Raw genomic sequence first — 108377 nt, 5'->3', positions numbered from 1 at the left:
CCAACGCGCGAACGTGCTGGACTGTCGCTTTCCCGTTAATTTTGCCTTTTTTTAAAATTTTTTTATTAGAAATGAGAATCTACAAGAGGAATCGTACAGAATGAGAAAACGGTGCGCGTAAAGAGCTCTTTTCCTGCGCATCATCCCGTCTGTTCCGTATCAAAAACAAACAAAACGTATTTACAAAGTAAACTTGAAAACTGTACTGAGCAAAACGAAACAAAGTCTCTCGTGAACGAAATAGAAAAGGTGCCGTAGAAAAGGAACCGAGCCGCAGTCCGTCTTTGTTAAGTGCTGTGGACCGAGGGTCTGTCTGACCTTCGAAGGTTTTACGAGATCCTTCTCCTCTAAATATCCTTTAGCCCATGTGTTTTCTTAAAAAAAAAAAAAAAAAAAAAAATCTTTCACCACCCTCAGGGTTGAGGGTAAGAGAGGGTTTGTTTTTTGGGTTTTTTTTTTTTTTTTTTTTTTTTTGGTTCCTATGTTGAGTTTGCCTTCATATTGCAGAAGCCCTGAGTCAGGGCAAGGGAAGGGAGACGGTAGGGTTAGGCCTACAGGACAGTGGGCCGTGGGCTGGGAGGCTTCCGTAGTGGGAGGAATGGACAGAAGGCGCGAGGGTGCCGCCCCTGTGGGAGTGAGGGAGAACAGAGTTTAGGAAGCCCGTCCGTGTGCGGAGGGGTGCAAGAGGCTCGGGTGCGAGAGGGTCGAACCTGCTAGGGCCCTCAGTAGCGGTGTGACTGGTGGGAGTACTGGGAACTCTGCTGGGAAGAGGAGGAATATCCCATGGTGCTTTGGGACTGGGAGGAGCCTTGGACATTGGCCTGGTAACCAAGACGGGAGCCGGAGTGCTGAGAGAAGGAAGAAAACAATCATTTTGAGAACAAAAGATAATGACCACTGACCACACTGTTTTTCTAACAGTTGTTAACTATTATTTAGCTGATGATTTTTGCCAAAGTGACTTAATTTTAGGTTTATATACAGAGCTACTTACAACGATTTGCCCATTTACACCGGTAGGTATCCTTACTCTATCAGTTCAGGGTAAGGACCTTGACAAGGTTAACTGCAGTAGGAGAGGGGTTCAAACCTGCGTCTTTCCACTGCAAGGTGACGCCTCTAACCGCAACGCCACCTGCTGCCTCCCTAACAGTTAATACTAAAAACTAGAGGGTTTAAAAATGCCATTTGTTGGACGAGATACTAGCTCACTGGGAGGTAATTACAAGCTGCTTCTAAAGTACCAGAGTTCTCAGTATAAAGCAAAGAAGAAGGTAATTACTTCACAGTCTATTGAGTGGATCAAGGGATAATGTGCTGGAACACAGTAAGCAGAGCAGCAGGAAGTAATGACTCGGAAAAGGGGAAGAAACAGGCTTTGCTGCGCATTACTGCATTACCTTTTCTTCTTCTGGATAACAAGGACTCATTCACTGTGTTCTCTTAAGGAGACCAGAGCCTGGACGGAACTAGATACGAAACCCTCAAGTTCTAGCTGTGACCTCATTTGAACCCCATGAGACCCAGGTCCGAGCTGGGCCCTGGCCTCCGCTGACTCTGCAACCGACTTCTCCACCTGCTGCCGCTGCTTCGCCGAGCTACTCCGACACCGGCCCGAACTGGATCGAGACTGTGCGACGGGGCGCTCCGCACAGGCTGATCAGTCACAAGCTGGCAGCTAGCCATTCACTGCAGGACATGCAAGACACATCTCTCTTTTCGCAGGATGAGTAAGACAAGGTCCGGAGGCGTCCAAACAATCTCCGTACTCGATCGGTGCTCTAGAAATGCAGAGGAGTAGAGGTCGAGAGTGGGGGACCTTTTCCTGCCTCTTTGTTCTTGGGACCTGTGGGATCTCAGATGGCAGCGCAATCTCTGACTTATTTTAAGGGACTGCAAAGTGACACCACAGTTAGTAAGCCCACCGAGCCTGAAGGGGGCGCTGCAGGAATGGCCAAAGATAGCCGCCTTCCGGGATGACCCCACTATTGGCTGGGAGCGACGCTTTTTGCAGCGCCGCTCCCTTCAATCACTCCCGTCATGGGACCCAGGCCAGGGGCTGGTATCTTTATGCCAAAGAGTGGTGCATTGTGGGACTGCCGAGTGAGGAAGTAATCAATGAACGGAAAAGAGACCTGCCGGACGTGGCGCAGGGCTGACTGGCATGTCTGGCATGGCTGCAGGATATTTATACAACTGCTGAGGTGTGACTCCATGGCAGCGTGCAGCTGTCCGCATGCAACTACAGACACTCTAAAAATAATCATAACCCGAGCCCATCCTCATTTTCACACACCCCGCACCTCTCGACTTGCGGCGTTACGAGACGCAGACGCTTACAAACGCTCGATGACACGGTTCTGGCGTATTCGCCACCGTGGTGAATGGCATGGACACGGCTGCTGACTCCGATTACCTGACAGGTCACTACAGGCACACGGACCCTGTCACTGACACCCAATTCCGAGAGGAACGGGACCCACAGTAGCGTTATCGCTGTAGTCCCACCTGGTTGTCGCTCTTGGAACCGAACACAGTACCCGCTTCTTCGTCGAAGGCAGGGCTGGGGGCAGGGCAGCTACCTTTGGACCCAAAGGTTGTAGGTTCGAATCTCACGTCCAGCTGTAGTACCCTCCAGCAAGGTACTTACTCTAAGTTGAGGACAGCTGGTAGCGTAGTGGTTAGAGCTACTGCCTTTGGATCCAAAGGTTGCAGGTTCAATCCCCACCTCTGGCTATAGTACCCTTGAGCAAGGTACTTACCCTAAATTGCTCCAGTAAAATTACCCAGCTTTCTAAATGGGCACATAATTGTAAATACCTCAACATAGTAAGTTGCTTTGGAGAAAAGTGTCAGCTAAATGAATAAATGTAAATCGCTCCTGTAAAATTACCTAGATGTATAAATGGGTTAATTATTCTAAGTAGCTTAACATTGTGTCGCTTTGGAGAAAAGTGTCATATAGATCAAAAGGTCACATGATCCAAGCCTGCATTTCTTGTTACTCAGCACCCAGACATGCAGGTTACACCCTTGGCTGCCTAAGACAGGTTCACACCCAGTAAGAGGAACCACACTAGAAAATGGACAACTAACCAAAGGGCTGCATGTTCAAACCTGACCTGCCTATATCCTCCAGCCTTTGAGGAAAGGTTTGAACCGAGCTTTGCCTGCCTGGAAATATGTATGTTTCCTCAGGATATTCTGGTTTCCTTGCGCAGTCCAAAAACGTGTTTCAGGTCAGTCGGTGGCTCTGACTTTCTCTCGCTGCGTTTACGGGCGAGTGAATGTGTGCGTGTGTTGCCCTGCTCCTCTGTATAAATAGTTCAACGAGTAAGTATGTCAGCATAGTGTATGTGACACTAAGCCACCTTTGACAGACATCAGCTAAACAGTTATTATTCAATAATAATAATAATCATCATCATCATCATCATCATCATCATCTGCAAAACCCACCAGTGAAACAGGTGTGGAACTGAGCGAAATGATACTCTGACCGAACTCGAAGGATGACCGACCCCAGCGGTCAAGAGCCCCACCTGGTACTCGGACTGCATGACTCCAGTGCCTGAGGTGGCCCCAGAGGGCCCGATGCGAGGTTTCTTGTTGGGAGGCCCCTGGTCCTGGCCATGAGGCAGACCCCCTGTCCCTGCGGTCCCTGCTCCTCCCCCAGTGCCGTTGGTCTGCGCAGAGCTCTGCTGAGATGGCGCCTGCTGGGCGGCCGTTTGCTGCGTCTGAGCTTGGGTCTGCGTTGTCGTCTGCTGGTGCTGCTGCTGCTGCTGCTGCTGCTGCGTCTGGTTCTGCGTGAGGCGGGCGTAAACAGGACCACGGATTACAGTTTGGCTTTTCTGGTAGCGGAGGGAGCAGATAAACAAGGATCTGACGGAAACCAAGAGGGACGGCGGGTGGGACGCTGCTCGACGTGGTGCTACATGCCAAGCAGGGAATGACTGAGCTCGATTTTGGGGCCGAATGCAGTCATAGTCCGAAAATAACAACTGCTACGACTGTTAAATCAAAAATAGCACAAATTGTAATTTTAACAGCACAACACTGCAGTAACTCAACAAATGAGGCATGATGGATTTTTCGTTTGTGCTCTTTGTACGGGGGCCAGCTTCACGGAGCCAAATCCAGCTCATTAGAAATAACCCTGGTTTGACTCCAGCAGGAAGGATGGTTACACAAAATGTCACACTTGGCCACAATGTCACATATCACATCAATGGAACAATGAGCAGCCAATTATACTGCAAGAAGTAATGGGGAAATATTGTAATCTGGGCCCAAAACAGCTGAGCATCTGCAGTTGGATTGGAGCGAAGGATGGGAGAATAAGTATGGATTTGTTAGGGTATTAAAAACAATACTGTCTCCGTTACTGCATTAGATTCAGACGTTTCTGTCCTTTCTTACAGTGGATCTGATAGGGGAAAAACTCTTTAACTCAATAACTTTTCAGCAGTGTTTGTGTTGTACGATGGTGATCAATGTGTGATGGCCAACAGACATCTGACCTCGGAAACTTGCGAAATATTTCGACACCTCTGGCTGGTGTCTCACTTTTTACTTCCGGTTTATGTTTCTCGCTCAACACAACTGGCCCTCTTGCTCCCGCTGGTCCTCACGCGAAACTTGTGCGAGTATTTAGTTTTTCTGATATCAGACTTTTTTTTTTCCATTTTTTAATTTCATTTTTTAATTTCCTTTGAAATTAAATTTCATTCATTCAATTTCTTCCACATTTTTTCCCCTCATGACTTTTCCTGTTATGAGAATGAGCTCCCTTCTATGGTACTGCGTGACCACATAGACCAACCACTTCTTATCCCATTTTTGGAACAGAAACAGGAAGCTGCACGCTACAAGAATATCAAATCCGAAGAAAAACAAAACTGAAATGTGAAAAACTGATCTCAGCGAACCATTGATTGCCCATCGTCCCACCAACAGAAACTGATCGCGGAAAATGCTTCACCTTCTCCGTTTTCTCTTCTGGTTCATCTTCATTTAGGAATTCTCTTTTTGGGTAGGGTATCTGACATCCAGCAAACACACTGCAGGAGAGAATCATCAAATCACAATCTCAGTAAATAACTAGTCATGTTATATGCAGCATCCTAGTTTTCCAGAATATGTTACATTTCACTTCTTTCGCCAGTTGTAAAAGGGATATATCTGCAATTCTGTAACATCAAAAAAATAACTCGCATATGACCTGGAGCTCAGTTACACAGTGTGGGTTGGAAAATCCCACTGCAGCACTTTGCTGTGCATTTGGAAGAATACAATGGCATCGAGTCTCACTCAGATGTTGGCAGTGGGTCTTCCAGGAAGTATGGGTCCTGTAGAGCCTGTTCGGAGGTGATCCGTTTGGTGGGGTCCATTGTGAGGAGTTTCTGCAGCTAAGGAGGCCCATGACATAGCGTCAAACCCAAAAGTGGAGGGGGGGAGAACTAAAACTTCTCATTGTGGCTTTCAGCCCATACCTGCTAATTGGATTATGATTATAGCCTTGCATTGGACTATATTTAAATGCAGTGCTGTAGCATATCACTCTCCTCCACTATTTAAAGTCACATGTTTAATTTCAAATTTACAGAAATCTGTAGCATGGGGGGTGGGACGACGACACTGCACATGTAACCTACACACACCCACACGATGAAGAAGGCATAGAAACAGACATTCACACAGGGACACCGACATACATGGAAAGCTTGGAAGGACTTACCAATAGAAAAACTTTGCTGTCTGGTTTTACTTTATGTTTCTCCATGTACTTGATGAGGCTACTGTTTGCATACCTATGCAAAGAAAACACAAATAAAAAGCAGGACAATAAACTACTCGGTAAGGAAATGCCCAACAGATGTTACACGAGCGGACTTGGCCGGAACAGAAAGGAGGGCTGCAGGTATCAAGCTCACACTCACGTCGTTCTCCTGAAGTCCTTCTGGAGTGTGGGGTATTCCGGCATCTTCCGAATGTCTTCCCAGTCCTTATCTACGGGAATGCAAAAGCAGGTAAAGAGCGCTAGAGTCAGAGACGTGCATTGTGGAGGTCTGTTCTGGCCGAGAATGTGATAGTTCAGTGACACTAAGGCCTTGTGTGTATCGAGAAGAGAGGATCACTAATCACCACTACTGTCACTCAACACCGCAATAGCGCCTTGAGTAAAACACATTTCTCTGGCGTTTACTTTCCGAAAGGTCTGAAATATTTAATAGGGTTCCACCGAGAGCTGGCCCGCACTGTGGCCGAAAGTCAATTAGCAGTATGACCTCAAACTGAGTTTGGAGTGCAAGGGGACCTTCGGGGCTGTGTTCACCATCGACTGGCTTGTGAAATGGCCCCAGGAGGAAACGGCATTGCATGCTGCTTTGTGGGGCGGCAAGAACCCGTTTGGTTTGTTGCACAAGGAGTGATCTGTTTGTCTGATGGATCTTCAGTTTAATGCAACGTGTTACGAGTTACAGTCTGCTCAGAGCTGCAGTGATACCGAACACTGACACCAGTCATCATAGTGACAGTCATCCACTTTACAGTCAAATGTAACATCATGAATAACAATGTGTAGTTCTTTCAGGGATGTTAGTAATTTACAGTATTTTTATGAGATGTGTGATGGCCCATTAATGTCAGTATGCACCAGTATGTGTACACAGACACACACACATTGTCTGAAACCGTGTGTCCCAAGCGGGGTTGCGGTGAGCCGGAGCTTAACCCGGTAACGCAGGGCGTGAGGCTGGAGGGGGAGGGGATACACCCAAGACAGGACACCAGTCCGTCACAAGGCACCCCAAGCGGGACTCAAACCCCAGACCCGCCAGACAGCAGGACCCAGCCAAACCCGCTGCGCCACTGCGCCCCCCCCTACCAATATGCAACCATTCATATTAGGCCAATTTTTGTATCTTGACAGGAATCTTTCTTCAGTGAATCATCAGCTGTGTTGCGACTGACAAGCATACCTTACCATTTAAAATTTTGGGAAGAAATACACAAATGAGATGACTGTGTCATCCTCACTGACATCATGCATGACCATCCGCGAGTGCCTAAAAAAAATTTATAGATAACCTCCGACACCGATAAAGCTCTGCTTGTAACTTTAAAAGTGTGGCTCCGGTTTGCAGTGAAGCAAAGTGATCTCGTGCTCATTGCACAGTGGCAAACCTGCTGGGAAGCCCATCACACTGAATATCCTGTCCAGCTGGTCGTGGTGGAAGGGGTTGCTGGTCTTGATGTCCTCCTGGCGACAGTGGAAGATGGGCTCAGACGTCAGCAGCTCTGCAAAGATGCAGCCGATCGCCCAGATGTCTGAGAGAAACAAATGTTTTTCAGCCTGAAGGTCCTAAAGACAGTGTAACTGAGCTGTGCAGCCAACTTCTCCTCACAAAGCATTTCAGAGAACATCATTATATCTCTATCGCAAGACAGAGCCCTCAACTTCTTGTAATAGTTTCCTTGAGTTCTTCAAAATACATGTGTCTTGTACACCATCTGGACTGTCACACATGTACACATATGAATGCATATTGGTTTTTATTGGTTTTTACTTACTTCTGACACAATTTCCTCCATTCAGCTGGAGGAAACACAACTCAATGGAGCTGAATGCACAGACATCAATATCTATGACAGCAGGCATGTTGATGAGGCTATTGCTCTAATGAGCACTGCTGACTATTTCCACAACATCTCTGAATGACAAACAGGTCATCCATTGAGTATGTTATGCTATGGGAAACACTGACTCTTCTACCGAGGTCATACTATAAGACAGAACTTCTCACATGTGTGTATAAAGAACACACTGAAAGCTTACGTGAGAGGGCTTTTGTCATTTCCCTGCCCTCCATCAGCATCATGCTCACCTATAGCTTTGGTATAGTGTCTCGCCCCAAGAAGCAGCTCCGGTGCACGATACCAGAAGGTCACCACCACGGGGTCCAGGTCCGCCAGGGGTTTGAGGGGAGAGTTAAAAAGCCGGGCAAATCCCATGTCCGCTGTAGTGAACCCAAGGGAGAAACAAAGACAGAGTCTGAATTGAGACCTCCCCATCTGCAGCACGAGGCCACATTAGTAAAGCTGACATTTGACCGAAACCAGACCATGTGAGTACATGAGCCAGTACTCCTGCCATCAGGGAGGTTGTGATGGCATCTGAACTTCAGTAACAACTTAGTTGGCAAACTTGGAAATATCCTGACTCGCAGAGAGCCAGTAAAAGAGTCTATCATTCAACATACGTCTCTCTGGAGTTGGATTCCCTGCAGAACCCTGGTCACTGAACTACCACGATCCTCAGATCTTTCTGAGCGTGTTTGTGCACTGTTCATTGTCAAAATGTCCCTTCATTGTCTGGTCAGAGCCTCCACATTCCAGGATGGAAACTTGTCCCATGTGTCCTATGTTTGCAGTGTTTGCTTGCAGTGTTAACACCCATTACACTAATTGTGACCCTCCTTACAGCCTGACTGTTAAGAGGCTCTGTTCACATTACCAAGCATCAAAGCAGAATAAAGAACATACTTTGGGAGGAAAGACAAAGGAGGACAGGGAGATCCTCAGGGACTTTGTGGGTATATTGTCTTTAGAAGTAACAGCTTCAATATACCAATATCTGCATATCACAATGAAGAGCCACTTCAGTCCACAGATGTGTGGATAAAAGCTGAAATATTTGGATGATTCTTTTCACTTAAATATTTATGTCACAATAAGGATCAAAGAAGATGTAACCTTCAGAAAGATTAAAAATGGAAATAATACTGCACAATGTAATAAGGTAAATAATAGGTGAGCAGAGAGCCACTGAGTTGTGCTATCCCGTGAAGAGGTATGGAGCAGACACTGGATCCCACTGCATGGTGTGTCATACCACACCAATAGCTATGACAGTGACTTGAGTGAAAGGGAGCCATTCATCTGGCCATGAAGGTCAGAGAAAAAGAAAAATTAATATCTAACATGGAATCTTGAAGGTAAAATAGTCCACAGCCTCACAGGCCTGTGACATAGCACACCTTGTCCAATAGCACCAGGGTGTACAGTGGAGGTGGTATTTTAATCCTGAGAGTGAAAAGACGTGTGGATGGCTGATCGATGGCTGATCGTGAGGCAAATCCCAACTGTCCAGAGATTTACCGCTTTGGTGTACATGTCGAACAGCAGCGATGTGACAGCAATCTCTGGATGCAGCTGTCTTACATAGAGCTTTGAAAATCTGTGGTGTGACAGCGCCTGGAGTTTGTCCCCAGTTCACACGTCTTCAGACTGATGCTGCTCATGTTTAATAGCTTTTTTTCTCTGTAATTTTAATTTGTGTATGGTATACAACTCAAGTGACAGCACACTTGCAGTTGAACCAATCCCTTCTGGAGCAGGACTGTAATAGCACCAAATGCAGACCAGACCGCGGAGCCTTCATGACCTTACCGATTTTGACTCGTCCACGTTCGGGGCCCTCCCCCATGACGAGGATATTTGCTGGTTTCTGTAAGCAACAGACAAAGAGTCGGTTAAAAGTGCAATAAGACAAAAATGCATAAAAGGACACACCCTAACAGACATACGCAGAAATAGGCAGTGGCTTGTTGGTTTCCAGTGAAGAGGTAGACTCTTTGACAGAGGATGCCAGGCCAGATGACATACCACCCAAGGTCAGATCTGTGGTTTACTGTTGTTAAGACGGAGGTAACTTGACAAGCGTAGACCTCTTTCAGCTGCACCCCAAACGATACAAGTCTTTGCACTAATACAATTTCATTTTTTTTTAATTTCTTCACTTTTATAACTGAAAACAAAACTAAACTTCAGCCAGAACATCTTCAGCATTTCAATGCCATGAACATCTCGGTTTACCTCTACCGATTTAACCGAGAAAGCAGAGGTCCTAAATAGAGAAAGCTCCACATTGGACCTTCGGCATCTTTTTCTTTTGGGGCAAACTCTTAGACTCATCAGTATTACTCAGCTTGTCAGAGCGGAAGTTAATGTCGTACCTGGTGCCTTAGAGCTCCTGGGCTGCGGCCTCAGACATCGATTGAAATCCATCTTAAGAAGTGCGTAGTTTGCATGTTCTCCCCATGTTTGCATGGGTTTCCTCCTGGTGCTCCACTTTCCTCCCACAGTCCAAAGGCATGTTTCAAGTGAACTGGAGATGCTACATTGCCCTCAATATATACATATATGAGTGTGTGAGAGTGTGATTGCCTTGCAATAGAGTGGCATCTTGTCCAGGGTGGACCCTGCCTCGCACCTTGTGTTATCGATGAATGAATGGATGAATGAATTAATGAGTAAAGCTGCTGTCACTACCATTTACCAATGTTCTGATCAATAAAAGTTGTCAGAAAAACTCATGAGCCATCATAAAAAGCAGCTCTTGCAAGTATAATCCCACTGTATTAATGTGTAGCACTTTAGAACAGAGCAAAAAATTCATTATTAAAAGGATAACTCATCAACAGGATGATTCTCATCATTTGGTATCTTTAAAACTAGGCAGTTTAACTGTATGTAAGTGGGACATCAATTTTGAAAATCACATCATTGAGGAATAATAAAATGTGCTGCTTTCCTTCAGGAAACTGACAACACTAAGTGTTGAAATTACATTAATTTTGTATGCACTGAGAAAGGCTTCTGAAATAAAAGAGACTTTGGTGAAATATGAACCTATGCCGTACCTTGACCTCAGTACAGACGAAAGATGAATTTGGTGTGATCAGACTGCACTGGGCAGCTGTCTCATGCCCGATGTGTTTGAGGTCCTGCCTGAAACCCCAACGCGCCTCGTTGGACTCAGCCTGACTGTGCAAGCAGACGGTTGCCATGGGAACAGCAATAATAATGAGCTCCATTATTTGAACGCAAAACAAGACACTTCTGTCATCAAACATGGTAAACAGCCCGCTTCAAAGCCCAGTGACTGTCTGCATGTGGAATTGAAACAGCAAAGCTAATGGGCAACCATGCAATCTTTGTTCCTCTCTTTTGCATTGTGTTTCCTAACAAACACAGAAAACCCATTTACAGCAGATGGAGGAACAGATTCAGCCGATTTAGTGTCACGCTAAAGGTACGCAGGAAGAAATGTTTCACATTCTTTTCTATATTCCATGGCTTCACCCTAGTTCTCCTTTTTTCTGTTGCTTTTGGATGCAACTGATGTTGGCCATTTGGAGGGGGGGATTTGTTTTGAATGTCATCTCGTCAAACAAGTGTACTGTAAAACGCTTGAGTTTCACACCCCGCGTACATCCGAGTCTCAACAAAGCTGTGCAGGGATACAAACCTCATTTTCTCACGAGGGGTTGTTTTAAAGAGGAAGGCCATGTTTCTTGAAGGAGTGAAACACAAACACATTCCAGAGAAGGATGGAATTGCGCGGCCCCCTTCACACGTACCCGATGCTCATTACTAATTTACTTTCCGCGTCCTGTCTCTCACAGATGCCATTTTCTCATCCCCCTCCCTGCGTCTCATGATTAAGTCATGGCGGCGTCTCGTGGGTGTGCGGGGCATTAGCGATTCTGCTGACAGCCACCGTAGTTTTCCTGCAGCCGACCGGCGGCTCGCGTTTGCTTGTCTCATCGCTGCTGTGACTCGGCTTCCTGGCAAGGATTCGAGAGGCTTCTGCATGTCCTGTGGTTTCTCTTCAGCTGCCCAGCATCCTAACTGAAACATAACAAACTGGATTCAGTGATGCTCTGTCTTGTTTACATGTTTTGCACCTCATTTTTTAAGTGATCTCTAATGCGCGAGAACACTGAAAACGCATTCAAATGAGCCCATCGAACGACTTGGACTCTCACCCCTCAGCAGAGGGTGTGTGTGGTATGGATTTAAAAAAATTGTATGCATTCATATGTAGGTATACATCTGTCCCTTCTTCATGAGCCATCTTCACCTGAGCTGCGGTCTCACCAACAGTGAAGTACCATCGCCATGGCGACCGCTCACAGCGTTAACACTGCTGCCATTTTACCGCTGTCACTTGATTGACAGTGGACCGACAGGACAGAAAGGAGAGCCCCCTGAAATCCCTTGTGAAGGTTATCGAACCTCTGGACTGTGCTGTAGAACTGGGGCGAAGTCTGTTACATAAGAGAGCTGGATTGGTGGCGGGTGGATGGCTAAAGTAGTGCAGAGCACCAGAGTGCTGGGGGTGGGGATCTGTAAAATGAACAACTGCTGAGGCTTTGATGTGCTGGAAGCACAACACACCCCCGGTTGCTGATGACACACCATTCCCTGGTGCGGTGAGCTCCACTCCCCAGGAGGACTCAGGCAACCCATGGAGATCCTCTGCCCATCGCATGGTGTGATGCGGTAACCCCACGCAAAGCAGCCTGCTTAGCAACCCTTAGGTCCCAGAGCATACTGCATCCTTCATTTTACATCAGTGTTTGCTCCCTCTGGACTTAGCTTTAATATTTGCTGGGAAAATAATAATAACAGGTGCGACTTTTTGTTGTGGATTTTTTTCTCGCCATCAAAGCACTGGAAACGACGTGCTTGGACATTCCGCTTTGTAACCGGAAAACAGCCTAATCCCGTTGAACAGAAGCACTTTCCTTACAAAGTAAAACAACAAACTGTTTCATTTGAAAAACCCTTAATTTAACTCCGAATACTAATTCCATCCCTGAGGCTGACTTTCTGGCAGCAGTTGTTGCCATTTGCCGTTGCTGCTACACGAGCTACAATACTGCATCTGCAACGTAACAAACCGAAGAGCCTGAAAAATACACAAATCATTTGTAAAAGGAGACCGTTTTTTTTTTTTGAGCAGAACAAGCAAGCAAGCAAAATGCACGCCAGCTCACACGTGCAAACACAATGGAAGGAACCTTGAAGAGCGAGCGAACATGTTGACTATGCTACTTTAGCCTTGGCTAACAATCAGATATGGACATAGCGCAGAAAAATTCCGTCTGGGGCACAAAAAAAAAAAAAAAAAAAAAAAAAGGAGCCATTCATGGCAGGAAGAAACAGATCTGAGATAAGAGGTCTCGACCTTGAAAGAGGAAAAACAACAACACAAGTCTCTTTGGGAAAAAATTTTTTTGCTCATTTTTTCATTGAGCAGCTGCTGCTGGCACTGGCTGCCCATAAATGGGAGGAACGACCGCAAGAAAGTTGTGTTTCAGCCTTAAGGTCCGATGGTCCTACGAACCATCAGCCCATCTTACTACGGTCGCTGCGCTTCAATGCCACGGTTACGCTTAATTTAAAGCATTAGCTACATTCGAAACCAACTTCACTCCGTTAGCATGTTCCAAAAGATCTCCGTGTCCCTCTTTCGCTCCAGCACGTTTACCGGACGGTGGCCAGAAATGACATTGAAAGTTAACTAAGTGTTTTGGTAACCCTGCATTTCAGCTGCAAAAATCCAGAGAAGTTTAAAAACAATGTGGAAAAACAGACTTCGCAACTATCCGCAAAAAAAAAAAAAAAAAAAAACCACTGTAGTAATGCAATTTGGCAAGCTGGAGTCATGCACTGAGCTTTCATGATTTTTTCCCACAGATACACGTCGCCAAAAAACACACTGCACATCACAATGCTATGCCAAGCATAAAATGTAAAACCTTGTTTTCATGTTTCAAACAGTACGGAAGGTTTATGCAATGCTGCAGTACTCCTACAATGTACTTTTTCTGTTTTGAGATTGTGACAATTGGGCCTGTGCCATTTTATAGAATATATTTATCCGTGTGAAGTGCCTATCTGTTGGGTACAACAGCATGGCTCCAGTCCCAATCAGAGGCCTTCAGGGTTAAACACCAGCTTATTTCTAATGCGATCCTTTGCATCACCGCACCCTGATCTGGCAGTAGCAGAGTGATACATGCACTGCTATTTACATAACACGCCCCAGATGACGGATGCAGCGGCTGACAACCCGTGCAGTAAACGGTGAGATCAGAGCTGTTTCTTGAGGATGGCTTGACGGGAGCAGAGTGGCGGGCTTCGATTTGTGGCATCTGCCGAGGCAATTTACCAGTCTGAAAGACAGCATTCAATCATCCTATTAAGATTTCCTGTGGATGGGGGAGAATCCAGGTTCCCGTTTTAGTGGTTGCCGGGGGCTCTGAAAACAGGCATACGAACGGACCATACGCTGTATGCTCCTTAACGTTTTCAAAATGCAGGGAAAAAACTATTTAAAACACCTGTCAAATATAAATCCTGGAGAAATGCTCTCTGCAGCACAATGGACATGAGCAATAGGCCAGCAATTTGTCCCAAAGGCAATTTTTCCTATCATGAGTCCGTTTCAGGGCGACTGCAGTCCTTGCAAATGAGAAGACTGAAAAGTGCACGTCCACACCGGTGTGCGGCAAAGCGTGTCACGCGGTGACTTAGAGACCAACAAAGGTCGCGCCACTGCCACGACCTGCTGATACTGGGCTGAGAGGTGACCTTTAGACACAATGCTGGTTACACAGGCAGGTGAACAACTTTTCTGCCCAGCAAAGGATTGTGGGAAAACAAAAGAGTTGCACTGTCAATACGTGAAGCTGAATTTTTACACGTACACATAAACATACACACACACACAGAGAGAGAACACTGCGGTCCTGCGCCTGCAGGCCAGCCCATACTGGGACACCCTGCCTTACTCAGGAAGCCACACCATCTTTATCGACCACAAAGGCACTATGAGCCAGCGAGCAATGATTAACAGAGGCAGAGTGTGTCCGACTGGCATTGACAGTGAGAACTTTATTCTCGCAAAACACAGCCGCTGCCAAAACCGCAACCAGTGAGCCATTCTCCAAGGACATCAAAATAAGGGGCGAACGAAAACGCACGCAAACAAACTTTATCAAAATGTAATTTTGCGTAGCAGAGGCTGACCTCAGCTGAAAACTGCCACGGGAGAAAGGAGCGTCCTGGTACACCTTCAAAGGAATATCAACGTATCAGCTTAAATGTGTCAGCGCATCACCTTCCATGTGTGAACGACTAACATGTCTCCAACAAGTATAGAAAACTTAGAAACACTTCCCTTAACAATAATAACAACAACAACAACAACTTATTACTTTTACTACTATACTACTTATTATCAGTGGGGGTGCGGTGGGTTTGGCCGGGTCTTGCTCTCTGGTGGGTCTGGGGTTCAAGTCCCGCTTGGGGTGCCTTGTGACGGACTGGCATCCCGTCCTGGGTGCATCCCCTCCCCCTCCGGCCTTACGCCCTGTGTTGCCGGGTTAGGCTCCGGCTCCCCGCGACCCCGTATGGGACAAGCGGTTCAGACGGTGTGTGTGTGTAGTTATTATCATTATTTCTATTATTATTTCAGCTGACACCTTTTCCAATCTCAAGCATGTACAACACCTAGGTGCTTACTATGATTCGAGGGGTCGAACATGAAGACAAATTTAAAACACTGAATTTTACTCCTCAAAGGCCAGTCATTCAGTTACCGTGGAAATGCACACCCTGCAGAGCAGACGTGCATCATGGGTGAGATCTGGAGAGTGGAATTTGGCAATTTTCTTTAGCAGGGAGATGCTCACCAGATCTCTGTGCAGCACCCAGTTGCCGTGGAGATAGTGAATGCCATCCAGTATCTGGTAGAGCAGCGATTTCACCATTCCTCGAGGAAGCTGCATGGGTTTCTTGTTCGCCTTTGAGGCACGGTGAAACTTTATAATGTGCTGGAAAAAAAAATAACACGGGAAAAGCAACAGAAGTGGCATCAAATCAAGGCAACGCCATAACATTTGTGTGATGATCGCAGCTACCATTAAACCACAGGTCATTATTTACTCATAGCGAAGTTGCTACTAACATGCATTACATGCATTATCACTGACTACCATTACAACTAAGATACTCCTCAATTAATAAATATTGTAGCTTTAAAATTACTAATACATACATCATTAATAGTACAGCCACTACTAACATGCATATCATTATTTACTACTTCAGCTACTATTAATAAGTACTTAATTACTGATTAATATTATAGCTACTTTAAATTCCTCTTACAAGATTATCAGGTGTACCACACATGAGCTGTGGACACAACAGTCTTTCATCATAATAATTTGAATGTTTAGCTTTTAGTGAAAGCAAATTAGGTTACAGTTCAGTCCAGATATGCAGCTGGGTATTATTTACTGAAGTAATTTACATAAAGCACCTCATAGTTCTACACCTCCCTCCCTAGACATGGACTTACAACCCGCAAATCACAAAAACCAGTTGCTCACTCACTAAACTCCTTTGCTTATGAACACAATGGAAACACATGAGACACCCAAAGCTAACACACATCCATGAAGGTCCTCAGTGCTGTCCAAACGGCAGCGGAGATCGTGGATGTGCTGTGATCTTAGACACGCAAGACCCAGCGGTCACATTTCTTGAAACAAGTTGACCATTTAGACAGAGATGGACCCAGAATCCCCGGTGGACAGCCTATACATACCCAGAGGTCATGTTCGGCATAGTCGAAGAGGAGCCACACCTTACGATCGCTGTGGGACAGGAACACTTTCTGCAGGGCGATCACGTTGGGGTGCTTCAGCTCTCGGAGCAGCTGTAAAATGAACGAAGTCATTAAACTTGCATTGACACTGGGAGAGCAGACTGCACCCCTGAAAAGTCTTCCCCGAGACAGCAGTAACATGGGTCACACCTGAAAAGAAAAAAAAAGGCGAAGAAGGTCATCGCGCACTTACTCAGTAAGTGATTTACAGACTACCGAGATCTAACAGCTTTATAGCAACTTATAAAATCTATGTTCCGCAACAACCTTCTATAAAACCAACATAAATTCAACAAGAGAACAATAATTCTGTGTTATCAATTGTGGCGCAAGATAAATGCTCAGTACGAGTCTGCAGGCCATTAAAGTATGAGAAACACAAATACGAGAAGGCTTCCAGGAAAAAGGGTCTTATTTGTAACACTGAGAGATCATGTTATCCTTTGTTGATCTTTCAGGTTGGGTTGCTATTGAACGCACTGCACTGTTGAAGAAGAACCCCGAGAGACAGAGAGTGAAAGAGAGAAACCCAACAGTTGAGTCTGCAGTTTCACATCGTTGTTACCACCCCAGTGGGTCTCCCCAGTGAACCTGCTCACACTAAGAAACGTATAGATTTCCATTCCTTACATGCCTCCTGCTGTGTGGACTATGGTAATTTACTGGTACAATACTGCTACCATCACACAAATCTACCATACTGTGTCTCCCACCTGTCTACATCTCTTCTGTCAATGCTCAGACACAAAAATGTCAACACAAACCTCCTTTTTTTTTTTTTTTAAATTTTTAAGTTCCCTTTAAAACGGGACACCAGATTGAACATTTTAAGAGGTACAGAGGATCCGTTTACAGGCTGCATTTAAGAGGGACGTCTGTGCCTCAATGGAGCAGTAGGCCAGTGGCATCAGGGTGTAGTCGAAGCGAGGGGTCAGGAGGTTACGTAATCGCCACCCTGCACAGGGTCATGACCCAGTCCTACTCCAAACCCAGGAGATCATGTGGCCTTGTTCCAGTGAGACAGTGACATACAGCTGCGCAAAGCCTCGCTGCAGCAGTCATTATCATCGCATTAACCGTGGAGAGATTCCTCTTATGCCCCTTCACATAAACACACACAGAGGCAAGCAGACTGTCAACATGTTTACCATATTCTTTTTGGATAATTAAAAAAAAAAAAAAACAGTTGAATAACTATTTTATTTTTCTTATTAGCGCTTTCCTACATTATTATTTTATAATAACAGTTACTCACCTGGAATCCACGTATCCAAGTAGCAATGAGCTTATGACCCCTGCCCATCCAAAGCATTGCCTCTCAAAGGGAAAAACAGCACTGTGCTGGAGTATTAAGGTGCATGCAAGCTGGGGCCTGTACTTCCACCCTATGAAAATTTATTATGTACATTGATTGCCAACAGGTGCTTTGTCCCACCTGACCTAAAGTGCGGACTCTGCTCATCTGGCCCTTGATGGACCAGACGTGGTGCAAGGAACTGGACTTGCTGGTGCTGACTTGCCCTGCCGCGTAGGACGCCAGTGTCTCGCAAGGCAGATGGGGACGCTGTGGACTCTGATACAGTGAGGTCGCAATAACCTTTGTCCCCTAAAAGCGCATGTCACATGCTGTCTGTGTGCCTGTTGGGCTTGGCGGTGACATGAAGGACAGGCCACTCTGGCTGGTGTTCATGTTGGGGGACTAATCCCTGGCTGGTGACACAGCATTGTGTTCGTAAGCCATGAGCTTACGGCACAACCCCCCGGCTCTGTTGTTCCACACCAGTTTCTTTGAGCTCTTATACTCCAAACAGGATCCTTTGGAGGTGAATACACTTCTCCGCGCACACACATGCATGAATAAAGGCACAGAGCCAAACAGTTCCTGTTTATTCACTTTCATTGTAGGGAAATTCTGATTTTACTTCGACAGGAGTAGGTGGGCTCTTCGATGCATTCAATTTTCCCAACTCAAGTCAAGAAGCTTTATTGCCATTTATACGTTCAATCCTCCACCAAGATCCACTGATTGTGACCTCAGTGACCAATGCCCTCCTAAGAGTATTCACCAGGATAACGTGAATGGCTCATGGACTCAGTGTTCCAGGTGGATTAAACAGAGGCCACAGGTACATGATACCTCAGGGTTCTGGTAGTTCCATCAACCTTCCATCGATAACTGGACACATGTTAATTCTATGGCTTTTCCACAAGAGATCCCTGTGTACTGAACCACCTATTGATTCAACATTGATTATGAGTGGACTGGATTTCTGCTCTAAAAAAAATGAGGGAGTAAATTACTATGCCGAGAGCAAAGTGTGGCATGATGATGTTTTTGGCATGTTTTGCTCTGTGTAAACATCAGAACCAATACACACCATTTCAGTGTATTGGTCTCAAACACTGCTGCATCTTTGCAAACACTTCATTTTCAATGAAGAGAGACAGATTTTGGTGCCAACTGGTTTGAAAAAAAAAAAAAGAAATAACCAAACGCTGGAGAATGAGGAATAAAATCTAATCCGACGGGATGTTTTCTTGAGACTTGCAGCAGAAGGGAAAGGAGAAAAACAAGCAGTCAAGTGCCTTCAAGTTTTCACTGCAACTGCACATAGTTCTGATTGGATGCTGTCCAGAGACTCCAGAGAAAGCACAGCCAGCGGCTGCAGAGCTTTGCTTCTGGGGGCTGCCTGGACTCTGGATGCAGACCACGGAGCTCCAGCGAGCAGGACTGAAGCCTCCGGGAGAATGCTCGGCAGGACTAGCTTGTGTAACGTGGAAAGCGCAAGGCTTGTCTTCCCCTATCCTTATTCAACTTTCTTGGAAAAACAACTAAGAAAAATGTGTGTGGGTTAACCGACCAAAGGTCATTTCAGATCGCCACTCGCCATAAAAACTCATAATCCCCATAACTGCTCAGAGTTTAGGAAAAAAACAAAGCTGTTAGCTGAGTTTTTTTAAAGACACTTGCAGGAATGGAATAAATGAGAGGAACTATTTTGGTGGTTGGCGTTCAGGTTCGGATTTGTGTCGGTGAACGGAGCACAAATCCATCTGCTCATGGAATGATAAGAGCTACGACATACAGAATCTTGTCAACGGAGCAATATACAGCGGACGCTTGCACGTGCGTTCAGTACTTGAAACCTATCGTGGGAGATATACGCAGGTGTTTGGCCAAAAGAAATCAATGGATGTAAATATACGCTCGTCGTGTTGTTTTCCTTCTCAAACATCTGCACAGTGCCACCACTTCTGAATTCCCGAAGCAAGCTTTTTGTTCCCGCAAAACAATTCCACCATTGTTACCCCAGCTATTCTTCGATTGTTTCGAAAAAGGAGTAGTCACAATGGATATCGGTTATTTCGGCTCTCCGGGAACAAAACAAGGGAGGAAGAGAGCAGAAAAAGAAGAGTAAAAACAGAGAGCAGGGTGAGGCAGCAGAAAGCTGCCTGGGCTGGGCAGAGGGAGAATGATTAACGATTCAGCCTGGCTAGCTATGTAGCAGACCGGGGTTGTCACAGGCTGAAATTAAATACCATGCTTAGACAGAGGCCAATTGGGTGACGCCCTACGTGTTCGTGTTTACTCAGCCTCAGTAAACGTGCACGAAAAAAAAAAAAAAAAAAACTCCTCTGCGCTTGGCTAAATGACACGAGAAGCTTACGGTGCATTGGTAGCGGCAGATGCTCTGCTCTCTGGCCTCTGGGGCTGGAAGTGTCTCTGCTGCTCAGGAGATGCCCTCTGACCTCACTCACTCAAAAAAAGCTTCATTTTGGAAAACATGTACGTCAACCGGGGTTAGTCCAGGCAGGTTCAACCTGTGATTAATTTACTTGGCCCTGAGGTTCCCGTTGGCAGCACAGCTTTCCTACTAGGTACGTTAATGTCTAGCTACCGGCACTAGACTGTCACCGTAATGGCTTTTAGGGCTGCGTTGTGTCCAGCTAATGACCGCGCCTTTACAAGAAGGGAATTTCGGCAGGCGTTGACTCTTCGTCCCCAGCAACAGAGCGAGGGCCAGACAACAGCCTGGCTTCTTCACAAACACAACCAAAACATGCAGTAAACGAGACGGCTGATCCACCAGGGTCAGTGTCCAAGTGAAGGAGCTTGTATAATAGAAGGTGACATGCTTGAAGGTTCCCAGACCTACTCCCAGGAGAAGTCCCACTGTGGTTTCCTTGTTCACAGCACTTAATCTGAATGGCTTCAGTAAAGCTCTGAGCTGCATAAATGGCTAAAAACTCAGTGCCTTTGGATTAAAATGTTGACTAAGCAAAGATATAATGACCATCTTCACAGAGACTGCTACACCTCTCCCACAGGACCAGTTGGTAAGTCTAGTAGGTTGACAGACTGGAACGCCATAGACAAAAAACCCATAGAGATCCTGGTTCCCACCTGGCTTATCGCTACTTTAGTGCTCATCTCTCACCCTTCGTAGCTTTTTGGGGATGTCCTTGTACAAAAGTTTTTGCTTTCTAAGTGTGGTCATCGTATACAGTTGGTTGCAAAACCTTGGCAGTCTGAGAGAGTGTTACTTTGACCTGTCTTCCGGAAGGTTGGCTCAACTCAAGAACGGTCGATAACAGGTCCTCTCAGTCCGAGGAAGTAACAAATAATAAGAATTGTTTAAGGCAAAAGTCTGTTCCAAAGTCTCCTGCCTTCCCAATTGTCTTAGACAAGAGGTGCTGGCACTCGAAGTAGATTCCATGTTAAGCTAAGTCAAAGCACATTTATGCTGAGAACTAAATTTATGCTGGAGACTTCAATCCCATGGGACCCATTAGACAGGAGTCCTGGATGACAGGTTCAAGGAACACAGTAAGCACGAGATTGTTAAAAACAAGAATACAGAATTCAAAATAAGGACCTTGCTGCAAGGTGAGGACGGACCCCACAGTAACAGCCTTGTCTGAAAGCTCCTAATACGGGTTCAGTAAATCTTACAGGCTGCCCATCGTTGCCATGGTTGCACACAGTAGCAGACAGCAGAGTCCCCTGAACTGAAATGGAGTGCAGAACTCCTTCTGGGAGCTTTCAAACAGCCCCTCCAAGATGCCAACGCAACTGGCCAACATAAACCTAAAGAAAATGTACACAAAAAATTCTCTAGTTGAGAGAAGAAGGTCAAGATGCTTGTTTTTATACCCGTTTGATGCTAAGGGCCTCTGCTGCCCAAATTATTTATGATATCCAGCAGTGTAAACAGGGGTCACCCAGCAAAACTCCACCTAGCAAGGCCGTCCAGGTCACTTCTCCTGAAGAAGCCCACTTTGCAGGTCTATTAGGTAAGGATCATTACACCTTTGCTGGTGAGCACCTTCCGCTGACAAACGTTGTGTTAGGAAACACCGTGCTGTGAGTGCATGAGACAAGACCAAACTGGTCTGCCCAGGTCATCTTACTGCGTCTGTCGTCACGGCTGGATTAAATTAAGTATTAACTAAACAATGTCTCCTGTGGCACAATGGCTTGTGGGAGGAGAGAAGTCCAAGGTAAAACCCAGGTAATTCCATGTCAAACAACAGACCTTTAAAGATCTGTATGAATGGACAGATTGGTTTATTATATAGTTATGTTCATGACCAGCGATGTTGTTTTCTTCAAAGGTTCAGACTGCACCCCAGGAGTCCCACAAAAAGCCAATTTTAATACCAACGGGGGGGAATTCCTTTCATTTTCATCAGCTACAGCTTACTGGCAGAGCCAATCCAGCTATAAACACTCTCCAGGTCTTCTTGACCAATGTCAAGGTCTGGCTCATTTTGTTTGTAAGCAGGTGGCAAAGGCATGTGTGAAAGTATACATCTCCTGGTCTTTTTAAACTTATCAAGAGACAATTCTGGGAAACAGGGCAATTCCGAGAACTGTTTTGAGACTTTACACTAGTAACAGTTGGCCACAAAGCATTTCCAGCAGTGGACATGGAGGGACACATTTCCAGCCTTGGCGCGGCTCTAGCGAACGGGACGGGTGGCGGCACAAAGAAGCCTTTGTTCAGCTCGCCCAAGCAGTTCTGGACAAGCGAAGCTGGTTTTTGCAGTGTGATATGGGTTCAGAGAAGGCCCGAGGGCTGCAGTCATGTCACGCCAGGCCAGGCCTAGTCAGGGGATAGCAATACACCCACCTGCTGACCTCCACCAACAGTCATCCCCAAATCCTTGTCCTCTCCTGTGAAACAGAGCATGGGATTCCAGCTGGGGAGGGAGGCAGCCTATGTTGTATTACAGCCAAAGAACTATCCCATGTGTGAAACAGCCGAAGAGGGAGATACTTTTTTACTTTTTCTGCAGGACTCTTCACACAGTCGAGTAACTAACTAAAGTAATACAATAAGCCGAAATCGACAACAACTGAAGGATATAGTTTGGTTCTGGAACCAATACGGTGTTGCTTCTGGGTTCGTTATTAAATTAAGTTATTGAACCTCTGGAAACCTTGCGGTGAGGTGATGGGCCAGGATCCCCGCAGCGATGGACTGACTGACTAACAACAACAAAAAGACTATTCAGCCTATGATGAGACCTTCCTGCAACCCTTGTCTGACGTTGAGTCCAGCTGAGGTGCATGTGTCCCCTTTATATTCACACACACCGAGCTGGTGATGAGCGTGGGATGTAGCCTGCCATCTGTCTAAGCTTTTGGTTGGAAGGCAGGACCCCCTGGCGTGGAACAGCAGCTACATGGTGCAGGACGCCTGGGGCCATGGTTGCTGCGTTAGTCAAAGCGCAACGCATACAACCAAGAACATACTTTGGACAATGCAGTGACACTCAACATCATCCAGTTTCCTCCCACAGTCCAAAGGCAAGCATTCCAGGTGAACTGGTGAATTAAAGTTGCTCTTAGTGTGTATACATGTTCACATAATGTAGAATTACTCTGCAAAGGACTGGCATCCTGTCCACAGTGTACCCTGTACCCAGTGTACCCTGAGCTCCTGGGATAGGTAATTATCCATTGGTAATTGATGGCTGGATGGATTACATTTACATTTCTTATTATGTAATGCCCTCAAATGAGAAATTCCAGGAATTGAAATGCTTTTCTTCATAAAATTTCCTACTCTGCATGCTCTGATCTACTGTTATCACCATCAAGAAGATCCAGACCTTTATTAACACCTGTCTGGGAAGGATCCTCTAGATTTGCTGGCCCGACACCATTAGCAACCAGGAACTGTGGCAACGTACAAGACAGCAGATCAAGAGGTTCTCCGACAACGTTGGAGATGGATACGCCACACCCTTCGCAGACCAGCTTCCAGCACTACCGGACAAGTCCTCACATGGAACCCCCAAGAGAAGAGGAAAAGAGGCTGTCCAAGAAACACTTGGTGCTGTGACCTGGAGGTAGATTTCAAGAGGTTGGCCATACCTGGGAGCAGCTTGGGAGACTGTCTCAGGACAGAGATGCCTGGACAGCTCTGGTCAGCAGGGGTAGTAGGTATAACTAACTAACTATCTGGTCTGTCATTTCAAGTCAGTAACAAATTCAGGTGCTGGGCTGTTGTCAGTGACCACGACCTGTGCTGAGCAGGACAGAGATTCAGATGGCTTCCCGCCCCTTGATGCCGAAGACAAGTATCCATCAACCCCCATGACTTGGACAGGTTCCCCTGGCACCTCCACCACCTCCCACCCTCGCACACAGCACTCTGCGCACTACGATATCCATTTCTCTGTCTCTCCAGGAGTGGTGGTGGGGGCTTGGGAGCTTGGCCGATTACTGCCAGCTTGCTGATGACCCCTCTTCTAAAAATAACAACCTCTGTGTTTTCACAGCATTTTTTTTCCAGGAACCCATTCTCTCTTCTCTCTCTCCCTCCTCCTCCTTTCCTTGTCATTCTATGCCTAGTTTGCAAATCCACCAATGGCGGACCGATGCCTCTCCACGACCTCGCTCACCCAGACATACCGCACCGTAAAAAGCCGATCCCAGGAGGAACGCAACATTGAGAGCCTTAGATCTAAGGCCGTTTGACCAGGTCTCTGACAGAAATATTTAAGTTGTTGCACTACAATGATGTCCAAAGACATCCCCATTTTTCACACAAATTACAGCAGCCTGAGATTTTTCAGGGACCTCAGCAAATGAGTCAGTTTAGTCTTGTGATGGGGAAAAACAACCAAACACATTCCACAGGGCTCAAAGGGCAACTGCAGTCATTTTAAGAACAAAATTTTTCCTCTGTGTGTGATGTAGTGGTTTGTCACTTTCAAAACCTCTACATTTTTCAGCAGGCCTTTTAATCTACAGCTTATAATCGTAGTTGTTTGTGTGTGTGACATCTGCATCGGTTTCTAAACATCCTTCCATTACAAGCTGCAAAATTCTGAGAGGAAAGTTTATTTAGGGCCAGCGGGTAGCCTAGTGCTTAGAGCCATCATCATCCACTGGAAGGACCCATGTTCGAATCCTGATGCCTGCTGCTGTACTTTTGAGAATGGGTAGATCATTGTAAGTAGCTTAGTGTACAAGCCTATCATTGAAAGCTGTACTGGACAAAGGCATCAAACAAAAAAATAACTAATTTAATATTTATAGAGAACAAATCATTTGCATTAGAGCTGCTGAACTAAACCTGTTCCTTTCTTTATTTAGAAGAAGGTGACACCTTAACATAAACGGAAATGCATGGGTCCTTCTGGAAGACGACTTCTATGTGTCTCTTATCCAACGGGAGGTTCGAAGGCCAGAGGCCTCCATTTCCCCACCACCTCCCTACAAAAAAGTCAAAGAATTCCAAAATATAAAGATAAGGCATAAACCTCTGTACACCAGTCACAGAGAAATTATTTAAAAATACATTTCAACTGCCGCTGTGTTTACAGAAACCAGAACGCGCTGCATAAATGCAATCCTGCTGTCGGGAGGAAAATTAATAAATGGAAAAAGATGACATATCAGTCAGTCAGAGACAACTGCCCATAAGAGACAGAGTAACACCCCAGTCACCGTGGTGACAGCAATGACCTTACAGCATCGCTCCTGTTCTGCAGCAACGCCATATATCTGTGCTCCTGGAATGGAATGCAGACCTTCTTGCGTAAGAGGTCCTGCTCCGAGTGCCTCAAGGGGTGGGATCGATAGCGAAACACATTTATCGTGGTTTATCACATCTCGTAGCACTCAGTGAACCACAATGCCCTGCTGCTCTGCTCTGCCCGGCTTTGTTCGGTGCTGCTCCTCTGCTGATCTGCTGTGCGTTGGGGCTGCCTACAGAGGCTGAGAGCTGGAATTGGCGCGTGAGGTTAATTCGATCGAGCCACATGCTATTTGTTTTAATGACCTTTCTGGAACTATAACAGGAAATGGCGCGCGGCAGGAGGGATCATGTGGTTGGAGCGCACAGTGTATCCATACAATGTTGTACACATGTCGTTCTTGTTTTGGTGCAGAAATGTGCAGTGGAGGAGCCCTTCGTTTGAGCTACATTGGTTCAGATGAGTCCTCTGGCTCAGCTAAATCACTGGCACAGTCAATTCTGATGCAGGGGATGGACTGGTAAGAGCACTGGGTTCTCAGCAAAGGTACCATACTACTGGGATGAGGGGAAGGCATCGTAGTTACAACTTCGGTAAAAATCCCCGTGACTGGACACTCGGAGGATGATGTTATGGAAAGGGATCATGAAAAAGGCCACATAAATAAACATCCAGTAGGAATCTGTCAGGAAGGTAGAAATGGCATATAATGAGAATCTAATGTACAACAGGCCATTCCGGACCAGGGGATTTTTTTTAGACCAAGGGGTGACTTGTTCCAAAAAACACACATATATCTCCGCCACGAAAGGGCACCATGTTCATAACTGTTTGCAGTCTGTCCACTCACCGCAATCTCCCTGCACGCCGACATCGATATTCCAGTACCTTCGATTTGTTTCAGTGCATACTCCTTCTCATCCTTCCTGCGGAGACGTGAGACAAACAAGAAAGAAACAATGAAACAAACTGAAACAGGAATTCTCTCGTCTCCTCATTCACTCCAACTGACGAAACTCTACAGGAATATCCCAAAACTGCATTAACAAGGTTTTGTTACATTCCCTACAGACTGACATTGACTGGACTTCATAAACACCATTGCAGATTCAGACATTCATTGTGTGACCCTTTCAACCCACAGGTACCACTTTACCTTCGGACAGAATCTACAAATAGGCATTAAACTGGAATATAACAAGTTTCCACAAAGAAAGATACAGGGGGTCAAATGAGCGAAACCAGAATTTGTGTTTTTCAAAAGATTCAGGTTTCTTCAGCGTCGAAGTGACTAAATCGCTTGTCGCACTCACTATTAGAGAAGGCACGGCAGTCTCAGCTGCAGCAAATAAAGAAGAAATGAGGCACACGGGAAATCATCCAGTGGAAACAAACGCGTGCAGAGCGGATGTTTGTGTGTTCACCCCAACACATATGCGCGCCAGTATGCCTGTGCGCTTGTGGAACAGTACATCAGACGGTCACTGGGGACGCGGCGCTCGTGAAGCTTTGCAGGGAACAGCGCTGTCGTTACCTGGAGCCCGGCACTAACCTTTTCCGCAGCCCGAGCGCCGCCACTGCAGAATGCAGAGTACAGGGAGTGAGGGGGGTGCGGGCAAGGACCCCCCCCCGAGACATCCTCCCAGTGTAGCAGGAACACAAAGCCCTGGCATCAGGTAGGGAAAAGCTCTACCTACATGAAGCTTGAATCCTCTGTTACGGCCCTCTTCCTCGCCCCAGTAATGCCCAACGCTCCGAGCACTTCCATGTACAAGACATCCTAGCTCCTGAGCTGACCTCGGTTTATGGCGAATGGAGTCATCGGCCCATCACCTGGCCACCTACTAGGTAGACAAGAGCATTCAAATGCCTTAAGGCAAGCTAATTCTACAGAGCGGATACGTTCATCACATAAGGGTATTAACCTTCATTTCCTTACCGCTTACAGACAAAGTCTGGGATTGGCTCAGGACCTTCCACCGACATGCTAGCGGAGATTAGAGAGTCAGGAGCAAGGAGTAGAAAACCATCACTTATGTCAGGTGTTCTGATCGAGGCACGAAGAGTTGGCCAGGGACTGAAAACAGAAACTTCACGGGTTATTTTGACCTCATCTAAGAGAGAAGTTTCCATTCTAATGTGGGATTTCATCACTGCTCTGCTCTGCTCACTTGTCGGAAGTGGGTGAATCCAACCACCATCCAAGATGTCAAACTATAAACAGTGGCGAAAGCCTGAAGAGGGTTTGAGAATTGCTGGCAACTCACGTGGTGGAAGAAGAGGAGCAAACAAAATGTCGGATTAAGACGAAAGTTTACCCACCCTCCCCTACCAACACACCACTGCATTCTCCCCAACAACACACGTCTTTTTCGGTTAGGGTCTGCATAATAGATACATTGAATTACAGCTGTTGTGGGCAGTCACATTCAATTAGGGTCCAGAGGCTCCTGCGGATGTTGGCTGCCCGCCAGTTCACGCAGAGGGGGCCACTGCAGAGCCCCCTGCCACAAGTGCCTCTTCACACCTTCATACCAAGGCCTACAGGTATGATCCAACGTCCATATCTTCAAATACAAGACGAAACAACAAATGACACATTCGACGGGCAAGACCCAGGCGTATTGGCACTTGCAAATGTTCTGCACCAAATCCCGAGGGAAGATGCGTCGCCCTCAGAGAGGGTAACTAAACAGTCCTGCCAGGGGCACCACGGCAAAGTTGCATTTTGCTCTACAAATCAAGGTATGAAACCTATCTTGTAGTTCAAAACCACAGCAGGGTCAGCATGTTGTTAACTGTTGCACGGAACCAAAGGCTACCAGCACGGTTCTGTGTCTAATCTTAGCCACATAATGCCATTTATATTATAGCGAGGAAGATAATCCCACAGCTCAGGCCCATAAAATAAACCGCAGATGCATGACAGCTAAAATTTTTCATCACGTGCTTTATGTCAACAAACAACAGACTTATTCACATCCCTTCCCGTTAACATTCCGAAATGCTCGGCATCCCACATTTATTTGCGGTAAACTTACCATGAACCGTTTCAACCGTTTGCAGCAATTTGGTAACAACTTTATAAGCGTTTCATCTTCACTACAACCATAACAGTGAGAGATTAGACAGTGTTTCGCTGAGTGAACTTCTTAAACCATCCCTGGATATTTATAGGCCAGCTTTGAGGAAAATCATATTCAAACATGATAAATCAAAGGAGCTGATAACTCTGATCTGAAAAAAGATTCTGACAGCCATTGGTGAAAACGGCAGTTTGTTGCCAAACGGAATCCACCCCGTTACTTAAAGAAATGTCCTCTTTCAACAGAGCTACACTTCTCCTAGGAGCAACACCCAATTTTGTCATTCTCTATTAATAGTTTTGATCTCTGACACTTTCATACACATTCAAGACAAGAGCAATAATCAATTTGCTTTAATCAATTAGCTTCTTCAGGAAGAGCGGGAAGCACCCGCCCACTCTAAATGATCCCCCAAAACAGCATCTGGCTATTCTGCTTTCCACACGAACCTGAGAACAAAACGGCAGACGGGACCGTGCCGTTGACGGGCAGAGGAAAACAAGCCCAAAATAGACAGAAGCCCAAAGGGAATAAAAAACAGCACAGAGTAGGCCAAGTGGTGCGGTCAGCCTGAAGATCTGGAACGCAACCTGACCTGAAAAAAATCACACAAAATGAATCTCCAACCCATTTCTAAATACACTGTTTGTCTGTTCGCAAGTGTGAGGTTACAATGTACACTGCATGTTGCAGCAAATTAGTTTAATTTCCCTTTGGAATTAATACAGCTTTCTTCCTTCCTTCATTCATTCACTCATTGTTTTAAAACTAGTTTTCAAATCGGGCAGCACAGTGGCACAGCACGTAACAGTGGGGCCTCATAGCTCCTGGGCTGTGGATTCAAACCCAGTACCACACTCTACAGACATGTGTCTCAGGTGTAACCCTACACTGCCCATACTGTGTGTGTGTGTGAGACTGCTCTGAGATGGACTGGCACGCTATCCACGGTGTATGCCAGCTTGCATCTTATGCTTACATTTGCATTTATTCATTTAGCAGACGCTGTTCTCCAAAGCGACGTGCATCTCAAAGAGATACAATGTGTGCGTTACATTACAAGAAAGAGAGACATAGTTGCAAGCATGTGATTCTTAAGTAAACCTAGTTTGTTTCTTTCCACTTTATGCACCGATGTTCATCGCATATGTAGGTGCACAAGACTCAGGACAGACTAATCCTGATCACCTTCATAATTTTTTTTTTATTTTTTAAATTTTAAATGGGATACACTTTGGACCACCGTGACCCTACACTAGTCAAACACTTACTGTTACTGAATAGGTGGGTGTTGACCAAAGCGGGCACCCACACGAAAATACCAAGCATAACTGTTCTCGTCGAAAGAACGGCCCCGAATTTGACCGACCCCATTGTTCAGAGCTCGGTCTCCAACACGCCGGTCACCAGCAACGTGCCAGAAACCGTACGGCTTTTTGCAGCAATGCGAGAAAATGCAGAGAAACTTAGAAAGGGCTGCGTGGGCCGGGAGAGAAGAGCCGCTTCGGATCACTGGGCCTCCCTCCTTATTCCACACCTCTATTCCGCAGGTCCGGGGACACACATCGCAACACAGCAAACACCTAATAAACAAATTCGTGCACCTGTTTGGAGCAAGGATCATAACTGGTAGAAATGCTTGGCATGCAGGACTTCATTGGCAATACCAATTTATATGTTTTAATTCATTTATAAAAACTTATTTTGCTTTCAATAAGACATTATTAGAATTTTATTAAGATTTTATAAAGCATAAGATTAAAATATATTCCCTGTGCATGACATCAACTCAAGGAGAATCTGCAGCCCATTTGGTATCTATTCGCTTCCTATGGCACTGGCTCCTCAACTTACGAACAGGTCAGGGAGTTACGAACTTTCAGAAATACAAACAAAGCGTTAAGTTTGTGAATTTTTAGCAGCTTTGAGCTCTAATTCTGGTGCATTTCTTTACTGCTAAGGTTTCAGTGTGCAGTCTTACGAGTTTACGTTCAGCCTTTGTCGCTATGTTTCAACTGCTTCTTGTACATTTTAACGGTCCTGCAAAAACGGCGGGATATTTTCTCTGCCTCGCTTTTCACCGTGAGCGTGACACTGGCAGCGGGCTAAATCTGACTTGATTGTTCCGAAAGCCTCTGGTCCCAAATTATTAGATTCTTAAGTTCAGGAGCAAGTGCACTTTGCTGTTTTAATCAGTTTGTTGGTTGTTTCGTGGAAGTACTGTTGAAATATATTTTTGCTTTTTTCGGCCACCACCTCCGACTTCGTTTTCTGTTACTTAATTAACCAACAATTGCAGCTGAAAGTTGCTAAATCATGTCTCTTGCTACGTGCACCACCCCCACCTTTACACAATCTTTGGTTTTTTTTAAAAAAAAAAAAAAAAAAAAACAAACAATAATAAACGAGCATCATCGCGGTGTTGCTGGGGGAAGACTCCGCTGCACACATCCTGCAAACAGCAGTGACAGAGACGGGGGTTCGGAGTGCCGAAGGGGTTCGCTCCGCACCCCGGTGAGCGCGAGGCGCCGAAAATGTCCGCGTTCGGATCACAACACCACAACAACCTCGCGCCGTGCTCCGCTTACCCGTCTTTGCGCTTCGCTTTATAAACATGCCCGTAGGTGCCTCGACCCACTTTGCAACCTTCATACTCGAACAGATCCTCCACTTTCTCTCTCTCGGCCGCCAGCTTCGTTTTAAAGTCGTAATCCATTGTCACCCATAAATAGTTCTTAATTTACAACAAAATAAAATATTAATAATTACATGCATTAATTAAATAATCTGATCGCTTTATTCCCCCACCATTTCCTTGTTTGGGATTTTGGTCCGCTCCGCTTAATGTTCACTGGCTCGTTGACGTTTCTGATTTCCATGCAGTGCATTTTGGGGGTAGTAGTTTTTAGAAAATAGAGCCTTCTTCACTTGAAAGGCAAAAACCACATTCAAAAAACTACAATGCTCATATCGCTCTGCGGTTGACGTTCTTGCGTGTTAACGTGCACTTAAATACAAAAACTGCGTGGTGATTCGGTAGCACACATCTCGGGTGTTTTGTAGCACTTTTATTAAAAGTATAAGTAAACTTCAATAATAACTTTGCCAGTTTACATTGCAATTTTTTAGTCTGGTATAATTTTGATAACTCACCTTTGCTACCAAGGTATCGTTTTGTAATCCAAGCAGTTTGCAGATATCATGACGTATTATTATACGTTTGCGCTCTGGATGTACTCGTGCACTGTACACCAACGTATAATGTATCGTTTACCAACGAAAATATATAGTTAAGTAATTAAACGACTACATTTAAGCTTTCCTAGAATATTATCAATTCAGTATTTTAAAAGTCAATATTAGAATAAGAAATTTTGGGCTCATGTTAGAAGTCGGAACTAAAATATTCCACATGTATTTGCACGTTGATCAGTTGCATTAACAAATGCTGAGAAAACTTGCAGAAATGCGACTTAAGGACTTTTTGTTTATCATGTGTACAATGCATTCTCACAATTTTTAAAGGAAATATGTGTGTATTACACTACTAAGTCACGCTGAATTTATATATAGTTTTAAACATTTTATACCAACACTATATAATCGTATAACATGGTGACAAGTGAAAGATGCTCACGTCACAGCCCAGGCATGTTATTGATAGCTATCCCTGCCAATCAACTCATCAGCGGCAAGCGTCGGAAGTAGTGATTCGTTAAAGCCTAGAGGTGACGTTTAGCCAAGAGCAGCAATTGGTTGAGGCTTCCGCCAAGGTTTCTGGACTGTAATAAATCCATTGCGCACAAGGTTGTCGAGGCTTTTACACAGTATGGCCGGCGATATTAGCTAGCGCTCGCTCTACGGTATTCTCTGTAAAAGGGAAGACGGTAAAAACCCAAGAAAGCTACACCTTGGACTGCTAAAAGGACTGTACTAACACATTAACTTATAACTATCAAGAAGAATTCAACGTTTGTATAAAATAAGAACGTAATTTCTATTGTTGGTTTCTGTTGTCTCACGATGGAAGAGAACGGTGCGCACTTCTTCGAAGGGACCGAGAAGCTGTTGGAGGTGTGGTTCTCCCGGCAGGATGAGACCAAAGGAACCGCGGACCTCCGTACCATCCCGAGGTTCGTGAGCTCCACAGCCGCTCTGGTCTGGAGTGGATGGTCCTTTTCTCCCACCTTTTTCTGCAGAAGGCAGGGGGTGGTCTTCTGTCAGAGAATTAAGAATCATGTCGTAGTTCCTAATAATAGCTTATTTAGTTCCCAATAACACATGATGATGGTCACTTTCAGTTTTAGATTAGAAAGAAAAACTTTTCGAAGGATTATCTCATGCATTCTGCGTGGTGTACAGTCAGTGGGAGACACGTAGGTTTCTGTGATAATGTTGAAGGGAATATGGCTCTCCGACAGCTCCCCCCCCACCACAGGCCGTGAGTCACTCATTCATTCATTCATCTAAATGTGACAAAGTCGCCGGTGGCCGGTACACCCCCTCTAAGTAGGTCTCAGCCACCTGTGGTCGTGTCTGTTTTCCGTGACCCGTGTGAATTTTTAAGCGGCTTTTGAGCCCTTAAATCCTGCTCGGTTCAGTAAGATTGCCAGACCTGCGACCTGCCGCTGCTCTGTGACGGCATAAATTAGAGGATGACTCGACGGATTCGGGCAGGTTCACCACGTTTTAATTAATATCCCGTTGTTATATTCTTCTTTTAAATTGTATGAATTACGTTCCCTGTGGGTGGCCCCTCGCGCCGCGGAGGTTGATTTGACTTTTTGTGTCCGCGCCGCGGTGTGCGACTCGGAGAGCGCGTGCCGACATGTGGTTGCGCGCGAGCGAGTAGATCTGGGCGCCCTTTTCTCTGCGTCTGCTCCGTCCCTGGTGACCGGACAGTACTGCAGACGAGGCCCCCTCCCATCTCGGATCCCCGATCGCGCGGAGGTGCGAGTTGGAAGCTGTTGTTTTAAAAGAGCAGAATGCGTGTAGTTGGGAGTTTCATGAGGGGGGGGGAGCTCACGAGTGTTGGGTATTTTGCAGCACGTGGACGAATCGCACGGTGGCCCGTGGTTACTAAGGAGTGGAGGGGGTCGCACTTTACAGGTAGTGACGCCTTGAATGCAGTGAGTGTATTCCTTTGAATTTCCAAACGCTTTTTTTTTTCCTGAGATGTGAAGATAACTTGGCGCCTTGATTTTTTTGGACGTTTCTCTGCAGGGAGTTTTTTCTTTTTTCTTCTTAAGTTGAAGGGCAAGGATCGTTCAATCGATAGTTCATTAATTCTCATTTATGAAAGAACAGTCGGATTTGAAGTTGGCCTGGACAAGTCACGTTTTCGTTCCTTTGGGCTCCAGGCGCTCTTGCTCCGCCCACGCCTGCCATTGGTGGGACGTGGGGCAAAGTTGGTGGCGGTAGCGCCAGCAAGGCCTCAAGCGCCCTTCAGTCACAGGGGCAGCTCTTAAAGGGGCCGCACGCTAAGTGCCAGTCTAATGCATTCTAACGAAGTGTGCAAACCAGTCTTAGTAAAACGCGGGGGGGGGGGGGGGCTGTACTGGAGAGCCTTTCCCTTTCATATTTTTGCCTTTTTAAGATTAATGGGAGAGGTGACAAAACGGATCAGTCTTGTGCACTTCGTGCAAGCATTCCCTTTCTTTTTAATATTGTATGTTTTAGTCCACAGAAACACAATGAACACCTTTTTCTAAGGCCACCTAAGTGTTAACTTTACAATGATTTACTCATTTATCCAGCAGGGTATTCTTACTCTGTCAGTTTCAGTTAGTATCTTGATTATAGGTACCACAGCAATATTGGGATTTGAACCGAAGTTCTTCAGATTGCAGGGTAATGGTCCTAACCACTATGCTACCTAATTTTAAATTTATAGGATAATGTATCTTAATTTATTTTCATTAAAACAAATTCTCAAATTCAGAACTTTGTTTTTAACTACCACCTGTAATTTAAAAAAAAAAAAAAAAAAAAAGAGACATGTTCATCAGTTGATATCACATCTGATCTTGGTGATTGTCTGGAAGACCATTCCCGTGACTTGGATTCTGGAGAGATGTGAACGGCAGACTGAACTGTGCCTGGATTTCATTTACACCCTTTGCAGATTAACGACTTGGTGGAAAGGGGAGGGTGTGTAGATGTCAGTGGATCAGGCGCTGGAAGTCAGCCAATGTCCAAATAAGTCTACAGGGACAGTTGATTCACAAATCTGTCACCCTCCTGCCTTCTAGGACCTAGTGGTGCCCTGGTCTAGGTCCAACCCTTGTGCTTGCTTGAAGAGTAAGCTTATCCCCCCCCCAATACTTTTTCACACATTCCATTGAGCATATACAGTAGTAGGAATTGACTCTGAATGGTCCATTTTTGTTGATTTACTCATTCTGGTCCCCAGCTTTCTGATAGCTTTTGGTGCTGTTGCAGACAGGAACTACTAGTGTATGGTGTAACAGGTTTGGTTCTGTGTTTCCCAACACTCACACCAAAGTGCGACACCAAGGACTGAAGGTCTTCTGAAACTGCATCTACATGTGCAGTATTAAGACTGCGGTGGTAGTTTTCCTGGCAGTGTTTTCTCTGTCTGCTCAGGTGGTCTTCCTGTCAAGAAGATATGAGCAGTACACATCAGGTCATACACTTTACATTTTAGGATTTTTTTTATATTTGGCAGAAAAGAATTAATGATGCATGTCCTGAGACAGCAATGATTCCTTAATTTTAAAAAAAATTGATCACTCAGTAAACTGCCATGTGCAGAAAGTATAATGCTTAGGAAAACTTTTGGTAAAGGTTCAATTTATAATTTAGGCTACATATAGAAGGTACAGATGCCAGGCTCATATAATTAGGGGATGGTGGTAGAAATGGCCCCTTGAAGCAGTTACAGGACCATCCTTTTTGAAATCTTCTTTGGCCATGCAGAGGATGTCCCTCATAGCAGTGATAAATACTGTATTTGTGTATAGGAAAATGGGGGTGCAAGACATTTACACTGCTGTTATATCCCTGGGAGATGCATATTATTGCTGGAATTAGCAGCAGTTACTGTCAGGTTATTCATGCCTTACTGTTGTCATTTTTGGGCTGAAAGACACCTGCCTGTATTGTTTAATCTGAGCTTCATTATGTGTTGCTTACGGTCTGACTTGTTCTGGTGTCGGTTCATTCTCCCCGTGTTGGCTAAAGCTTGTTCGCTTATTAAATCTATGAGTTTTGCTTTCTGAGAAGCTCTCTAGGGGTCACTTGAATGAATGTTACCAGGTGTCTTTTAGGTAAGACATGGCATAGTTTTGAAACCTCACCTAACTACAAAATAACTATGAATGACTGACCTCACTGGCACCAGATACAGCTTCTGTTTTACATACCTTTCCTCATCAGTGAACAATGTGTGGGGGTGAAAGAAAGAATAATGTCATCTGGTGTAGCAGTTAAGTAGCAGAAAGGTTTTCCACTTAAGTCCCACAATCCAATAGGTTATATCCTGACTAATCAGAGACCTGATTACTTGAAGGAGCAACTAGCTATCCATATTTTCTATTTAGAAACTGTGTTGCTTGCATAAAACATGTTGTGTTTTTTTTTTTTTTTTTTAAAAAAATCCAATGTCACTGATTCTTGGTTGAAAGATAGTGGAATTGCAGGAAATGAGGATTGTGCCTATTAACCTGTAGTTCTGTAAACATTTTCTTTTCCATTAGATGTGTGGTATTGAACTGATAAGATCTTTTGGGTACACACTTTCTCTTAAGCAAAAAATGACCGTTCCAAGCCTCCTGTACACTTAATAATCTTGAATTCATCTTTATGCTCACATAATCTCATAAAGATTTCCTTGAATGAAGTATTCTCTACAGGAAAAACAAATGAGTTTGTGGTAAATCCACTTATACTTTTCCACCTGTTTGAAAATTGTTTTGTTAAGAGCCCTTTTCTGACCCAGACTTTCTGTTTTCAGGTTTGAGTGGGACAAACTTCTGGAGAATGTGCATTGTTTGATCATAAGTGTGACAAAAACTGACAAGCAGGAAGCTTATATACTCAGGTGAGTATCCTGGTTTGGTCAGTCCATCCTAAGGCTCTTCCAGAGCACCTTGGCTCATACCCCTACCTAGGCATTCAAGGAGCTGGGCCTCGATGCTCCATGTAATCTTTCTGTTGTTCCGGTTCCTCCTGAAAGAGTCTCTTCTCTCTAAGCGAGTAGGTCCAGAGGATAGCTACTAGGTTTGTGGAAATTTCTGTGGGGTTTCTCAGGATACACATTTTGAGTCCACCACCCTTGAAAGCCAATAGGGCAACATGCCCTTCAACACAAAGCCAAGAAAACATTTTGATATGTTCAGAAGTTAATGTGAGAATTTAACCCGCCCACCTGTATTCCTCACTCTAACTTCCCTCTTGTTCCCATTTATTCTTACTCTTCAGTAGTATCAGTTTTTTTCTTGGTAAGCTTTGGGTAGGACTGAATATAAGCCCACGACTGGAGAAATCGTAAGCAAAAGAATACATATTGCTGCAAAAAAGGTTTTGGCTTTAAGCTTTTTCTACACCATTCTGTCTGTTATTCTCACAGTGCAGATTTAGTTCATTTTCCATCGGTGGGCATCTTTAGCCCTTTGCACAAGGAGCACATAGTGCTGACTCTGGGGGCACACACAGCATCTGCATTGTTGAGTAGAATGAGATGGGGAGGGGGATGCTTGCTTGTCATTTCCCATCTGAAAACCCCAACCCACATTGCGTTCATGAGCCTCGTGGGTGAATGTGAGGGTGTGACTCACCAACAAAATGGCCAGTTGAAATCTGAAGGATCTGGTTCTGTGCCTGATCTGTGCCAGAATCCTGCTGATGATGCTATAGAGAGGAATTCCCCCGCAGTGAGGATCTGGGAAAAATCAAATGTGTGAGTCTCATTACACAAACATTTGTGCTCAGTGCTAGCCCTCCTACAGGTTGTTAGGCTGGTATTAGAAAGTGATTTGCCACAGACAGTTAAGCTGTTTACCGTGTCTGAGTAGGTGCACTGTCTACATGATGTAAGCCCTGAGCAGGGCAAAGAATTCCTTTCCCAGGTAGGCCTGCTTGATGTCAGCAGCTGTTGTGTTCACCCCCCAGCAAACTTTGACTTTCCTTTCATTGTGCACACAGCAAATTAACAGCATTTCCTTGGACATTAATGGGGGGAATAATGTGGCTACCCACGGAGCCTGGACTGCTCGTGTCCACTATCAAGTATTGGTGTTGTAGGAAGTATTAACTTAATTGTGTCCGTTTGTGCTGTAGCTTGACAATTGTGACTTGACGTGTCTCCCAACAGTGAGAGTAGCATGTTTGTCTCAAAGAGACGTTTCATTTTGAAGACATGTGGAACTACCCTCTTACTGCAAGCACTGGTGCCTCTCCTCGAGCTCGCCCGGGAGTACTGTGGCTTTGACGCTATTGAGGTATAGATATTATCTCTCCTTCTCCTGGCTTTCTCAATAAAAATTGTATTGGTTCTGCCAGTTACATGTCTGATTAACGTTCTAAGATTTAGAGTTCAGAAGTGATACCTACTTTTCAGGTATTCAGTTTGAATTAAGTTAAATTTCTTGTTAAATGTTTGTGTTCACTAGAACTCCAAGATAAAAATCAAATGGATGTCAAGTTGTGGTTTTGATAGCTAAATGTGATCTTAATTTTTACAGAACTTCTTCTACTCCCGCAAGAACTTCATGAAGCCCACCCATCAGGAGTTCCCTCACCGGAACTTCCAGGAGGAAGTGGAATTTCTCAGCCAGATATTTCCTAGTAAGTGTCTTTATTCACTGAGGGCCTTTGTTCTAGGTAGCTGGTTGGAAGGTTCAATCATCTGAAGCAGTAGGTAAGATTCTGAAACCTTTTCCTATTTCCTCCAGATGGAGCAGCCTACTGCATGGGACGTTTGAATACTGATTGCTGGTAAGCTCACACTTCACTGTCTACTTTTTGAGCTGGTAGGTGTTGATGTCAAGGCACAGAATTGGGTAGACAGCTCTCAGCTGCCCACTCATGTCAGTTTACATTATTTATTTAGCAGACGTTTTTCTCCAGACCAACTTCCAACAAGCTCTGTGTGTAATGTTATCAGTCCACGCACCTTATTCACCAAGGTGACTTGCACTGCTAGGTACGCTACTTACAATGGGTCACTCATCTATACATCAGTGAAACACACACTGTGTCACTCACTCTACAAATATATTTGACACTTTTCACTGAAGTGACATACAATGTTAAGATACTTAGTGATTTACCCATTTATACAGTTGGGTAATTTTATCAGAGCAATTTAGGTAAGTACCTTGCTCAAGGGTACTACAGCCAGAAGTAGGACCCGAACCTCTGACCTTCAGGTCGAAAGGCAGCAACTCTAACCACTAGGCTACCAGCTGTACCTTGTCCAAGGTAACAAGGACCAGCAGCTGATTGTTAAAGGACAATAAAGACTAACATTCAAGGCAGCTTGTGTGAATCTTTCAAAGTACAGGCAGTTCCCGAGTTACAAACGTCCGATTTACGTACAACCCATACTTACGAACCACCTCCTTACTGACCGAAAGTCTTTTTTTTTTTTTTTTTTTTTTTTTTTTCTTTCTTTCTTTCCTTGGTCACCCTTAAGTATCAATCAGATGAAAACTTCATAATTAAGCCTATTATATAAAAATTTGAGTTACTGTATATGCAATAGTTCATAATAATAAACGGGTGCTACTTTGCAAAGAGCATCAAAACATTGCTCGTCTACAGCGGTTTGTCAGCTCGTGGGCAGGGCGTGTGAGCCCAGGTAGGATAGACTTCCTTCTTTTCCTGTTAAGTGTCTTGTGTTAATGTATTCGGCTTTAATTTTTTTATTTTTATCCTCCTAACCATGGCGCCAAAGTGTAAATGTGATGCAAGTGATGGTGATGCATCCAAGTAAAAAGAAACCTTTTTCACACTTCTTCCCCGTTGCGTAATCTTACTTCGGACCCCCCCCCCGCATGTGCATTCTTAAATCTCCCTGTCTGCTCTTCCATGTCCTGTCCATAATTCCCCAGTCCTGTTCCCCTTCTCTTTGATAATGACTGCCTGCCTTGTCCCTCAACCCCGAATTCGGATCCTCACCTCTGTTCAGTTGCCGAACGACCCACCATTTGCCAGTCCCCGACCACAAGAACACATCTAGTGCGTTGATTCTGTATAAACAATCCTGCACTTGGGTCCAGCCTCTTCCGTGTGCTCTTGTTCATCATGACAGTAGTAACATTTATTATCTCTGTCTTTCTCTATTATAAATATTATAGTTACATTTATTATTACATTTACTCATTTAGCAGATGCTTTTCTCCAAAGTGATGTGTATCTCATTATGTTATTATATTGTATTATCATTACTGTATTGTGATATTAAAGATGTTTTAGTGTATCCAAAGTGATTCTTTAATGTTTTTTATGCATGGAAAGGTATATGATATACTAAGCCAAGCATTTGGCAAACTGACATTAGATACCCACCATACCTAACTGTTCCGACATCAAAATCCGACTTAAAGATGGACTGAGGACGTGGAACTCGTTCATAACTCGGGGACTGCCTGTAAAGGTTAAACAGGAGAGCGGCAAAGCAGCGGGCCAGGAGTTTTTGAAATAGTCATTTTCTTTTGTAGATTTCATCCCTGATTTGGTTGTCTGGTCTTTCTGCCCTAAAAGGATTCATGTACCCATAGGTTTTCAGTATTGTTTATAAAATCCTAAATGTTATAAGGAAATCCTACTGTCCTTGTTCTCTGTTCTGCCCATGTGACCGATTATACGATGGTGGTGGCCACAACACATTTATGGCTTTGAGTGCTGTTCAAAAAGATGAAAAGATAAGGAAGCCCTCAATGTTTTTGTTGAGAATTTTTTTGCAGCGTAATGTAAAATGCTGAAAAACCAGTTAGGGCTTGTGTCAAGTTTCAGATTTGGCAGGGAACTGTTCTTGTGGTTTTTTTCCAGGTACCTGTTTACTCTGGATCTGCCAGAGTTTTGGGAGAACAAGCATGCGGATCAGACGCTGGAAATTCTTATGAGTGAGCTTGACCCGACGGTTATGGACCAGTTCTACATGAAAGATGGTGTTTCTGCAAATGATGTCACTCGTGTAAGTCCACCTGTTCTTCTGTATGCTTCTTTTTTGTATTATTATGGAAAGAGCATTAATGTTTGATAAATCCCAATCAGGTGTACATTAGTTTTCCTATGTTGAAAATTCTTATTGTCCTTTCTTTCTCTGTAGATGAGTGGAATTCGTGACCTGATCCCAGGTTCAGTGATTGATGCCACAATGTTCAACCCTTGTGGCTATTCAATGAATGGAATGAAGAATGATGTAAGTTAGCTTTTACTCTTCTGGTGTTTTTCACAAGCTTTCAAGTTTGTGTTTTAGGTTGCTTAGCTGCTGTCCGTCTTGCTTCCCCAGGGAACTTACTGGACAATTCACATCACTCCAGAGCCCGAGTTTTCCTATGTTAGCTTCGAAACCAACCTCTCCCAAACCTGCTATGATGATCTGATTAGGAAGGTTGTTGATGTTTTCAAGCCAGGGAAATTTGTGACTACCCTTTTTGTTAACCAGGTATTGTATTGTGTTACACTGCTTTTGAAGATTGATTGTGTGGAATCCCAAGTATGCCTGATGTCACAAATTTTTTTTCCATGCTGTTTCCTTTTCAGAGCTCCAAATGTCGCAGTGTCTTTTCTTCTGCCCAGAAACTGGAGGGCTTCAAGCGCCTTGACCGTCAGCTGGCCCAGTTCAATGATTACAACTTTGTTTTTACCAGTTATGCCAAGAATCTCCAAAAGAACCAGCAGAGTTGAGCCGCAAACATGAAGAAGAAACGCAAAAAGAAAGCTTTTGGTCAGGGGCCTCCCTGGGGTGGCCCCTTGCCACTCTGCTGCCATAGTTCTGAATTACTGGGCTTTGATATCTTCTCAGGCCCTAGTGTAACCTCCAGTTTGAATTGTATGCATTCTTGTATCTATGACTTGGATATCTTGCATGAAAGCTCTTCTCTCTGTGTAGATATGCTAGCCCACTCTTGCTGTGATCTTGAAGTGCATGTAGAGGAATTAAACACGCTCCATATGTGGTGGTCAAACCCCACCCCCTCACGCTTCCAGCACCACGGCCCCTTCCTGCAGGTGTCCCCCCTCATCCCCCACAGACAGGGCTTCCGGGCCCACTAGAATAGGGCCCTGGCTGCTCAGATTGGATTTCTCTGTGTTGTGTGGTTACCCACATTCTCACCTACACTGAAAGAAACATCAGTAGAGGACACAATTTTCATTCCCTTTCTCACCTTCATCCTGAAACTAATCTTGTTGAACTTTTTTCTTTTGGGTCATCTGAAAAGTACCACTTTGGAGGGGGAAAGGGTGGTCTTGAACACAGGAAATTTACTGACTTGTGCACTCATTTGATTTCTTTGAAAGTGTTGAAATGATTTGTTAATAACCCAAGTTCATTTTTCTGCTGTCAGGAGAAAGTGTTAGTTTGACCAGTTAACTTGGAAATTACTTGCATTACAGCTCAAACAGTGAAGATCAGAGGTAATGAGGCAGAAGTGTTCCTATCTAATTTTATAATGGAGTTTGCTGAATTTGTCTGAAGGCTTTAAAGTCATCAATGGCTGAGTTTGAGTGCATGGCCTGTTCCAGGCCAGATGTATCTCAGTGTGAACTGTGTTAGAGAGCCACCAGCCTCTACACTGGATGTTGTCAGTGGTCCTCCCGGTCATGTCGCCTAGTACTGAATGGAAATTGTGAATCAGACACTTCCCCTAGCACAGTGGTTGCCCAGCAAAGCATTTTCCCTTTTTTCTGAACAATGTCATCCCCACTATGCACAGAAATTGGTAACCACACAATAGTCCCCAACCAGTCTGAGCATGCCAGGGTCATCCCGGATCATTCCACACACAACTGTTGCATAAACTGCCGTTCTATGTATTTTTACTGTGTGCAGACGTTTTTGCAGTGAGTTGGTCCAAAATGTGACTCTGTTGCAGTTCGGGGAGTCGCATAAATGCCTTTTGTTGTGCAATGGCGAGACCCTGTGACACCGTGCTGCATGTGACTCGTGCTATATTGCTTGACAGTGTTGTGCACCGCAGTGCAGCCCTGCGTGAGCTCATCCGTGTGCTCCTCCCTCCTTTTGTGTTTTGCGGCTATAATGTAGTATATGGGGCTGTGACACTCTTGAAATGATTATTTGGACATGTGGGACCTTTTCCCTGGAGGCTGTATTGGTTTTTATTTTTAATGAAATCTGATGTAGTTTGAAAGGAAGTTCTTGTTAATTGCTGTATGTTGTAGGAAGGAAACCAAATGAAGACTATTAGAATGACCTACAAGGTGGCCCAGTGTCTGAAGGTTTTTTGGGAAGTGTTTTGTGGGCTTTTTCCTGTCAGAGTGCAAATTTACTTCCATCAGTTTGCATGCTGGAAGAGGAAATGAGTTACGTGTTTCTGGGCTGCTTTTGGTGTTTGTGTGTTTGGTTTCCTGTCTGAAATGACGGACTTTCAGAACATCATATGTGCTTTTGAGCAAGTATGTTACAGGAACAGGGAGAAGGTGGTTTCTAACATTCTTGTCATGTCAGAAGGACCATGAAAATTTTAGATCTGTATGTACTTGAAGCAAGGAGTATTTGAACTTGCCTCATTCGATGTGCTGTAATGATGGCTTTCTGAACAAATGTCAGTTTTTGGATGTGTCCATCCACCTCCTAAGGATCAGTTCTGGTTAGGCTCCTTGCTAGAACTGCATTGTATAACAGTTGAATCCTTGAGTAGGGTTGGTGAAAGCTGTGGTTGGAGATACTTGGACTGTATATGAAGTGACTGAAGACCTAATTAGTTACTTGGAGTGGCTTGAACAGTTGGTTTGGAACATTGCTTTTTTTTTTGTATAATTTAAAACTATATTAAAGAAGGAAGGAAAAAAAAAAAAAAACCCTAGAGGATGAGTTTCTGCTGCGGACCAATTTACTTGTTCTTTGCTGTTTTTTTTAAAAGCAAGTGTTCCAGACAAATTCTTCAAGCTTAATCAGCCAATTTGAAATTTTGGTTTTTAAATTTGCTCTCACACCATCACTTAGCATTTATTTTTCCCCTCATGAATGGCACAAAGCCCCTTGGGTTACATCATAGCAAGATTTAAATGAGGAAGGGTGCTGTCAGAAGACAGCGTTGGGATGTATTGAAGGAAAATTTGCTGTTAATTCTTTTGCCATTCTTTGGTTGCTCAAGATGTGCTAAATATATCTGTACTCTGAGCTTAATGCTTTAATAAACGCTCTTTCTACCTGTTGTCTTGTGTATGGCTGTGTTTTTATAATATCACATCCACGTTGCCTTGATCTTATTTTGGTTTTAATGGATTCTTCAATATAGACATCTATTGTGTGGCTACATCAGTCTGCTGCAGAACAGCCTTCAAGTCATAACTCCTAGTATTTCCTACCAACTGTACTTCCCAAATATGGCTGAAACCCTTTTGTTGCAATCATAAGTGAGATTCTTGACTCTTGAATCACTGTCCAGTTTGGTTAAAACAATGAAAGTGGTTAATCGGGCAGCAAGCCATTTTCTTCCAAATGGAATCTCCTCACATGGATGTATTGTATTTGTCTGGTTCCTGTTATGGTACTAGTCTTAGAATGATGTAATTTATCCTGAAAATATATTTGTCAAGTTGCACTGAAGATTACACTTCACATAAGCAGGGTTTGGGGAGGGAGGGATTTACCCTCAATTTGCATCTAAAGCCCAGATTAAATTGTGACTATTTGAATCTGGAATCTGAGATTTACTGCACCCCTGTCTATCTAAGTTGCCAAAAAAGTGCTTGTTCTGAGTGATCCCTTGCACCAAGGCAATGTTTTGTACCGAGTACTGAATATAGCTGATTGAATTTCTAATATGAGAAGTTCTAGTGACTTTTTCACCAGTGTTTTCCCCACAACAATGGAATGCATGAGGTTCCTTGGTGAGTTGGAACCCCGTCAGAGAATTCAATTCAATTTATTTTTGTCACCACTGTGACACAGCACTAAACATAGTTCCAAGGGGCTGTACAATACAGATATCAGTTTTTTAAGATGACAGACAATTATTTGGATAAGCCAGGTGCCAGCTGTGGAAAGGAGAAAACTCCCAGCTGTGAAGAAGAGGGAAAAATAAACCTTGGTGTCTTACCATGTGCCCCTTGGGAGAGACGTGGGCTTACTGTGCTCCTTAACTGTTGATTGCTGAAAATTGATAGTTTATTACAGTAGGGCACTTGCATCTGGATAGTACTAGTCTTTGGATTTCATAAAAATATGGTAATGCTTTACCCCTGTCAAACTGATACAACAACCTTAGCCAAGAAGTTCTACACGAATGGATGCGTACAGGGGAATTTCTGGTCATGGCTCCCCCAAACTCAACTAGGGTCCATTTTCCAAAGTCTTCAAGTCAACATTTCAGAAACCGGAAGATCCTAGACTTTCTGTTCAACTATGATCATCCTAATGACATAATGCTTTTGGGAAATGGTGCTCCTGAGTGGCGACCTCATTCCTAGCATGAATTCCAAGATAAGAGTTGTAGCGTTTCAGTGCATGGTTTCTGTTGGCTGAAACTGGTCAGCAGATATTGGGCTACATCAACAGAGGAACTTATTATGGCTGGTTCTGGCCTAGGTCTAGAGGTGGCAGCAGTGAAATGTATCTCCCTGAAATAAAGTCTGGCAACACGAAATGACAGTATTCATTAAAAAAGAACATAAGTACTCAACATCCAAAGCAATTTACAATTTCGAGTACTCAGGCTTTTGATAAAGTGCTCTTATTTCAGTTGACTTCTGAAGACACCTAGTGTCGCATTTGAGAAGTGCGAGCAACTTATTAAGGCTTATTCAGAAATTTTGTAAACATTTACTATTCAGTGTTTTATTCCTTTCCAACTCCCAACGCACCACCGCGTTTACAAATAACTGTTACAAAGCCATAAGCGACATTTAGCGCGCCAAAACACCAGCCGTAGTTAAAAGGGAAATGACGTTTGCGGAAGTACAGCGACGCAGTTCTTCCGGCGAGCACTTCCTGCGGTGTTCCACGTGTAGTCGGTGTGAGTCGTTTGCGGGCTGTCCACCGTCTGAAGTGCTTTTAATCGCTGGAAATGACGCAGTTGGACGGAGTCGTGTAAGTTTTTAACTTTGTGTATCTGATCGCGCAGTTTGACACGCAGTTTTCTCTGCTCGTTACGTTAATGCCCGGCGTGGTTTGTTTTAAGTGAGCTTATAACAGTTCCAGCACTGTCTGTCTGTGTTGCTCTTTCCTGACATGATGATATTTTCATGTTTTCATGTTGTCATCAGTCGTGCACTGGGAGTTTTGCTACAGCTGGCGTTGATGTCTCACTCACTAGCCTGGTCACCCAGATCATGTTTATAGGTCTCCATCTTCTACGTCTGACCCGCTCTGCTTTTCATTACATAACCTAAGTTACCATTAATTTTTCCAGAAAACCTAAAACCAGGAGATCCAAACGGTTCCTCCAGAGCAGAGAACCCAAGTTAACGGAAAACGTAAAAAATGCCATGATAATGAAAGGTGGGAACACCAGTGAGACTGTCACTAAAGCCCTGAAGGACATTGTAAGTGTGTGGCTGTCCAAGTTTTACTGCACGTAACTTACGTTTTCTCCATGCAATTTCCACAGTCTCAAATGTACCTTCTTGTATCCAGATCCATGATTTTTGTACAATTCAGTGATTCATTCAGAGCTCCTCGAATGACCCTGAACCTGAGTGAGATATCTGTTGATGGGATAAAATGTCTTTGTGTTCCCAGTATGCTTTGAAGAAGCCAAATGCAGTTTTGTACAAAAAGTAAGTAGTATACATATAATCTAAGAAGTGTTATACTTTGTGAAGATGTCATGGTGGTGCTTGTGGCCATGTAACATCAATGTCCTGGATTGTCCTTGTAATTTTCTAGCATGTTAAGATAAAGAATTCTTTATGCTGTGGTCTACAACCAGTATGAATTAATGAAAAGTTTCTTTGAATTCCCATCCACTTTGATTTATTTGTGACGCTCATTTCACAGTAGTTGTAACACGTAATTTCACATTTATTCAGTGAGCAGATACTTTTCTCCAAAGTGACTTCCAATGAACTCTGTGTATTGTTATTTTATTTTGTTAAATGAATTTGTTTACTTTTTGCTTTATTAGAAAAAATATCACGCGCCCATTTGAAGACCAGACGTCACTGGTGAGTGCTCAGTAGCCTCATGCACCTGGCCTTCTTGTTTTTCTGCTTTTGGTATATTTTTGAATTCATTTTTTAAAGCCATCATCAGTACGCGTTCTAATGTACATCCATCCCTTTTCGAAACCCGGTTGAATGGTTCCCTGAAATCGCTCCATTAGGTAAATGTAAGGGGTGTGTTCGTTATTAATTTTAAAAATGCACAGAATTTGTATCCATCTACTTCAGCTGGCTTGTGATTATTCTTTTCTGTGACTTGCAGTTAAATAAATGTACAAAACACTGGACTGGCCAGAATGGTTTATGTTAGAAATTTGAGCTGAAGATTTCCATAAATGCTGATGTTTAATGCAATTCAAGTCTGAATAGTTGTAATATAAATTGATGTTTGTGTGGTTGGTAACAGTGGTTCTTATGTTTTACCTCCAGGAATTCTTTTCGAAGAAAACGGACTGTTCTCTGTTTTTATTTGGCTCGCACAACAAAAAACGACCAAACAACCTTGTCTTCGGTAAAAACTTTTTTTTTTCTTGTTTTCTTAGCACATGTGCTTTATATTTCACGCTTTGACCTTCTTGCCGTTGTCTCTCATCTTGCAGGGCGCATGTTTGATTTCCACGTGTTGGACATGATTGAGCTGGGCATTGAGAAATTTGTCTCTCTAAGTGACATCAAGGTATTGAAAGACGGAAGCATTCAGCCGGTATTATGTGTTCTGGGTAGAGAGTATTGGTGCTTACTGACCCCATGGTGAGGGCGGTGTGGAGTCCCATTGTCTGGAAATCCAACACCAGTTCAGCATGAGCTAGGATCTGCACCAGGTTGTTAACCTGTAAAATAGTAGCTGGCCTCAGAGGTTTGGTCCAGTCACACTGAGTAACACATCCACGCTGTCCTTAATGTAGTGCAAATAGCAGGTACAGAATTGGTCAAGAATGACTTGGAACCAGATAGTCGCCTGTTTAAGTCCCAGGAGACTTATTTATAAGTGTATATAAAAATAATAATGCACAATTAAAGGGAACTCTTGTATTTATGATGCCCCTGCCCAGGCTTTCATGTGTTTGTTGTTGTTTTCCTGACATGTGTTCTTTTTATGTTTGTGAATCCAGAGTCCCAAATGTGCCGAGGGGACGAAGCCGCTGCTGATTTTTGCAGGCGAAGCTTTTGACACAGATAGCGAATACAAACGTCTCCGGAGTGTCTTTATAGGTACATAGGTGGTGATGCAGGGTGGCTGGGATCAATAGTTGAATGAGTGATGCTGCAAAGGCAGGTTGAGTGTGAGACTTATATGTTCAACTCATACTTTCCTGCCTTGCACAGATTTCTTCCGTGGGCAGACTGTACCCGCCGTACGCTTGGCAGGACTGGAGCACGTTCTTCACTTCACTGCACTGGAGGGGAAGATTTATCTGCGCAGCTACAAGTAAACCATGCACAATCAGTATATGCCAGGCAACCCCTAGTTCCTCAAATGCTTTTCACAAAGTTTTATTTACATTCGCATTTTTGCATTTGGCATTTGCAAAGTTACGTACAACACATTCATTGACAGACTTACAGAGGTCACTTGGGTTTGTGAATATTTTGCACGTATTTGGGTAACCTGCACCCGAGAAGAAGCAATGCACTTTAGATAAAAGATGAGTGGTTGGAGTCCCTTATATTTATATAAGGACTGAGAAATTAGTCACTTTTAATGTCAAAGAACAAACAATTCTGAAAAAAACGATTCCAATTGAACAGACCAGATTGGAGGGTTGGAGTCGCATTTCTACAGTACAGAGGTTCCTCAACCTGTGATTCCCTGGTGTAGGCTTGCCATGCTGCATTTATACTGACTTTGTGATCAAAACCAAGTTTTTTTTTTTTTTTTTTTTTTTAAATTTTTTGAAAGCTCAATGCTGAAGACCACTACAAGAAATAAATAAAAATAAAAGCTCTAGATTGTAAATTGTTGAGTATAGTCCTGGCAATGGGGGCGGGGGCAGTGGTGCACTGGATTTGGCTGGGTCCCACACTCTGGTGGATCTGGGGGGTCTAGTCCTGCTTGGGGTGCCTTGCGACGGACTGGCGTTCCATCCTGGGTGTGTCTACCCCTGCGTTGCCTGGTTAGGCTCCGGTTCACCGTGATCCCGCTCGGGACAAGCAGTTTCAGACTCTGTGTGTGTGAGTGTTCTGGCAATAAAACCTTAATAACCAGATGGCTGCAAGTTTGACTTGTGGGTTAAAAAAGGCCAGTGCACCCAGGAGCGAGACAGTTAAATGAATTTTGACGATGCATAGTATGTCCATGAGCCTTGCCTTGTAAATGAATAATGCTGATGGCCCCTTGCTGGGATGAGGATCTGAAACTGAACCGGAACAGCGTGCAGGGGAAGTAGAAATGTGGGTGGGTGGCAGAAGTGAACCATCAACATTTCCAGCCCCCTGGGGAAAGGGAAAAAACCTTGCTGTATATTGTATGGATTTTGCAGTGCTGTGTGTACCTTGATTATACACCATATCTGAAAGCTCACAAAGCAGCTCTTTTTCTCTTCCATATTGCAGGGTTCTGCTGAAGAAGTCTGGGTGCCGGACCCCCAGGATTGAGCTGGAGGAAATAGGCCCCTCGTTTGATTTTGTGCTTCGGAGGACGCACCTGGCATCAGACGACCTGTCCAAGACCGCTCACAAGTTGCCCAAGGCGCTGAAGGTAGAAACTGCGGAGCAAGTGATTAAATGGCTTGGCAGAATTTTGCGTGTTCAAGTTAAAACTTCCATTGCTCCCGTTATCAGTGAGTGGTACGCATGGACTGACCAGCAGTCGGGATTGAACAGGAGATTTGGGATATTTTCTGAATGAGTTTGGAATTGTAGTCTAGTTTGAAGTGAATGAAGTGTTGTGCTACGATGGATTAAATTAGGATGTACCCTGCCTCATGCTCTATGCCTCCGGGATGTACTCCGGACAATCCTAGATTAGACAATCAGTTGTCATTGGTAATGGATGGATGGGAAGGTGACAGAGTAATCTTATTCGTTATGGTTTTATCTTAGGTTCTGTAAAAACCTAACCTATAAGTAAATGGAGTGACTGTATTATGTCACTTTCATTGCTTGTGAGTTATGAACAAATTAAGTTACAGGCTTTAAGTCCTGTGTGTAATTTTAGGAGCCAGTATACTGTGATATTGAAACAACAATGTCGATGAGCATTAAAAAGCTAGCGCAGACCCCAGTGCATTCTTTTCAAATTTATTTTTAAGTTTTCTGACAGATGCTGCAACTTTTAATGCAGCATCTATTAATGTAATGAAACTTCACGGGTTCAGGATTTTGCACACGGAAAAGCGTTTCTGTAAGGATTTGTGTCGTCAGTATCAGTGTAAGCTTGCACTATTCCCGTAGTGTCAGTTAGGTGTGTGTGGTGTAGTGTTATTCCAGAGAGATTCAGAAATGTCAATATGTGAATAAGTAATTGTGTGTCCATTGCTCACCATCACAGCCCAAGAAGAAGAAGAACATTTCCCATGACACCTTTGGTACCAAGCTCGGACGACTGCACATGCAAAAGCAGAACCTGGCAAAACTAAAAACTCGCAAGATGAAGGGTCTGAGGAAGAGAAGGGGAGAAACCATCCAAGGAGAGGAAGAAGACTCTGCAAAAAAAGCCAAAGTCGAGTGATCGGATATTGACTGGAGGGCGGGGCTTCTCTTTTCACACTTAAGCAGTGGAGCAGGGTGATGTTACTACATCCGATAGAATTTGTTTTGGCAATGCCTGAATTATTAGTGGGAACAACTTAAATATACAGTGCCATGCCCCCTGGGAATTGAGGACCTTTCTCAGTACTCAAGCATTCTCTGGTGGTCAGGGGTGGGCACTGACCCACTGCCCACTCCACTGTGATGGAGTAAAAGTCTTTTTGACAACTGACACTTAAGATCAGTTTGTGAATTGAGCGTATACACATTGTTATGCAACCAGGAACACTCAGGTTTTGTCCAGCACCTGCTTGTAGAGTATGTATGAAGTACAGCCATGCTTTTGTAGTTCTGTAGCTAGTGCTCATCTGCAGTCTTGGCCCACAAGTCACATCGTCTGGTGAAAATTTCCCCTCTGAGGTGATTTTGTAAGCCACTAGTGGATGAATTAGTCTTAGAGCAGTGTTGTTTGCAGATCATCTTTCACTGAGTGACTCGTTTATACTTTTAAAAAAAAAAAAAAAAAAAAAATTTTTTTGCCATATCCGCAAAATGATGTCAGCAATTACTGTATGAGTGGGTACAATGAAGTGCCCACCCTGTGGCTCTCCTATACAGGGACTTACAAACCCCCTCAACCACTTTTAAGCTCTGCAATCATGCTTCAAGTGTGCATTTTTTTTTTTTTTTTTAAGTGTCTCTGTGCTGTCAAAGCTGTGTATTTTTTTTTTTCTCTCCCCCCCCATAAACAACCTAACTTTATATGTATTTTTCTATGTTTTTTTTTTTTTTTTCCCCCCCTCTGGTTTTGAACCTGAGGCCCTGGACTACTTCTGAAGGTCAGGTGCAAACTGTATGAACAAAAAATAGGCCAGAGCACATCTTTCTTCCTGTGTAAATGAAGTGTATAAATGGGTCACATGGGTCCAAGGAAACAGGAACCTGTCTTTCGCGTACCACGTGGTTCAGTGGTTGGTGAAAATCAGATACGACGCAAAGTAAGCAACAATCACATTTGAGCAACTTCTCCAAAAAGATGCTGTTCATTTGACTAAATGAAGGTTTCACTTGTTGGGTGAAACAAAATGGATTGCTGACCCATTGTCATTGGCCAACAGCCAATAACTATTAAATATGCACAATAACCTCTTTTAAGGATTGAGAGGAGCTTCAATACAAATATGTACATAAGTGAATGTTATAGAATGTCTCAGGATTGGATGCGCCATGCTAAATTTTAGAACAAAGGCTAAATAAAGGCACCGTGACAGTGCAATTAATTCTGAATACATGACCTAACTGCAGCACGTCATACTGTGAGCTCCCAAGGGTAAAGAGTTATCAGTCAGTGGTATAAGAGATGAGTAAAAAAAAGCCATGTGATATTTGAATATCAGATTGAAATCTGTGTTTTTTAGTTCATTCTGCTCAGTTACAAAAATGTGGTATTTTACCAAGTACTAAGTGGCCTTGGCAAGGATTTCTGCTAAAGAAAAATAAAACAGTTCGAGCTGGAGTACTGGTACCAGATGCAGTACATATGGTAGGGCATACCACGGAGAGATACCGCTCACCGCCGCTAGATGGCGCTAGGAATGCGTACTGATTACCGTTACCATGCTCACGCTACTGAATCCCTAAGTATTACATTGCTGAAAAAGCATATTCTGGTAAGACGTTTCATCATTCTCCAAAAACATTCACATTATAAATCCTGAAGTTTAAAAACGGGGATTTTTCGGTGCTAACCGAATATCCGTGTTAAACTTTAACTGAAAACATGGGATTTAAAAACTTAAGTCGACCGTCATTGTTCATAAATCATTGTGTTGAAATTGAGAGTCATGGTTCGGAAAGTCTCTATCTCGTCGCCTGCTGCCTGTGAGTCATGCGTTTACTTGTCTTAGTCTGAAATTCGAAACACGTATAATATAGTATCTTTTATTCGTCTCTCCGCAGTTTTGCGTGATTGGCTCCTTTCTTGAGTGATAGCCTCTCGTCCAATCAAAGAGAGGCCTCGCGTAGCCCCGCCTCAGAGCCACGGTATCTATTTATACGATATTGCAACACTTGGCGTTTGTCAGTTAAAGACTTGAGTTCGGCCAGCGGATTGCCAATGTGCTGTACCCCCCACCCTCACCCCCGCGCGTGCTCGCCTGCCCGCCCGCCCGCGACCTGTATCGCAAGCTTTCATTGAGCAGGAGAGAATGATCGGCTCTCGGATAGAGCAAAAAGCCGTGTAGAGAGAGGGATCCTCCGTTCACGTCGGAGACCTGATCGTGTGCAGATCGCGCACCTCTCGGGTTCTGCTCCTTCCTTGGTGGTTCATCTTCAGCGCGTCGTGGTGCGAAGCGCCGATCGCCTCCGGCCGGGGTTCCTCTGCCATCATCATATGGTGCTTGACTCCAGCGGGGTCCTCAGCGGTTCTCAGAGGTGACGCGGGAGGCAGGGGTCGCGATGACAGACGGCGAAAAGGTTGAGAGTCAAGACCCGCTTAGCCTTAGCGGGGGCGAGGGGCCGGCGCAGGAGAAGAGCCCCGGGGAGGTGGAGGAGAACAAGAAGAGGAACGGGGAGAGCAAGGGGGCCGCCGCGGAGAAGGAGTCCTTCGAGCCCCCCGAAGGAGGATGGGGGTGGGTGGTCATGCTGGCGGCCATGTGGTGCAACGGCTCCGTGTTCGGCATCCAGAACGCGTTCGGCATCATCTACGTGTCCCTGCTGAAGGAGTTCGGCTCCCCGGACGACGAGGACCTCCGCTTCAAGACCGGTGGGTTTCCCACGTGGGCTGGGGGGGGCGGGGGTTGATCTATTCCGGTCGGACCCGTGAGGACACCTTAGCCTGGTTCTGCTCTGGCCCGTTCGGACCATTTTACAGTCCCAGTGTAGTGGGATAGGAGAGATGTGAGGCTTTAAAGTGAGAGGAACAGGGCACGTGCCTCACTTCCTATTGACTCGGGAAACAAAGTAACAGTCTCTGCGGTCCCGCTGCGCGCACAACGTATCTCGTGTAGAACTTTCCTTCTCTATCTCCATGTGTATCTCCACTACAGCCCTACTGTACTCTCTAGTATGTATCATCTCTGTATTTCCACTGTACCCCTTGTGAACTTCCACTGTCTCCATTGTAGCCCCCTCTGTAAGTGTAACTCCGTAGCAGTGTGTTTAACTTAAAGCACCTAGAGAAAGAATGTTGTTCTGATCCACACCATCCAAACCATCACCCTGGACATTTCAGCAAGCTAAGAAAAGTTCATAATCTGTTTCCAGGGCAGCTATAGAGGGGCTACACTGGAGATACAATGGAGATTCTGAGGGGCCATAGAGATGATGAAGTGGAGATGCATGGAGGGTACAGTGGAGATACAGAGGAGTCAGAAAATGTGGAAATGTCCACTATGGACACAGTCATGCTATTTAAATCAAGGAATGCAGTTTTTATTTTAAAGTCAGTTTTCCTTTATTTAAGGCTGTTTAGCACTAGTCTGGGGAACTCTTTTCATTGAAATAAGTTGAGTAACATAAAGAGTGTTGTTGATGCTGGGGTGATGGCACTGAAGTAGAATCACCCTAACCTGAAATATTATCTTAATGTATCCATTGTGAGGATGCAGACTTTTAATATTGTGGCATGAGTTTAAAAATAACCATGACCTACTGTCTTAAAAAGGTACATGCATAATACCTGTAATCAATTTTCTCACATTATTTTGACCTTTTTCACTGAATCAAATCAATAGTAAGTACTGTCAACACTCTGTATCTGGACCTTTCTTAGCATATGGGGACAAACCTTCTTTTTATTAAGTTGTTACTGGACTTATATTTATTCCTTTAGCTGATGCTTTTTTTCCAAAGCAACTTAATATTATTTACCCATTTATACATCTGGGTACTTTCACTGGAGTCATTTAGGGTAAGTATATTGCTTAGGGGCACTACAGGTGGAGGTGAGACTCAAACCTGCAACCTTGGAGTCCCAAGGCAACAGCTCTAACTACTTTACTACCAGATGTTCGCCAGACTTCCCCTGAATGACATTTGTTTCTGAAGTGATTTGCAGTATTTGGTGCTTTTATGCAGCTTGGTATCTTTACATTTATATTACATTACATTAAGTTATTTATTTATCACATCCTTTTCTCCAAAGTGATTTCCAGTGAACTCTGTGTAATGTTATCAGCCCACACACCTTATTCACCAAGGTGATTTACACTGCTAGATACACTACTTGCAATGGGTAACTCATCTATACATCAGTGGAACACACTCTCTCTGTCACTCACACACTCTGGGGGAACCTGAACAGCATGTCTTTAGACTTACACATGTGCAGCATGCAACCTTGTAAACCTTTTTACCACGTTAGTATGTTGCTTGAGGTCCTTAATCACCATGTCTCCTCCAGTCCAGCTCATGATCCGCAGTCTCCGCTCTTGTAAGTCTTCTCATCTTGGTGATATTCGATAAATGAAGCCCCTCATTAAATCAGTTCTGCCAAAGCTCACCTTTGTTGTAATGTAAAGTCCAAAACAAATGTTTTGCTAAGTTTAGGAGACTAATGTCAAGAGTGTCACCCATTCATGTGTGTTTCTACATGTTAGAAGTACAGGCTTACCTGTAGAAGTGCTGCTCACCTGTGCTTAGGTGTTCAAGATGCCGGCCAGATCCCTGCCTCAGGACATTTATTTATTTATAAGTGATGAAAAATAAATGTGTACCTTTTGTGAAGCTTAATGACGGTGCTGTCGTACAGGGAGCAGATACAAGTACAACTTAGCTGTCGCCTGTAGTTGTAGGATACAAGTATTTTTTTGAAATGACAGCTGTAGGTTTTGTCCACGTATGTGTGTGTCCAGTGTATTAGTGTGACACCCGCCGTCATGTAAAATGTGTTAATGAGGAGTTTGTACATGAAGAGAGGTTGTGTGTGTGTGTGTGTGTGTGTGTGTGTGTGATGCTTTATCTGAGTGCTTACATGTTTTTAGTGAGTTATATATGTAAACGGGTGTGTGTTAGGGGTGTATGTGCGTGGATAGGGTGTGGAAGGTTGCTGCGACAACACGCAAAGTCCTGCAGCTTGTCCTTTGGACAGGAATGATTGTCATGAAGCGCCAATAACGCCCGTCCTTTACGGGGGTCTTCGGAAGAGCGATCTGGTCTCTTCGCGAAAGCACTCCCAGCACATAAAGGCCACGAGGACAGTCCTATTATCGCTGCATCCTGTTTGTGGGGGGGACGTGGAGAAACCCAGGATGAGGTTAACACTGTGGAAACAAACTGCTGGAGCAGCCAAATATCCAAGGCTTCTTTTGTGTGTTTTTCCTCTCCGCGCGGCAGTGGTGTGACCTCACAAACAGAGCAGTCCCAGGGGGTGGCCTGTGTTTTGAGCCACCTGCTGTGGAGGCCACTGGCCCAATTGATGCCGTCGAGGAGGTTGTGATCTCCACTGGCTGCTCATGCCCCCCCTCCTATGTGTTGGCGCATTGGTGTACCGTACCCGTGTGTCTGCATGAGGAGCAGCTCTTTATAGCCTGTCAAGCTGAGCTGGTGGAGTGTGTTTTCGTGGTGTTTGTGCTTTCATCCAAAGCGCACAGGTCGATTGCATGCAGCACATGTGCGAAATACAGCACTGTGTCATCAGCACGAACGGTGACGAGTGTGATTCAGCATTGCCTTCAAACAGGACGTCATCAGCCAGCAGGTGCCAGTCTGGCCCTGGACCCCCTGGTTTGTGTTCCACCTGAACAGAGCTTAATAAAGGTTTCTTTGCGGAGCTCTCACGTGTGCAGTGATGGTTCATTCATTCATTTAGCAGATGCTGTTCTCCAAAACGCGCAACTCGCAACGATTCTTAGAGTGTAGTCAGTTAGCCCAGTACCACCATTTTTACCAGCACACATTACACTGGTATCTGTGGACAGGTGGTTGTTGACTTGACAGGGTTCCGTTCTGATGACCTCATCGGAAGTCGCAAACCCCTTTCACCCCGGTCACACGAACCATATGGATATATAAACAGTTAACATGTATGAATGCTTTAATACATATACTGTTATTCCTTAATATTCTGCAATATTATATTATAACCTCAATGAAAGGCTCATGTTGGTACCCGGCTGGTGTGGTTTGTTGGTTTGGTTGGTGAGTTGGGCTTGGTCTGTTGATTTGGCTTTGTTGGGTTCGGTTGATGGTTAGCCTTGCTTTGGTTTTTTGGTGGTGGATCAGACATGGTTTGTTGGTTTGGTTTTGTTGGTGGGTGTGGTTTGTTAGTTTTTGTGTTGGTGGGTTAGACTTGGTTTGTTGGTCTGGCTTTGGTGGGTGTGGTTTGATGGTTGGTTGTTAGGCTTGGTTTGTTGGCTTGGTTTTTCTGGTGGTATGCGTTGATGGTTCTGAGTTGATGTGTTAAACTTGGTCTGTTTGGGTTGATTAGTTTTTGTGTTGAGTAGGCTTGGTTGGCTTTCGGTGATGGTTGTGACTTGGTCTGTAGGTTTGGCTTTGGTGGGTGTAGTTTGGTGGGTGGTTATTGTTAGTGGGTTGGCTGGATGGCCGGTTTGTGGGCTTAGGCTTGCTTTAGATGTTTTGTTGGTGGGTGTGGTTTGGTGTTTTGTGTTGGTGGGTTAGAGCTGGTTTGTTTTGGTTTTTCTTGGTGGGATTAGCTTTGGTTTAGTGGGAGGGTTAGGTCAGTTAAGCATCTTGCTCTCAGGGCATAAAGATGTATGTTGGCTATGCTGGGTGGTGTTCTCTGGCTTCAGATTGGTGGTTGGACTGGGTCCTCGTGTACAGCCATTGAAAAATGCGCACATGGTATAACACCTTTTCCTGTGTATCTTGAATGAATGTAATATAATTGTAATGTTATATAATAGGGTTTTCAAACAGATTTTTTCACTGAATTCATGTTTTTTGTGTTAAATTAATTGTAATATAAATACAATAGAGTATTGTATTTGCACATGACAGTGCTGTTTTCTCTTTCATTTCTAAATCTATTGTCTTTTCTCCTTTTCCACACCACCAGAACACTGTTGTTCACTTGCTAGTCATTCTTAGCAGATAATGTGGTTTTAATTAGCGAGATTTTGCATTTGTTTCAACCAAGGAGTATTTTTTCAGAAGCGACGTTGGTGCTGATGAACATGTGCTGTGTTTGGGGGCGACAGGAAGGCCCGACAGGAGAGCTTCGTAGGGAGGACTGTGTAATGACGGCTCACCCGTCACTCCCCCTAACCCTCCCATTGCGGTCGTCTTGCTGCTCACCGTCTCCAGAGCTCAGGGTTTCATCCGACCATGTGGTCTGCACGCATCAGGCCCACTGACACGTACTGGCTTTTTCCCCATAAGAGCAATAGAACACAGATGTTTAATATTAGGGATATTAATTCATTATTTTTTCCCCCCAAAGCACCTTACACTAATCTACCTACCACACTTCTACCCATTAATACACCTGGGTAATTTTACTGGCACAGTTTAGGGTAGGTACCTTGCTCAAGAGCACTATAGCTGGAGGTGGGATTTGAACCTGTGATCTTTGGGTCCAATGGTAGCAGCTCTAACCACTACAGCACCCACTGGCAGTAACTCGCTTGCAAAACAGATACATTAGTGTGTGTGCATACTTGTGTGCTGTGGACACCTTCCCGCTCCACACGCTCACATGTTCTCTGACCAGCTCTTTGTGGGGCGATGAGTTCATCCTAGAGCCTTGGCTCTGATGAGCTAGTTCTATGGCTCCTGATAAGAAGGACCTGATGGAGTATTTAGAAGACAGCAACTGCCCAGGGTGTGTTGGGCTCCTTATCTTGATACACAAAGACCACCCTGCCGTAAGCATGCTGTAGCCTTCGTGCGAAATCTCTGCCGGTGCTTCTTCCAATGCCAGCAGCACAGGGAGCCGCCGGTAGGAAATGTTCAGCACGAGCTGCTAGTATCGGCAGACAGATTCAACAGCCTACTGACTCGGCCCTTGTTCTGGCACTGTTAGTTAAATGTGGTTTGAGAGCAACTGGTCAAGACATTTTAACCAGAAGTGGTGAATGCCACAAGTTATGAGCCAAGAATCAGTCATGGTGCACAGCTTCTATCCACCTCTGCGGCTGGACGTCGCTTCACTTGGGCGGCACGGTGCCACAGCGAGTAGCGCTGCTCTTACAGCACCTGGATGGTGTGAGAGGACGTGGGTTCGATCCCTGCTGAGTCTGTGTGGAGTTTGTATGTTCTCCCCCTGTCTGCATGTTGGCAGTTTCTGTGTGTTTGCATGTTCTCCCTGTGTGTGTGGGTTTCCTCCAGGTGCTCTGGTTTCCTCCCACAGTCTAAAGACATGCTGTTGAAGTTCACCCCTAGTGTGTGAGTGACAGAGAGAGTTTGTGTTCCGCTGATGTATGGATGAGTGACCTATTGTAACTAGTGTATCTAGCAGTGTAAGTCATCACAGTGAATAAGGTGTGTGAGCTGATAACACTACATAGAGTTCATTGGAAGTCGCTTTGGAGAAAAGTATCTGCTAAATAAATAAATGTAAACGAATGGATTACGACTGATGCCTTCGGATGTAGAGCCACCCTGTGGACTCTGAAACCTGAGGACCAAATTGCTGCTCCTTTCCCCTCGCTCACGTAGACATTTAGAGGGAGGGTTTCTGGAGCTCTGCCAAAACACACCTACGGTTTGGCACCATGCCCCCATTGCACTTGTTTCCGGAGCTGTTGGGGATGTACCGTTTCTTACATGCAAATTCTGCGACAGTTGTGTATCGGGCATCTGTGCATGTTTTCTGTTTCATGTTTCCTTCAGCAGATATATGTGTGCTGTGGTAGGTCTCTCATATGGAGGGAAACGGCAGTAGACAATGGCACTGTGCCTCTAAAGACTAAATAGGGTTTTCCATGGTCGGCAGAGTAAAAGCATCCTGTGTTGACACCCCCCCCCCCCCCCCCCCCCCCCCCAACAGGTTCAATTCCTTTGTTTAGGGAAGGGGAAGTCAGAAATCGGGGCTCCTTCAACCTGTCAGCATCTCAGTCCCCAGCTGAGTGAAATGTGACCCCCCCCCACGTGTGGAAACGACAATCGGCTGTGTGGGTCCGACTGCCGTTCGCCATTGTCCGCGGTGCTTCCGAACAAAGGAAAAGCCCCCAGAAGCTCCTCGTAATCTCATTAGCGGAGGCCGCTCTGCTTGGCACCTGGGGCTTTTCTCAGTGCCCAGACCCCTCCCCTGTAGGGGCATGTGTGCCACGGGCTCCAAACGCGTGGACCCCCTCTTTGCTCGAGGGTGGGGACTGTCACCTGAGGGAGGCCATCCAGGTACAGCTCAGGCCCTACATGAAAGAGGCCTTCCATGGACTGGGGGAGCCGCGGGAAAAGACATTTTCTCCGGCATCCCCAGGGGTTTGAACGCTGACGGACGTGGAATAGACATAAATGTTACGAGAACAGCAGAGCACGTTAGTGGCAAGGTAAACGTGGTACTGTAAGTGTTGTCCTGCAGAGGCCAATCGGAGAGCCGAGCCGAGCGGTGGGGGGTGTCAGCAGACTGTAAGCACGGGGCACAGCCCCCTCGCCAGGTGACAGACCTTCACTTCTGCTCAGGCCTTCGCTTCCCTTCTGCATGTGTTCCCAGGTGGATGGAGCTGACGCTCCGAAAGCTTAAAGGAAAGGAAACGGCGCACTTCCTGCTCGGGGGGGGGTGTTTATGCTAACTACAGTGCGCTCTTTGGAAACGAGGGCTGCAACCCCGGCGTTCGCTTGTAACGTTCTACCTCGGCGAGTCCCCGTCTCCGGAGGCTGTGCGTTCATTAGCGTTTCGAAATCTATTGTTTGTCAGGGAGATGGTAAGGGAAGGGAGTGAGGAGAGCACGTGACAGAAAGAAAATGGAAAAGACAGAACAGAGGTGCTGCTTCCCTGAAACCTGTCAAAGCCTCGTAGCCAAAACTGTAAATATTATCCTCGCCTTTGCGTTCCCGCCAGGCTCCCCGCTAGCACCGCTGGGAAACGGGGACACCGGGACTCCGCTACCGCCCCCTGGCGGACCTGAGCAGGCACACGCTTCGCTCAAAACCCGGTGGCCGTTACCGACACGGAGTCCCGGCTGCGCTTGCGCGTCGGTGCTGGACTCGCTGCCACGCTGGGAACTCGATCTGACCTTGTAGCAGTGCGTACGTGTGCTAAAGGCGCCTTTCCTCTGTCCCTCGCATGATTTACTGTGCTTCGTAAACAAGGATGCGGAGGAACTGCGCAGTAGCTGCAGATGACTTTTTTTTTTTTTTTTTTTTTTTTTTTTTTTAAAGATGTTTTCTCCTGCTCGGCCGTGTCCGGACAGGGGTGTTGTTCCTTTCACGTTTTGTGCTTTATTTCCGCGATGCAGAACGCAGACGTGGGCGCGTCCTTCCTGTGCCATCCGCTTGGCAGGGACCACCGCGGCAAAAGGCTCAAGGGCCTCTCGTGGTTGACACGATGGTGCCCGCAGGCCGGACCGAGGAACTGAAGATTTTTGAAAAGAGTGTTTTGGACCCTCCTAATGTGTGACCTCAGCCAGGCCTGGAGCTCATGACTAAGTGGACACCTCCCGTTGTAGCAGGTTCACGTGAAACTGCGGTCAAATACAGGATGGTGTCTTAATGAGTGCAGAATAAAAACGTGGTAAATAAGGGCTGAGATTTGAGGGTTTAAAAAAAAAAAAAAAAAACGTGGATGGTGGTTCTCGAAAACCTTCAGTGTGCTGGAAACAGAGCGTGTTTAATGGTTGAAAGGGCGTTTGGTGCTTCTGATGTTAGCTTGACCCGAAATCCAGGTGAAGGCTGGACGATAAGGCGCCGGAGAAAGCAAACAGCGCCGGCCTCACGTGGCTCAGCTCAGAAGCGCGCAGGGGCGTTGCCCTCCCGTAGGGGCCTAGACCGTCAACATCACCCCATACGGGCAGGATCTGTTTCGTGGAGGAAAATCAACAAACGGCCTGAGCAAACAGAGCATCTGGCGGCAGAGCTGAAGGCCGCCCCCCGCTAGACGGCCATGAGACCCTGAGCTCCCCGCGAGGCCTTCTCGTACCCACCCTGGGGGCAAGGGGGAATGCCCGCTCCGGTGGAGATCCTGAGCGCCATGGTAACGGCGATCGCCGCAGGTCATTCGCAGCAGCCGCCTACGGTGCAAGGCCTTGTTAGCGACTTGGACAACTTCCTAAACGTCGCAGGAAGGTATCCTGTGCGTATGAAAAACACCTCCCGCTGCTTCTATCGACCAGCCTCACGCGCCCTCCTGTCTCTGAGAGAGCATCCAGAATGCCTGACGACCACTTTTGAAAACGCCCCATATCGGAACGCCCAGTGTAGGGAAACAGAAGTAAAATCTGTGCTTTTATCTTAGAACATTAAACTACGTGCACTTATTTACCCCTCTGTAGAGCTGGGTAATTTTTACTGGATCGACTCAGGGACGGTACCTTGATCAGTGGTCCTGTTGTAGGAGGTAAGATGTGAACCAGTCTTTCCCTCTCAAGGCACTTGGGCAGCTGGTGGTAGTTACTGCTGCTGCCTTTGGACCCAAAGGTTGCAGGTTTAAGTCTTACCTCCAGGGGGTAGTACCCTTGTGCAAGATACTTACCTGAATTGCTCCAGTAAAATTACTTTTTTTTTCAGCTGTACAATGGGTAAATAATTGTAAGTTGCTTAGCATTGTGAGTCACTTTGGAGAAAAGCTCAAGCGCAATAAATACATGTAAGGGAGCAGCTCTAATCACTCTGCCCCCTGCTGTTTGTCCCGGCAGGGTACATAACAGCGACATTATATGATGTACTCATTTAAATGAGACACCTGCCATTCCCTCAGCTTCCAGAGGGGAGAAAAGAGAGTTACCGTGGGATTTATCTCCTCCGTGGAACACTTCCGGCATGACGTGTGTCAGCATGTTGTCTTTGCCTGAACTTAGCAGTTTGAGTGGGAATAGAGCGCCAAGTGCTCAGGTGAAGGTTACTTGAGTACCACTTTATGTGAAATACGGAGCTATGAAGTGCAGCAACCGAATCCGTCTTTTTTCATTTAAAGTGTAACAAATTATGCTGATCTTATTTGCCATTTTCTCCCAGCCAAGTCACTCCTGGTCTCCGAACAGTGCTTGATGTTGGCTGGGGGATGGGAAACGCGCATTAAGGGTCGCCTTCAAAATGAAACGCTTGCAGCCCTCGATCTGAGTATGATATGATCTCGCATTTTGTATTCTGTATAGCCATCAACATAATGTGTGTGTGTGAGGGAAAGAATAGATGGAAAAGGTTTCACGGTACCAGTCTGCTGTCGCCTCCCTTTCACGGCCTCGACGGATGAAGGGGAAGAGCAGCCCAGTCAGAAGGGCTGCTTGCCGCTCCACTCCGAAAATGACCAGGAGGGCTTACAGCGCTCACACTTAACATTTCACACATGTTGTACTAGTGATTAAAGTTGAAACGCAACTTCGTTGCCAAGAACGCTGCAGCCAAATGCCTGTTTTTTCAGCAGTTCCCCAACTGATTTACATGAAGAGTTTTTGCTGGAATGAGCAAAATCATGATCCTGTGCTTCTTTCAACTCCTTTCTGTGCGGAGCGCCACAGAAGAAAACTAAACGAAAGATGCTTGACTGGAGGTGGCGGCCAGCGGCGAGCTCTGCCCGTGCCACGTGGCCGGGCTGCTCTCCGCAGGGGGGTCTGTCTGGGGCTCGGGGGCCCCTAGGCTCCCGCTGCTTGGGCCCCAGGTGCCGAGCAGCGGAGAGATTAAGGGGATCCGGCACTAATGGCTCGGGGGTCTGATTTGAGCGGCGCTAATCAGACGATTGAGGTGCTTCCTGTTAACGCCTGACATCACAGAAGGGCGAGGGGCGGTGGAGGGGGGGAGTGTAAACCACAGGAAAAGACTGCTGCCGGAGAGGTTTGGGTCAAGATCGATTCGGCGCAAGACGGAACCAGTGAAGCAGAGCTGCGTGGTGTAACGCAAAGCTCCCTAGGGGGTCCGTTAACTCCTCTGTTCTCCACCAACTGTCCTTGTCTGTGTCTGATGCAACACTGCCAACCCCCCCTCCAGGCGCACATGGCTGAGCGGGTCGGTGGGTCGTGCCTCCGTGATCCACTCCTCCTTTACTCTGTTTTTCGTAAAACGCCCGATGTTTACAGACTAGTCAGGTCAGTCACCAGTTATTACCGTCAATATTCATGTATTAGAACAGCGGTCGACCCGTGACAATTCATGCATGTATACACAACAGGGCTGCCGTGTTTTCCATTCTGTTACATCACTCGCATCCCTCCTTAATATAGATGCTTGGAAAAGGATCACCTACTGGGTATTGGTACCTGTGGCTGCCTGATGCAGGGAGGTGCAGGATACGATGTGTAAATTTTGGGCATCGAGGATTCTGTTAGTCTGGTGGGTGGGGTGGGGTGGGGTGGGGAGGTGTAGTTAGAACGGTCATAATCAGAAATGGCTGGTGCTGGCCTCAAAGGGAACGCTCTGGGGGCGGGGGAACGCGGGCTGAAGGGGAGGGGAGTGGCATACTGCGTTATTGCATTGGCGCAGGCCCAGGGTTCAACGGTGCCGCTCATTATTTCTCCCTGAGTGGAGCCCGGGTGCACGCTGGCCTTAGATGACTGCCCCCCAGCTCGGTGTACGTGGGGAGGGGGTAGAACCGCCGCAAAGGTGGATTGTACGTGTCAATTTGGAGCCGAGCCCAGTTCTTCAGCAGCGAGCAGCTTAGCGTCCCAGACGGAACCCGAAGGCTTGCAGACTTCAGCAGGCAGCGCAGGTGAACTTGTGAGGAATCCACAGGCCAGCGTGCCGTGCTGCTAAGGGGCCCGGCGACTCTCACGGGAAGACGTTTGACCTGCAGCGTCGTTCTCATCACCTGCGTGAACTTTCGAAAATTTGACCATGGCATTTGAAATGTCTGTGGCTTGAAGGCAGTTTTGCCCTTCTAAAAGAACACACACACACACACACACACACACACACACACACACACACACACACACACTGGCTGAAACCACTTGTCCCAACTCTGGGGTGTCTTGTTTCATGGGACTGAGCCGGCGAGGCTTCGGTTTGCCCTAGACAAAGAGCCGTCGATGTTCTTCATTAGACTCGTGGAGTTGTGTGTTCTCAGCCGGTGGAGAACAAGTCACAAGTGTTTGACATAAGATCCTCCAGTAGCGGCACTCTGCTCGCATGCGGTTATGAGACGCGTTATAAAGGAGCACCTCGGATCCAACGGGAAGTGAATTCAAGGGTAGCGCTGTGGTCATTTTGAGAAGATTCTGACAGTTCAGTGAAGCCTGCATGCTTGTTCATGTGGTGTTGAAGGACTGTTTCATTCAGGATTTCTCACTTTCATCACTTTGATAGTAGCAGGTTAAGTAAAGGTGCTCTGTTCCTCAAATGCTTCTTCTGCTGTACCACCCTTGAGCAAGGCAGTTGCCCTCAGTTACTCTAATTACATTTACATTTATTCACTTAGCAGACGCTTTTGTCCAAAGCGACTTCCAATGAACTCTGTGTAGTATTACCAGCCCACACACCTTATTCAGCAAGGTGACTTACACTGCTAGATACACTACTTACAATGGGTCACTCATCCATACATCAGTGGAACACTCTCTCTGCCTATCTTTGGACTGTGGGAGGAAACCAGAGCACCTGAAGGAAACAGAGAGACCATGCAAACTCCATACAGACTGAGCGGGGATCGAACGCACGTTCTCTCGCACCACCCAGGCGCTGTTAGACAGCAGCGCTACTCGCTGTGCCACCGAAATAATTATAATGCCCTTCTGTATAAAAAAGGTAAGTATACATTGTCCATCCATCCATTGTCATCCTATGCTGCACACGAACAAGAAACGCGAAGTGAAGCATCCCATCCGAAGAGCCAGCGCTGCCGTTAATCCCCTGGCAGCGACCCTCCTCTGTCTTCTGGACTTCCAGGTCAGGCTCACTCCAGGCCTTTAATAAGAAGCGGCGCTTCCTCTGGAATGTGTAGTTGTCACGCCTGCGTCCACCCAAAACCCTACGCTTCTTCTTCCCCTGTCGTTACCCAGGGACCAGGCAGACCCGTTACCAACAACTTGGGAAGACGAGAAGCTTCGCAGCTTCCTATGACTGGGATGTGCTGCACGCCGGCAGGAAGCAGATCCCGAATGTTAAGGGTCGAGGTGCAGGTTGCACTCTTGTTCCGAGAGCCTTCTCGGGTCCTCGGCCTTGCGGTATGGAATGATGTGTTTGGAGCAATGAACGACACTGTGGGCTTCGATGGAAACTGCACCTGTACGAGCAGCGAGCGCCATGCGGGATGGAGCGCCATGGCTGGCGTTGGGAGGAACCGTGAGACCGCTCCATTCCTTCAAACGGCCTGCCGCATTTCCACTGGCTTCCATTTCTGTGCAAAGTTTTTCTTTCAACGAGGCCGCGGTGCGTGGCGTGGGCACGGGGCTGCGTTGATGCGTAACCATTCTTGCAGCCGTGTCCTCAACAGTTATCTGGCCATGTTGTTTACCTACGTAGTCACTCCGTTTCACAGTGGGGGGGCTAAAGTACGATGGAAACGCACAAGTTACTGCCCCCCGCTCCCCCCATCCTGTATTTCTGTTGATGTTGCTCTGATGTCAGAGATACCGTTTCCTGGAGTTCTCACGGTTCCCGCGTTACAGAGCGGGGTGTCGGAGAACTGACGTCAGATCAGCCCGCTGGCTGAACCTCCTTGCGGGAAAATAAACCGACGGAAAACACTAACAGCCGGATTTGCCAACGGTTCGTCTCTCTTTTCTCCGCTCGGGCCCAAATGTGCTTCAACGCACGTATGCTTCAACGCGCTGAATAAATAGTACCAGGACCAGTTACTTATTGGGTCAAAGAATGAGAAACTGAACAAATATTGCCACATGGTGCCATTACATTAAAGCTACCCAGCAGGCCATTAGGAGTCTCGGATGATTCTAAGCAACAGTTGGTTGAGGATGTGGCTCAAACCATGGACTTCTTCATGAGCCATGACCACTATTTCAAGGCACGTTTTGTAGCGATCGTGTCGTTGCTGGGAGAGGGAACTTCTTCACGTGTAAAATTGCTGATCGGCGCAAAAAAAAAGACAAACGGGAAGCTCCGTGTGAAGTCCTGTGTCCTGCAGTCAAAGTGTTTGAGTGTGTGTTTGGATGTGACCCACAAAGGGCCTTCAGTAGGAGGTGGCGTCTCCACTAACAAACCTGATGGTACCAACCAAGTCCAAAGCATACCGCATGTAAGAAGGCTAACAAAAACAGGATGTTGTTAATAATGCTGCCGCGAGTGAAAATAGAATCTCGACACATGTTTATAATGGCTCCCACAGATCATTTTAAAAAAAAAAAAAAAAAAAAACAAAAAAAAAAAAGAAAACCAGCATTGGCTCACTTTTTCCAGCGTGTGTTTGGTCAGTGTTCAGCAACGTAAAGTTCTGATTCCGAGTGTTTTTGAAAGTCAAGCTGTCGAGCTGCGTATAGTCACCTCGGCTGAAGACGGCGTGTCCTTTTCGTGCTCTGCCGTGACTTTGAGCCCCTCTGTTCTCCTTGGAGGTCTTTAGAGGCTTTCCGAAGGAGGTCTGGAAAGGCGCAGGTGGTCAGGCGGCAGGGTGAGCGGGTTCAGACTGTGACCACGGGAGGTTGTGGGGTTAGCCGGGGAGACGGACTGGAAGACGCTGAAGAGTTCAGTTGGGGCAGCAGTGGCCGGCCTGGCCCCGCGGCACCCTGGGAATGGAAAAGCCATGTCACCTGGAAAGGCAGCGTCAGAATATTGCAATTTCAATTTTAAGGATCTTCCTCGTTTCAGGCCTAAAATGTGGTGTGCGGGGAAAAAGACAAACAGATGAAAACTGCACAGTAATTTCCTGTTTTATTTGCTCTACCGTTGTTACGTTCTTCTCTCTTGATTTCTGGGGATCGCGGTGGATTTGAGTGGGCTGATGCCTGCATTCTACACCGAATTCATTTTAACGCCGCTTTGAGCTTAGGGTGAATCCTGTCTGAGCTGCTTTATCTCTGGATTTTTGCAGCATCCTTCTGAAAGCCGAGAGTCTGGCTCAGGTGCGCTGCCCAGATCGCTCCGCTGGCCGCTGCTGACCTAATGGTCAGGTGAAACGCGAGGGGCCGAGGGGGGGACGTTGCACTCGCCCTGCTCCCTCAGCTCCTACAGGGAAATTTAATTTTCGAAGACCAGGCGAACAGGTGTAGAAGTTTAGGTCTCTTCTGTGGACCTTTTAAAGGTCTCGGGGGACAAGTCTTCTGGCCTTGATGCAAGACAGGCTGTAAGGGTCATCGGCTCTCAGCAGGCAGTACAGTGGGTAGAGCAGAGGTTCTTACGGAGCCCTTCTAGAAAAGCATTCATTAAACAATATGAAAAAATATTGTATTCAATATATTGCACTTAAAATTGTTTAACTTCAGATGGAATCGTCAATGGTAAGGGCAGTAATATTTTGTGGTTAGTATTGTTTTCGATGCGGACGACCTCAAGTCTATCATTGGAGCACTAAGAGAGACAAGAACCCTAGGTTAAGAAGTCCTGGGTTTGAGCTATAGAGTGGAAGGTCAAAGGACCTGGATTCAAATCTCTGCTCCTGCTATAACACTGCTGATCAAAGTACTTATACTGAATTGATACGGTAAACATAACCCAGCTATATACAGTAAGGGGGTAAATACTTGTAACAACCTTAATGTAGAATACCAGCATTGTAAGTCATCTGAATAGTGGTGTCAGTTTTTAATAATAGGACAAGGGTTGATTTTGGATTGTTTTATTATAGCTTGATCAGTTTTTGATCGTAACTCATTCAGTCGTTATCAACGACTGCTTGCCTAATTCAGGGTTGCAGAGGTCTGGAGCTTATTCCAGGTGCATAAGGCAGGGTACAGCTGGGATGGGATGCCAGCGTAATGTCATTCATTCATTCATACTCACTCACTCACTCACTCACTCACTCACTCACTCACTCTCAATGTGTCAACCTATAGCCAATGATTTACATAGACACCACCGCTGCCCCCCCCCCCGGTGCTGCCCCGCTTCCATTTGCACAATCAGGAAAGACTGAATTGTCTGTCATTCAGAAAGTAGATCTGACTGCATAAAGGAAATAAGGAACTTCATGTCTTTTAGTTCCTCGTACGTGAAGCAATGGTTTTTCATCCTGCACGAACAGACTTACTGCCTGGAAGGAATCTTGTGAGAGCAGCGGTAAACTCCGTCCAAGAGCAGGATGAATGCCAACTGCTCGCTGTTCAACAGCAGTTGCCTCCTCGACCTCGACCCGGAGTCCTCTTGGCACCCCCCCTTGACCCCCACCTCTGCCCCACTATTGTTTTGGTGAATAAAGTGCATCCCGGCTCTTGCACAACACCAGCCTTGATTATTTTCTTATTCCTCCTCTGCTGTTTCTAGAGAATAAAGGCCGGAAATAATATTTACGCAGCTCTATGCCGTGTTTATCTTTTTTTCCCCTAAATGTTTCTTGTCAGGCACTCGGCCTACTGGGAAATGTTTTGGTGGTCCCTGCGTCAGACCTTTGCTGCCGGGTGTTCTGCATGGAGGTCTGCAAGGAGGTCTATGGAGAGGCTTATATGAACTGAGTGTGTCCCCGCTCACTGACCACAGATCTGTGCCTGCAGCTCAAACAAAACTTTTTGGAACAAGGCAGAGCTGTCTAAGCGCAGTATGTGTTCATATTGCTTATTTTTCTATTTTCATTGTTATTCAAGGGGGTGTGGTGGTGCAGGGGGTTTGGCTAGGGCCTGCTCTCCGGTGGGTCTGGGGTTCGAGTCCCACTTGGAATGCCTTGTGATGGACTGACATCCTGTGTGTGTGTGTGTGTGTGTCCCTTCAGCCTTGTGCCCTGTGTTGCTGGGTTAGGCTCTGGTTTGCTGCGACACTGCTTGGGACAAGTGGTTTTGTGTGTGTGTGTGTGTACGTGCGCACGCATTGTTGTTCACTTCTTCAAATGGCATAATTTAAAAATTTTTTTTTTCCCCTTATTTTGTAAGAAATAATGTTTAAAAATCAGATGTAGGGTTGACAACCTTGATAAGGACTTGGTTGGCCAGGGTTATTTATGGTGGACAAGGTTGGCATGTGTTCCTTTTGTGTAATAACAGAGGCTAGGTGAACTTTAGCCTGCCCGTGATCCACGTTACCTCTAATATCTTGTCAATAAACGAACAGCGTATTGACTTACACAGCAACAGGGACCAAACTGAATTTCTGAGGCTGATTTAACTGTCTGGTCCAGTGTAAACGTGAGTCATTCTTTGACTTTCTGAGCCTGTGAGTTCACACTGAATCCCCGTTCAATCTGCAATGCCACTTGTTTTCCATCTTCTGCTTCATAAAGCTTGAAAAGGGGGCCTGTCCTAAATAATTGTTATACAAAATATTCAATTTTTTTTAAAGAAATTTTTAAAATAAAATTGCATTTTTCTTACATGCACCCATCAACTCATGAAGCCGAAAACGACTTTTTCGTGAAGAGTCTAGTTTGAGCTCACCGGGCCGTTCTGTGAAAGCACTGCGTTGTCTGATTTTGTTTTTGTGAAGAAGTGATGGTATCAGAATTAGGAAACATTCCTTTATCTGTACTTTTCTTCTTGCCAGTTTCATGGTTTGGGATGTGAGAAGTGAGTATTGAAGAGGGCTTTGAAAGAAAGCTTTCAGTGAGACATTTTATTTCCTTCCATCCATCCATCCATCCATCTATCCATCATCAGTAGCAGCTTGTCTCATGCAAGATTGGGCCTATCTTGGAAACATCGACCATGAGGAAGGGTGCACCCTGGATGGAACGTCACACCATCGCAGAGCAGTCACAAAAAAAAAAAAAAAATCATAACTTGATTGTTCGATAAAGGGCCAGTGTACTATGTACAGTAGTCATGTACAATACCCTAGTATGTCATAGCTGATTTTGTACAGTCAAGTTCTGGTCCCAAAGCATGATCAAGTTTTTCTCTCTGTGTCTACTGTAGCATGGGTGGGCTCCTTGTCTATGGGCATGATCTTCTTTTGCTCGCCCATCGTCAGTGTCTGCACGGACCTGCTGGGCTGCCGCATCACGGCCGTTGGCGGGGCCGCCGTGGCTCTCGTGGGCCTCCTGGGCAGCTCCTTCGTCACGTAAGCCCTGTCTCCTCCTCTGTGGTAATCCGTAACTTGCTTTCCTTATCTTAGCTGGGTGGGGTATCTGATATTTGCAGGAATGCCATGTACTGTATGTTGGTGATCCTTACCCTCACTCCTCCTCTATTCATTTGTCCTGCATTATGACATCCTCCCACAGTCCAAATGAAGACAGAGTTGCAGAGCATTTCTATCAAGAGCAGATACTCCACAAGCCAAAAGACCACTTATCAGCCAGAAGATGCATTAAGGCTTGCTTAAGACTCTAGCAGCTTTTATTTATAGCCAGAGACAGTGTTTATTAATAAAAGACTGATGAAATATTGGTTTGCACTCCAGAGTCCACGTAAATTTACACTTGCAATGCTTAGTATGACTTTTTATTAGCGTGTTACCATTAATAATACAGAAGGTAGTAACATCTTTCACTGATCACAGCAATGACAGTCAGTGACTTTATATTTTATTTATTTAGCAGGTGCTTTTCTCCAAAATGACTTCCAATGAACTCTATTTAGTGTTACTAGCCCACACACCTTATTCACCGCGGTGACTTGCACTGCTAGATACACTACTTACAATGGGTCACTCATCCACACATCAGTGGAACACTCTCTTTGTCACTCACACACTATGGGTGAACCTGAACAGCATATCTTTGGAGTGTGGGAGGAAACAAGAGCACCTGGAGGAAACCCATGCAGACATGGGGAGAACATGCAAAGTCCACAGAGATTGCAGCCTGTGAGACAGCAGCGCTACTTGCTGTGCCACCATGCCACCCACTGAGAGTGCTAACTCATTCAATATTTATCTACCCACTAGCTAAGCAATTCTCGTACTTAATCTTGCTCTATATCTAGACTTGTCCAAAGTCTCCAAAGTTAAAAGGTGTTTCAGCTGATAATTGTGGCTTTACTCTTTTATTATTGCTACTACACTGACTTTGACTTGACAGTGCTGTTCTCTGTAAAACCACTGTAGGTTGCATTGAACAAATAATAATAATGCTTATTTGATGCTTTAATTCAAAATTATTTACATTTTTAACCTATTTATACAGTTGGATATTTTACAGGGGCAAATAGGAGTAAGTACCTTGATCAAGGTTACTACAGCAGTAGTGGGGAGTAGGGCTTGAACCAGCAACTATCTGGTAAAAAATCCAGGACCTTAACAGCAATGCCACCTGCTGGGCCAAGTTTCCCTTTAGACCTGTTGAAAACAAATTTTTGAATGTAGGATTAAGGGCTAAGGACTGACGTTACCTAATGCTGGTGCTGTAACTGAGACTGATGCTGCACAGGTGTTCCGCTGTGATGTTAAAGCTCTGCAGATGGTTGGTGGATCATTGCTTTGTCCTGTCTGTGCAGCAGTTTTCTGGGAAAGGGTGCACAAGCCCTGAGCAGTTCCTGTCTGAACAGGCCCTGGACTCCCAGGCGCTCCCATATGGGAGGGTTATGGGGCTTTAATGCCAGAAGAGGAGATGAGTGTCTGAAACGATCCTGGAGAATGACACAGGGAGTGGGTAGTGTAGTACAGTACTTAGGAATGTGGGATTACAGTCAAAGGGAGGGACCCTGCTGTAGAGCCATTCATCACGGTACTTATGCCTAACCCTTCTGATAAAATTCAAATTATTTAAAGGGTCAAATCATACATTAAAACAGCAGCTAAGGAGCAAAACTGCTATATAATGACCATCTACTGGGTTGCCCCTCAGATCCCTGGGTCCAATGTACTTCACATATGGCATCGTGTTTGCTTGCGGCTGCTCCTTCGCCTACCAGCCCAGCTTGGTCATCCTGGGACACTACTTCAAGAAGCGCCTGGGCCTGGTGAACGGCATTGTGACGGCAGGCAGCAGCCTGTTCTCTGTCGTGCTGCCCCTTGTGCTGAGGGCACTGCTAGAGCGTGTTGGGCTAGCTAACACGCTGCGGGTGCTCTGCATCTTCGTCTTCATCCTCATGCTGGCTGGCTTCACCTACAAGCCCCTACTGCCCCAGGTCACCATCAGCAGCAAGGCTGGCCGCCGCTGCCCACCTCTCAGCAAAGTCTTCAACGTTAAGATCTGGAAGTCTGTGGGCTACTGCATCTGGGCCTTCGGGATCCCGGCAGCACTCTATGGATACTTTGTGCCTTATGTTCACTTGGTGAGTGGTACAACGTCGGTCAAAGTGAATTTGAATTTGTTTCCTCTTTCCATTCTGCTGTCAAAACAGAGAATTTGTAGTGAAACATTCATTCACTGGCAGTAGCTACTTGTTCAAAGCAGGGTCACAGTGGTATGGAGCCTATCTAGAAGCATAGAGAGTGATGCAACCACCAGCCCATCACACTACCATGTCACACCTACAGTAAAATATTTATGTTCAAAAGGATCTTGTTTTTCTTTAACTCATGCCACCTTCATCAGTTAAGTTCATTATGTCAGTGATTTTACGTTTATTTCAACTACCCAATTCGGTATCTTACTTTTCCTTTTTTGACTTTATCGGTCGTTAAAAGTTATTATTATTATTATTATTATTATTGTAGCACTGGCTGATCTTTCAAGGTTCATTGAACCCATGAAGCAATCCTGGTCTTGTTTTCATTGCCTTTTAGAAAACTGCAAAGTGGGAAACTATCCTCTGGAAATATTGACATAACACTGACACCTGTAACATCCACTGATGCAGGCGTCCTGGTGCTGTTGACACAAGACAGGCACCTAAAGGCAGGGAGTTTGCACGCAGACACCCCCACACATCCCATTGTTTTCCAAAGAAGCCTGACGCTCTGAGCTAAGCCACTTGACCCCCAGGAGCGGACGTCTTGTTTTCAGCCCCACTTTTCTCTGGTTTCCCTGAACTCCCGTTTATCCTTTCTTTTATTTTCAGCGGCAACAGTGAGTCAGGGCAACATAAAAACACTGCAATGTGTTATGAGGTCGCCCACGTACGGAAAACGGCAAGAACTGCACCCTTTTCTTCCCTCCCTAGGGATTTGAGCTAGGGCGTATTTTCAGTTGGAAACTTAAAAACTTACCGTTGCATCGTGTTTACTGATAACGTACTCAGTTTATTTTTTATAACTTTAAACGTTTTTCTGTAGCTGTTATGTGGAGCCAAGACGAGTCGCGATGAACTGCAGTGGGCCCTACGGAGAAGTAACTGTGGGCTGTCGCTTCCTGTATATCTGTTTGCTTTCCTAACAGCATGTGGCAAGAAAGCTAAATACGGACACAGAGGGAAGCCGTGTTAATGGTTAGCAGGAAGAAGAGGAGCCAAAAGGAGTTTGAAAGTTTATTTAGAATGAAGGTATGGCTCGGGCTCCCCATTAGTGCTCTGGACCATTGTGTGGAGCATGGCTGTGGAGCGTGGCCATGGAGTTCCGCAGCAGCCTCCAGGATGTTGAAAGCCACAAGTCCCCTGCGTTGTCACTTAGCCATTATCAGTTTATCCATTAAACATCAGATCCTTTCATGCAGCTGGCTTTTGTACTGGAGAAACTTAGGGTAGGTACCTTGGTCAAGAGCAGTATCGTAGCGGCAGGGTATGTTGCTAGAAGTGGCAGCCGTGAGGTTTCTGGACATAGTTGCTGAAGTTCTGTGGTTAGTCGAAAGGCCATAATTTCACTATTTGCAGAGTAAAGACAAAAATATTAAGCACAGGATTATCTTTTGATTGATACATCTGTTACGATGACGGCATTCCATAACAAGCACAGGATGTAAAACATAATTTGTATTTTTTGGTCTGAAGGAGAATTTGTTTGGCTGATGCATTTATCATTGTAAGAAACTTGCAGTGTTGAGCTGTTTTATTCATTTATGTAGCTGGGTAATTTTTATTGTATTAATTCAGGGTAAGTACCTTGCTCAAGGGTACTACACCAGGAACAGCAGTCAAACTGAGCTCCGTGGCAGCAGCAGCAAGCGCTACGCTACCTGCTGGCTCTGTAAGGAAGCTGCGGGTATTTTAGTTTGCGAGTGAACTTATCCATCGGTCCTTCATCTCCAAACTCCAGCTCGTGATGCGCAAGACTGTCCCTGCATGTGATCTGGGCCTAATGGGTGGCTCACTTGTCTGAAAAGGAAAAATGGGGTTTTTCTAACCCCTTGGCAAAGTGCTGTGCAGCACTGAGCCTGAGATGTTCAGTCCACTCAGAGGGAGGTATTTTTCATTATACTTTCTGCTCTCGCTGCTGTGCTACCGTAAACTAAGAGTTTAGCTGTAGCTTAGCCGCTAGGCTGCTCAGATCCGCATCAGTGTCCGTAATTCGCCACCATATCTGCTCTTGACGGGGCAAGTCAAAGTCCACAGATCCCCGAGGATTAGACGGTTCTTTGTTCTCGTGTTTCGACTGTAATTCGATAAAAAGTGGGCTCTGTCCAAAGATGTAGCGGCTAAATCAATATGACCCGTGGAACATAGTATTTCCTGTTTTATTTATTTTTGACCAAGATATGTGTATCCGTATGATTGTATCTGTCCAGCAAGACTTTTCTGTTTATCAGGACACTTCCATTATGGTGATTTCTTTATTTGTTTTGTGATTCATAGCACAGGAAGTTTCTGGGGGTTATACATGATTTGTTGTGGCAAAGATCATTGGCAATTTTCTTTTTTTTTTTTTCTTCTTCAATTTAGGCTATTTTTAGAATGACACAACCATATTTGGTTTCAATATTAACCATAATTTTCCTGTGAAAACACATTAGATTGACCGTGGCTCATACTACAATTACAGATTATTTAAATATGTATTAAATATTGAAATATTGTTCTTGGTGGGTGAGCTTCTGTTTTATTTTCTAGCTATATGCCTTCAATTTATCATCAGGTGCTGTTGGGTTTGCTAAAAAAAGAGTAATCGGTGTGTGTATGAAAAGTCAAGTCAAGTCAAGTTGGGTTGGGTGCCTCTGAGATCTGTCATCTGGAGAAATGGAAGAAGTCCTCCCTCCCTTTCGTGGGGTATTGGTGTTTGGACCTCTCTCTAAGCCACATGTCTCCTTGTGTGAGTTGAAAGAAACGATAGCTGTGACCAACCAGTGAGTGTTACTGTACGCAGTGTGTGTGTGTTCCATGCACCGTGGACTTGTAGCCTCTCTCAAATGTGTAACGAGGCAACGAATGAGCTTCTGTGACAGACAGCCTCCCTTACACCACATAGTCAGTGATACATCCCACAGGCGTTCTGTGGTCACGGGAGAATTGCTGCTCAACAGAGATGCTTCTTCAAGTATTCATTCTCTGGATTTGTTCCGTGCAATTTTTTCAGTTTTCGGGCAGCAGTTTATCCACCATGCGATCATAAACAGTTAAAGGTGAGGCTTGAAACGAGAAGGGTGTACTCTATGAAAGGTGGCTGCCCATAAAAGTGTGCCATTTCTTCGCAGGGCTGGAGATCTGGGGAGGTGGAAACTATTCTGCAGAAGTTAATTTCTCAGAAGTCTCTGAGGTACAGTTTGGAGATCACTGTGGGTGCATTGAATCTTGGGTATGGAGGCAAGCTATACTCTCAGCTCTTTCTGAGCTTCTCTTCCCAGTGAAAGCAGCCTCTTCGTAGCTTATGCCGCTTAGATTGCTTATTTACTATAAATAAGAAGCAGACCTGCAGAAATTCAGCCGACAGGACCCAGGTGTTTATGAACATGTATTTTAAATGTTCATATGTATTGAAGATCATGAAAAGTACATACGTGCTTGATCAGACATACAGCGCAGGTGTCAGATCATTGACAGTAAAGTCTACTTGAAAGGACGTGACTCACAGAATAGGGGAAGTGAAAGATTCATTAGTCGTATCACGTTTACAGAAAATATGTGTTATTGTGAGGTCTATTACTCAGTTGAGATCCTTTCTGAAGCAAGGTATTTGGCAGTATGCTTTAAGGAAGTTAAGAAAAACCTGCTATCACATGGGTTCACACACCAGCTTAGGTGACCAAGTCAAAGCAAACAGATCTTTCAAGAGACGGGTACAGAGCAGTTAGGGACGGTGGGGACGTGAGGATGTTGAAGACAGTCTGTAGGACTGGGATGATGGAGATTGGGAAGAAAATATGGGGGTCAGTAGAGCATGGTAGGAATGTGAGGTCAGCATGGACAATGGGCAGTAACAAGATGGGGTCAGTGAGGACAGCAGGATGGCAGGGACACCGAGGACGGTGAGAACATGACAGTGGTGGGACAGGACCCATGAAAACAATCTGCTGTGAGTTTCCATCTCAGGCAGAGCCATGTTCTAGCTTATCTCTGTTCAGAACCACATAGACTTTCCAGTGTCAAATTCATCTGTGCACTGTGCTCAGCCAAGCAAATGTGGGGGTGGGGTGGGGGGGGGGAATCCTCAGCCGGTTTAATCTTTAACAAGAGGATCTTTACAGATGACACATGAAACAAGCAACGGGTTTGTTTTGTCCTTTTAAGATTAACATTAAGATGACTAATAAAGAGCCAGATGTTCTTGAGAAGTTGAAAGCTGCAGAGTGATAGGAGCGATTAACCGCTTTGTAAGAAGTCTGACATGTCCGACACCACTGTCAGCTTGCGACCAGAAGGAAACTTTCATACCTGAATCAAAAGATTATAGTCTAGGAGGGTCCACTCCAGTCAAAGAGGCAAGTGCTGAGATTGACTGTCCTCCTCTGCACTCAAAATTCCAAAGCATCTATCATTCGCTTCACGTCAGCATCAATATGTACGTTAACGGCCACACGTGACTTGATTGACGCTGATGTTTCACGCTGCCTCGAGGGTGTTGGGGGTTGCTACGTTTGGCAGGTTCTGTCCCAGTGTATTCTTGCCTGCAGATGCTGACTTGATTGCTCTTTTCCAGGCCATGTGTTATGCGTAAGCAGGAAAACTTGGCACTGTCTCTGCACTTATTATGTTGACTATTAATAATTGACTATTGAGTTTGCCTTCCTGTAATATTTCCAATTTTGTCAGGTGACTTCTGCAAGTGGTTAACTGAAATGGGAATAGGAGCTTAGTGATTGTGGGTTGCAGAGTAAAAGTGGGGGCTGAGGGGGTAGAGTGGCTGGAATGGGTGCAATTTCCACCCCCAAATAACAGGCCAAATCCCACCTGATGTTTTCCAGGCCTACTGCATGTTGTGCCTATGAATTGCCTGGGCCCCTTTTGCACATTCATCCAGATCAAAGTTTCCACCAGGAGGAGTAAATGAGGTGAACGTGGCAGGCACTGAGGTATCGGGGCCTTATTTTACAGCGTGGGTCCGAGGGTTCCCAGGGGTCTTAGTACACAGAGAACATCCCCGCAGCGAATACATTTACAGAATACTGCTCTCAGAACAAAAGTTCTCGCTTCAAAGTGGAAAATGTGTGCGATGTGGATTTATACTGGAATTTATTATAGGATTTTTGAAACTTTAAGCTGGGTGGAGGGTGGTCCATCATAAAGGTGCCTTTTTTAACCTGGCCCTTAATGTTGAGCCTAAACCTTAGCATTTGGTCCATCAAGATCAGAAACCTGGTGTGATGCATTTTAAGTTGACAAACCATTGGAATGCCACTGAATAACCTTTGATCCACTGAGCTGGACAAAACTAGTGTGTTTCAGTAGGGTGTTGCGGCCTGGGCTCAAGCCATTGGTTCTCTTTGGAGCTGCGAGTGGGAGTTGTCTGGGTGCAGCCCCTAATGCAGCCATCTGGGCTGCATTTCATAACGCCTGCCCGCAGGAGAGGGGTGCAGGGTTGCCGTAAATCCGAGAGCAGGGGGGGCCCCTGTGCACAGATGCCTAGGGTTCCTCCCTGAGGTATGCCTGTAAAGTGAAACAGCCAGTGGAACCCACAAATGGGCCCAGATTCTGTGCACTTCCTCCTTTCCATCCCCCAACATGTAGACACAGCCCGCTAATTATCCCGTCTTTAAAGTAAAGTCGGACTAACCGGCAACCAACTCTGCATAGGAATGCATGGAGAGTCGCATGTCATCTTAATTCTTACTCATCTCTAAGAGCATGCAAAGCCAAATTTGCCTCTTGTTGTGCCTTTGCAGGAAACACTGTTGAGCTTAAGGACGCAGATTTGTGACCTTCAGGTTGCTTCTTGAAGTCACAGAAGAGTCCTTGCCGTAGTACTCATGGGCGAAGTACTTCAGATTGTATACATGGATGAAAGAGTCACTTTGCTCTGAAGGGTCAACTAAGCAGCAAATTGAGAATATGAGCTCAGGGTGTGAACATGAGTTGGGTCAAGGAGCTTCCTGAGATTATCTTGCTGATGATGTGACTGATGCTCAGTTTGACCAGCAGCGTTGCTCTTGCCACTCTGCAGATGAAGCATGTGGAGGAACGCTTCGGGAAGGATGTCAACAAGGAGGTGCTCCTCATGTGCATCGGCGTCACATCAGGCCTCGGGCGCCTCATCTTTGGCAGGGTGGCCGACTATGTCCCTGGTGTCAACAAGGTTTTCTTACAGGTAAGTGCCCAGCAACCCCTCTGTCCTCTTCATCACATCCAGATAGAGATCAATCATTGTGTCCGTCTCATAGTAACCAAGGGAGCAAACTACTGATTAGGATGCTGTTGACCAGCATCTGTTGAAAAACACGTTCAATATTTCCCTGACCAAGGTACTTGGCCAGAATTAGCCACATATTCATTGAGTTTCCAACATTCTTTTCCAGGTGAGGATCAAAGGGTCTTAAGGCCCTGGATAAAATGTAAATAGAAATAAATTACAATACATAGGACAGTCCTCACAGTTGTGATCATAATTATTACAGAATGGAATTCAAATGTAAGAAACATAGACACGCATGTGTTTTGGCTTCATTCCTTCTTCACCTTATATAAACCTTAGAAGAACATGTTTTTAAAAAAAAAAAAAATAAAAACAAATTTGAGAACACACAATATCATATCAATGTCAAATTTAGTCTTTTCCACAGGATCCACCATGCATTGTAGAAATATTTCTAGTAATATTTTTTTCGTTAGTTATCGTGGACACCTATTACTTTGCTAGTTCTACTGTGTGAACAACAAGCTATGTTGACTTGAATACTTAAAAATGTCTATGTAAATATAATGTAAATGTCAACCTTATGTTCCAGTGAAGAGTGAGCTTTTAATGATCTACCTGGTGGAACACAGGGTTGAAAAAGGTTCCTCGATTGCCGTTATCATCCCATCTTCTAGGTGGCGTCGTTCCTGGTGATTGGTCTGATGTCTATGATGATCCCGCTATGTAACATCTTTGGCGGCCTCATTGCTGTCTGTCTGCTCATGGGCCTCTTTGACGGATGCTTTATCTGCATCATGGCACCCATCGCCTTTGAGCTGGTGGGATCTCAGGATGTGTCGCAGGCCATTGGCTTCCTGCTGGGTATGATGTCTGTGCCCATGACTGTGGGACCACCCATCGCAGGTACAGTGCACAGCGATGCGGTTGTTTTTGCTCAGAGCACAACTTTTTGGGTTGAGATACGTCATGAACTGTAGATTTTGTTGAGGGATCGGACAGAAGCTGTTAAAATATACCTACCTAAAACTACTATTTATGTTTCCTTTTTAAAACTCGCATGTGCTCCATCTTCTAATCTGATAAATATTTTTCTAGTTTGAGCATATTCCATGTTCTGGGACAGAACCACAGCGCTCCCTGGTGTTAACAGTATGAGAACACCAGTCTGTTCATCTCTTGGTTTTATTCATTTCGATACTGAATGCAGCACATCAACGAAAAGATTATTAACCTTACTGATATTATTTTGCATACCTTGTAATGCATTTCTAAAAGGATTTTACCCTTCACACTGTATACTTGTCCTCAACAACCTGATCACCGGAAACATGTTTTACTCTATTATTTGGTGAGATGTACATTTTTCTCTCTAATGGTCCAGCATTAGAATTTTCCTGTTGAAACGTGTATACAGACTGATGTTCGGTATTCTTTACTGTTTGGCTCATTGGTATCGAGCCCACTGATATTCCCTATTGTTCCTCTGGCTTTCTTTTCCCAGGATTCCTGCGGGACAGGCTGGGTTCCTACGACGTGGCCTTCTACCTCGCTGGGATCCCTCCCATGATAGGCGGAGCCACACTGTGCCTCATCCCCTGGGTGGAATCCCGCCGCAAGAGGAGAGCGCTCAAGTCCGAGGGTGAGACGGCACAGTCCATGCTGGAGCACAAGAACGACAGCAAGTGTCCGGTGGAGGACGCTAGCGTGGAGAAGACGCCAGACCCTGAATCTGTCATCTGAGTCACATTTTGTACACACACACACACACACACCCGTCATATTCGCAGATCTCGGACCGACTGCTGTCGCAGTGAAAGTAAGGAGGAGATATGAAGTAGTACAACATCCACGCATCCTACTTAAATGCACAACTGAAATGAATGTGATCATAATGAGCTATGCATTACCGTGCTTTTTCCATTGTTCTTCTGGCTACTGAAAAGTGGGAAGAATGGAAAAACGTTGCTACTTTTGCAGGACAGGTACTGTTTTTACAGCAACGAAAAATAGGTAAGAAAAGTTGCGTAATGTAAGACCAGGCTATGCATTATAACTCGACGTCTTCATTAGCAAGTTTTTAATTGGAGCTTGAAACGTTTCTTATTGAAATGAAACTTGAATCGGAAGACTCAAGCCAGGATGGAGCCGTCAGGAGCATTCTTAGGTGATGCTCTCACCGAGGGAATGAGCCGTAGGGCCCACCACACACTTCCCCTGGGAACTCCCCAACCCGAATGCCTGTGAGAAACGCAGAGTGTGTGTCGAACCTTTCTTTGGCCAAAGAGACTGGAATTAGCTGTCGCACCTCCAGTGTGCCCTGGTACGCGCCACGTTCACCAGGATGTACCGTGCACTGGAGCAGGCTATTACCAAACCTTAAGGGACTGGCACATACAGTGTCATGTATTGATATGAATCGCCAGGTCGTCATGCAGCACAACTGAGATCCAGGCAATGCCTAAGGTCGTGAAATTTAAAAAAGAACGCAAATGCTGCTTGCGCTTTTTGGGAAAGAAACCTGCATTTATTTTTTCTACGTGTGTCAAAAGATGGAGAAATTAGTTTTTTACTACAGTGCGCAGCGTGGTTTTGGGAGGCTTTAAAAAAAATATTAGTAGTTTTCAGCATGCAGTGGATTTGTGGAAACTATAACCTGAGCTACAGTATCACTTCAAGGAAGTGTGCTCTGCATTAGAGGGCTCTTGGAATTGTGTGGAATCCTGTTTTTGCCAAATATTGCAGAGAGGGCACGTGACACAGTGCAGGGCCACCCAGTGATCCGTGCCCAGCTTTTCCGAGCCAAACTCACCTTTAATGCTTTCTCGGTGTGCGCGAGTCGCGAGCCTCACCTTACTTTTACTGACTGGAAACCCGACCCTTTGTGGTAAACGCGGTGTGCAGGCATGGTACGGGAGTTTCAGGCTTTCGCTATGCAATGTGGATGTGAAGGAGCTCTTATGTGACTGATAACAAGCAGCAGATGAATTAAAAGTATTATTTCAGTCAGCAAGCGAGATGTGTAAAGACGTACCGTCTTAATATCTGCACGTACCAAAAGACACGATTGTACTACCAGCACCATGGTAAAGCCAGTTTCCGGTTTACCATAGGTCATCCGTCTATATCCGTCTGATTCCGTCATATTTCAAAAGTGGCATCATGAAAAATTCAGCTGAGCATTTCTACAAAATTTTGACCGGCGCTACCGATTATAAATCTAAATACCAAAAATGTGTAAATCAGAAACTATACCATGATCTTAGTTGTATTCTTATTTATTTAGCTTTTTTTTAGATTTCAGCTTGGCATTGTTGTGCATTTTCTGTTTATTAAAGCAATTGCCATAATAAATAGGTACTGGCCTTAAATGTATTAAACAGGCTAAGGACCTGCGGACAGAGAATTACATTCAGCTTCTAATGGTGCTCCTTAAATACAGTAAAGCAGTGATAATTCAAGAAGGGCCATTTATATTATCTGCTGTGCAACATTTGTGCTGTGGTGCAGTTTCTCTTTACCGTCCTGTAAGTTTTGTCAGAAAACTCTAAATCATCCCCTGCGTGTTATTTCTGCAGGTGTCAAATTTATAAATTTGTGACAAGTTTAATGGAGAAACTCTTTAAAACTGACTCTTTGCCGTTTCTGGCCTGGTTTTGGCAGCGGAAACACAAAAATCACTTTGAGAGTGAAAAAGAAAAGAAAAAAAAAATTATAATTTGCCCGTCTCAATTTTCCGTAAATTTTTCTTTTCTAAATACCACTTGCAGTACAACCTACCTCAAAATAGCATGAGAACTTTTGGAATTTTGTCTTAAAATCAGAAGGGAATAATTCCAGAACACCAACTCATGGCATCGTTTGAGGGATGAGTGTCCGTCTCAGTAGCATTTTACAGCTGCGGATGTTAAATAGGCAACATTCTGCTCATTGTGCATCATTGCATCATGACACCGTTAAGAAGGACAGCTTGTGAGACAGCGTACGAGCTGATGTCCAGCTTAAGGAAAAGATTCTTCATCGTGAAAATCCAGATGTATCACAGTTGCGTCAGGTGTACTGGAACATTTACATAAAAAGCCAGTAAAGAAACATTTATATTGTAGTGCCATGATACTTGAAAATTTCTGCAAAAATTATATTCAACATATAGCTGCATGAATTTTTTTGATTGTGTTAATGTTGTCTTATTACTAACAAACAACTGCAATTACTGAAATTCATGTCAAATTTACCGTAATTATAGTTTAAGAAATGGTTCATTGTGAAATGTCAATCTGATCTTATTTCACACCAATAAATTGAAATGTAATATGAGATACAGTGTGGTTATATTGGGGTCAATGTTATAAGAAAATTGAAGGTCAGATTATTGGTTTTGTGTATTTCTGGGCTTTTCACAGAAGTTTCTCATATAATACAGGACTCTGAAGAAAGACCATAGCGTGTTTTAGAATGGCCTCAAAAAAGCAATTTGTATACTAATACTTCTTTGTTTATTATTGTTTACGTCTTTGTTTATTTTTGTTTATTTGCATATGTTTTCATTTTTAAAGTAATTTCTAAAGTTTTACCACAGAATAGCATGGTCCAAAAATTTTAATACTGGTAATAGTATGACTGTTTTGGGAAGTGGCTTGCGGAACTCTACTTTTTCATATAAGATCATACCCCAGTTAAAGGAACTATAATTTCACTTTTGAAATAGTGACTCATATGAAGTGTATAATTATTTATTCACATTTTTAAAATGGGCACAATTCAGGTACACAGTTTAAAAGGGCAAATGATAGATTGTTCTAATCCAAAACATTTAATAAATCTGTCATTCCAAAGATGTATCTGACAATGTTACAGTACTTCGGAAAATATGATGTAAAACTTGTTAAAGTTTACATGTTTTATAAATATTTCTGCTTTTTAGAGCAGGGGTTCTTAACCTGGGGAGGTGTGAGGTGCCTCCCAGAAAATTTATTGCAATTGCTTCATCACAGGATAAAATTTGATTGTTTACAATTATTTATAATTAAAATTGACCATTAATTGCTCATATTTATTTACTATTATATTTTTGTATGTGTGAGCAGTGAGCTTGTGATAAAATCCATCATCTTAATTAGGTCTTAATTGGGTCATCGATTAATTTTGGGAAGGATGGGAGGTATAAACATTAAGTTGACTTTCAGGTGAAGTATGAAGGGAAAAAGGTTAAGAATCCCTGTTTTAGAAGGTGGCAAAAGTCCAAAAACCGTTTAGTTGAGTGTATATTAAGACAATAAACAGAATACTATATTAATACCATGCAAGTGTCACTTAACCATGTTTATGACTTGCTTATGCAGTGTTCTGTATCATTACCTGTGCCTCCAGGCTGCTGCTCAGTATTTTATATCAATCATTATAACTGTATATTTTTAGATGTTTATTTTCCTTCATTTTGTGCCTCAAATTTTTTTCAATTGCCAGCAACATAAAACAAATAGATTGTGATGGACTGGTATCCCATACAAGATATTACCGGTTACCATGGTTAACAATTTCTACAACTATAACAATTTCTATGACTGATAAAATTTAATGACCCTCTTCAGCCTATTGCCCTGTGCTTCTGGGATAGGGTCCAGACCACCATGACCTTCACTTAAACAAGCAGTTAACTTTTACAGAGTGAGATAAAAACAAATAGATGCTGGGAAATAGTGATTTTGTGTTTTAGTAATTAATGGTCCCCCATTCCTGTCTTTTCTGGCACACTATGTCTTGTCCTTCTCACTGATTTTTGTTTTATCATATGCAATATACTATGTATTATGCAAATTGTATGACTGATTTTTAACAGAGTAAAGAATTCTCAAGCTTTTCCCAAGACTCTAAAAGTACATATTTCTTGTTTCATACTGATGCTAGTTACGTACACTTTTAATATCTGTCTCAGGAATGACTCCCCTATCAAAAAAACCCACATAAGACACTAGATAAAATTATACCTAAGGTGAAAGTGTCATGAATCCCTTCACTTACTTACATTCCTTCTGCTACATTGCTGAGAGCTCTCATCATGTATTCTAAGGGTCCAGGTTCCAATCCACCTCTTGCTCTACTTCCATTGAGCAAGATGATACAGTAAAGCATTACCTAACTGGGTACATAATTATTTGTACGTTATTCTATAGATTAGTATCATGACTGACCAATGTCTGCAACTGCTTGTCCTGAGTGGGATTGTGGTGAGCTGGAACCTTATCCGGCAACACGGAGTACAGGGTCAAGTCCACTATGAGGCACCCCAAGCAAGGCTCGAACCCTAGACCCACCACACAGCAAGCACTGGTCAATCTGCCATGCCACCACACCCCCACACCCCCCCATAACCTATAAAGTTCATAAAGGTGACAGGGTTAACATGGTTTTTGTCAGCAGCAGAGCAATATACTACACACACACACGGACCACTTCACCTGAACATGTCTTTGGAGTGTTGGTCAAATTGGGACATGTAAACTCACGCTTTGTTACTCGTGTACTACATAATACCTAAAAAAGAGCTTAATGAGTATAGGCCAACAGCCATACAATGCTATGCAGTAAATAAAGAAGGGAAACTGATTTATGTTGCGATATAACAATTAATACCGAAGCAAATGTGTCCATTTTAATGGGATTGAGTGACATTTTAGTATAAATGAATGTCACTTTTGGAGCTTAGGAATGCATAGAAAGTGTAGTATTGAAACTAATGGTAGTTTTTTGTTTGATTTTTGAGAATTCACCTTACAAAGGGTTTTTCCGGAAAGCATTACCTGTGTAAGTTGGGGAAAGACTGTTCTGTACATGATTCTTTCTGAAGCCCAAGTCTCTTACATTTACATTTATTCATTTAGCTGATGCTTTTCTCAAAAGTGACTTACATTGTTACTGTGACGATACCACAGTTCCATGACACATTGATATTTTGCAGAATATCTGACCTATGGAATTTTTTGTAATACTGTGTATGTCTTGCAACAAGCTCCATAAGAGCAACTATTTTTGTCAGAACTGAGGAATACATTTCTTGGATACTGGTACTTGTAATGGAAATAATTTAATTTGATCTGAAGTGTTCCTAACCAGCCCAGGATACTGAGAGGTGAGTGTTTGAAAAACATATTAAATTATGTTTTTTTAAAGCAATGAATATGGTTTAAAACGAATTCAATGCAATATTCCCACACCTTATGAGGAACATCATGTTTAACTGATTACCTGAAATTAATTCTGTTCCTACTGCAGAAAAGAACTAGGATACACTGATATAAAGGAATTTTTTAAGTTGTTGAGGAGCTGATATCCATCCCCTTGACAGGACCTTGCAATTATACCTTCAACAACTGAGAATGAATATCCTTTATACTAATGAGGTGGATGAAATGAAAGTTCTCCAGGTTGGTAAGTTCATGACAGGTGGATGGACAAGAAGAGAGATTTTGGTCTTTGGAGGGGTGAGCTGTAAAACTGTAGATCCAGATGGAGATATCAGAGAAGAATGCTGCAGTGCAAGAAAATAGAATAATAGACTATCTAGATCAGGTTTGGGAAAAGAGGAGGAGGAGATGTGTGTCATCTCCAAAGTACTTGCTATGATCTTCCTGTTTGGTAGCGGTCAAAGCAGTCCAGTGATGATCCTTTGATTCTAAGTTATTCTTCTGAGGGAAGTTTGATCGGGTGGTTGTTGCAGATGCTGCAGACAGATTGAGGAAAATGAGAATGCTAAGCAGTCTTTATTGCTTCTGAGACTGAGACACTGCCTTACTGGTTTCTTACCGGTGCCTTTCTAATGCCATGCTATTTTCTTATCACTGCCTCACCAGTTCATTACTGATGTCTGTTTATTGGTGTTGTACTGGTGCCAGAACCATACTCCTCCAGGATTAGCACCATTTTATGGATTGGCTGGGAAACGATCCACAGAAGCTTATTGCTCTCTTTACCATGCCCTCTTTGTGATTTGTGCCTATAAGGAAGTAGAATAAGAAAAAGATCAGAGGCTGAATATTGCCTTATATAACTATACACACACACACACAGAGTCTGAAGCCGCTTGTACCAAGCAGGGTCGCGGTGAATCGGAGCCTAACCCAGAAATACAGGGTGCAAGGCCGAGAGGGAGGGGACACGCTCTAGATGGGACTCCAGTCCGTCGCAAGGCACCCCAAGCGGGACTCGAACCCCAGACCCACCTATATAACTATATTTAACCGTCATTTTTGATAATGTTTTTGCTTCCAATCTATGTGGTGAAATGAAATTGACTCCATGGGACTGACTCTGTAGGACACAAGAGTGTCATGAAGAGGTGTCGCAGGGCAGACAGCTCCCTGAGGGGTCCTGGGGTCTGCAGCCGATGGATGATCACTGTGACTGCCTGTGCCTCCTTCCTCGGACTGGTAATATTCATAATAATTTCTGTATTGATATTGGTATTGATCATGTCAGTGCTACACTTTTATAGATATCGATGACTCTATTTTGTTGTTTATATCCCTCACCAATACGAAAAGTGATTCTGCTTTTTATTCTGATAATATTTTAATAAGTTGTGTTCATGGTTTCTTAGTCTTAGTGTCTTTCACTTTAGCCATTATGTACTGCAAAACATCCATAACTCCAGAAAAAGAGTCTCTTTTTAATTTAGGTATGTTTCAGTACCTCATGTTAGCCTGTATGAACAGTACTTTGATTTATGAATAACTGAACAGTTTTGCAATTAGACCTGCAGTGGTGAAAGAAATGAAATTTCGATTTAAATGATATTCGAACCCACATCTAAACCCAAAGTCCACATGGTGTTAGGGACCAGGTCTACCCACTGCATCATCATGTTGCCCCAATTCAAATATGAAATAATGTTTTAGCAAAACCTAATTTTCACAGTTTTCCTGCTCAAGTACAACACCAGTCCTTTCCTGGATCTTGAACTGGTTAATTTCTGATTAACATTTCTCCCACTCAAACGGCTTAAACCACAGTGCTACAGTTGGTCTTCTAAAGGGTTTTGTTTAAATGTAACTTGATTTCGTTGATGTTGCCCTGGAGGTGAAACATGTTTCTCTGTTGCTATGAATGGGGTGGTATTTAAAGACATGGATCATACAGCAACCCAACCCTCTGAGCCAATCCTACCAGAAAAGTTACCGATATGACCTGCTGACTTCTCCTACTTTCGTTATTCAAGTGTGTTTGAATTTTGATGTGTTCCCCAGAACCGTATTAGTCAAATCATGACCTAGAACACCACACCATAGTTCTGCTACATCTGGTAGTAGATTGGTGTAAAATAAAAATTAACTGGAATCTGTGCCACATATCATCATATCTTTGAGAATTAGAATGCCCCCAGAATGCAGCTTCCCTAGTTTTACATAAAAGAAGCAGAGAGATTTGCCAAATTATTTATCATCTCTCATGTCTTGTCAGTCATCAATTCATGATCAGATCTTTAAACGTATCTGAATTCGGTACAGGCCTATTTGAAGTATGATAGTACATGACAAAAACTGGAATGTTGTGACAGCAATTACAAACGTGGTCATTAGCAAAGCACAAACATTGTAGACAACATCAGAAGTAAGAGTTTGATGTTAAATTAAAATACATTTCTTGTTTTTGTTCATCATACTGTTCCAGGGCATGAGCTTTTAAATTTTCTTGTTTTTGTTCCTCATTGTATTCCAGGGGATGAGTATTTCAGTTCTGGGGCCCACTCTTGGAGACCTGGCCATCAATGTGAAACAGAACATCAGCAACATCTCCCATATCTTTTTGGGCCGCTCCGCAGGTTCCATGGGAGGCTCCCTGTTAGCTGGGTTCCTTTTAGAGGTCATGAACCACCACATCTTGCTGGGTAAGGCTCCACACTGGCAGCCACCGAAGAACAGTGCATGTCTTAGTGCAGTTTTAAACCCTGGTCCTTATGAACCCGTGTGTATGCTGATTTTTTTTTTTTTTTGATGCACTACAGCTTTTTGACATGATATAGCTGTCGATAGAATGAGTGACATGATGTGCACAAAATTCAGACATGTTAATGGCTGATCATGGAGGGTTAAAGAAAACTCTAAATGCTATTTTTGTGTTTACCTCTGTAAAGCATGGTCACATTCATCTTAAGAAAAACTGAATTAACTGTTCATTTAAATCTGAAAGAGTAAGAGCTGTAATGGTAAGACAGGTTTTCCATGAATTCTGCCCTTTATAAAAAAAAATCCATAAGGAGCATGTCTTATCCTTCATCCATGAGCTGAAGCTGAACCATAATTGGATCATGCTGAACATGATGGACTATGCTCCAAGACACATGAGAAAGTCCTCATGAGAATTGCTGAAAAGAAGCAATATTAAAGTTTTCGAGTGACCTAGCAAAAGTCAAGATCTAAACTCAACAAAGATGCTGTGACAAGACCTAAAAAGTAGCATATTGTACTTGATAATTTACCATTAAATCATTTGTGCAAGGAAGTGTGTGCTAAAATTCCCCCACAATGTTGTTAAGGTGTGATTGGAAGCATTTAGTTGCAGTCATTGCAACTAAAGGTGCCACAACCAGTTAAGTGTATGAGGGCAATTACTTTTTCACGCTTTTTTGGTGTTGGATATCATTGTTCATTATAAAAATAGAATTAAACACAAATTTTAAATGTGTCATTTATTAACTCGAGTGCGCTTTTTCTTATGTTGGATTTTGGTTCAGGTAATAGAAACTTTCAGTGTCAAAAACAGGAAACCTGGAAGGGAGCAAATACTTTTTCAGGGCACTGTAAATGGGTAAATGATTGTAAATAGCTTAGTGTTCACATTAAATCACATATGAGAAAAGTATCAGGTAAATGAACACATAGTCACAAATAAACTAGATACCAATGAATTTATAAATACTGACCAAACAATAAAAAAAATGCTAAATCTAAAGTATCAACACCCAGTAAGCAACAGTTCAAGTGAAATAAAGTGGAATAAAAACCAACAAATGGCATAGAAGGACTCCGGTTGAAACCCCTGCCTTAAAACACAGATGGTCTCAGAATAACAGGTACCTTTTGTGCTCCAGAAAGCATGTGGAAGTGGAGAGGAGGAGTTGGTCTATTACTTAGCACTTATAGTAGCTCCTCCATATAATGCCTACACAAAACCCATATAACTTGTTGCCAGCGGCCCATTTGAGATGCTTGAACTTTCAGCTCCCTTAGATGTAGCACGGTAAGATGAAGGCAGAACTTGAAACCAAAAGGATAAAGGTCTGAATTCTTAGTGGAACATTAAACCACAAACCACCCTATGCTCGGTACTTATATTGCTAGTGAAAAAGTCTTGGGGTATAATTAAACGAATGAATAAAAACGTTGGCTATCAAAGTCCTCTTGGTCAAATGGCTTGTCAAACAGTTCAATCACGTTGCAGCAGACGATTTAAAATGGACATTGTAACTTCTAAGAGTACCAGTACTGTACACAATATGCTTTGATCAATAACATGAAAATAAATTTAAACACAAATAATGTGTATCTGCATCTGAATGAGTGTGTTTGAGAATCCTGAAGATCGGATTTGTTCATTTGATGGCCAGGTCTCCAGTTAATCTGATATTTACAAACCTGTCTTACTATTACAGCTCTTACTCTTTCAGATTTAAATGAACAGCGTCCAGTTTCTTTATGTTTTTTCAACAATTGAGCCATTTATGTTGCATATTCTTAACTCATTACATTTACATTTATTCATTTAGCAGACGCTTTTGTCCAAAGTGACATAGATCTCAGCAAAAGTACAATTTATGCATTACATTAAGAGAAACGGACAGAGCTGCAGACATGAGACTCAAGCAAACCTAATTTGTTACCTACCACTTGCTGCACCGAGGTTCATCATTCAAGTAGGTGCATAAAACACAGGATAGACAGATCCTGATACTCTCCTACCATTTTTTTTTTTTTTAAATATTATAAGATACACAGACAAGCAAATACAATGTCGGAGTAGTGGCTGATTAAAGGCTTTATCTGGTGATGCTCATGAAGTTACAGTGCACGAACATTTACACCATACATGAGCTGGAGAGATCTTGGGCAAAATGGGTCCGGAAAAGGTGAGTTTTCAGACACTTCTTGAATGTAGACAGAGTTTCTGCAGTTCTGAGCGAGAGGGGAAGGTCGTTCCACCACAATGGAGCCAGAACCGAGAACTTCCCTGCTTTACCTTTCGTGCGTGGGACCACCAAGTGAGCTGATGTAGACTAGCGAAGGGGTCTAGCTGGGGTGTAGCAGTTGATCAACTCCCATATAATGTTGTCCTGTTATTGTTTTTCCCAGGGTTTTCAATGCTGCTCACAGCTTTTGGTATGGCTGCAATTCCATTCTGCAGAAATGCAGTACTACTCACTGCGTTGATGTCTTGTATTGGAATATCCATGGGTTCTCTAAATACAGGTAGGAGCAGAGAGAAGGCAGATGAATTTGATTGCTAGAGGGTGACAAGTGCACAGAATTAATGACTATCAGAAACAATATGCAATAACAACACCATATCATCTTGTGTATACAAGGTATGCAAGGTGTGTATATATATATATATATATATATATATACACACACACACACACACACACACACACACACACACATATTCATATGTATTTATAAGTCCCCTCCTTGAACCGCCACCTTACTGTGCTGGAGGTGTTTGAGTGCCTGAATGATTTCAGGAGCTATGTTGCCTGGGGCTATATACCCCTGGTAGGGTCTCCCATGGCAAACAGGCCCTGGATGACAGATGGGACAAAGTGCGGTTCAAAAGCCCCTTATGATGACAACTAAACCAAGGCTTTCGTTTACCCTGCCCAGTATGGGGTCACCGGGGCCCCACCCTGGAGCCAGGCCTGGGGGGGAGCTCACATGCGAGCACCTGGTGGCCAGGTCTATGCCCCCGAAGCCATGACGTGGAGCCGCTCTTCGGTGGGCTCACCACCTGCCGGAGAGACCGTAAGGGGCCGGTGCATTGTGATTTGGGCGGTGGTTGGGGCCGAGTGCCCGGCTGACCAAAACCTCGGTCGCCAACTCTGGTTTTTGGGACTTGGAATGTCACCTCACTGGCGGGGAAGGAGCCTAAGCTGGTGCGGGAAGTTGAGAGATACCGTCTAGATATAGTCGGGCTCACTTCCACTCACAGCTTGGGTTCTGGAACCACTCTTTTCGACCAGGGGTGGACTCTCCACTCTTCTGGCGTTGGCCAGGGTGAGAGACGGCGGGCCAGTGTGGGCTTGTTAATAGCCTCCCAGTTCAGCCGCCATGTGTTGGAGTCTACCCCAGTGAATGAGAGGGTCGTCTCCCTGCGCCCTCAGGTCGGGGAACGGTCTCTCACTGTCATTTGTGCTTATGCGCCTAACGGCAGTGCAGAGTACCCGGCCTTTTTAGAGTCCCTGGGGGGTGTGCTGGAAAGCGCTCCCACTAGGGACTTTGTCGTTCTACTGGGGGACTTTAACGCCCACGTGGGCAGCGACAGTGACACCCGGAGGGGCGTGATTGGGAGGAACGGCCTCCCTGATCTGAACCCGAGTGGTGAGTTGTTATTGGATTTCTGTGCTAGTCACGGTTTGTCCATAACAAACACCATGTTCAAGCATAAGGGTGTCCATCAGTGCACGTGGCACCAGGACACCCTAGGTCGGAGGTCGATGATCGACTTTGTAGTCATTTCTTCTGATCTTCAGCCATATGTTTGGACACTCGGGTGAAGAGAGGGGCAGAGCTGTCAACTGATCACCACCTGGTGGTGAGTTGGATTCTATGGTGGGGGAAAAAGCTGGACAGACCTGGCAGGCCCAAACGCATAGTGAGCGTTTGTTGGGAATGTTTGGCAGAGGCCCCTGTCAGAGAGGTTTTCAACTCCCACCTCCGACAGAGCTTCAACCAGATCCCGAGGGAGACTGGGGACATTGAGTCCAAATGGACTATGTTGCACACCTCCATTGTCGGGGCGGCAGTCCGGAGCTGCGGCCGTAAAGTCTCCGGCACCTGTCGCGGTGGCAATCCCCGAACACGGTGGTGGACACCGGAGGTAAGGGATGCCGTCAAGTTGAAGAAGGAGTTCTATCGGGCCTGGCTGGCCTATGGGACGCCTGAGGCAGCTGACGGGTACCAGCAGGCCAAGCGGAACGCGGCTCTGGCGGTCTCCGCAGCAAAAACTCGGGCCTGGGAGGAGTTCGGCGAGGCCATGGAGGAAGACTTCCGGTCGGCCTCAAAGAGATTCTGGCAAACCATCTGGCGGCTCAGAAGGGGGAAGCAGTGTTCCGCCAACACTTTACAGTGGAAGTGGTGCGCTGCTGACCTCAACTGAGGATGTCGTCGGGCGGTGGAAGGAGTACTTTGAGGATCTCTTCAATCCCTCCGACATGCCTTCTGCAGAGGAAGCTGAGACTGGGGACTTGGAGGGGGTCTCGTCCATTACCCTGGCTGAAGTTGCTGAGGTAGTCAAAAAACTCCTCGGCGGCAAGGCTCCGGGGGTGGATGAGATCCGCCCCGAGTTTCTCAGGTCTCTGGATGTTGTGGGGCTGTCTTAGCTGACACGCCTCTGCAGCATTGCGTGGAGTTCGGGAACGGTGCCTCTGGACTGGCAGACCAGGGTGGCGATCCCTCTTTTTAAGAAGGGGCACCGGAGAGTGTGTTCCAACTATAGGGGGATCACACTCCTCAGCCTCCCTGGGAAAGTCTATGCCGGGGTACTGGAGAGGAGAATTCGACCGATAGTCAAACCTCGGATTCAGGGGGAGCAATGCGGCTTTCGCCCTGGCCGTGGAACACTGGACCAGCTCTATACCCTCACTAGGGTGTTGGAGGGTTCATGGGAGTTTGCGCAACCAGTCCACATGTGTTTTGTGGACCTGGAGAAGGCATTCGACCGTGTCCCTCGTGGGATCCTGCGGGGGGTGCTTCGGGATTATGGGCTCCAGGGCTCGCTGCTACGGGCTGTTCATTCCCTGTATGACCGGAGCAGGAGCTTGGTTCATATTGCCGGCAGTAAGTCAGACCTGTCCCTGGTGCATGTTGGACTCCACCAGGGCTGCCCTTTGTCACCGATTCTGTTCATTATTTTCATGGACAGAATTTCTAGGCGCAGCCAGGGAACGGAGGGTGTCTGTTTTGGTGGCCACCTGATCTCGTCTCTGCTTTTTGCGGACAATGTGGTCCTGTTGGCTTCATCAAATCAAGACTTACAGCGTGCACTGGAGAGGTTTGCAGCTGAATGCGAAGCGGCGGGGATGAGAATCAGCACCACCAAATCCGAGGCCATGGTTCTCAGTCGGAAAAAGGTGGATTGCCCCCTCCAGGTTAGGGGGGAGTTGCTCCCTCAAGTGGAGGAGTTTAAGTATCTCGGGGTCTTATTCACAAGTGAGGGAAAAATGGAGCGGCAGGTTGACGGATGGATCGGTGCAGCGTCTGCAGTAATGTGGTCATTGTACCGGTCTGTTGTGGTGAAGAGGGAGCTGAGTCGTAAGGCGAAGCTCTCAATTTACCGGTCGATCTACGTTCCTACCCTCACCTATTGTCATGAACTCTGGATCATGACCGAAAGAATGAGATCGCGGATACAAGCGGCAGAAATGAGTTTCCTCCGCAAAGTGGCTGGGCGCACCCTTAGGGATAGGGTGAGGAGCTCAGTCACCCGGGAGGAGCTCGGAGTAGAGCCGCTGCTCCTCCGCATCGAGAGGAGCCAGTTGAGGTGGCTCGGGCATCTGTTCCGGATGCCTCCTGGGTGCCTCCCTGGGGAGGTGTTCTGGGAATGTCCCACTGTGAGGAGGCTTCGGGGCAGACCCAGGACACATTGGAGAGACTATGTCTCCCAGCTGGCCTGGGAACGCCTTGGGGTTTCCCCAGAGGAACTGGAGGAGGTGTGTGGGGAGAGGGAAGTCTGGGGGGCTCTGCTTGGACTGCTGCCCCCGCAACCCGGCCCCAGATAAGCGGAGGAAGATGGATGGATGGATGGATGGATATTTATATGTGTATATATTGTTTTCTTTATTTTCTCTTCTTTTCCCACAGTTTTCATCTCAAGCTCACTGTCAGCTTTTCTGATTGCAATAACCTTGTTTGTCAGGGACCAGAGAGCAAAGTGATGCATAACCTATTTGATCCACATGCAAACCCCTTCAGTACTGTTCACTTAGCATAGTGTAGGTGGGCTGAGTTTGACTGATTACAATTTAAGCCCACTTTCCTACCAGAACAACATAGCAAGCTTATTCTGCTGATGGTGCCTGACTACAAGGTTTTTCATGTCTCTACCTGCTGTGTTGTGTTGTGTTTCTCTAGGAGGCAATGTCCTCATCCTCAACACCTGGGGAGAGCGTTCTGGACCCATCCTGCAGGCTCTGCATTTCAGTTTTGCTGCCGGGGCCTTTGCTGCACCCATCATTGCCAAGCTGCTGTTTGGAGAAGATGATCAGCCACATGAGAAATCTATCTTGGGATCCAAGACTAACCAGCTACTTACCCTGACTCAGAATTCTTCCATTTCCCCTGTGACCACTATGGAAAACAAATCCTTAGACTCCATCCTTCATTTCACCCATTCAGAGTCCAGCACTCTGAAGTCTATGTGGGCCTACATCATGATTGGAGCCTTTGCCTTGTTTGTTTCCCTCCTCTTCTTTATCATGTATTTCAGGATCACCTTATTGCGGGAACCAGCCAGGGCCACCTCTGGGAAGCAGATTATGGCCAAACACCACAACGTCCTCATTTTTTTCTTGTCCTTCTTCTTCTTCTGGTATGTGGGCACAGAGGTGGCTTACGGCTCCTTCATTTATACCTACGCCAAGGACTACATTCATCTGGACACATCACAGGCAGCAGGACTGAACTCCCTGTTCTGGGGCACATACGCTGCTACTCGTGGCCTGGCCATCTTCTTTGCGGCCTGCATGAAACCAGGCAGCATGATTGTACTCAGCCTGTTGGCCAGCAGCCTATCCTCCCTGCTGCTGTCCCTCTTCAGCAGTAACATGGTGATTCTGTGGTCCTGCACTGCCTTGTATGGGGCTTCTATGGCAACTACCTTCCCCAGTGGTATTTCCTGGTTAAAGCAGTACACCACAGTGACAGGCCGTTCAGCTGCGATGTTCTTGGTTGGCTCTGTGCTAGGAACAATGGTCCTACCAGCACTCATTGGGTTCCTGTTAGGGAAGGTGCAAGAGCTGCCAGTGCTGATGTACCTGTCCTTGGCCACAGCCATCATCACCTCCATCATCTTCCCCATCATGTACAAACTGGCCACGTCACCCAGTCGATCTGGCCAGAACCCTCAGGACAAGAAGCCACCTGAGATCAGTGACAGTGAGCACTGCATACCACTGAGAGACATGCGCTCCAACCAGGGTGATGAGGAGCAGGAGGCAGATTTGCTGAACAAAACTTCTGCGGCAGCCACTCTGGTTTTGGAGAGCTCACCTGTGACCTTTCCTACCTGTGACCCTTCCACAGAACCAGTGAGTCCATCAGCCCTCTCTGCCTCAGACTCACCTGAAAGAAGACCAGTCCTGTCTTAAGACACACAAGACAGACTGAGCACGGTTTCCTACTGAGCTTGAGAAGAGGAAGGCATGTTTTAGATCCTCAAACAGAATCCAAAATCTTTCATACCACACTATAAAAGGAAATAATATCACTGGAATAAAATTTGGATGCCTGTACTGATCATGTAATACCTAGTCAGTGTCTCTTTTCTGTCCTGTGTATCTTTAAATTTCAGATCTTGCCGTTTTACCACCCAAGTTCAGAAGTGCAACAAGCTGCAATGACCTGCAGTATACCGGCACTTAGGTGGTTTTGCATTGTGTGTTACATTGTTTGTTTGTCTTTATTAGGTTTTAGCTTAATATTGCTCTGTATGTTGTTTATTACAACAATTCTCATAATTAATTGATATTGGCCGAAAATGTAATAAATACACTAATTCCATGGTAGCAGAGCAGGTTACATATATAGGTTGGTCTGTTTCCTGCTGAACAATACTGCACCTAAAATGGTGCCTTCAGACCAGCTGCAGAGTCATCAGCTGGGAAACACCCCATCGATGTCTGGCCCCGTTATCCCAGAACATCTCCTGGTGGTGTTGCAGCGGCAGGGATGTCTTTCTGCTACCCCTTGCAGCTCTTCTTAGAACTGATCTCATTCAAGAGCGGTCCTTTCTCCCTGACCACAGCAAACATCTCCCTTTCGCTTCTCAGAGTCCTCCAAGAGCCTTCATGAACGATACATTCCCAAGTCTTTATTTTTCCTTGTTAGCCACAGCCAGAAGGTAATCTTTTTTTTCTTCCACAGTCAGCTCCTTCAGTACCTTACTCAGCTTTGTTCCTGTCACTCCAATGTCTACAGTTGGCACTTAATAGATGTCCCCACAAAGCCTTTGCATCCCACCTCTGCTGGATAGGTGATTGCCCTCCATTATCCTTCTTGGCATTTGGCCACAAGCACTATCAGAAACAATATGCAATAATAACACCATATCATCTTGTGTGTACAAGGTATACAAGGTGTGTGTGTGTGTGTGTGTGTGTGTGTGTGTGTGTGTGTGTATATACATATATACACACAGTATTGTGCAAAAGTCTTAGGCACTTAGCTGTTTCACAGAAATGGTGGCACAGCGAGTAGCGCTGCTGTCTCATAGCGCCTGGATGGTGCGAGAGAATGTGGGTTAGATCCCTGCTCAGTCTGTGTGGAGTTTGCATGTTTTCCCCTTGTCTGCGTGGGATTCCTCTGGGTGCTCCAGTTTCCTCCCACAGTTCAAAGACATGCTGTTCAGGTTCACCACAGGATGTGAGTGACAGAGAGTGTGTGTTCTACTGATGTATGGATGAGTGACCCATTGTAAGTAGTGTATCTAGCGGTGTAAGTGTCACGACCCCTGGGAACAAGTGGAGTGGCAACACCTGTGGCTAATTAACGACTCCTGGGATATAAGGAGCTCTGTGTCCACACCACGACGTGGATTCTTGCAATTGCCCTGGTGGTTTTGCAGTATCAGCGTTCTTGTCTTGCCCTGCTTTGTTCTCTTGTTCCTGGTTTTTGATCCTCACCTGTTTTCCTCAGCCACGACGTATCACCTTGCCTGGATAGTGACGTTTGTACTTCGTAGACCTTCGCCTGTACCTGACATTTGAGTTTGTCTTGCCCTACAAACCCAGTCGAATGAATAAAATTACCCGCACTTGGGTCCACTACTTACAAACATGTCTGTCTCCAGTCAGCCTGTCGCCCTGACAGAAGAATCTGCCATGACAATGGACCCAGCGGAGTGGGAGTGTCTGCAGGAAGCGGTGTCTGTGCAAAGAGCCCTGTTGGACTCACAACTGCGATTCCTGCAGCAGATCCTTCAGAAGCTCCGAGAACTGGTACGGAAACCGCCAGTCTTCGAACCTGCCATGACGCAGAAACTGATCACCTGGAGTATGCCTGTGTCCACTTCCGCTGTACCACCTATGTCATCAGCAGTCGCCCCACTCCTGTCAGTGACGGACCCCCAACTGGCCACTCCAGAGAGGTATGACAGGGCACCCGAAAAATGCCGGGGATATATTTTACAATGTGAGCTGGTGTTCATGAGTCAGCCTCAAGTGTACCAATCTGAAATGAGCCGCATCACATACAAGACTTCTTTGCTGACGGGACCTGCGCTAGACTGGGCAACAATGCTATAGTACAAGAGGGAGACAACCACATATGCACTCTTCCTTGAGCGATTTCAGGCTGTGTTCGACCACCAGCTGTCCGCGCGTGTGGCCAGTGACAGCTTGATGGAGATCCAGCAGGGGAATCGGACCGTGGCTGCCAACTCCCTCGAGTTCCAGACCCTGGCCGAGTAGAGCAGCTGGAACCAGGTGGCCCTACTAGCCTCCTTCTGCCACGGGCTGCATCTGCGTATACAAGCCCAATTGGCATACCGCAGGGAGGACTAGACCCTGAACCGCTTCATTGAGCAAGCTATCCTCGTGGACAACCTCGCATGGAGCCATCTACCCCATCCAGGTCTGCGTTCTTGGGAGACGGTGATGCCATCGGAAGCTCCAGAACCAATGCAGCTGGGACAGGGGCACCTCTCTCCTGAGGAGTGAAAGCAGTGGCTCCGGGGCCACCACTGCCTGTATTGCGGAGGCTTAGGGCATTACCGCGCAGCCTGTCCTTTGAAGCCACCTAGCAAGCCCCAACCCGGAACCGAGGTAAGTGCCGCCCTCCGCACCAAGTGACAGTTAACCATGCCCCTAGAGGCGAGCTGGAGGTCCTCCCAGCTACAGACTCACGTGCTCATTGATTCAGGGGCCGCTAGCTGCTTTATGGATGCCATGTTCGCCCAGCACCATGGCATCCAGATACGCGAGTGTGAGGTCACCCGCCGAATCAAGGCCCTGGACGGGCATCTGTTGGGCGTGGGAGTGGTGGAAAAGCAGACTGTGCAATTGCGGGTCTGGGTAGGGGCTTGTCACACCAAGGACCTCTCGTCTTATCTGGTCAGTTCGATCAAGACGCCAGTGATTTTGGGGTTCACGTAGCTGACAAAATATGACCCTGTTTTCTTGTTTAGCAAGGGGGAATTAGTAGCATGGGGAGCGCAGTGTGCCACTAACTGCTTAGCCCTCCCTTGCCGTGCCACTTCTGTTGAGAGCCCAGACACGCCCGAGACCTTTGTCGTCCCCGGTGAATATTAGGACCTGGCAGAGATCTTCAGTAACAGCAAGGCAGCCGTCCTACAACCACATCGGCCGTGGGACTGTGCAATAGATCTACTGCCGGGCGTGTCACCGCCGTGGGCCCGGATATATCCCTTCTCCCAACCCGAGCAACAGGCCCTCCGAGAATATGTTAAGGATGCCTTAGCTTCTGGGATTATTTGGCTGTCCACCTCCCCAGCATCCGCCGGGTTCTTCATAGCGAAGAAGGACGGAGGGCTACAGCCCTGTATCAACTGTCGGGGACTAAATGTGGTCACAGTTAAATACCCCCATCCCTTGCCACTCATCACTGTGGCGCTGGAGCAGGTCCATGGGGTCCGAGTGTATACTAAACTAGGCCTGCGCAGCGCTTATAATCTAATCCGTATTCGGGAGGGTGATGAGCCGAAGCTGCATTTAGCACCTCCCTTGACCATTATGAGTACTTGGTCATGCCGTTTGGCCTGTCAAATGCGCCATCCGTGCTTCAGGCCTTCGTGAACCATGTATTGGGAGATCTTGTAAACCGTGCAGTGTTAGTGTACCTGGACGATATCCTGATTTATTTCTGCATGATGGAGAAACATGTTCGCCTGGTGCGGCAGGTATTGAAGTGACTGCTGGAGAACCACTTGTATGTCAAGGGGGAGAAATGTTTATTCCATCAGCTGCAGGTCTCCTTCCTTGGCTTCATCCTGACAGAGGACGGGGTGGCGATGGACCCTGGGAAGGTGTAGGCAGTGCTTGACTGGCCCCGGCCCACATCCATCAAATCCCTACAGAGATTCCTTGGTTTCAAACAATCTGAAAAAGCCCTATGGAAAATCAGAATCAGAATCAGAACGAGCTTTATTGCCAAGTATGTTCGCACATACAAGGAATTTGTCTTGGTGACAGGAACTACCACAGCACAGACAGAATGACAGTGACAAGACACAGATGAGAAGATAGAGTATGTGAGCAAGGGATAAAAAATATTTAAAAAATATAAAGTACCCAATATACAAAAATAGTACAAAAATAGTCGTTAGATACAAATGCAAGGGAGTGTAAGAGAAATGTGATAAATAGTTATAAATATAAATAGCATTATGTATTGCACGGTTTACTCTCTAGGGGAGAGATTTAGGTGTTCATGAGGTAGATGGCCTGAGGAAAGAAACTTTTCTTATGCCTGGCTGTCCTGGTGCACAGTGCTCTGTAGCGCCGGCCAGATGGCAAGGGTTCGAAGAGGAAGTGGCCTGGATGTGAGGGGTCTAGAATGATTTTGCTCGCCCTTTTACTGACTCTGGACGAGTGCAGTTCTTGGAGAGCTGGGGGGGATGTGCCGATGATTCTTCCAGCAGTACGAACTATCCGCTGCAGTCTTCTGATGTCTGACTTCGTAGCTGAGCCGAACCAGACAGTTATAGAGGTGCAGAGGACGGACTCAATGACTGCAGAGTAGAATTGCATCAGTAGCTCCTGTGGCAGGTTGAACTTCCTCAGCTGGCGAAGGAAGTACAACCTCTGCTGGGCCTTCTTCACAATGGAGTCTATGTGGGGCTCCCACTTCAGGTCCTGTGAGATGGTGGTGCCCAGGAACCTGAATGACTCCACTGTTGCCACAGTGCTGTTCATGATGGTGAGTGGGGATAATGCTGAGGTGTTTCTCCTGAAGTCTACGATCATCTCCACTGTTTTGAGCGTGTTCAGCTCCAGGTTGTTATGACTGCACCAGACAGCCAGCTCTTGGACCTCCTGTCTATAGGCAGACTCGTCGCCATTCCGGATGAGGCCGATGAGTGTGGTGTCGTCTGCAAACTTCAGGAGTTTGACAGAGGGGTCCTTCGCGGTGCAGTTGTTGGTGTACAGCAGGGGTGTCCAAAGTTTTTTTGGTGAGGGCCAAATACAGAAAAATAAGCAAAGGCCCGGGCCACACACAAGAGGTGACATATTGACACATGATTACTCTGTGTATTTCTAACTCACCTATAATGTGAAGAACATTGCTCTCAGTGGGAGCAGTGATGCTGTCCTTTGGATTGAAGGATGGCTGGGATGTCAGGAGAAAGTTTGGTGGTTGAGACACGAAGGACTTCACAGAGATGGCTATCAGTCATTCTGGATCTCAGTCTGCTTTTGTTCTGATTTAACAGAGAAAATGTTTGTTCACATATGTATGTTGAGCCGAACAGGCTCATCATTCTTTTTGCGTGGCGTCTCATCAGAGGAAACTTGGCATGATCCAAACTCTGACAGAAGTCAGGGAGGGAGAGAAGCTGATGTTGACTCTTCAGAGAATCATCACATTGCATTTCAATCAGTTCTAACTGCAGACTCTCCTCCACTTCTTCTGCATCCACCAGGAAGGGGGTCGAGAACAGCTTGATTTGTTTTTCAATGACAGAAAAATCTTGAAAACGCTGGTTGAATTCTGTCATGAGAGATGTAATTACAGAAGCATATTTCTCCTTTTTAGCAGAAAGGTCTGCCTTTGGAAAAGCAGACTTGATTTCAGACAGCGCAGGGAAGTGTGGCTCCATCTAGTGTTGAAACTGAGAAGTGCAACAGAGTTGAGCTCAAGCGCCATGTGCGGGCCATATTCAATTATATTTTCAGAATTTGCTGCGGGCCAATAAAAACTGACCCGCGGGCCGCAGTTGGCCCGCGGGCCGTAGTTTGGACACCCCTGGTGTACAGGGAGAAGAGCAGTGGGGAGAGCACACATCCCTGAGGGGCTCCAGTACTGATTGTGCGAGTTTCGGATGAGAATTTTCCCAGCCTCACTATCTGCTGCCTGTCTGTCAGAAAGTTGGTGATCCACTGACAGATGGAGGTGGGCACGGAGAGTTGGGTTAATTTGGACAGGAGGAGGTGTGGGATGATGGTGTTGAAGGCTGAGCTGAAGTCCACGAACAGGATTCTCGCATAAGTCCCTGGTTTGTCCAGATGTTGCAGAATGTAGTGCAGTCCCATGTTGACTGCATCATCCACAGACCTGTTTGCTCGGTAAGCAAACTGCAGGGGGTCCAGCAAGGGTCCAGTGATGTCTTTCAGGTAGTCCAACACCAGTTTTTCAAGTGACTTCATGACCACAGATGTTAAGGCGACAGGTCTGTAGTCATTAAGTCCTGTGATATTGGGTTTCTTTGGGATGGGGATGATGGTGGAGCGTTTGAAGCAGGAAGGAACTTCGCACATCTCCAGTGATCTGTTGAAGATCTTTGTGAAGATAAGGGCCAGCTGGTCAGCACAGGTTTTTAGGCAGGCCGGTGAGACACCGTCTGGGCCTGGTGCTTTCCTTGTCTTCTGTTTGATGAAGACCCGACGCACCTCCTCTTCGCAGATCAAAGGTACAGGAGGGGGGGAGGTGGGGGTTACTTGAGTTGTTGAGTGATTGGTGGAGAGAGGGTCTGAATGGGTGTAGGGTGTGAGACAGGGTTTATCAAACCTGCAATAAAACTCATTCAAATCGTCGGCTAGTTGTTGAGTTGACACGGTGCCGGGGGGTGGTGTCTTGTAATTTGTGATGTCTTTCATGCCTTTCCACACCGACGCCGGATCGTTGGCTGAAAACTGTTTCTTCAGCTTTTCAGAGTAGTTTCTCTTAGCCACTCTGATCTCCTTTGCCATAGTGTTTTTGGCCTGTTTATACAAGACTCCGTCCCCGTTCTTGTAGGCGTCTTCTTTGGCCTGACGAAGCTGTTTGAGCTTTGCAGTGAACCACGGTTTGTCATTGTTGTATGTTAAACGAGTCCTGGTAGGGATGCACATATCCTCACAGAAACTGACGTATGATGTTACAGAGTCTGTGAGCTCATCCAGATCGCTAGCAGCAGCCTCAAAAACACTCCAGTCAGTGCACTCGAAGCAGGCTTGTAAGTCCTGCTCTGCTTCCCCAGTCCATCTTTTAACAGTCCTTATTACAGGTTTAGCTGATTTCAGTTTCTGCCTGTAGGTCGGTATAAGATGAACCAGACAGTGATCAGAGAGCCCCAAAGCTGCCCGTGGAACAGAGTGATATGCATCCTTTACCGTGGTGTAGCAGTGGTCCAAAATATTACTGTCTCTGGTGGGACATGTAATATGCTGTCTGTATTTTGGCAGTTCACGGGAGAGATTTGCTTTATTAAAGTCCCCGAGAATGATTATAACAGAGTCCGGGTGTTGTTGCTCTGTGTCAGTGATCTGGTCGCCCAGCTGTTGCAGCGCTGCGTTCACGCACGCTTGCGGTGGAATGTAAACACTTACGAGAATGAACGAGGAAAACTCCCGCGGCGAGTAGAAGGGCTTGCAGTTGATGAAGAGCGCTTCTAGGTCGGGACAGCACATCTTCAACGCTGTCACATCTGTACACCACCTTTCGTTGATGTAGAAGCAAGTCCCACCGCCACGTGATTTCCCCGCTGATTCCGCGTCGCGATCCGCTCTGAACAGCTGGAAGCCCGGCAGATGTAGCGCGCTGTCCGGAATGGCTTCATTCAGCCAGGTTTCCGTGAAGCACAGAGCAGCAGAGTTGAAAAAGTCCTTGTTTCTTTGGGACAGGAGGAAAAGTTCGTCCATTTTGTTGGGTAAGGAGCGGAGGTTCGCCAGATGGATACTAGGCAGCGCTGTTCTAAAGCCGCGCTTTCGGAGCTTGACAAGCGCACCGGCTCGCTTTCCGCGCTTGCGCGTCTTGGAGCGCTTGGAGCGCTTGAGCAGCGCCGCTGCACCTCCGACTACAATGTCCAGCAAAACGTCAGAATAGTCGAAAACCGGTAAAATGTCGGGTGGTGTGTACTGCCGAATGTTCAGCAGTTCTTCCCTGGTAAAGCTGATTGTCGGAGTATAACTAAAGACAGGGCAAACTAACAAAAACAGTAAAACAACTGTGGAGCTCCACACCGAGGCGGCCATCCGCGGCGCCATCATGCGTAAATGAGAACAAAAGAACATTTACTCTGCCCGGAATAGGGTCACCAGGACCTATCCCTGGAGCCAGGCCTGGGGATAGTGTTCCTAGGCAAGTGCCTGGTGGCCAGGCAGCCCACGTAGCCTGGCCGGGCTCAGCCCGAACAGACATTGTAGGGGGACCACGTGGGCCCACCAGGCGCATGGTCCAACATGGGGATTGGGTGCAATGTGTACCAGGCGGCGGGAGAGCGTGGTCCCTTGCAACAGAAACTGGCTCTTGGCACATGGAATTTTACCTCACTGCAGGGGAGGAGCCAGAACAGGTGAGGGAGGTTGAGAAATACCAACTAGATATAATTGGGCTCACCTCCACTCACAGTGTTGGCTCTGGAACCAAATTTCTCGATAAGGGGTGGTCCCTCTCCTACTCAGGAGTTGCATGGGATGAGAAGCGCCGGGCGAGTGTGGGGATACTCACAAGCCCCTGGCTGGCTGCTATACAGTTGGAATTTATCCAATTGGACGAGAGGACGCCTCAATGTGACTTAGGGTTGCAGAGAGGAAAACTTTGACTGTTTTGTGTGCTTATGCACCAAACAGCAGTTCAGAGTATTCAACCTTCTTAGAGAGGGTGGGTGGGGTTCTGGACAGGGCCCTACCTACAGACTCCATAGTCCTGCTGGGGGACTTCAATGCTCACGTCGGCAAAGACTGGGAAATCGGTGGGGGTGATTGGGAAGAACGGCTTGCCCGATCTGAACCCGAATGGTGAAATGTTATTGGACTTCTGTGCTACTCATGGTTTTTCCATAACAAACACCATGTTCAAACACTCACAAGTATACTTGGTACCAGAGCTCCTTGGGCTAAAGGTCAATCATCGACTTTGTAATTGTTTCATCTGACTTGAGGCCACATGTTTTGGAAACTTGGGTGAAGAGAGGTGCTGAGCTGTCAACCAATCACCATCTGGTGGTGAGTTGGATCAGATGGCAGGGAACACTGATGGAAAGACCCGGTAGGCCCAGACGTTTAATGAGGGTGTGCTGGGAATGACTGTTTGAGGACCCTGTCCGGAATGATTTTAACTCGCACCTCAGGGAGAGCTTCTCCCATGTTCTGGAGGAGGTAGGGGACATGGAGTCTGAATGGACCCTGTTCAAAACCTCCATTGTGGAAGCAGTCAGGCACAGCTGTGGTCAAAGGCTTGTTGGTGCCAGCCAGGGCGGCAACCCAAGAACCTGCTGATGGACACTGGTGGTGAGGGAAGCCATCAAGCTGAAGAAGGGGGCCTTTAGGGCCTGGTTGGCTCTGGGGACTCCTGACTCAGCAGACAGGTACCAGCAGGTGAAAAAGGCAGCAGCGGCTGCGGTTGCAGAAGCAAAATCTGGGGCATGGGTGGAGTTTGGAGAGGCCATGGAAAACAACTATTGGTCGGCTTCAAAGAGGTTCTGGAGATCCATCAGGCAGCTCAGAAGGGGTCGGAGGAGCTTTGCTCAAGCTGTACTCAGCAAGGGTGGAGAAACTCCGACCTCTGATGAGGACATTGTTTGGAGGTAGAAGGAGCACTTTGAGGAACTCTTAAACCCAAGTGATATGCCTCCCTTGTTGGAGTCCGGGCCAGAGGCTTATGGGCTGTCAGGGTTCATTTCCCTGGTGGAAGTCACTGAGGTAGTTGGCAAGCTCCACAGTGGCAAAGCGCAAGGGGGTAGATGAGATCCACCCGAAACTGCTTAAGGCCCTGGATATTGCAGGGCTATCATGGCTGCCACAGTTCTGTGGTGTTGCATGGACCTCGGGGACAGTGCCTTTGGATTGGCAAACTAGGGTGGTGGTCCCTATCTTTAAGAAAGGGGACTGGAAAGTGTGTGCCAACTATCGGGGTATGACACTTCTCAGCCACCCTGGGAAAGTCTATACAGGGGTGCTGGAAAGGAGGCCCCAGCCAATAGTTGAACCTCAGATTGAAGAGGAACAATGTGGATTACGACCTGGCCATGGAACAGTGGACCAGCTTTTTACCCTCTCACAGATTATTGAAGGGGCATGGGAGTTTGCTAATCCAGTCTACGTGTGTTTTGTAGACTTGGAGAAGGCCTATGACTGTGTTCCCTGGGAAATTCTGTGGGAGGTGCCCAGGGAGTATGGGGTACGGGGACCACTACTGCTGGCCATTCGGTCTCTGTATATATGGAGCGAAGGCTGTGTCCATTTACTTGGCATTAAGTCAAGCCTGTTCAATGTGGGTGTTGGACTCCACCAAGGTTGTGCCTTGTCTCCACTTCTGTTTGTGGTCTTCATGGACAGGATATCAAGGCACAGTTGAGGCCAGGAGGGCATTCTGTGTGGGAGTCGGAAGGTGATGTCTCTGCTTTTTTGCAGATGAAGTTGTCCTTTTGGCACTGTCACATGGTTACCTCCAATATGCACTGGAACGGTTTGCAGCCGAGTGTGAAGTGGTTGGGATGAGGATCAGCACCTCAAAGTCTGAGTCCATGGTTCTCTCACAGAAAAGGATGGCATGCCCCTCCAGGTAAGGGGAGAGAATTTTCCCCTAGGTGGAGGAGTTTAAGTATTTTGGGGTCTTGTTCATGAGTCAGGGGAGAAGGGAGCGTGAGATTGGCTGCAGACTGGGAACAGCTGCAGCAGTAATTTGGTCGCTGTATCGGACTGTAGTGGTGAAGGGGGAGCTGAGCCATAAGGCAAAACTCTCCATTTACCAGTCGATCTACGTCCCTACTCTTACCAATAGTAATGAACTTTGGGTAATGACCAAAAGAATAAGATCACGGATACAAGCGGCTGATTTGAGTTTTTCAATTCAATTCAATTCAATTCAATTCAATTTATTTTTATAGAGCACTCTTCTCACGTAGTGACACAGAGCGCTTTAACACAGGCATAAAGCAAGAAAAACAAATACAAACAAAGAAAACAGTTGACTAATGGCTACCACAATGAAGAACTTATTATAGAGCTATAAGTATAGCTACTGGCCACTGGGGAAAGGAACAAAAACTCCCAACTGAAGGTTGAGGGAGAAAAAAAACCTATGGGGGTCCACGGGCCAGTGGCTGCCCACCCCTCCTGGGCATTCTAGAAAGTAACAATTTGTAAGCCAGTGTGTAACAAGTAATAATGATAATGTTGGTAAATGGCATCTTGGATCCCCAGCTCAGCATGGAATGTCTCGATCGTCATGGCAGATGGACATCATCCTCTGTCAGCATGGGATTCATCTGTCAGCATGGGATTTGTCTGTCGCCACTGGCCAGCCTCCTCAGGTCTTATGTAACGAGGTAGTGCTCAACAAGAAGATAGAACAGAGTTAGTAATTTGCTACTTAAATAAATTTAATATGCATTTTTATAAAGGTGATAAAAACAACCAAGGCAGGTGGAATTACATTATGAGGTGGAATGCCTGAGTGAACATGCAAGTCTTTAGTCGGGATTTGAAAACAGAAACAGACGGGGCATTTCTGACAGCAACTGGTAGACTATTCCACAGTTTAGGTGCTCTATAACTA

At 45.5% G+C, this 108377-nt stretch overlaps 5 protein-coding genes across 8 annotated transcripts; 4 read left to right on the top strand and 1 right to left on the bottom strand.

The window, feature by feature from the left end:
- Positions 1 to 379: 379 nt before the first annotated feature.
- cdk19 (cyclin dependent kinase 19) lies at positions 380 to 31453 on the bottom strand. 2 transcript variants are annotated; one of them, XM_018743936.2, is made up of 14 exons: positions 31417 to 31453; positions 26373 to 26448; positions 16469 to 16579; positions 15549 to 15689; positions 9451 to 9508; positions 7887 to 8018; positions 7186 to 7329; positions 5940 to 6009; positions 5738 to 5810; positions 5311 to 5408; positions 4982 to 5060; positions 3543 to 3803; positions 711 to 848; positions 380 to 626 (listed from the first exon to the last, which is right to left on the bottom strand). In XM_018743936.2, the coding sequence occupies exons 2-13, from the start codon at positions 26394 to 26396 to the stop codon at positions 723 to 725; spliced, it is 1317 nt and encodes a 438-aa protein (XP_018599452.2). In that variant the 5' UTR covers positions 26397 to 26448; positions 31417 to 31453; the 3' UTR covers positions 380 to 626; positions 711 to 722. The 2 variants fall into 2 exon arrangements, with proteins under 2 accessions (XP_018599452.2, XP_018599451.2); XM_018743935.2 differs by having other exon boundaries at positions 31197 to 31448.
- Positions 31454 to 32429: 976 nt separating this feature from the next.
- On the top strand, positions 32430 to 43620 carry amd1 (adenosylmethionine decarboxylase 1). Its single transcript, XM_018743887.2, has 9 exons — positions 32430 to 32741; positions 36584 to 36670; positions 37943 to 38069; positions 38313 to 38415; positions 38523 to 38565; positions 40624 to 40768; positions 40904 to 40996; positions 41087 to 41242; positions 41341 to 43620. Exons 1-9 carry the CDS (start codon positions 32632 to 32634, stop codon positions 41482 to 41484), a joined length of 1008 nt encoding a protein of 335 aa, XP_018599403.1. The 5' UTR covers positions 32430 to 32631; the 3' UTR covers positions 41485 to 43620.
- A 2123-nt stretch (positions 43621 to 45743) lies between these two features.
- rpf2 (ribosome production factor 2 homolog) lies at positions 45744 to 51352 on the top strand. The gene is made up of 10 exons (XM_018743504.2): positions 45744 to 45853; positions 46176 to 46308; positions 46505 to 46542; positions 46890 to 46929; positions 47356 to 47437; positions 47526 to 47602; positions 48039 to 48138; positions 48253 to 48355; positions 49480 to 49624; positions 50417 to 51352. Exons 1-10 carry the CDS (start codon positions 45831 to 45833, stop codon positions 50594 to 50596), a joined length of 921 nt encoding a protein of 306 aa, XP_018599020.1. The 5' UTR covers positions 45744 to 45830; the 3' UTR covers positions 50597 to 51352.
- A 1359-nt stretch (positions 51353 to 52711) lies between these two features.
- On the top strand, positions 52712 to 91900 carry slc16a10 (solute carrier family 16 member 10). 3 transcript variants are annotated; one of them, XM_029255198.1, is made up of 7 exons: positions 52712 to 53380; positions 70614 to 70758; positions 72485 to 72914; positions 79048 to 79191; positions 79914 to 80142; positions 80741 to 81011; positions 91867 to 91900. In XM_029255198.1, the coding sequence occupies exons 1-6, from the start codon at positions 53074 to 53076 to the stop codon at positions 80977 to 80979; spliced, it is 1494 nt and encodes a 497-aa protein (XP_029111031.1). In that variant the 5' UTR covers positions 52712 to 53073; the 3' UTR covers positions 80980 to 81011; positions 91867 to 91900. The 3 variants fall into 3 exon arrangements, with proteins under 3 accessions (XP_029111031.1, XP_029111035.1, XP_029111028.1); XM_029255202.1 differs by having other exon boundaries at positions 80741 to 80992; positions 91855 to 91891; XM_029255195.1 differs by lacking the exon at positions 91867 to 91900 and having other exon boundaries at positions 80741 to 85096.
- LOC114910934 (sodium-dependent glucose transporter 1-like) lies at positions 80856 to 96620 on the top strand. Its single transcript, XM_029253525.1, has 5 exons — positions 80856 to 80878; positions 88951 to 89119; positions 91581 to 91697; positions 95577 to 96548; positions 96595 to 96620. Exons 2-5 carry the CDS (start codon positions 88954 to 88956, stop codon positions 96618 to 96620), a joined length of 1281 nt encoding a protein of 426 aa, XP_029109358.1. The 5' UTR covers positions 80856 to 80878; positions 88951 to 88953.
- The last annotated feature ends 11757 nt before the right edge of the window (positions 96621 to 108377 follow it).

This window comes from Scleropages formosus, chromosome 1 (genome assembly GCF_900964775.1).
Source record: "Scleropages formosus chromosome 1, fSclFor1.1, whole genome shotgun sequence".
Lineage (NCBI taxonomy): Eukaryota > Metazoa > Chordata > Actinopteri > Osteoglossiformes > Osteoglossidae > Scleropages > Scleropages formosus.
Note: the sequence above shows the minus strand (reverse complement) of the source record. Positions and strands in the feature narration are given on the sequence as shown.

Bases quoted from the DNA above. Each gene is read 5' to 3' on its own strand.
- cdk19 (XM_018743935.2), bottom strand. From the start codon at position 31,324: ATGGATTACGACTTTAAAACGAAGCTGGCGGCCGAGAGAGAGAAAGTG. The intron at 9,509-15,548 runs GTGAGCATCTCC...TGTTGCTTACAG, and splicing joins GGGTGCTGCACAGAGATCTG to AAACCAGCAAATATCCTCGT. The intron at 5,409-5,737 runs GTAAGTCCTTCC...GGGCCTCCTTAG, and splicing joins ACAGCAAAGTTTTTCTATTG to CTGCAGAAACTCCTCACAAT.
- amd1 (XM_018743887.2), top strand. From the start codon at position 32,632: ATGGAAGAGAACGGTGCGCACTTCTTCGAAGGGACCGAGAAGCTGTTG. The intron at 38,416-38,522 runs GTAAGTGTCTTT...TATTTCCTCCAG, and splicing joins TCTCAGCCAGATATTTCCTA to ATGGAGCAGCCTACTGCATG. The intron at 40,769-40,903 runs GTAAGTCCACCT...CTTTCTCTGTAG, and splicing joins CTGCAAATGATGTCACTCGT to ATGAGTGGAATTCGTGACCT.
- rpf2 (XM_018743504.2), top strand. From the start codon at position 45,831: ATGACGCAGTTGGACGGAGTCGT. The intron at 46,309-46,504 runs GTAAGTGTGTGG...TTGTGTTCCCAG, and splicing joins CTAAAGCCCTGAAGGACATT to TATGCTTTGAAGAAGCCAAA. The intron at 48,356-49,479 runs GTAAACCATGCA...TCCATATTGCAG, and splicing joins ATTTATCTGCGCAGCTACAA to GGTTCTGCTGAAGAAGTCTG.
- slc16a10 (XM_029255198.1), top strand. From the start codon at position 53,074: ATGACAGACGGCGAAAAGGTTGAGAGTCAAGACCCGCTTAGCCTTAGC. The intron at 70,759-72,484 runs GTAAGCCCTGTC...GTTGCCCCTCAG, and splicing joins CTGGGCAGCTCCTTCGTCAC to ATCCCTGGGTCCAATGTACT. The intron at 79,192-79,913 runs GTAAGTGCCCAG...CCCATCTTCTAG, and splicing joins TCAACAAGGTTTTCTTACAG to GTGGCGTCGTTCCTGGTGAT.
- LOC114910934 (XM_029253525.1), top strand. From the start codon at position 88,954: ATGAGTATTTCAGTTCTGGGGCCCACTCTTGGAGACCTGGCCATCAAT. The intron at 91,698-95,576 runs GTAGGAGCAGAG...GTGTTTCTCTAG, and splicing joins CATGGGTTCTCTAAATACAG to GAGGCAATGTCCTCATCCTC. The intron at 96,549-96,594 runs GTCGATCTGGCC...ACCTGAGATCAG, and splicing joins CAAACTGGCCACGTCACCCA to TGACAGTGAGCACTGCATAC.